Source organism: Mustela nivalis, assembly GCF_964662115.1.
Source record: "Mustela nivalis genome assembly, chromosome: 5".
Lineage (NCBI taxonomy): Eukaryota > Metazoa > Chordata > Mammalia > Carnivora > Mustelidae > Mustela > Mustela nivalis.
In genome coordinates this window covers 6,597,340-6,741,518 of record NC_139024.1, presented here as the reverse complement: position 1 = coordinate 6,741,518, position 144,179 = coordinate 6,597,340, and positions in this window count along the sequence as shown.

Sequence of the window (144,179 nt, the reverse complement as noted above, 5' to 3'; positions counted from 1 at the left end):
GCTCTATTCTTTCCCTTACTTAATCCTCAGCCCCAATCTCAAATGCAAATTGTTTGGCACAGGATAATAACACTGAATGTTTTCATCACTGTCTAATTGGTATCAATCACTAATAGTAAAATAATACATTTAAATTGTCTGGCACAAGGGTGATGCTTAATAAATAGAATCCCATTATAAATTGATCCCTAATAGTATTATTACTATTGGAAACAGAGGTAAAACCACTGATTTAACCCACTGAGTCACCCAGGCGCCCCAAAACTACTGATTTAATTACATACAGAAAGATGAACTTGATTTTTCCTTTCATCGTTTGTATAGAAGGTTCTATCAAATTTGAAAGAATAAACTTGTCCCATGCCTCTTCCCTTATATCTTTGAATGAGGCCGATACATGATTATAACAGGGATTCATGGATCTACGCCTTTACACCGCCGGCCATGATGTCACAGAAGAGACTCAAAGACCCTTGGATGATGTGTGGAACACAAGTATGTGTTACTCCTGTTAACTCGCCCAGGCCAAAGCTCTGAAAGTACTTTTGAGGTTGTGATGCCGTGATTATGTCCTCTCCTCTCTGCATGTTGGAAGTTGACTTACAGAGTTTCTTGAAGGTTTGGAATCAAGAGCTCAGTATTTACAGAATTCAGTGTCACTGTTCCTTCTTCTCTTCAAATACACTAGAAGCGACTGTGTCACCATTACGGGTATGGCATGTTTACCTTCTCAGCCACTAAGCTAAGACTTGAAGCTAATTTAGAAAACAGGACACATACTAAAATGAATCAGCTAAACCAATTTATCCTTAGAGGCATTCTGTACGAAGCATTTTAAACTCTCAAAAAGAATCTCGTCACATAAAAACTGTTGGAATTCAGGTCAAATTTGGGGATCACAACATATTTGATAAAAGAACATCATTTTAGTCAATAATGAAAATAACATTATATTTATTGAGTGTTTATTCCATGCGTGACTTTTAAACAAGAAAGGTGTATTATTTATTTTGTCTAACAATCTTATAAGGCAAAACTATTTTCATGTCCAATGCCCATACGAGAAAAAAAAAAAAATATATATATATATATATATAAAACCTGCCTGCTTTCACACAGCAGCTACATAGCATAACTAGAATTTGGAGCCATGCCTGTTTATTCCAGGGACTCTGCTCTGTTCTTTGTATTACATGGACATCCTAGAGCAAGAATTTATTCTTTTTTTAATGTTTATATTACATAATTTAACTTCCAGGTGTTTATACCCCAGAAATAATAATTGATTTACCCCAATACTTACCTATAAGCATGTTTGATCTCACATTTTAAAGTAACAAAATACCAAAAATAAGAGAGAGAAAAATAGATTATTGATTAAATTAATAATAAGAAGCCATGTTATTTTATTTTATGGAGACAATATAAATGAACACTTCAAAGCTTTGTAAAAAATACACTTTTAAAACTAAAAAAAAAAGATGCGGTTTTCTTTATATCTATTCCTTAAGGTTAATAAAATGATCGTTATAAGGTTTTTTTCTTTAGATCAGAAATATGGTCATTTATTCAAATAGGGCCATAACACCCCTGGATTTTATTCAATGTCAGGTCGTTTCTGGTCTCATAGAAGCCCAGTCTCCCACACTGTCCTTTCTTCCCTCTGCTCTCCTAGACCTCTGTGCTGTGCTGTCACGGTAAGGTTGAATGGACTCACCTGGTCTGTGCCTGCACCGGGAGCTTCTTGATTCCAGCATCTGATTTCCTCTCTATTTTTAGCAAGTGCCGTCGCAACCAAAGCATTTATAATAGCGTGTCTCAGGGTACAAATCAAACTCAATAACTTTTAAGTCAGACAAGGTGAAATGTTCTGTCAAACTCGACCACTGTGAACTTTCATAGACCCAACACTAGTCAGGGAGAAAGACTGATATTGATTATCTCCTCCTTGCTTGGGAGGCGATTGGTCTTTGCGAAGCATTCACAGGAAGGAACGAGTGGAAATTTAGCTACAGTTCCTGACCAGTATTGGATTCTTGGCAACTAATAGGTTCTTTGGGGAAATCCCTTGCTTCCCTTAGTCCCAAAGCATATTTGTCCCAATTTTAAATGCTGTGAGCTGTCTTACAGTTTGGCTCAATGTATCCTATGGCAAATATTGAACCTCATGTCATCAAACACAGAAGTGACATGCATATGAACCTGTGTAACAGAGGTCAGGGGAAGCTGACTGTGGAAGATCCAAAGGTTCCCCGCCTCTTTGGGACAGGAGCCCAGCATTCTGCCTGCATTCTTCCCATCAGTTATAAATCAGCAGCATCAACCGCTCATCTGCTGAGACCCAGTGCGGTGCCAGAAGCTGGAGGAACAAAATGGGATAAGACAAAGTGCCTGCTTCGAGGAGACCCTTAGATACCTCCTTCCTATGAGCTGGAGTCAGGGGGTTGTTTCCGTGAGATTTCAGTCATCCAGCCAGCCAGAGTTGGGCCCTTCATGGTAGTTCACACTTGCAGACACACTCAGTACCCAGGCAGCGAGCCTCTTGCCATCTCTAGCGATAAGGACAGCACTACTTTCTCATTTTACTCCTTCCTGTTCTGCCATTTCCACTGCCCTTGAACTTTAGTTCAAATCCTGATTCCACCCCTGCACGCTAGGGGACCACAACAATTTCCTCGCTTCTTTCTTTGCTCCAGCTATATTGTCTGTAAATCCTTTGCCATGATGTCAGATTATTCTTGCTAAAATGCACACCTGATCTTAATTAATTCTGCCTGAAAACATCTGATAATTTCCCACCGTCCGAACATGGAGAAACTGCAGTAAGTCTTTACACACGTGTGTGCCCACATTTGTAGATGCACACTTGGATAGGGTCCATTCTCTACATACCATTTTGATCATGATGTTAAGTGATATTTTAAATATTTCTCATTTAATTTAATAATTTTCACATAGATAAGATTTTTGAGCCAATGTGTGTTATTTCATCTGTGACTGTACTACAATATATTCAACCAATCCATTATTGTTGGGCAATTATTTTATTCCAGTTTTCAATAGTATACAGAATGACTAATAAGTATCATTATATTAAAACACAGAAATCACATAGAAATCTTTAAGTAAATAATCTGGTCATTTACTAGGATCGAATCAGTGGAACAAAGCACATAATTATTTTGGCATAACTCCACATTTGTCCTTATACATCTTTTCTAAATTCAACATTTGATATGATAAATGTGCAGTGCTTTTCCTTCGAAAGTTCTGTGTCTGGATATCACTAGAGAAGCATTCACTTTCAAGTGTAAAAACACATGCTTTGGGTCATGGGTGGGAGACGAATCATGCAGATTTTAGTATTTAATGCAAAATCTTGGGGTAATATTAAATGTTAATTTGATTGCCTATAGTAGATAACACGATAAGTTCTCTAATTGACTTTTTAGAAGGAAATTTCAGAATAAAAATTTTGAATGTGTTAAATCCTCCCATTGTTTCTTTTTAGGGGAATCACAAAATAAGTGTTTGGGTGTAAGAAGGATCTTGATGATGTTGGTATTCACTAGGGGAAGCAGAAGCTCTCAAGAGTCCCTTCTGCCATCTACACAAACACCGTAGAGATGGAACGACGAAAATACCACCTTCGCGTGGCAGGTAACGACCGAAATGGCATCCGTGGGAGGAGCAGAGGGGTTGGATCATGACAGTAAATGGATGTTACCTTTTCACGGGGTCTCTTCTTTCACTTTTTCTTTCTCAAGCTCCGTGAAGAAAAGACTCAGATAAACAATTGTGTCTTTAGCTTCTAGCTTCTAGTCTAGTCAGACTTGCGGCTGAACAACAAAACGATAATAAATAATATCATGAGAGGGAATTGATGATGAAAATTCACTTCTCTCTGGGAATTGTTTGGTCTTTTCTACTAAAAAGGAAATTCCCTGGGTAGTTGCAATGCTGTTGAAGACTCTCAGGTTGTCTAAGATTTTTTTTTTTTTTTTAAGATTCTTTTTTAAATAATTTTTTATTTTTTATAAATATATATTTTTATCCCCAGGGGTACAGGTCTGTGAATCACCAGGTTTACACACTTCACAGCACTCACCAAGGCACATACCCTCCCCAATGTCCATAATCCCACCCCCTTCTCCCAAACCCCCTCCCCCCAGCAATCCTCAGTTTGTTTTGTCTAAGATTTTTAATAGAATCTAGTATCGGTTGAGTAGGCAGGACAGTGCGTAATACTGTAAAGTATATTGTTCCTCGAAATTATTCGCACACTGGCCACCTGCTTGTTGATAAGGATGGAGGCTGTGCTCTGTGCCAAGTGAAACATAAGGGACAGGCACAGAAGTAAGGACAAATTTGTTGAGCTGGAGTCATGGAAATATGAATCTCTGGGAAAGGGAAGTGGATACATGCCTTTTGTGAACCGTCAAAAATATCTATTTAATTAATTAATTTCAGGAAAGGAATGAAAATATGCTCATATTCTGTGGGTTTTAGATCGTGAGAATTTTAAATACCTCTTTGAACTTATTTCACTAAGATTTTTACATTCAAGTTGAGTTTTAAAATAAGGAAAAATGTGTCCCTTCAAATTTTGCAAATCTCTTTTGCTTTTATAACTTATCTTAGGCACTTTACTTTTTGTTTGCTTATTTTTTGCTTTTATATATGAGTAAAATGAACACAAATGCCCCCAAATCCGTCTGTTATTCTGGAAGAAAAATAAAGGAAAAAAGATGGGATTGCTATCCCATTTGTCCATGAACAACAGAGACCATAAATGAGATAATTTTTCATATATGTGGCTTTTCCCAGGGATATATTCATTTTCCTTGCTGTATAGACTCAAAGACTATGAAACGTCAAGAATTGATACACTTTTGTAAGCATGTTGTTATACACGCCTGTGACAGGAAAAAATCATTTGGTATTTTTCACATTTTGTTTCACATATGTATGTGCACATTAACATAGATCTAGGTCTATATGCTGACTCATATAAAAGTGAAATCATTACCTGGAGTTGTGTTTACAGCTGCAATGCTAAGAAAGTCATCTTCCTTCCCTGCCGTTCTCTGTTCCTGCATGCCTGTGGGCTGGGACATCTGCATTCTCCTGCTCTTGGAATGGTACAGCTCCCATGGTTCTCAGCCTTTTGACTCAGACTGGAGTTATACCATCATTCTTCTCGAAACACTGCACCTTTCTCGACCTTACAATTTTTTGCTTTCTCTTACTAAGTGTGGAATTTGCATTTTCATCAACAGTGTATAAGAATTTTATTTGCTCTTGTCACTACTTGGTTTTATCATTTTTTATCTGCCATTCTAATAAATGTGTAGTGGTTTCTTATTGTAGTTTTAATTTTCTTTTCCATAATAACAAAAGATATAGGACACTTTTTAATATAATATTTGATATCCATTTGTCATCTTTTTGAAGTGTCTGCTCAAATATTTTGGGAAATTAAGAAATGAATTGCTTGTTTATTATTACATTTAAGAGTTCTTTATATATTTAGGAAACAAGCCCTTTATCAAATATGTGATTGGCAAATACTTTCTGACAGACCATGGGCTATCTTTTATTCTCTAAGAGTGCTTTTCAAAGATAGAAGTTTTTAATTTTGATGAGGTTCAATTAATCAATATTGTTTTTAATGGATCATTTTCTTGGTGCCAGGGCTATGAAACCTTGGCCTCACTAAAAGTCACAAAGACTTTCTTCTAGAAAAGTTTGACATTTCTACTTATGATCCATTTTGAGTTAAATTTTTATATGATGCGGGATATGGACCAAAGCTTTTTTTTTTTTTAAATCTTTCCTATGAATATCTAGTTCTTCTACCACCATTTTTAGAAAAGACAATCCTTCTTTCTCCAACAAGTTGGTTTTGCACCTGTATCTAAAATCAAGTGATATTCTATATGGTCCTATCCCTGGACTTTCTTTTTATTTTATTTTTTTAAGATTTTATTTATTTATTTGACAGAGAGAGATCACAAGTAGGCAGAGAGGCAGGCAGAGAGAGAGAGAGAGAGAGAGGGAAGCAGGCTCTCTGCTGAGCAGAGAGCCCGATGTGGGACTCGATATCAGGACCCTGAGATCATGACCTGAGCCGAAGGCAGCGGCTTAACCCACTGAGCCACCCAGGCGCCCTATTCCTGGACTTTCAATGCTGTCCTACTGATCCTATATGTAAACACTGCCTCCAAATACTCTGTCTTGATTATTTTAGTTTTAGAATAAATACTTAAATTACATGTTATAAGTTCTCCAAATTCATTTTTTAATTGGCTATTTCAGTTTCTTTTTATTTCTGTATAAATTTTAGAATCATCCTGGCAATTTATATAAAAATTTCCTCCAATAGTTATCTCAAATTGAATTAAATCTATAAGTTTTTGAAGATTGATGGTTATGATATTGATTGTTTCAATCAATAAACATTTATTCAGATTTTCATTGATTTTTTATCAGTATTTTGTAGCTTCAAAATACAAATCTTGCACACATTGTGAAAGGTGCAGCCACTCTGGAAAATGGCATGGAGGTTCCTCAAAAGTTGAAAATAGAGCTGCAATCGCACTACTGGGTAATTACCCTAAAGATACAAACGTAGTGATCCAGATGGGCACATGCACCTGAATGTTTATAGCAGCAATGTCCACAATAGCCAAACCATGGAAAGAACCTAGATGTCCACCAACAGATGAATGGATAAAGGAGATGTGGTGTATACACACACACACACACACACACATATTAGAATACTGTGCAACCATCAAAAGCCCCGAAATCTTGCCATTTGCAATGATGTGGTTGGAACTAGAGGGTATTATGCTAAGTGAAATAAGTCAATTGTAGAAAGACAATTATATGATTTCTCTGATATAAGAAATTTGAGAAGTGGTAGGGGGAAAAAAAGGAAAAATGAAACAAGATGGGCCCAGGGAGGGAGATAAGCCATAAGAGATTCTTAATCTCTGGAAACAGAGGCTTGCTGATGGGGAGGCAGGTGGGAGGGATGGGGTGGCTGGTCATGGACATTGGGGAGGGCATGTACTATGGTGAGTGCTGTGAATTGTTGTAAGACTGATGAATCACAGACCTGTACCCCTGAAACAAATAATACATTATCTGTCAAAAAAAAAAAAAAAGAGAGAGAAAGATTTATACACAATGATTTCATGATATTTGGTCAATTTTAAATGGCAATGTTTAAAATTTTAAGTTGCTCATTACTAGTGTGCTATTTGAAAATTTACCTTACAATCTGGAGTGATGCTTAAACTAACACCATAGTTCTGGTACTTTCTCTGAAGTTCTCTGTGAATATCTAACTTAACAATTATGTTGTCTGCAAAGAAGACACTTTTGCTTCTTTCTTTTCAACATGCATGCCTTTTGCTTCTTCTTTATGCCTTACTACACATTCCAGCACTTCCAATAATTTGTTGAATAGGACTTACATGTGGACAACCATGCCTACGTCAGATTTTAGTCGTAGAATGTTTAGTCTCTCACCATTACAAATTAAAAATAACATGACCCATAGAATTTTTGTAGATAGCTTCTACCAGGTTGAGGAAGTCTGTTTCTATTCCTAGTTTGCTGAGAATTGTAACCATGAATACAAAAAGAGAAGAGGAGGATGGCCAGGGTAGAGCCAGAAGTTGGTCCAACATGTGGAGTCAGGAAGAAGAGTGTTCAAGAAAGACATCTTAACAGAAGCAGCAATGGAAGGAAATGTCAAGGAAGCCAAAGGGAGGATGTTGGAAGAGGTTGAGGGAGATGGAAAGAAACCACTGGATTTTGCAACATGGAGGCGTTTTTTTAATCTTGGCAAGAGCAATTTCAGTGGCAGGAAGACTCAAGTGTGACAGGAACAAATGGGAAGGGTTAAATAGACAGCTACTGATTCTTTCAGGCTTTCTTTCTGCAAAGGGGCAGAGGACTGGGGAGATTTCCTGAGACAGAAGTGAACGTAAGAGCTGTTTTCTCACGGTAGTGCAACACAGCATGTCTTCATGCCAAAGGACACGATGTGAGAGAGAGCTTGAAAACAAGTGATAACAAAAGAGAAAGAATGAGAAGAACTATGGATGTGTCGAAAGTTCATAAACAAACAGAAGTAAAGCCAATGAATCATCATGGTAATAATCGGTGAAAGTTTATTGTGCACACACCAAAAAGACAGTTTGCAAACTGGGAGCACTCAGACTGAAGCATGGAATGAGGCTCAGGGGTCTACAGCTATGAAGCAGCTTATGTAGTGAGAAAGCACAGAATGTTTATTTTTCACAGGGATTGGTTTTAATATCGGAATTTTCTTAAATGATAAGAGAATTGGTCAGCGGTTACCTCATGTCAACCTTGGAAAACACTTCAAGTTTTGCTTATGATTTCCAGAGGCAGTGATAAGTGATTTGGGTCAAACTGGTATTGCAAACTGAACTAAATTAAGCTTTTTTTTTTTTTCTTTTTGTATGACTAAACTCGTTTTATCAGCTCAGAGAATTTTCAAGGCATGTTTCTGTTCATTTTTTTATTTTAACAGATGTAAATACATAACTAGGGCAATAATGAACAGGAGTCAAAGCAAAGTTAGGAGGTCATGGTCTTTGAAAAGAGCAGGGACAATCCTGGTTTAATATATGTGAAAAAGTATTGTTTTTTCTAATATGAAACAGAAAGAACTCATAAAATAAATAAGGGAAAACCTATATCCAAATAGGAAAGTTGTGAAAGCAAGGGTACATAACCACAAAAAAGAATATATGTGAATAGCAAATAGAATGATTCTTAAAAGCCTTGTTAATAATGTAAATAATAACAACAGCAATCCTGCAACTCCACTGAACCCAGCTAGGAAGCCTGGTAGAATGCAGGTGCTACTGAGAATTCAGAAGAGTGAGTGTGGTTAGGTGGATGCGGGGTCACCAGAACTCAGGTACAGCCCACGAGTGACGAGGGGACTGTTATTTTCTCTCTAGTAGCCCCAGCATGTACAAAACAGAATCTCAACCCAGACGTGACCACGCAAAGCAGGTAGGACAGACAGATCCAGGAAAGAGCTTCTAGTTCTTGCCCATGGGGTAGAAAAGGAAAGCTCTAAAGCTCAGAAAGAATGCGGGGAGGAATCCTCCAGGATTTTCTTCTTCCCGTTTTCTCTCTTTGTTCATGCCTCTGTCCCAATGGCAGGGCAACACTGCAGAACAGAGCACAGCAGCCAGAATTCCCAGGAGGGGAGTTTTCCGTGGTTGGGTAGAGCTGTGACTCGGGGAGGGCGGCATCGGATCCTCTGCACACGTCCTCTGACATTCCTGTCCACACATTGCCTCGCTGCTGGGTCCGGAGACTGCACGATCCTGGAAGTGGAGCACTTCCAGAAGAATTAAAAAGGGAGCAACGGGGAGGGGAAAGCACTGAAGACATGAATAACAGAGAAGGAGCCGCTCGGGAGAACGACCCGTAAGCAGGTTTACCAGCTCCTGCACTTGGCCTTGCTTGCGGCATCTTAGCTCAACGAGCACGCCTCAGATGTCCAGAACAGAGCCGAAAGGAGGACTTCTGGCCAGGCCCCAGCCTGACCACTGGACAGCACAGAATAGGTATCATTGCAGCAGCTTTGAAAACAGAGCTGACCTTTCCACTTCAGCCCACGGAAATGTTCACATTCTCCATAGAATATAAACGAGATCCGGAATCCCATAACATAAAATGTCCAAGATACAAACCAAAATTCCTCAGCATGGGAGGAACTGGAAAATTCTGTACTCACTTTGGAAAAGGTAATTAAAAGAAATAAAAGGAAATAACAAGATAAAAAACGAAATAGTCACTTAACTTTTTTAACACTAAAAACTCAACTTTTTTTAGTGTATCTAATGGGGAACTTGCAGCCAATTCTTAAAGGCAATAAAAATCTGTAGGGCTTTTTAATATCTAACCCCTGTTATGGGCTAAACTGAGTCCTCGTGGAATTCATATGTTGAAGTCCTGACCCCTAGGATGTCAGAGTGTGGCTTATTTGGAATCAGGGTCATTAAAGAGATGATTTGCTAAAATGAAATCATTAAGGTGGGACATAATCCAAGATGACCGATATCCTTACAAAAAGGGGAAATTTGGATATAGACATGTGCACGGAAGAATGTCGTGTGAAGGTTGGGATATGCGGTCACAAGACGGCCACCAGAAGCTGGTGGGAGGCAGGAAAAGATTCTCCCTCAGAGATCTCAGAGAGAATCAGCCCTGCCAGTTCTGTGATCCCGAGCTTCTAACCTCCAGAAGAACATTGAGGAAATGCATACCTGTTTTCTGAGCCACCTCTCCTGTGCTGCTCTGTTAAGCTAGGCAAACTAACCTGCCTTTGGTGATAAGAACTTAGGAAGGAATTAGTGACATGTGTCTTCAAGAGAGAAATATGTTAGAAGCATGAAGTAGACTTACGGTTCCCTATTTCTCTGCTAATTCCAGATAAATACTATGGCCTTATGTATAGAACATATAAGGAGACCCTGAAACGTCAGGGACCTCAGGACCAAGAAATGATGTGGTGGTAGGTTCTGAGTTGTTTTTTGTTTGTTTGTTTGTTTGTTTGTTTTTTCCATCATATCCCTCAGACATGGAGTCAGCAACCTGGAAAGAGCAACATGTGCACACACAGAAAAAGCAGTCACTTTTCACAGCCAAAGGACCAAGAAAAGGATGGCCCTGAGTGATCCTGGTGACCCAGGAACTCTCCAACAGTCAGTATCCTGGTTGTGAGATTGTGCTAGGGGCTCGCAGGCTGCCACCCTAGGAGAAAACTCAGGACAGTATACACAAGGCATCTGCATTATTTCTTAGAAATGTATGTGGTCCTGAAGTTATCTCCAAATAAAAAACTTGATTAAAAAAAGAAGAGAGTCCAGAAGAGGAGGTGAATAATTAGAATAATTGTGTGGGAATGCAGAGGGGCTTTGATTCAATCATTGATAGCCGCAGTCTGCTTCCTGTTTTCGTAAATGGTGAGCGTTTTATCAGCTATCTCTGTACAAGAATGTGAGCATGAACTATGGAACCAAAATGTGTGGGTCCAAATCCTGGCTGTAGGGTTTCCTACGCAAGCTAGCTTAGGCCAGCTGCTTGCTCTCTGAGGTTCAGTTTCTTTATTTCTAAGCTAGTGGTTAAAAACAGTGCCTGATTCAATGTTTGCCTTCTAGGTGGCCAGATTGAAATTAGTTAATGCACATTGAAGCCTTCCATCAGTGTTCTCCACATTGTCTGGAAATGATCTGTGGATCACTCTTTACTTTTGTTTTTTGTTCAGTCACCTCTCTGGAAGCAGAGACTCATCTCTCAGAGTTTATGACGTAGTGCATGTCCAACACATGTTAGGAGCAGAAAACATTTATTTAATTGAAATTAAAATATGTCTTTAATTTCAAATAGTTAGTTTTTTAAACAATAAAATCTTGTACCTTATGTGTAACTCTAAAAATGTCTCTTATTCCCAGTAGGATAAAACCAGTATGAAAACAGTTTTTATCTATTCTTGAATTAGTCTGTCATCTTGTAAGTTGCAAAGAAACATGCAACCTATTTTTAAGACTAATCTATTAATTTTTTTCTGGCAAAAGATTTTATTTTGTACAAGGCTGAGGTATAATTTTCATTTGTATGACTTACTTTATTCTTCATTCTTCTTAAAATTGGTGACACTAGATTTACCAGCACTCACTGGGGTAGATTGGTGAGTATTGCCCCCCAAAAAGCAGTTTTTGGTTTATAATGATAAAGTGTCAAAACAAATGCATCAGTTATATCTAAAACATTATATTTTTTCCCTGTAGTTTTGTGACTAGCTAAGCATTTTATACCAGATAGATTCAGTTTCCTGATGCCAAGGTAGGCTACATTTCTCTCACCAAATATTTATTAGGTGGTTTTCTCAATTTGCATTCGCTTGTAAAAGTGTTTGATTCATTTTGATAATGTCACTGAAAGATTTCTCATATGAAATTCAGTCTACCAACTCCAATTTAAACAAGTAGAAAATATGACTTAGCTTAACCATTTTATTCTATTCGTAACTGGCCAGTAATTTAAACCACTGTCCCAAGACTTTGTGTCACATAAGTTAAATTTAAGTCCATGCGGGAAATGTTTTCTGAGTTCCACCCTGTACATGAAAGGTTACCAGACACTGCAGATACAAAGACAAGGAAAAGAATCTTGAATTCTGGTATCGTAGGGAAGGGGAATCTATACTGAAAAGTAATCAGATAATTATATATTATAGCTCAGGTAAATGCTAATATAAGGGGAAAGCTACTATGAGACAAAATAATTTAACTGAAAAGTGGGGGTGGGGTGGGGTGGGGAAGGCATGCCTGTCCGAGGAAGTGACAGTAAAATTGAGACCCATCAGTATGGAGAATATAGTCGGTGGTATTGAAATGGAGTTGTATGGTGACAGATGGGAGGTATAGGCTTCCTCTTGTGGAATGAATAAATCATGTGGATACCAGGTATGTCACAGAGAATAGTCAATTGTACTGTGATAGTGTATGGTGACAGATGGTAGTTCTGCTTGTGGTGAGCACAGCATAACATATAGATTGTGTCTTACACCTGAAGCTAAGTAAAATTGTGTGTTCGCTTCACACAAATAAAAAAAAGTGAGATGTATCAGATAGGTACTGTCACAGTCATTAAAGCAGAATATTTGGGAGGAAATGGGGAAAAAAATATACCAGGCAGAGGAAATAGTTCAGACGGGAACACAGAGCAGGGTGCTTTCAGCACTGGGATTGGAAAGTGATTTGGTCAATCACTAACTTTGAAAAGTGAGTATAAACCATGAGAACATGTAAGGGTAATGGGGAAACTTTGGAAGATTTTAAAAAGGGACTATCTTAATAATTGTGGTTTAGTTTAGAAATATCACTCCTGGTGTCGCTGAGGGAAAGTTCCAGAAGATGGCTAAATCTAGGTCTCATAAGCCAAACCAGATCTCAGAGGCTTGAACCATGGATGGTGGCACCAGAAATGGGAAGAAGTTGATGAACATTAGAAGATCAGAACCTAAGGTAAGTGAGATTAAGAATCGCTTTTCTAAAGACAGAGCGAATGTGATGGCAAAGCATATGTGAAAGACGACACGCATTCCTGAATCAAGCAATTTGGATGCTGGCTCTGCTTCACCTTCTAGAGGCTAGAGCTGTTGTTCAGAAGTGGTGGCCCATCAGGGACACCCACTGCCCACCTCTAACATTTATGAGCAGTTCTCAGCAGTGGAATGTACACAGAAATGATGTGCATCATGTCTAGGCTAAGGAAGTAACAAAGCAAGGTTGCCTTCTCCCACTTCCTCATTTGTTACTAGATGGATGGAGTGTCCAGCGTGACCAGGGAATACAGGTGACAGATATGGCAGGTACTCTTCCACTTAACTTAATTACTCCTAATTATCTTTCACTCCACTTAGCTCTTTAATTACCTGAAAGAGTAAAAACTGGGTACCTTGAAGTGAAGTACAGCCATAATAGAGGTCATCTCAGTGTTCAGAAGGAAGACTATAAAGAAAGACCATATTTTGTGCACAGGGAAAAAACGCATGTTAAAACACCACCTGTGAAAATTTGAAAAGGAACCCATATGCCTGTCGTGGTGTAGTTTAGGGGAAGAGATTGGAAAGAGTCAAATACAGTATAACTTAACTCCTACTTTCTCCTTTTAGCAAGGCATCAAAGGAAAGAGGTGAGCTTAGGCAAAAATTGCTTGGGAGAACAAGTAAAAGAAAGTTAATCAAAACCATTGGGACTTTACAAGGTTTGGAAATTTAGCTGTCTATTGACCCCAACAGGAAATTACAAAATGAAAAAAAAATGATCTGGACAATAGGTGATCATTAAGATTTATAAGTTATTCACAGAGATACATCCCTGTGAGTCTTCTCTACTCTAAGCCTAGTTTCAGATGGTCTTAAGATAATTGACATTAAATTGAGAGAGAAAAGCTTGGGAGAAAGAAAAAAAGTAAGGCTTTCAAGCTGTGTCTAGTTCGGGGGCACCTCGGTGGTTCAGTGGGTTAAGCCTCTGCCTTCTCTTCAGGTCATGATCCCAGGGTCCTGGGATCGAGGCCCACATCGGGCTCTCTGCTCAGTGGGGAGCCCGTTTCCTCCTCTCTCTGGAGGCAAGTAAATCAGAAACTAAATTTTAAGTTTAATTACAATGTTAAGAAAAGTAAAGTTATATTTGGGCCTCCAAAATATATCAAGAGAAGACCCACAGAGGCTGTGTAGCCCCCGGGAAGGGCGTACTTAATACAGGTCCATCAGGTTTTCCCATGGAGATTGAGGAACAAAAAGAAGAAGAAGTCCTAGGAGTGAGCTGAGACCACACATACATGCACACACACAAGGCAAGGAACAGAGAAGGTGAGTGGCTGGAAAATTGGTTTTAAGGTAACTATTTTGATTTGCTTATCATTTTCCTAGTTTTAGCACTGAGAGTCTTGTGTCTTGGGAAACCAGTCAGTTCCAGGCAAATTGGCATGATTGGTCACCCTATGATGTTCTAGAAATGAGTTTTTTCAGGTAAATTCTATGATAGAGCATAACTGGGGTGCAGTTAGAGATAAAAATAGAAGTGTGGATGTAGTGATGGATGCTGAGCCCAAGCCAGCTGTGTAGAGAAGATAGTAAGAGTATCTGCCAGGGCTTGGGTAAGGGACTAGAGGTCAAGAGGAAGTCCAGGTGTAGGCACAGTGGTTTTTTGATGGAGAAAGCTTTAGAGCATAGCCTAAGAAATCATGAATAAGAACGTTGAGGACAGATGGCTGGTTCCTACAAATGATCTATTTATTGAATTTCAGGGTCTAATTTATGTTGAGGCCCTAATTCAGTGACAGTCTGTGTGGGTCACTGTATTTCCTTGTCTTCCCCTGATTTACCCCACAGATGAAAGTGTGATGAGAACAAGGAGTATAAGAGCATTATGAGTAAGCATTTCGGTGCCTTTCAGTCATAACTGTTCAATCTACAAGTCTCTGTAAAAGTGTGAAGTTCATCCTGGTTGACACCCTGGCTTCAGTCCCAACACATCACCCTATTGGTACTAAACTAGAAGATACTGGCCATGTTTGACTTATGAGATTTTTTTTCTTTTTTAACAATTAGGGTGGGTTGAGAAGAGTTAACCAAAAGAGTCACCTCCAGAAGACAGAGAAGAGAACAAAAATTCAAAATGGTGTTTGTTTTCTTTTACTGTATTTACTTACTATATAACAGATGTTAACAGAAATTTGAAAGAAGGCAGGGGGTTATGGAGGGGCAATTTTCATTCAATTCAAAGTATTTAAATGGAAGATTACAAATAATGTGCAAAGAACTGGTCTTACTGGTGGGGTTAGGAGAAGACCTTGGAGCTAAATTACATTGTTTAGGCTCTGATATTTTCACATTTGTGTAAGACAGAAAGAATCAATTCTTATTGACAAGATATATCCTAGGCTGTTTCTGAATGAGGACTCACTCACTCTGATTCATGGTTCTCTGTGTGGCGATGTGATTAGAAAATTTTAGCATAAATCATATTGCAAACAACAATTTGAATTAAGCAATGTCCTGATCATCAGTGTCTCAAAACAAACAAAAAATGAACAAAACCTGTTAAACTAGCCACTTTCCTTGAGTTACTCTCTAATGAGATGGATCGAAATGATTTTCAGCACTAAATGAAGAATAAGTGTAATGTGGATAGCCAGGCTCATAGTAGAGAGAGCAGCCTGAAAAGATGAAGAACAGGAGGTAAATGGTTGCTTTGTATTATCAACGTCCCCCTGTAATGACTGTGAACTACCTTATAAAGGACACTTAGGGCACCATTTAACTGGCTCCTTGTACTTTTTATTCATTGTTTAGAGGTGTTGAAGTTCATCAAGCTAAATCTATGGCTGGCAGTTACCAGGAGAAAATAGCAGTATTATGTATCAGGGGCTTGATTAAATAAATCAGCTAGCTTTAGGCTCTGCAGAACCTGGAGGAATATAGCATAAGCCTCATTAAGCATAACAGGTGAATGATCATGTTATGGTGGGCTTCATTACCTTCCATCATTTGCCTGTATTTTTGTAGAGGGCATAGGTTATTAAATGACTGTCAAGGGAAACAGGACTTACTAGAAAAGGGAACAAGTTTGATGGGATCAGTCTTATTATTTGGCTTTGATTAATCCAGTCTGAGTTCCTTTAATTATTTGAAATGCCACAGATTTATTTTACAAGGGTAAATAACAGGAAGACAGGGGCAATATACTGGAAACTGTCTTTTGAATTTTGAGAGAGGCGTTGGGGAGATTTCTCCCTTTCAACTAGTGGGGAAAATGTTCCATTCTTGATGTTGTTGTGAATGTGGTTATGGGCGTTATTAAGAAGGCCCCATTAAAAATCAAGTAGCAAAATAACTTTGGTCTCATCATTTCTGAAAACACCAATTTTTTAAGAGAAGAAAAAGAAAAAGAAAACCTCTGACAACCCCTGCTTCTATGTAGAACAAAAATTTCTTTCAAAATTAAATTTGAAATTAAGAGATTTTCAGCTAAACTAAACCTTAAGAACACTACCACCAGAATTTTTTTTTTTTCCACTAAAAGGACTATGAAAGGAAGTTCTTCTGGCAGAAGAAAAATAATACCAGTCAGGAAGGGAAAATATACAAAAGCAAATAAAGAACTCTTGAAATGATATATATGAGAGTAAATAAAGTTTTCTAAAAATTTTAAATGACTATAATAAATAATTGATTGCCTTAAAGAAAAATATTAATGCTAAACTTTGAAGGCATATGAAAGGGTAAAATATATTTCAAAATAGTATAAATGAGAAAATATATATGTACTATTATAAGTTTCTTAAGTTATATCTTCTCCCACTCTGTAGGTTGCCTTTTAGTTTTATTGACAGTTTCCTTTGCTGTGCAAAATCTTTTTATCTTGATGAAGTCCCAATAGTGCATTTTTGTTTTAGTTTCCCTTGCCTTTGGAGATGTGACTAGCAAGAAGTTGCTGCAGCTGAGGTCAAAGAGGTTGTTGCTTGTGTTCTCCTCTAGGATTTTGAAGGATTCCTATCTCACATTTAGGCTTTTCATCCATTTTGAGTTTATTTATTCACTTTCTCTATGGTGTAAGAAAGTGGTTCAGGTTTACTCTTCTACATGTGGCTGTCAAATTTTCCCAACACCATTTGTTGAAAAAACTGCCTCCCCCTCCCCCCCACTGGATATTCTTTCCTGCTTTGTCAAGCTTAGTTGACCATAAAGTTGAGCAAATAACTTATCAGATACAGGTCTAGTGTCCAAAATCTATAAAGTACTTATCAAACTCAACGCCTCCAAAACAAGAACAATCCAGTTAAAAAATGGACAGAAACATGAACAGCCATTTATCCAAAGAAGACATACAAATGGTTAACAGACACATGAAAAAATGCTCAGCATCACGTGGCATCAGAGAAATATAAATCAAAACCACAATGAGATACCACCTCACAATGGTCAAGATGGTTAAAATAAAAAGCTCAGGAAAAAACAGATGTTGATGAGGATGTGGAGAAAGAGGAACCATCTTAACACTGTTGGGAATGCAAACTGGTGTAGCCACTCTAGAAAGCAGTAGGGAGGTTCCTCAAAAATGTTAAAAATAGAACTACCCTATGACCCAGCAATCACACTACTGGGTATTTACCCCAAAGATACAAAGGTAGTGATCCAAAGGGGCATGTGCACCCCAATGTTTATAGCAGCAATGTCCACAATAGCCAGATGGTATCCATCAACAGATGAATGGATAAAGATGGGATACATATGTGGACAACAGAATTTTACATATGTGGACAATAGAATATTACTCAGCCATCAAAAAGAATGAAATCCTGCCATTTCCAATGACATGGATGGAACTGGAGGATATTATGTTAGGTGAAATAAGTCAGTCAGAGAAAGACAAAGGCCATAGGATCTCACTCATATGTGGAATCTAAGCAACAAAACAGATGAACATAGGGGAAACAAAGGAAAAATAGAATAAGATAAACATAGAGAAAGAGACAAACCATGAGAGACTCTCAACTATAAAAAGCAAACTAAGGGTTGCTGGAATGGAGGTGGGTAAAAGGATGGGGTAGTTGTGTGATGGGCATTAAGGAGGACACTTGATGTAATGAGCACTGGTGTTATATGCAACTGATGAGTCACTAAATTCTACACCTGAAACAAATAATACATTAGATGTTAACTAAGTTGAATTCAAATAAAAAATTTTTTAAATAAATTTCTTAAGTTATACATAAACTGATTAGTGTTTTAGAAATATAAACCATAAAATAAAATATATATTGAAAACCCTATGGCAACACAAAGATATTAGAAAAAGATGCATAACTAACAGACCCACTATAAAGATAAAATGGAACACAACTTGCAAGATGGTAGATTTAGATATAACTATATTGATAATTATCAGTCAAATATTACAAAACAAAATAATGCTGAAGCAATTGGACATCTTGTAAAACAATAACTGCTACCTTATATAAGCTGTAAAAATTAACCCATAATGGATTATGACCTAAACATAAAACTTAAAGTATAGAATGTCAGAGGGGAATGAATAACAAAACCAAAACAGAAAACTAGCACCAAATCTTTTCAACACTGATTTAAGACGTTTATTAGATACAACAGAAAACACTCAAGCCATAAAAGAAAATTTGATAATTTGTATATCATCAAGATTTAAAACTTCTATGCCTTGAGAAACACTGTTAAAAAATTTCAAAGATAATCCATGGACTTGGAGACATGTGTATAGCATATATTTTGCAAAGAACTTGTCTCTGAACATAAATATATATATATATAGATATAGATATAGATACAGACATATCTATATCTATATATGTGTATATATATATATATATATCTTACAATTCAATAATAAAACAAAATTTAAAAGTTGGAAAAATATATGAACATATGTACTTAGCCAAAAGAGAGACATGGATGGAAAGTGAGACATGAAAAACACTCAAAATTATTAGTTATAATGGAAATGCAAACTAAAGCTACAAAAAGATACTTCTCTCTCTTTTTTAAGGATTTATTTATTTATTTTAGAGAGAGAGAGAGTGGGGGGGAGGGGCAGAGGGAGAGAGAGAAAAGCAGACTCCCTGCTGAGCATGGAGCCTGACCCAGGGCTCCATCTCAGGACCTCAAGATCATACCTGAGCTGAAATCAAGCTAGACACCCAACCAACTGAGTCACTCAGGCACCCCTGAGATATTTCTAAATATTTGAATAACTAAAATAAAAATTTAACATTTTCTAATATCAAACACTAGCAATGTTATGTAGCAACTTGGACTCTTATCAATTTCTTGTGGAAGTAAGAATGGTCTATGAGAACAGCTTGGCAGTCTCTTAATTTACTTTTACTTTTAAAATTGTGGTTACAAACATATAAAACTTACCATCTTAATCATTTTTTAAACATAGTTTAGTGGTAGGAAGTATAATTATATTGTTGTGCAATTATCACCACCGTTTATAGCTTGCTATACATAAACTCTACACCTATTAAACAATAATTCCCCTTTCCTTTCTCCTCATACCTCCTGTCAAACCTCATTCTACTTTCTGTCTGTATGAATGTGACTAATTGTTGTACCTCATGTAAGTGGAATTATACAGTATTTAAAAAATATCCTCAAGTTTCATTAACGTTGTGCTTGTATTAAGATTTTCTTAATTCTGAATTATATTCTATTGTATGCATATTCCTTATTTTACTTATCTGTTTATCTTTTGGTGGACACTTGGGTTGTTCCCACTTGTATGTTATTGTGAGTAATTTTTCTATAAACATGGGGGTCCAAAATCAGTCAGAGACCCTGTTTTCAATTCTTTTGGGCACTTATTCAGAGGTGGATAGCATAGTAAATATATTTTTAATTTTTTGAGGAAGCATAAACCTATTTTCCATAGTACCTGCACCTTTTTACATTCACAGTACCAGTGTACGAATGTTCTAATTTCTCCATATCCTTGCCAACACATTATTTTCTGGTTTTTGTTATTTTTAATAGTAGACTTAATCTGTGGCTTACCATATGATGTGTCCTGGAGAATGCCCCATGTGCACTTGAGAAGAATGTTTACTCTGTTGTTGTTGAGTATGGTGTCCTGTAAATGTGTTAGAGTGAGTTCATTTGATGTGCTGTTCAAGTCCTCTATTTCTTTTCTTTACCCCAGGTTTGTTTGTTTGTTTGTTTATTTTAGAGAGAGAGAAAGAAAGAAAACAGGAGGGAAGGGCAGCAAGAGAAGAAGAAAGAGAATTTCAAGAAAACTCTGTACTCCAAGTCAGAGCTCAACCTGGGGTTGATCCCATCACCTGAGCTGAAATCAAGAGTTGGATGCTTAAATGACTGAGTCATACGGGCATCCCTCAAGTGCTCTATTTCTTTACTTATCTTCCTTTTTTTATTAAATTCTATTCATTATGAAAGTGTGGTATTTAAGTCTCCAACTATTGTTGTAGAGCTATTTCCTTTCTGTTTTGTCAATTTTTTTCATCATATGTTTCGATGATCTGTTATTCTGCACAAAAATGTTTATAATTGCTATATTTTCTTGCTGTATGGAAACTTTTATTACTACATCCTTCTTTTTGTCTTATACTCTTCTTTTTTTAATTTAAAGTTTATTTCATCAGATGGCTGTTGCAAAAAAAAAAAAAAAAAGTTTATTTCATCAGATATTAGCATAGTGACCCTGATTTATTTTGGCTACTATTTGCATGAAATATCTTCTTCCATCCCTTCACTTTCAACCTGTCCCCCCCCCCCTTTGGATCCAATGTGAGTTCCTTGTAGAGAGCAGATCATTTGGTCATTTTTGTTTTTCTTTGCATGTCATCCTTGCACAGGGACCATGTTAATCTCTGTATCCTTCCAATTTCAGTATATGTGCTGCCAAAACAAGCACAGATTCATGTTTTTATTGTCTTGTTTTGTTCCCCCCCATTAAACCAATCTTTGTCTTTTGACTGGAGAGTTTAATCCATTTACATTTAAAGGAATTACTATTAGGCTGGGACTCCATTTATATAATTTTCCTATTTGTTTTCTATATGCCTTATAAATACCGTGCTCCCTATTTTCTGTATTACTGTCTTTGTATTTAGCTGAATTTTTAGAGCAAGACATTTTAATTCTTTTAATTTCATTTTGTGCATGTTCTTTAGCTACTTTGTTTTTTATTAGAGTGGGGATTATACTTAACATCCAAATTTACCACATTCTGAGTTGATACCAACTTAACTTCAATAACACAAAACTATGTTCCTTTAGGGACGCCTGGGTGGCTCAATGGTTAAATCCTCTGTCTTCGGCTCAGGTCATGATCTCAGGGTCCTGGGATCGAGCCCTACATCAGGCTCTCTGCTCAGTGGGGAACCTGCTTCCTCCTCTCTCTCTGCTTGCCTCTCTGCCTACTTGTGATCTCTGCCTGTCAAATAAATAAATAAAATCTTTACCAAAAAAAAAAATAACTATGCTCCTTTAATAGCTCTATTGATAGCTTTTCAGTTATTAATGTTACAGAAGTACATCTTTATACATTGTGTGTCTAAAATCAGACTAGTAATTGCTATGCATTACTTTATTTAATCATTTTGAAAGCAAGAAGTGGAAAAACCAACCAAAGTTAAGTTACAATGTTTCCTTTCATAATTGCCCATTTATTTACCTGAACCAAGATCTTTATTTATTTTTTAAAAGATTTATTTATTTATTTGAAGGCCAGAGAGAGATAGAGAGAAGAAGAAGAAGAAGGAGGAGGAGGAGGAGGAGGAGGAGGAGGAGGAGGAGGAGGAGGAGGAGGAGAAGGAGAAGGAGAAGGAGAAGGAGAAGAAGAGGAAGAGGAAGAGGAAGAGGAAGAGGAAGAGGAAGAGGAAGAGGAAGAGGAAGAAGAAGAAGAAGAAGAAGAAGAAGAGGAAGAGGAAGAGGAAGAGGAAGAAGAAGAAGAAGAAGAAGAAGAAGAAGAAGAAGAAGAAGAAGAAGAAGAAGGAGAAAGCAAGTGGATGGAAGGGCAGAGGGAGAGGGGGAGAGAATCCCAAGCAGACTTGTTGCTGAGCACAGAGCCTCATGTGAGTCCTGACTCAAGGCTTGGCTTGATCTCAGGACCCTGAGATCATGACCTGAGCCAAAATCAAGAGTTGAATGCTTAACAGGCTGAGCCACCCAGACATCCCTCAAGTTCTTTCTTTCTTTATATGGCTTTCATCTACTGTCCAGTGTTCTTCCATTTCAATGGTAGAACTTCCTTTAGACTTTCTTTCAGGACAGATGTAGTAGTGAAAGACTTCCTTAGCTTTTGTTTATATGAAAATATCTTCATTTCTTCTTCAGTTTTGACAAACAGTGTTGCCAGATGTAGGTTTCTTAGTTCATGTTTTTTTCTCTAAGTACTTTGAAAATATCAGCCCATTTCTTTCTGGCCTCCAAGATTTCTGGTGAGATGTCTACTGATAACTTTACTGAGAATCCTCTGTATGTGATGAGTTGCTTCTTCTTGCTGCTTTCAAGACTCCCTTTGTCTTTTGACAGTCTGATTATAAAAGGTCTCGGTGTAGGTCTCTTTAAATACATTCAGTGTGCAGCTTATTGAGCTCCTTAGAAGTTTATATATATGTATTTTGTTTCAAATTTGAAACACTTTGATTATTAGTTTTTCAAATAATCTCTCTCTTTCCATCTTCTTGGAGGATTCTCACACTGAATTTTGATCCACTTTGTGGTATCCCACCGGTCCTTAGGCTCTGTTCATTTTTTTTTTTTTAATTCTTCAATCTTTTGGGCATGAAGTGATTTTTTTAAAAATTTCCTCAGTTGTTTTTGAATGTGCAAGTCCTTAAAAGTTAGGCTCCCAACAGAGAAAAATGAAGAGAAAAAATATATATCAGGTCTTTACATTCTCTGGAAGTCACTTAACCAAATGGGACAGGACTTTCAACAGTAGGATGGGGGATTGTACAACGATGGCTACCCATCCTTGCATCAGCGCTCTGTGATCAGAGGCAGAAATTAGAAAACAAAGCACAAATCCCTAATATTTGAAGGGCAGGGTCCTTTTTGCCCCACTGGCTTTTCTGCAAGCTGTGTGTAAATTGCTCCAGGAACATGTGAACAGATGCCTGCCACAGACCTAGGAGTGGTGGATGATAGTCGATACTTTATTAAGAGCTAAAATTGAAACTAACCACAGTTTACTGTCCAAGCCTTCCCTGGAAGGCATAAACCTTCAAATAGATGCAATTTCCAAAATAGTTACATTAGACAGATTCTGCCAGTACCATTGTTGTTATAATGAGAGACAGATTTCTGGTACTTCTTATTCTGTCATCCTCCCAGAATCTTCTTCAGCATTTTCTTATCGAGCTAAGTTTGCACTTTTGTCCCAAAAACTTCACTTCCAGGTATTTACCAGAAGCAATGAATACATATATTTACAAAATAAAACATATGTGAATATTTTAAAGCCTTTTAAAAAATCATCTCACAAAACTAAAAAAAAATCCCAAATAATCTTCAGCTTGTGTATGGTAAAAAGCAAAAACAAAAAGTAAACAAACAAACAAACAAACAATCCCAACTTGCTATAGCCATATAATGGCATAATACTAATCAATCAAAAAGAAGGGGGGGCTTCTGACCACAGATTGATATAGACTGATCTCTCCATCCTCCAACCATAGGGATACCTACTTATGCAAGCTAAATAACACACACACACAAATGATCAAATGAGAACTCTGAAAGAGAAAGGGAAGAAAATTGGTTATAATATCAAGACAGGAGGAAATGCATGGTGGTCATTCTTCTTAGGATCCTTACCCTATCCAACAAAGGAAAATGACTCAGACCTGTAATTCTGACCCCCAAGTTGCCACAGAATGTGTCCCATGTATGATAATCCATCCACCATAGCAAATGGAAGTCCTGATGACAAGACCAGGAGACCACAGCAGTACCAGTAAGAGGTTTCAACCAGAAGCCTCACTGACAATAAGTGTGCAGGAGAATCAGTCCCTATCTCCACTGGTCTGAGATTCTTCTCTCCTAACCAGACAAAATGCCCAGCTTGGGAAACTGATAAGAGAGATCCTGTCACATCAAGCACCACCAAGTCCAGGAAGAACTGTGAAAATAGACTAAAAGCAATAAATAAGCAGACCTGAAGGAACTGTAGGAGAAAAACAAAAGCTCCAACCACTGTATCATCAGCGTCCCTTAAGGGAAGAAAGAGAGAGTGGGGCTGAAATAGTATTTGAAAAAATAATGGCTGATTATATCCCAGATTTGATGAAAGATAAACCCACATAACAAAGAATCTGAATGAATCTGGAATAGGATATACTCAGAGAAATCCATGCAAAGATACATTGTGATTACTGAAAACTAAAGCTGAAGAAAAAATCTTGGCAGCAGGGAGGAAAGATATGTTATCTATAAGGAACACAAATTCAAATGACAGTGGATTTCTCATCTGAAACCTTGGAGGTCAGAAAGAAGTAGCACATTTTCAAATGATGAAAGAAATGTCAGGGAACCTGGCTGGCTCAGTCAGTTGGTAGAGCATGTGACTCTTGATCTTGGGATTTTGAGTTTAACCCCATGTTGGGTATAGATATTATTTAAAAATATAAAAATCATAAAAAATAAATGTCAACCATGGATTCTATATCAGGCGAAACTGTCTTTCAAGAACAATGGGGAAATAAAGAAATTGTCAGATGATGTACAACTAAAATTATTTGTCAGTCACAGTTTTACTTGTAACGAATGGCTAACATATGTTCTTCAGACAGGGAGGAGAATCAGGAGGAAGACAGAAAAGGAAGAAATACTGGTAAATGCATTAGATTATCCTTCTCCTCCTGAGTTTTTAAAAACCATATATGATGTTTAAAACAAAGATTATAACACCCCCTGATACTTATGACCATATTTATAAGTGAGAAAGGTAAAGGAAGTTAAATGGAAGTAAAATTTGCACACAACTCAAAGTAGTAGAACCTTGATATCATTACATACAACTCTTTGGAAATCTATAATTTTTTCAAATGTTTAATTAAGAAAACACAGGATTAGTGAACTACCAGTCATGCAACAATAATGATTGCTTTCACGTACATGATGATAAATGAAACAAACCAGACCCAAAAAGCTACAGAATGCATGATTTCACTTAAGGAGGTGCTGGGATACACAAACCTCTAGAACAGAAACTGCATCCGTGTTTACCAGGAACCCCAGTGTGAGAAGGAGGATTGATAGCATAGGGGCACAAGGGATTATTTGTGGACATAGAAATATTCTGTATCTTGATTTTGGTGGTGATTACATGATTGTATGTGTTTGTCAATGTTCGTAGAATTTATACACGGAAGGGTGAAATTTACTTTGTAATCTATACTTCAAAATCTGAGTTAAAAAGGCATTTTTATTTTTTATTATATCAGAATGTGTAGATCGCCAAATTTCCTTATCACATCCCTATCTGGCCTCTGACCAGATCTATGATGAAACTATTAGAAGAGGATATTTTAGTGTCTTTATTTGGTCTTCTGGTTTCCAGTGTACTTCCATTATTCCCTCCTATAAAGTTTTTTCCTCTATCCATTTTCAAATGCTAATCAAGGCTTACTTACATGGTTGATTTAGTGTAGCTGCCATAATCAATTCTTTGTTCATTGTGTGCCGACGATTGTGCTTAGTGCTGGACTTAAGGGTGTAAGATGAACAAAACTTGGTCTTTACCTCTCTAAATCCATTCTCTGTCTTGTATGGCAATGGGACACTCCCAGGTCAAATTGGAAACCTGGGTGTGACCCATGGATTTTTTCCCTTTCTTTTCTTGAATGATGTATTTGAACCCCACTCTTGTCTATTCTACTTCCTTGTCTGCCTTCACATAATTCCTCTTGTTCATTCCTCACTTGTATTTCCTTACATGAGAGCCTCCCACGTTTACCGTGAACTACCACAGCCATATCTTACTGACATTATACCTCCAGTTCTACACTCCTCTAAGCTGTTTACTGATAAATAATCTGTATTCTCCTTCTCCTCCTCCTTTTCCTTCTTCTAACTTTTCCAAACACATTGTTAAATCCTTCCGCATAAGGGGCAGGTGAACGCAGTCTCTGCTTGAGAGGATAAGGGATAGTGAGTTAGGTATTGGGAAACCCATCATAAACATGAGCTACAGGTGTTCTTAGATAACAAAAGAGTTCTTATATAAAGATGTGAAACTACCCTAGTTGAGGAACTAAGAACTAATACATTTGAAGGTATGAATTCTCTCCTCTGTGGAAATAGAAGCACAGAACACATCAACCAGGGAATTCTAATCACCAAGTTCATTTAGCAATAAACTCTTTAACAATATGTTTATATGAGTCCATGTTTGCTTTTTTGTTGTCGTTGTTATAGTAGACTTACAAATTTTATTCTTATAAATGACTATTTTCAGAATAAACATACTTTTGAAACTTCATTGGAAGTGCATTGTTGGCTCTATTTGAGCCGTTAAATAACAATTGGTTATTCCTTTGATTTTTATCAGAAAAGGATCAATTCAGCTAACAGTTTTATATATCTGTCTGGGCTCTAACTTACAAACTCCATGAGGGCAGATTGGGAAAGTTCCTTACTCATCAATAGACCTCCCATTGTGTCTGCCACTTAGTATACTCCATTTATCATTTTTGGAAGAATAAAATGCAATAAAAATCACACTTTTTTATTGAATTGCTATAATTCAGAATGTTCAAAATAAATTCTGTTGGTTTTTGAAGCTATTCAAAATGAAGAATTCAAAGTCCTTTAATGACATCTCACAGCAAATATATAAGGGCATCTTATGGGGTAGGTTTCGTGACTCCCAGAAGGATGCCTCACCACTGAGCATAGCCATGTGCACGAATAGCTCTGGGAGTTAGTTTTAAAGCCGTTACCCTGTGATAGGAATGATAATGGCCAGCATGTATCAAGGGCTTCCTTTTTTTCAGGTACTCTTTTACAAATGTCCTTTTGTACTTTAGGTTAATTTTTAAACCATAATTATCCTATATGAAAGATATTACTAGTATTCTAACTTACAGGTGAGGAAGTGGAAGTGCAAAGATGTTCAATAACTCATCTGAAGGCATACAAGTACCGAGTAGTAGAACCAGATCCATTCTTGAACTGTGCCTGACATGGTGGCACACCATTAGCAAGGTACTTGTAAGGAGAACATAAAAACCCCAAACCCTACAAAATAAGTCTTTCAGCTACTGACTGCTTGCATATCAGATAATCTAGTCACTGTAATCTTTCTAATTATATTGTTACATACAACTAAATAGTACAAGATGAATCTGTGACTGTCAAGTTATTGCTTAAAACTTGGGGTGGGGACACGTAAGGATTAGAGAACCCGTAATGGAAAGATAAAAGTATTGAGACCAGAGGAATAATTTAAGATTGTAATGTCCTGCCACACCATCATAGCCTCATGGTCACTTACATCACATTACGGTTAAGTATTGAGGAATGACATAACATCAGCAGCAATGGATACACAAAGGAGAGCCTTGAAGGGCTTTAGCTACTATGAAGTCTTTTGTTTGTTGTTTTTTTAAGATTTATTTATTTATTTTACAGGCGGGTGTAGGGATGGAAGAGACTCCCTGCTGAGTGCAAAGCCTGACCTGGGGCTCGATCTCATGACCCTGAGATCATGACCTGAGCTGAAACCAAGAGTTGGATGCTTAACTGACTGAGTCACCCAGGTGCCCCTACTATGAAATCTTAATTAGCTCCTCGAACCACCCTAATAAACATACAATCTAAGACATATGATATGATAGGTAGCTTCAAGTAAACTTCTACCAACAGGAATTTCTCCCTCAGGTCCCCTTTATGTAGAAATTTAGGAGCCAGTATGAATAAACAACATGAAAAATGTGAAACATTTCTGATTTTCCATTCCTCATCCATCCATTCCTTTCCCTCTTGAACACATATTCTCACACACACACACACACACACACACAGCACACCCCTTGCAAAAAATAGTGCAATATCATATAACAGAGTTAGGAATATATTTCCAGTGAGCCTCATCCTGTTCTAGTTCTCCAGATGAGTCTTGACTTTTAATCTGACAACTTTCATATGTGAAAAATTTACCTTAAAGCACACACAGATAGTATTTTATGATCATTCCCTATTTAATATTGTTGCTGTTCTATTAAGGCTGAATTGGACTCACCCATGCTTTCGTTCAACACAGTCACACACACACACACACACACACAATTACCATTACTAGAAAATTATATAGAAGAGACAGTACCTATCTCTCTTCACACACGTTTTTATACACTCTATTAAAATCCCTTACTTTCCAATTATATTTCTCTGTGCCTGGTTACTCAGGCATCCTTTATGCCACAGTAATGGCTGTGAAGGTCAGTCTACCTGCTGTCAGGTAGCATTAGAGAGGCTTCCAATTTCATTTCTATATAGATTCTTCCTCAAGTCCCTATCATTAGACACATTTGCCTGTGGAGCTTCCAGTTGGGCACATTGGGGTTTATGTCACTATGACAGGTCACTAAAACTTGCCACTACCACAGTGACACTAGCTTTGCATTTTGCTTTTACATTTGTTTCAACCTTAATGAAGCCTTGTGCTGGAAAGATAGACTGGCATAGCAATGAAGAATGAGTCATTACAATCCTCTGCAATCCAGAAGGAAATGTCAGTAAAGCAGCTCAATCTTCATTTCTTTTTATATCTGAGTGCCAGGTGGATTTTAAATTTCTTTAAAATATTTTCACTAATCAAGGCTACATTCCAGCCTTCCTTCTTTCTCAAAATGTGCTGTCTCTTTCCTTTTCCTTACCTTCTATTTAGAGAAAAAAAGTAATTATTTCAAAAAGTATTTGTACTGAATTTTTATTTTTATTTCCCAGAAAATCATGAAAAATGTAGTTGTGCATAAATTGGAGACATTTTAGCCTAAGTGATACAGTTATGAGATAAATTATTAATCTTTATTATTTAGGCAAAATACAGGAATTATCATAGAAGAAATTAAAGTGCATTGAGTTGTAAGAGTTTACATATTTCAGATGTATGCTTATTGACAGGTGTTCTTTTAAAGAATTTCTTTAAAAAAAAAGTTTCTATGGCAACCAAGACCAAAAAGAATTAGCTTTAACTCAAATTGGAGAGTTTTAAGGTGTATTTAGGTAACTCAAATAAATTGCAACAATATAGTCTGTGCTAATATTCTAATGTTATTCAGTTCTCTTTTTCTTTCTTTTTTGGTAACACATTTAAGTATACTTCTCTTAGTGAAGGCTCAGGGTGTAGAATACAGATTAACAGGTTGTTTTGGTTTGTTTTTGTTTTTGTTTTGTTTTTGTTTTCCTTTCAAGGTCTGCCTAAAATGGTAATCAACCATGAGGGCACAAAGATATCTATTTCCTCACACACGCCAACTGTGTTGTAAAATTATGCATTTTACCTTTCTAATGAATGGAAATATTAACTCTGGTTTTGTTTGCATATTCTGTAATACTAGTGAAGTTCAAGAACTTTTCATTATTATCAGGTATTTTATTTCCTTTTTTTGTTACTTTGTTTTTAATTCTGGGTGTTGCCTTTAAAAAAAATTATAATTTTTGTTGTTTTTCACCAGATTCTTCCTTTGTTATGTATGTAGAAAATATTTTCTATAGGTGTTTGCCATTCAACTTTGCTTTTGGAGAGGATCTAATAATCTTTGTTAGACTTTGGTTTGGGTCTTGTTTGGGCTGCTCCCATTTGGGCTTCTGTAACAAACTACTACAGATTGAGTGACTTAGAATTATTAGGAATTCATTTCTCACAGTTCTGAAAACTAGAAGTCCCGCTTCGGGGTGCCAGGGTTCTGGTGAAGGCCTGGAGGCAAACTGCTCATTGCAACCTCAAAAGGTGGAGGGGACAAGGTTACCGTCTGGGTCTCTCTGATCAGGGCACTAATCCCATCATATAACCTAGTCACCTTATAACCCAGTCACCTCTCAAAGGACTACTTTCTCAAATTATCATGTTGGGCATCAAGATTTCAATGTATGAATTTTGTGGGGACACATTCAGACACATTCTCTTACAACTTCGTGGAAGAACATATATCTTTGTTTCCACAGTACTCCAAATCCCACACTATTTCAGTAATTTAAATTGTAAAATATGTTTTCATGTCTTAAAGGAAAACTCTTCATTCCTTATATTTCACAATAGCCTTAGCTCTTCTTGTTCATATGTTGCATTATATAAATTTTAGGATCATTTGTCAGGTTCTATGAAAAAATCTTGTTAAAACCTTGCCTGCAATCATGCTGTATGTATTGACTAATTTTGGAGACTGGATGTCTTTGTCATACTGACTCTGTGCCATGGACATAAAACTTCTTGTAATTCAGGCTACCTGTATCTCTTTAATAATATTTCTAATTTTCTTATTAAATGTTGTTTACTATTTTATTATTTCCTAGGTATTTTATTTTATGCTATTTCTTTACATTTTTACCACTATATTTTATTGTTGTTGCTTGCTGGCATAAGTTATTTACATTTTGATCTTGCAGCAGACCATTTTTTTCTGACTATAGTTTTTCAGTTGATTCTCCTGAACTTTCTAGATAGACCATCATTGTCTGAGCAACCTGACCATTTTCATTTCTATTAAAGCCTTTACATTTATTTTTATTTTTCCGTATTTTTTCTCTGTGACACCTACCATCCTCTTTAGTAGTTTACATTTCCTTCTTGCTTTGTGAATTCCAGATATACCTGATCACTTCATCTCTGATGAATTTTTCTGCATTCATAAATTGTCTCTTTATTCCTCATGTCATTGTGAATTGTTAAGGTGTGTCTTTTTTTTTTTTAATGTGGCAATATCTTTTCTCATTTAAAATCGTTTTTTAAGAATTTTCTAAACTTCATATCTTATTTCATAGTGTTCTTGTTTTAGTTTTTAATAGATTTCAGAATAGATGTTTTCCAAAATTATTTTTTAAACTTAGAAATTTTCCCTATTCATTAATAGTTTGATTATTTCTACAATGCAAAATAATTTCATAAGACTCATGTTGGCTTTCATGCTTGTTAATCATTGAGCAAAGAGAGGCCTGTGGTTGTGGTTGGTAATTTCTTGAGTTGAATGTTAGTATGGACGCTCCCAGTGCATTGGGTGCTGTTAGAATTTTTCCTTGGATCTTAAGTTGGAGGATGAGATAAATGAGAAGATTTAAGGGTGTTGGATTTTGGTGAATCTGAGCAGAGTGATATCACTATGCCAAGACCCAGCTTTCTTACCTAGTTTGATCTTATTCCATAATCTTACTCATCTTAAGAAATAGCAGTTATATCAAGCCAATTGCTCAAGCCAAACCTAGGAATGACTTCTGACATTTTCCTCTTCACTGAAAATCCTGTCATAGTAAACACCAGGATATTTCCCAAAAATATTCATTTCACTCCTTCTTTATTGTCAGTACTCTACCTAAAGTCACCACGATGACTCAACAAATTGTAGAATCACTTTGCCTGACCTCCTGTCCAGTGCATTCTCCATAGCTCAGGCCATTTTTAAGCCTGTATATTGATCCTGGCAGTCTTTCTTATAAAATAGTCCAAGATCTCCCTATGGTACTTTTTTAAAAATGCAATTTCTGAAACAGGGTCACCATGACTTACCATTTGGCCTTTGATTCAGTTTGCAAAGTTGTTTCAAATCCTTTTTTCCCTCTCTGGTGGTTTAAGAGACTGTCAGATTCCAGCTATATCATCCCTTTCCCAAAGAAGAACCTGATATGTTTTGGTTGATTTGCCTGGTTCGTACTTATTCTCCAAAGGAAGTGGCTGCCTTAATGGGCTGCTTTAACAAAGTGCCACAAACTGGGCTTAAACAACGGAATGTATTCTGTCATTGTCCTGGAGCTGGAAATCCACAATCAGTGTGTCAGTGGGCCATGTTCTGACACAGCCTGTAGGCGGGGCCGTCCTTAGCCTCTTCCAGCTTATAGACGTATCACTCCAGGCCCTTGTCCGTTCACTGTGTCTCTCTGTCCTCTCCTTTTCTGAGAAGGATGTCGGTCATATCAGATTCAAGTGCACCCTAATGACTTCATCTTAACCTGCTTATATTTAAAAAGATCTTATTTTTAAATAAGGTCATATTCACAGGTACCAAGGGTTAGGACGTCAACACATGTCTTTGGGAGACACAAACACAAATTTATTTATGTATTTGTTTATTTGGCACTTTATTTTTAGCCTCAGATATCACACTATATTAGGTCAACATCGGAACAATGAGAGAAAAAATGACATATCTTCCATGACCCAATTTTCTTTTTCCATAGGTTGTCCATGGGTAAAAATATAGTAAGCCATACTTGTTTTATCCCTAGTAACTGGAACCAAAACAAAACAACCTGAGCTCTTGGACCCAGTGGGTTGGCACTGCTGGGTGTGATTAAGAACGGATGTCACTAACTAGGTACAGTTTTAACAGACATCGTTTGTCAAGTGGCAAGGATTTTGTATGTGCTTCTATCCCAAACCTGTAGTGACATGAAGATTAGTTTGTGATGGATGATAGATAAGTTTTCATACCTTTTAAAAAATTCCTTTTTTCCTTCATAAAAATCAATTTGCCAAAACCCCCAATAAAGCGAACTCTTAGGTCTAAAGGTATAATTTGTGTCTGAAAGTATACCATTAGCTGTGGCCTCTTCAGATAAATTCTGACGCTTTAACACAGTGATAGTAGGCCTCTGAGATAACTTTAGGACATCTTAATACGATCCTTAATCTGTCTAGTTCCCAAAGATCACTCCATGTAGACTGTAGTTTATAAGGTCATATTACCAGTGAAATCCTGTATTTGTTTTTCCACCGTTGCAGCATCAAGTCTAAACGTCCTGTCATGGAAGGTCCACTGCAACCTAATTTTGCACTTCATATCCTACCCATTTCCTTCAGCATGCTGGGCTTTGACCACACAGTATCTCCTGGGATTTCCTAGGCCATGTTGTACATGCTCTCCCTCTACCGTGAACCCTTTCTCTTAATCACCCTGCAGGTAAACAGCTTCCCCTTCTCTTCCTTCCTCTTCCTCCTGTTCTCCCCCTCCGCCTCCTCTTCTTTCCTTCCTCTTCCTCTTCCTCTTCTTCCTTTTCTTCTCCCCCTCCTCCCCCCTTCTTTCTTCTTCTTCATCTTCTCCTCCTCTTCTCCTGACCTTCTTCTTCGAGAGAGAGATAGAAAGAGATAGAAATAAAGAGAGAACAAGTGGGGAAGGAGGAGCAGAGGGAGAGGGTGAGAGAGAATCTTAAGCAGGCTCCATACTCAATGTGGACCCCCCCCATGGTGCTCAATCTCATGACCCTGAAGTCACAACCCAAGCCAAAATCAAGCCTCAGATGCTTAATTAACTAAGCCATCCATGTGCCCCGTAAACTTCGAAGTGCCTTTCATGCCACTGCTCCATGAGAAGCCTCAGACACTCTTAAGGGTAGTTAATCATTCCCTCCTCTGATATCCCACTACGTATGACTGGCTTCTTCCCTGGAGAATTCCTTATGTGGAACTAAAATGCGCTAATTCTGAGGTAGCACTGTTGTGCTCCTGCAGGCAGAGAGGTTTGTTTATCTTCATAATGCCTGGCACATTGCTTCACATGTAATATCCCCTTTTTGAAATGTGGGCTGCAGGTATACTCAGGATTTCTGTTTCTGAATAGAACTCTTTCCGTCCATTCTCAGTGTATTTGATACAACTTAGAGATTTTACAATTGCTAACCACTGAGGGGATGACCCCAGCCTTGGTAACAATGAGAGAGAAGATGAGAGGAAGATGCTGACTATCAAGCATTCTGAATATAAAGTGTTATGCCAACCTTGGTGTGGATCTCTATAAACATGTACATTTAGTAAGTGTGGAAAATATAATGTTGACTATGTCATCTTCTTATACTTCACATTTGAAATGAAATTTATGAAAATATGACTCCTCTGAGTATTTTTATCTTGGGAGGTAAAATGGCCATGGGCTCTAAAGGTGCTACATAATTGCCAATACAATGGGTGAAGCCAGTGTACTGTTCCACTTCTAACTAAGAGAATAGTTTGCAGCAGATCACCCAAACTGTGAGATCAATTAGAAAAGCTACATAAAATGCGAACAAAGACAAACAGAAATATCTGTTTAAAGGCATCTGAAAGCTACAAAGCCACTCAGGACTTAAGGCTAAAATCCCCAAGAGAAGAAAAAGTTACCAAGGTAAGTCTAATATTTTACATACTTCCCCCACCCCAAATTATTTGCCAATTCATAGCTGTGTAAACAGAGAACCAGAGAAATCCCGAAAAAAAGTGTTACTCCAGGTAACAAGGGGATGGAATGGTTGTCTGAACCACTTTTGGCATTGAATTGTTAGCTTAATTTTAAGCCCTACCAACACTGAGCAAAAAGTGGCTGCCAAGATAATGAGAAACTAAATAGAGTGATTGACATTTTCATGGTGGTGAAGAAATAAAAATTGGAATTCAGGTACTGCCATTGTGGAAGGACCTTAAGACACTGTAGGTTAAGTTGGCAAACCTGAAAGTTTAGACTCTAGGAGAATGTGTGACCTAGAAATAAATAAACCAGGACTCACAGAGAACTTCCCCTCTTAGAATCAGATTGATTGCTGAAGAAAGTAAGGTCATTTTCTCCTGAACTTATTACTGGTATAAACTAAACTAAATCCCTTATGAAATAAAATAGTGTCATCCAGAAACTCTATTTTTTTTATACACATAATGCTCAGTATGTAATAAAAACAAATGACAGGCAGAGCAAAAGACAGAACCTAAAGCAAATGAAAACAAAACAATGTAAAGAGAAAGAGACAAACTGGTGATAGAAATATTGGGCTTATCAGACATGAACTTTAAAATAACTGGGGTTATCACATTTCAAAAAATCACATGAAAATAAGTATAAATTTACCTGTAACCTATGTCAAATCTTCAGACGGGATGTCTAAAGGTGAAGAACGCATAACTGAAGTCAAGAGGTAATGAATAGACAGTTTTAACAGCCATTGTGTTGAAGTTGAAGAAAGGACTAGTGGTCAGTAGGAATATAGTGTCTGATGAGATGAAACAATGGAAGTTATAAGGTATAAGACACATATTCAAAATAAGTAATATTTTAAAATATTAATTCCTGAGAGTTTCCCCAAGCTGATGAGAGACATTGAAACACCCATTGAAGGAGTATCATAGATCTCAAGCAACAAAAGAAATACACATCTATACACAGCATAGTAAATTAACCCAGATTAGGGAGAAAAAATCTTAAAACTAGCCAAAGGAAAAAATGAGTATCACCTTTCAAAATGCAACAAATAAGACTGATGGCCGCCTTTCTGGCAGAAATGGTGGAAGCCATAGATTTAAAATAAAATAACTATCAAACTAACATTTCATACCCAGTAAAAATAGATTTCAAAAATAATCACAACTGGCAGGCATTGGAAGCTCCCTTCAGCCCATCTTTCTCATTGATGACTTCCTAATCTCTGGATGAAAAAATGACTCTGAAGGGTAATCGGAGGAAAAAATTTGACAAATTAGGCAAACAGGTGGAAGTTTCTCATCTTTCCAACTCTTGTGGTTTTGCCCAAGAATGGACACCAGTGAATTAATATAATTTCAGAGACAGAGACAGAAACAGAGACACAGAGAAAGGTCCTTCTCTCTTCATACTCACAGACCAAGAAGGCCAGGTGAGGGCACAGAAAGAAGAAAGATGTCTACATTTAGGAAGAGGACTCTCCAGAAACCAAGCCCAGAAAACATGGAGTGGGGGCTTCTGACCTCCAGAACTGTGAGAAATAAATTTCTGTTGTTTAAGCCACCCAGTGTGGTAATTTGTTATGGCAGCTCAAGCTGCCAAACACAAGCACCCATTTTAGCTATGCTCCATGAGTTAAAGGAACACACACTTGACATGAAAGAAAATACAGAAAATCTCAGCAAAGAAATGACAACTATAAAAAGGAACCAAATAGAAATGAGCTCCAGAGCAGAATAGAGATGGTAGTGAGAAGAGAGTCAATGAATTTAAAGGTATTTCATAGGAATTGTCCCATCTAAGAGCAAAACATACAGAAGAAAAGAAGTAAAAATGTGCCAAATCACAGGAATTCATCAAAAGTTCTAAGATGTATTCATGTTCAATACCAGAAAGAGGGGAGAGTGGAGTAGACCATAGAGGAGTAAATTCTCAGTTGCCAAAAAATTTATCAAATTTTCTAAAAATATAAATTTGCAGGTGCAAGAAATGAAGCAAGCCCCAAAAGGTGAACTTTAAAGAAGCCACATCCAGAGACGTCATAATCAAACTGCTGAAAAATGAAGATAAAGTAGCTAAAGAAAACGACACAAAAGAGCAGTGCTTTGAATGCTGCAGATTTCTTATCAGAAAGTTTCGAGTCTAGGAGACAGTGGGGAAAAATCCTTCTGAAACAAGAAAACAGAAATTGTCACTCTAGTATTTGACATCCAGGAAGCATTAAGAAGAAAGTTCAGATGGAAAAAAAAAAAAATAATAGAATGTGTCATCAGCAGATTTTTCACAGGACGTGGTAAAGGAGTTTGATTAGAGAGTTAATACTGATGGAAACTTGGATGTTCAGGAACAAAGAAAGGGCATCAGAAACAAAGATGACTATCTGCACACACATACATGTACATACATGCACCCAGGTGCATGAACCCGCTTAGCCTAAGCACACAAGGGGAATGGTTATGTGCATATCCCATCCTCCTCTTCAGGAAGAAGGGCAACATGGAAATGCAGAAAGTAATTGAAGCAGTGAGGAAAGGTTATATGTGGTGTAAGTCTAAGTGAATATTGTCTACATAAAACAATAATAGTTTCATGTTATGTTTAATATATATGAAATTAAATGACAAAATTAATAGAACATGAAGCAGTTAAAATTTCCTGAAATTCCAGCCCTGAAAGCAGGTACTTATATATATTAGATATTACTAACTTAAGGATGTTTAATGTAACCAGTAAAATAAATTAATGAAAGGGTAGGATGAGATGGTAAAAATAACTACTTTATTATACAAAAGAAAAGAGGTAAGGAGAAAAAGAGACTGTAGAATGGAAGGTACACAGATTTAAATGAAGTGTCTATCATAAATTTAAATTGAAATGGATTAAGTATTTCAGTTAAAATGTAAAGATTATCAGACTGGATTAGAAATCTTCAAATCAATATTATTTTCAAGAGCTTCTTAAGTATAAAAGTCACATAAAGCTAGAAGTAAGGAAAAATTTAAAGAATCAATTATATCTCAGAGAAATATCTTAATAATATCAAAGGAGACATTCAGGTTAGAAGGATAAAACATAAAGGATATTTTGTCATGTTATGTATCAACTTACTGGCCAAATATAGCAATGCTAAATTTGACCTAATATATATTTTTAAAGGTTTTATTTATTTATTTATTTGAGAGGGAGAGGGAGAGAGAATGAAAGGAGAGACATCAGAGGGAGAAGCAGACTCCCCGTGGAGCAGGGAGCTGATGTGGAACTCGGTCCTGGGACTCCAGGATCATGACCTGAGCCAAAGGCAGTTGCTCAACCAACTGAACCACCCAGGTGTTCCTTGAATAGACTTAATGCTATGGTATTAAAGCATAATATAATGAAAACTCATGCAAAATTGTATATCGACCATAATTCAATTTTAAAAAAGTGTAAAAAAAAGAAAGGGAATTCAATGGCATCTTATTATAATAAAATGTTCACACACAAAATAGTCCAATGATGGATAGACCTGAAAGTAAAGAAAAAAGCCATAGCCAGTTTGGGACCCTCTAATGTGTTCTTCTTAGTATCCAATAGAAAAAATAGATTAAACAGAATCAGTGAGGATATGAAAGATACAAACAATATCAATAAATTTGACCTAATTGGCATATTGATAACACTCATAGAACTGATAAGAAGCTATCTTTAAACTGGCTACAAAGCATGTCTTTTACTCTAAGAAAAATCACTCCCAGTATGGTGTCTGAATATAATGATATTAATCTAGAAATCAATATGCAGTAGGTAAATAGGAGATCTCCAAATGTCAGAACATTAATTAGTATACTTTTAAATTATCAGAGTTAAAGAAATGATAATGGAAAAGAGAAAATATTTTGAACTGGAAAATGATTAAATATGGGGGATAAATTTATATAAATGTATAATTTGTGGACATTTCTTTATGCATCTAATAATTCAACCAAGAGTTTCCTTAGAAACAAATATGATTACAGTAGAAGTAAGACGAGTTAAGAAATAAGATGTTATTTTACTAGCCCAGGTCAGAAATAATGGTATTTCAAAATTAGATGGTGGTTATATGTGGACAGTATCTGAATACATATTCTTTCAATAAAGGACTAGTATCCAAAATGTCTAAAGAAATCCTTCAATTAAACATATCAATCTGTGTTAAACACCTGAATGGAACACTGTGCAAAGGAAAATATCCAAATAGTTAATAGCATATTGAAAGTTACTCAACTTCATTACTGGTCAGGGAAATACAAAATAAAGTATTGGACTAACCTACTCTATGCATTTTACTAGCATGAAAAATATCCAAATAGTTAATAGCATATTAAAAGTTACTCAACTTCATTACTGGTCAGGGAAATACAAAATAAAGTATTGGACTAACCTACTCTATGCACTTTACTAGCATGAATGAGATAGAAACTACAAAGGACTGGCATTGCTTTGCAGTAACTCCCTCAAACACTTTTATAGATGATATTTTATAGTTTTAAAACCCCTTGCCTCTATTTTTAAAAGTTGGATGTATTTTTATCTTACTGTCCTGAGAGTTATACTACTATTTACCTTATAGAATATCATATTTATGGACCAGAAAATATACAGTATGTTCATAGCAGCACTATTGAGAATAAGCAATAACTGGAAAATTCAATTGTAAAATGAATAGATTTGGCCTACACAGGCAATTATATACTATGCAGCAATAACAACTCACAATGAATCTCATAAACATAGAGTTGAGCAAAACAAGTCAAATACAATTCAATCCATTTACAAAAGTTTTTTTTTTTTTTTTTTTTTTTTTTTTAAAGCTAAAAGCCACCAATGGCTTATGAACTTATGACGGTGATTCTTCTGGAAAGGAAATAGGGTAGAGACCTAAAAGGTGTAAAGTGTAGCTCTTGGATGTTGGTAATATTCTATTTTTCAATCTAGGGGCTATCTGGATGTATTCAGTTGGTGAAAATCTATTTAGCTGTATACTCAGATATTTGAACTTTATTATGTTAAACTGCAATTGAAAACGTTACTTAAAATTGTGTAATGCAAAAGGATATATTTTAACAAAAGTTTCCAGTTAAAAAATTAGAAGGTCAAAATTTCACTGCATTTTGAGAACTACCTTAACCAATTTAAAATTGTTCAAAGCTTTTCAATTTTTAATTTTTTATTATGTAATGTTAGTCTCCATACAGTACATCACTAGTATTTGATGTAGTGTTCCATGAATTATTATTTGCATATAACCCCCTCCTTAACACCCATCAATGGGGTAACCTGTCTCCCCTTCCTCTTCCCCACTAAAACCCTCAGTTTGTTTCCCAGAGTCCATAGTCTCTCATGGTTTGTTTCCCCCTCCAATTTCTCCCCTTTCACTTTCCCTTCCTTTTCCTAATGCCCTCCATGCTATTCCACAAATAAGTGAAATGTTATGATAATTGACTTTCTTTGCTTGACTTATTTCACTTAGCATAAGCAACTCCAGCCCTGTCCATGTTGATGCAAAAGTTGGGTATTCATCCTTTCTGATGGCTGAGTAATATTCCACTGTATATATATGGACCACATCTTCTTTATCCATTCGTCTGTTGAAGGGCATCTTGGCTCTTTCCCCAGTTTGGAGACTATGGCCATTGCTACTATGAACACTGGGGTACACATGGCCCTTCTTTTCACTATATCTGTATCTTTGTGATAAATACCCAGTAGTGCAATTGCTGGGTCATAGTGTAGCTCTATTTTTAATTTTTTGAGGAAACCTCATACTGTTTCTCAAAGCGGCTGTGCCAACTTGCTTTCCCACTAACAGTGTAAGAGCATTCCCCTTTCTCCATAACCTCTTCAACACTTGTTGCTTCTTGCCTTGTAAGTTTTTGCCATTCTGACTGGCATAAGGTGGTATGTCAATGTGATATTAATCTCCCTGATGGCTAATGACAATGAACATTTTTTTCAGATGTCTGTTAGCTTTTTGTATGTCTTCTTTAGAGAAGTGTCTGTTCATGTCTTCTGCCCTTCTTTTGACTTGATTGTTTTTCTGTGTGTGTGTGTTGAGTCTGAGAAGTTCTTTACAGATCCTGGTATCAGAGTTGTCTGCAGTGTCATTTGCAAATATCTTCTCCCATTCCGTGAGTTGTCTCTTTGTTTTGTTGACTGTTTCCTTTGCTATGCAGAAGCTTTTTATGTTGATGAATTCCCAAAAGTTCATTTTTATTTTTGTTTCCCTTGCCTTTGGCACTGGGTCTTGAAATAAGTTGCTGTGGGTGATGTTGAAGAAGCTAATGCCTATGTTCTCCTCTAGGATTCTAATGTATTCCTGCCTCATATTGATGTCTTTCATCCGTTTTGGGTTTATTTTTGTGTATGGTGTAAGAGAATGGTCAAAATTCATTCCTTTGTGTATAGCTGTCCAATTTTCCCAGCACCACTTATTTTTTCCATTGGATATTTTTTCCTGCTTTGCCAAAGATTATTTGACTATAGAGTAGAGGGTCCATATCTGGGCTCTCTATTATGTTCCATTGGTCTATGTGTCTGTTTTTGTGCCAGTACCATGCTGTCTTGATGATCATGGCTTTGCAATATAGCTTGAAATCAGGGAACATGATGCCTCCAGCTTTGTTTTTCTTTTTCAACATTTCCTTGGCGATTTGGGGTCCTTTCTGGTTCCATACAAATTTTGCATTGTTTGTTCCAGCACTTTGAAAAATGCCATTGGTATTTTGATCAGGATGCTGTTGAAAGTATAGACTGTTCTGGGCACATAGATATCTTAACAATGTCTATTCTTCCAATCCATGAGCATGGAATGTTTTTCCTTTTTTTTTTTTTTTTTTTTTTTTGGTCTTCTTCAATTTCTTTCATGAGTGTTTCTAGAGTATAGATCCCTTACCTCACTGGTTAGGTTTATTCCAAAGTATTTTATGGTTTTTGGTGCTCTTGTAAATTGAACCAATTCCCTAGTTTATCTTAGTACAGTTGCATTGTTAGTGTATTAGAAAGCGATTAATTTCTGTACATTGATTTAGTATCCTGCCACATTACTGAATTACTGTATGAGTTCTAGTAATTTGGGGGTAGAGTCTTTTAGGTTTTCCACATAGAGTATCAGTCATTTTTGAAGAAATGTAGTTTGACTTCTCCTTTACCAATTTGAATACTTTCATTTCTTTTTGAAAAAAAAATCTGATTGTTATTGCTAGGACTTCTAGTCCTATATTGAACAACAGTAACGAGTGCAGCCATCCTTGTTGTGTTCCTGATCTTGAGGGAAAGGCTCTCAGATTTTCCCCATTGAGAATTATATTTGCTGTAGGTTTTTCATAGATGGATTTTATGAAATTAAGGAATATTTTTTAATCAGGAAATGATGCTGTATTTTGTTATATGTTTTTTCTGCATCAATTGAGAGGATGATGTGTTTTTTTCTCTTCTTGTAATTATGTGTTCTATCCCATTGATTGGTTTGTGAATGTTGAACTACTCTTGCATCCCAGAGATAAATCCCAACTGGTCATGGTGGATAATCCTTTTAATGTACTTTTGGACCCTAATACCTAGGATCTTGTTGAGAATTTTGGCATCCATATTCTTCAGGGATATTGGTATGAAATTATTTTTCTGATGGGGTCTTTGCCTGGCTTGGGGATCAAAGTAATGCTGGCCTCATAGAATGAGTCCAGAAGTTTTCCTTCTGTTTTTATTTTTTGAAACAGCTTTAGGAGAAAGGAATTCTTTAGGAGAAGTAGAATTGTTTCTTCTTTGAATGATAAAATTCCCCAGGGAATCCATCAGGTCCTGGACTTTTGTTTTTTGGGAAGTTTTTGATCACTGCTTCAATCTCATTACTGGTATTGGTCTATTCAGGTTGTCAGTTTCTTCCTGTTTCAGTCTTGATAGTTTCTGGGTCTCCAGGAATGCATCCATTGTTTTCAACACTGTTTAATTTATTGGAATATAGCTGTTGATAATAATTTCTGATAATTATTTTTATTTCTTTCATGTTAGTCATGATCTCTCCCCTTTCATTCATAATTTTGTTTATTTGGGTCCTTTCTCTTTTCTTTTGGATAAGTCTGGCCAGTGGTTATTGATATTATTAATTCTTTCAAAGAACCAGCTTCGAGTTTTGTTGATGTGTTCTACTGTATTTCTGGTTTCTAATTCATTGATCTCTGCTCTAATCTTAATTATTTCCCTTCTTGTGCATGGATTAGACTTAATTTGTTGTTGATTATCCAGATCTTTAAGGTGTAAAGATAGTTTATGTGTTCGGGGTTTTTCCATTTTTTTTTTTTTTCATGAGGTTTGGTTTGCTATGTATTTCCCTCTCAGACCGCCTTTGCCTTATCCCATAGGTTTTGGACTAATGTGTCTTCATTCTCACAAAATTTCCATGAATTAAGTTCTTCTTTGATTTCCTGGCTGACTCAAACATTCTTGAGCAGGATGGTCTTTAGCTTTGAAGTATTTGAATTTCTTCCAAACTTTCTCTTGTGATTCAGTTCCAGTTTCAAAGCACTGTGGTCTGAGAAATGCAGGGAATAATCTCAATCTTTTGGTGTCAGTTAAAACCTGATTTGTGATCTGGTATGTGGTCTCTTCTGGAGAAAGTTCAGTGTACACTTGAAAAGAATGAGTATTCTGTTGTTTTAGAGTGGAATGTTCTGTATGTATCTATGAGGTCCATGTGGTCCAGAGTGTCATTCAAAGCTCTTGTTTCTATGTTGGTTTTCTGCTTAGATAGTCTGTCTGTTGCTGAAAGTGGAGGTCTCCTACAATAACATATTGTTATCAATATTTCTCTTTATTTTTATTAACAGTTGGTTTATGTAGTTGGCTGCTCCCATGTTGGGGGCATAGGTATTTATAATTGTTAGATCTTCTTGTTGGATAATGATATAGTGTCCTTCTGTATCTCTAATTACAGTTTTTGGCTTAAAATCTAGTTTGTCTGTAGAGAATTGCTCCCCCAGCTTCCTTTGGAGGTCGTTGTCATGGAATATTGTTCTCCATCCCTTCACTTTCAGTCTAGGTGTATCTTTAGGTTCAAAATGAATCTCTTGTAGACAGCATATAGATGGGCCATCTTTTTTCCAATCTGCAACCCTGTGCCATTTTATGGGAGCATTCAGGCTGTTCACATTGAGAGTGCTTATTGAAAGATATGATTTTATTGTCATTATGTTGCCTGTGAAGTCCTTGTTTCTATAGATCGTCTCTGTATATTTCTGTTCTATATCACTCTTGGGGTCTTTCTCCTTTTATAGAACCCCACTTAATATTTCTTGCAGGGCCGGCTTAGTAGTCACATATTCTTTCAGTCTCTGCTGGTTCTAGAAGCTCCTTATCACTCCATCCATTCTGAATAACAGCCTTGCCAGATAAAAATTCTTGACTGCATGTTCTTCTCATTTAGTATCCTGAATATGTCTTGTCAGCCCTTTCTGGCTTGGCAGATCTCTGTGGACAGATCTGATGTTATTCTGATGTTCTTTCCTCTGTATGTAAGGAATATCTTCCCCCTAACTGCCTTTAAGGTGGTTTCCTTGGTTCTAAGATTTGTGAGTTTTACTATTACATGTTGGGAGATTGGTCTGTTCTTGATGTTGGGAGGGGGTCCTCTTTGCCTCTAGCAAACAAATGCTTGTTTCATTCCCCAGATTAGGGAATTTCTTGGCTATGATTTGCTCAAATATATCTTCTAGTCCCCCCTCTCTCTCCACCCCCCCCCCCTCAGGGATCCCAATAATTCTGACATAGAAACATTTCATGGTGTCATTTATTTCTCTAATTCTGTTTTCATGATTTTAAACTGTTTGTTCCAGACCTCTCCCATTCCTTCTTTTCTATCAGTTTGTCTTCTAGATCACAAATTCATTCTTTTGCCTCATTTACCCTAGCTCTTAGAGTATATAGATTAGATTGGATCTCACTAATAACACTTTTAAGTTCTGCCAGATCAGCTCTCATTTCTGTGCTTAGAGAATCTATGTTTCCATTAATAGTTTTCTTCAGCCTGGCTATTGTCTTGATAACTGTTACCCTGAAGTCTATTTCTGACATCTTGTTTATATCCATACGCATTAGGTCTGTGGGAGAGGCCATTGTCTCTGGGTCTCTTCTTTATTTGGAGTTCCTTCTCATCATTTTGTTGAGTTGTGGTTGAGGGTATGTACAGCTGAAAGTGTCAACCATAATCTAGGCAAGATGCACCCTGGGAATTTGGAGCAATCAAAAGCCATCATCAAAAAATTCCCCAGCCAAAATGAAAGCCAAGAACTAGGTTTATAATGTACAGAACAAACAAACAAAAAGGCCTCTCCCCTCTCTCTCTCTCTCTCACACACACACACACACACACACACACAAAATGAAAGGAAGAGTGAAGGGAAGGTGGTTCTAATGCCTTGATGTGGGTAAAGTTGGGTATTTCAGTTCTTCCTGGGTGTATTTTGTTCTCTTTGTTAGATAAATCTACTACCAGAAGTACAGGGAAATTAAAACTGGCATATATATAAAGGTAGTATTGAATATGGAAAAAAGGACTACATTGAAGGTTATATCTTTCTGTCTATGTATCTATCTATAAAAAAAAAACAGTGTATGTGTGAAAAAGTTCAAGTTAAAAAGTTAATATGGAATATGTTGTATTAAACATGTAATTGAAATGATAAGTAGGTTAAAAAAAAACAGAAGAAACATGAGAAAGAATTAAAAAAAAAAAAAAAAACAGAGATAGAGAGATAGAAGTTGTATCTAAGAAATACACAGGCCGGGAAGCAACACTAGGAGCTTAATGTACTGTTTCTCCATGGTTATGGGGTTTTACAGTTTTATGGGGCCTTTGGGGTTGTTGTCCTCTTGTTCTTTCAGCTTGTCTTCTGGGGCATCCTGCCACATTGTTTTTCAATGAGTCCTGCTTGGGTGCAGTTGCCCTGCCTCCTGTCAAGGGATGGGGCTCTGTGGAAACTGTTTTTTGGGACTTTTGTTATCTGATAGCGTTTGTTCTCTGGTGGTTTTTCATGCCTTTTTGGAGGGTCAGAGCAAAGTAAACTCTGCACCCCAACCTCAACCTCAGAGGAGAGAAGCCACAGTCTGCTCCTCTCTGAATCCTCCAAAGCTCATGGTCTCCCCCTCTGTAAGCACTGCTGAAAACTACAGCTTCCACAGGCAGTGCATGCTTCCAGCAATCCTCTCAGTAGTGGACCCTGGGTTCCACTTGTCTCTGCACTCACCCCCACTGTGCCACCAAAACTGCAAACAATCCAGTCCAGGTGAGCACAGCCCCGGTGACAACCCACCCCGTGTCTGTGGGTAGAGGTCCAAGTCGGGTCCTCTAAGGTGCAGGCAGTGGTGGTGGCCATGTTGGTGTGGGCTGCTGCCAGTGCTCTGACAACGAACTTAAGCACACCAGGTGCTTTCAGGTGCCAGCGACTGATGAGGCCGCCCCAGGACCGTGGGCTCCAGGTCAGTGGCTTTACCAGCCTGGTCCCAGAATTTGCCCCTTAAGCTCCTGTGTCTTGGTTTGAACACTGTCATCAGTCCCTTCCAATCCTGCCACTACCTGTCTCCAAAGCTATCGCCTGTTCCCAGGTGCAGGATGCTTTTGCACTGGTGTATTACTTTCCAATGGCTAGCTTCTGGTGAAATATAGACAGAATGCACACTTCCCCCTTCTATTTATCTTCTGATATCTGTTCACACAATCGTAACTCCATCACTTGTACCTCTGACTGATGATTTTTCTGTCCCCGTGAGATCCAGATGTAGAATCTCACATCTCAGGCTAATTTTGTGGGTGTTCAGAGTTGCTTGCTTAATATCTAGCTAAATTCAGGGGATTAGGTGAAATGGTATCTCCACTCCTCTACTATCTTGTCTCAAAGTCTTTCAATGTTATGACTAGTGTTTTTAAGAAATCAGTAAAAGTTTTTGGTTTTATTATAATATACTGTTAACATTATTAATTATTGTTAAATAAATTAGACAATGGTTAAAATGACCAGTGAGTTTACCTGTTTAAGCATTATGTGATTAAAGGATGTGTTATTAATAAAACAAAGGCATGCATTTCAAAGAGATAGACAATGTGTAGGAGAATGAGATAGATCACTTCTGATAAGTCCAAATTTTTTTTTAATTTTCAGAGTTATGTTATTTAACATACTTTATTAATGATATGTAATGTGTTATTTGAATAGTTAAAAAAGCAAAATTTGTTGATACTCTATAATATTTGGTTAATGAAGAATTTAAAGATTCTGAAAACTCTAGAAGGATGTAATAAAAGTAGATAACTGGACAGCTAAGTGACAAATTAAATTTTTATGCACACTGGAGAGTAGAATACAGTTGAAGAATATTCTGTACAGGGCTTCTGGGTGGCTTAGTTAATTGAACACCCAAGTCTTAGTTTTGGCTCAATTTATCATCTCAGAGTGATGGGATCAAGCCCTACATTAGGCTCTACACTCAGAGGGGAGTCGGTTTGGGATTCTCTCTCCCACTCTCTCTCTGCCCCTCCCTCCACTCTATGAAAATAATAAATAAATAAATCTTTTTAAAAAAAGTATTCTATATAAACCCAGTGTCTATTTCTAGTGGTTGTAATAACTTAGAAAATTAAATATTGAAGACATTTTTATACTTGGTTCATTCACAACTTCTCATTTAGACCACTGAGCCATATATATACATATGCATATGTGTATATATATACATATATATATATAGTATTGCATATATACTTGTTGTAATGCTACATTTTATGAGTGTTATAGATGTAGATAAAAAAAAATTGACTACTAAAAAAAAAATCTGGGAGCACCCTGGTGGCTCAGTGGGTTAAGTCTCTGCCCTTGGCTCAAATCATGATCCCAGGGTCTTGGGGTCAAGCCCTGCATTGGGCTCTCTGCTCATCAGGGAGCCTGTTCCTCCTCTGTCTTCCTACTTGTGATTTCTATCTGTCAAATAAATAAATAAAATCTTTTTAAAAAATCTAAAAATAGATCCATGCAAATATGAAAACCTGAAATATGTCCAAGCTGTCATTTCATATGAGTGATGAAAACCATTAATAGTACAGGGAAAACATTCAGTTATTCAAGTGAGAAATAAGGAACAAATCTCTATTGTAATTGATGAAAATTTATTCCATATGGTCAATGACATTTAAATACAATGCTTATTTAATTACTAGAGTTGTGTTCACATCAATATCCGGCATCTAATAATTTTACTATGGATATATAAGAGATTAACATGATAGGAGGTGTGAACTAGGAGCTGTACTATTTTTGTAACTGTTCTATACAGTTATAATTCTTTTAAAATAATACAATTTTTATTTTATTTTATTTTATTTTTTATTATTATGTTCAATTAGTCACTGTATGGTACATCATTAGTAATAATATAATTTTTAAATATATTGCAAATAATATATAGTCAATAATTAATTGGATTCCATATGAATTATGAATTTAAATATGAAGAACAAAACAATATTTTTGAAAAAACAATACAGGGGAATATCTTTAACCCTTTGCAATGGGAAGGATTTTTTTAAATAAGATTAATGAATGAAAACTAGTAAAGGTATTGATATATCCAGCTACAGTAAAAACTAAGAATTTATGTACATTATAATTGTTATCTCATATCCACAATAATTTTATTTGTTTAACTAATTCATTTGTTTTAAAAAATATTTTATTTGTTCACTTGAGAGATAGAGAGAGCATGAGCAGGCAGAGGGGCAGATGGAGTGGGAGAGGCAGGCTCCCAGGTGAACAAGGATCCCAATGCAAGACCAGATTCCAGGACCCTGAGATCATGAGTGAGCTGAAGGCAGATGCTTAACAAACTGAGCCACTGATGTGCCCTGCTGTGATAATTTTAAGGAATAAGCAACCAGGGGGTCAATATCAGCTGAAATAAGATAGATACCAAATTTGGAAATCAGATTTAATCTCAGGTCTACCTGATTCCAGATTTCTTGCTTTCAGTGTTATAATTTGTTCCTTCCCCCAAATAAGATGTTAAACAACAATGTAATCAATTGCATTTTGAGAACTACCTTTGAGTACACCCTGCAATCTTGAAAAACATCAAGAACAATATAACCTATATTCACACATAAATAAGCAAAAAATCAATTATTATAGCTTTCATTAAAATGAATGAAAAAGGTAATTTGTAATAAAATCATATGCCTTTTATGATGTAAGTTCTTGGGGAACCAACTGGATTAAACAAATGTATTAGAAGATATCCTGACATAGTTGAAGCTTCATCCACATGAACTTATTATATTCAAGAGAAGACAGATCTTAATTAGGTAAAGCCCAGGCTTTAAATGAGACTATTCTTATATATAAAAGATACTGTGGGGGCGCCTGGCTGGCTCAGTGGGTTAAGCCGCTGCCTTCGGCTCAGGTCATGATCTCAGGGTCCTGGGATCGAGTCCCGCATCGGGCTCTCTGCTCAGCAGGGAGCCTGCTTCCTCCTCTCTCTCTCTGCCTGCCTCTCTGCCTACTTGTAATCTCTCTGTCAAATAAATAAATAAAATCTTTAAAAAAAAAGATACTGTGTACATTTCAGTTACAAATACAGATTGATCCAGATATATTGGATTGGTGGTGCATATCATGATGGGTGTGGCTGTTGGTGTCTTGATTTTTCTGGAATTGTGAATACATTTTTGGTAAATGTCTGAACAAAAAAGGTACACTCTTTTTCAACTTTCATGGTTAATTAGGTTTTGGATAATTCTGTAGGTATTAAAGCTCAGCAAAAAATGCTTTAAGCTTCCAAAGAGTATGAAGAGTATCTAGGCTAAGACAGTCATCCATCCAAAAGATATTAGTAGAACATTTGGTTGCCATGTAGGAAGGACTGAATAACTTATTGTGTAGGGCTGTCATATGAATTTCAGTATGTCTGACTCACATGGAGTCAGCCCACTAAAATGCAGTCAGTACCTTGCTGCTTTTTGTGACAATGCAAAATAACTCACATATTTTCAAATAATTTTTGAGCACCCTGTTGAGAATCACTAGCTAACTTATCCTAGGCTTTGGATTAATTGAATTAAGCCTGGCAGTATTATATTTAATAGGAACAACAAAATAATAGTTTCTTATGTTTGCTCTGCCTATCACTTTCAAAGTACTTTCTACCTCAGTCTTCCCCCAAACTGGAAGAAGTATGCATTTCTACTTTTCAGATAAATTCAGCTTGAAAAGGTGCAGTCAAACAAGCCAGTGCGTGGAAGAATGGGTCTTTATTCATCTGTCTGTTAAACCATCTCAGGCCTGGAAATGAGTGGCTCTTTCCCACAGTTAGGGAGAGCACTGCCGTGCGCAGCGGTTCTCTGTTGCCCTCTTTCAGGGCTTCTTTTCCACGAATCCCGCAGGAAACAATGGTTTCCCCTCGCCTGGACTTCACAGTGCAGCCAGCCTGTCTCTGAAATGTGCACCCAGCATTTCTTGAAGCCTATGTGATATATTAAGAGACTGTGTTCCCTGTTGAAGGCAACCATCTGTTACAAAGTGCTGACACATTTGTTCGGAGAGCAGCGCGGGGAAGAAATCTAACAGTGATGCAGCGGGGTGCTGAGGACAGAGAGCAGCTGACAGCCCCAAGCCCAGTAAGGACACTACAGAAGCCTCTACAGGAACTGAGAGGGAACAAAAAACTCCCAAGCAAGCAATCTACTTGTGACCCCTAAGATACCATCCAAAGCACAGAGCAGAAGTGATTTTCTCTATTTCTCTCTTAAGGAGTGTGTAGGGAACATGAGGTCATCCTGGAGAAGGACATCCAAGCTTTTGCAAACTCATCTCTCCCTTTTAGGATAAACAATTCTGGAGTAAAAAGACTATATCAAATTCTATGCTTACAGACCCCTTTCTTTTAGGCATAATATAACAACTAACTTCTGTGCTTCTTAACAACATGATGGTCAGCAGGAAACTATAGCAGGAACACCCTGATGGGCTTTCCCGGTAGTGAGCACTAAAGCAGGCACATAAAGGAGGCACAGTAGATAAAATAATGGACCTCTAAAATGTCCACATCTGAATTCCTGGAACCTGTGAATTTGTTATGTTCCATGGCAAAAGGGAATTAAGATTGTAGATAGAATTAAATTTGCTAATCAGGTGACTATGAGACGGGATTATACTGGATTATGTGGATAGACGCAGCGTAATCACATAGGTCCTTATGAGTGACACAGAGGGGCAGAGGTGTGTCAGAGTGCTGTGGTGTGAGACTCAGTCAGATAAAGATGGAAAGAGGCCCCCAGCCATGAAACACTGACTGCCTCTAGAAGCTGAGAAAGGCAAGAAACTGGATTTACTCCCCAAATCCCCAGAGCACTGCTGAGACCTCAATTTTAGCCCAGTGAGACCTGCTTCAGACTTCTGACCTCTGGGCCTATGTGATAACATTGTTTTTTTTACAAGTCACTAAATTGTGATAATTTTTTATAGCAGCTATTGGAAACTAATCCTAGGCTCCAGAGCTGCTGGTGCCTCTTTCACTTTTGTGGCAGAATATGCCAGCCCCAGAGCAGCAGGTGGATAAATTTAGCAACAGTGACTTAGCGGTGAGAGAGAAAGACGTTCCATGGCTGCACGTGTCTGCATCACATGTCGAATTCTATCATCACGGGAGCTCTCCCAAGTTAGAGGCAATAGAAACTATAATCAAATGAGTTCCTCTTTGGGAATAATTCCAGTGTTCTGGTGAGAAGAAATTATAAACGGTGTCCCGGCAAATTAATTTCAGCTACAACAAAAAGGATTTTCTATCACACATGGCACTTCGCACTTGTCACAGGTGGGGATAGTGAAGAGTTGAGGAATCATGCTTCTGAGAAGTAGGTGAGGTTAGCTGAGGCCCCAAGGCCAGCTACTGTCCTCTTTGCTTTATTCATTCATTGGCAAACATGTTTTAGAAGCTCTGTTCCATGCGGAGATGACAAAAAGATGACCAACTTAGTTGTGCTCTCTAGAAGTTAATTGCCCAGTGAAGGAGACAATTCTACGGATGATTAAAATCCCGCACGGCCAGTGTTTCCCTGGAGGTCTGAGTAGGATGTCTGGAAACGAGGAGGGGCATTTGCACGTAACTGGGAGCGCGTAACCAGCAGTACTTCACAAATGCTCATCTCACCTGTGCTCTCACCGCGGGCACCGACACTGTTCTTGCAGCCGACGTATGGTACTATGATACTCTAATTATTTACCTATCTGCCTTGGTTGGATTTTGTGTCTTCCAGGAAAAGGGCTATCTTTTTTCTTATTTGAATTTCTTTTTTGAATTTTTTCTTATTTGAATTCTTCTTTAAATTCCTGGCTCCTACGTCAGGTTTTGGCCATTCTGATGATGCTCAATAAATTCATTCCTCGGCGGGGTGGGTAAAGAAATGACAGAGTGAGAACCTGTATGAGTGCGTGCACGAGAGGCCGAGAGACTGACCGGACGGACCTTGAAGTACAAGTGAAGTCCGTGGGCCAGGACGAAAGATATTGATGGTGAAGCAAACAGTGTTGTATATTGTTTGGATCCCAGTGCCACAGACATCTCTAACGCGGCACTCTTCTTGCCTAAAATGCCACTTAAATCTGGGTGCTATTTAATCTGGAAACACTAGACTCGCTCTGGTGGCCAAGGAGGTGAACATGTAAGCATTCTGTCCTCTTTCTCCCAATAACAGTCAAAATAGCTCATTCTCATGACTTAGAAATGTTGTCTTTGATATCAAGCCTCTGGGAAGTGGAATATGGAAAAGCTTCCTCATTTTGTCCCCAGGCTCTGCTACCTCTGTCGCCTCACTGTCTTCCTAGTCTTACCTTTCCCTGGTTCTTTCCTTTGTTCACATTAGCTCCTACTGAGACCAAAATCACTTTAAGACCCAGAATCAAATAATTAAATGCACGTAGTGGCTTGTTTCAAAGGGGCTAAGGGATCCTAACACAATTAGAACCAGAGTGATCGTAAACCATTCTTACTGCTTCTAGAATTCACACTTCTAGTGTATCATGTGTTTGATTGGGCTTGCTTTTCTCTTTCCTAATCTTTTGGAGGCACAATTCTCTCCCCTTCCTCCTCCAGAAAAATTAGAGGTGGCAAGCTAAAAGGACCAAAGGTCAGAGTGGCCACAGGAGTGCGGTGCTTATTCCCCAGTGCTGTGTCAGGGCCTATCAGAGAAGAGAGGTCTGGGGCTAGCTGGTTCTTGGGAAAAAGTTGTGACCAAACCTGTGTATAGTTTTCTCACTGATCACTGTGAGTCAAAGAAATTTTTATTTAAGTATTCATGTAACGAAGTTATTTAAATTGCATTTTTGGTGGTAACATACTGTGGGCTCTAATGAGCTTTTATGGTGATAGCTAATTATAGAAGGTGTTTCAGATGGTTTAACAAGGTAATTTTTGAAATTTTAATTAATAACTAGCATTTATATGTCATCCTTAAAATACGATTTTGCACATATTTTATTGGAGACGAGAGAAGAGCTTCCGCAGTTTATGAATTTTATTGGGAACTTGATACTTGTTGTGTGTGTGTGTGTGTGCATCCAAACAACATACAACAATTACTTCTTGGACTTTCATATTTATAACATAGTCACCAGTTTACAGATTTGAAGAATCATCACTCCTAGAGTTATAAAAATGCAATTTTATGCCCTGCTAATTATTTTCATATAAACACTTGAGTGCATTTGGAATCTACATGTAATGTAATTTTGAGTTACATTGGAGTCTATCTATTGATAACACAGTAGAATTTTCTAGAAATAACATTAAAACATATTATAAAGTCCAGTACATTGTAAAGGTGACTTTTGGGCTAAGTGGTAAATGTTGTGACATATATTTGGAGCTGGTACTAATTTCTTAAATTTGTTATACCTATTATTATGAATGATTTAATAGAAATATGTAAATAATGTATACATGTTTATAGGTTAATATTTTTTAAAAGCAATATCAAAGTTTCAAGAAAGAGGGATTAAAAACCACTGATATTAGTTAAACAAGGAAGTTACTTATTAAATAGAATAGAATGAGACTAAGCCTCAGACTCTTGACTATATGCGATTTATCAGGTGTGAACACAATTTTGTACTCAGTACAGACTCAGTACAGACTGAACAAGGGGAAGCCACCCAGAAAGTCTTAATATAGTGTCCACATAACAGATGAAATAGGAAAGCATTATGGAAATCAACAGTATAAATATCCTTATAAGACTCATGAAATTTACTATGTAGCTTTTGAAATCTATAATTGTTTCATTTTTTGAGCACTGTAAAAATTACAAATTTTTAGCTAAGATTGCCAAATCATCTCATGAGAGTCTTGAAGCTATTATCTTCATATATTCCCTGCTACACTCAATAAGGAGATGATGGATGGATACATAAATACATACATATCTTATAATGTGAGTGGGAGGTTGGAGTCAATGACATATTTCTTCCAGTAAAGTTCCTTGATATTATGATTTTAAAGCAACTACAAAATTATGATTTTATTTTTTTCCCTTTCATACAACTAGCAAATGATCTAAGAAATGGACAACATATATCAAGAGAACTCAAAATCCAACATTCTTGAGAAACAGCTATCAAGCTAACCTCTAAAGATAAGTAGTCTTTTTGACCTTCTTTGACTACAAGATGTGAATCTGTTTGGATGTGACCTTCAGTTTCGCAAGAAGTTCTATCAGAGTCACTTACACATGAATGTTGACAGCAAATGACAACAGAAGATCAATAATGAGGCGGCCCTGAAGGAACAAAGCCAGGCATCCTGATTCAGACATGTCTACAAGATGATCGACAGCATGACATCTGAGCAGCTCCTGAGCACCTCAGAGGAAGTAGGGTCACCCTTGGAGACATGAGCTGAGAGCTGGCACAGTGACCTATGGAATCACTCCTTCAGGCAGAGTTGTAGCAGCAGGTGTGCCTCAATGTGCCAGGCAGCAACATGAGATGGAATGATTCATTGTGGGCAAGGGGCAGAACCTTAGTAAATGACAGGTCTTAGAGCTGAGGCTACCACTGTGCTCCAAAGAATATGCATCTGCTATATTAAAACAGCTGCTGTGCATGCTGTCAGTAGTGACATTTTGGAAAGCATTCAGTGAAGGACAAATTCTTTGAGATGGCAGTTTCTGGGTAGCTGTCAATACAGTGGACACAATGTCACTGCAACAGACTTGGTAAGAATAATTTGTTTATTAAAGACGTGACATGATGCTTCCAATATCTTAGGACCTGATGGTGATGACAATGATCTCTGGGGAGGTAAATAATTAAGATAAATCAAGGAAAACACAGATGAAGATAAATAAAGTCCAAAACAAAGCAAAGCAAAACAAAACACAAGTTCTATACATTGTATCATCAGAATAGGATTTAAGATATAAGGTTGACTAGTAGTACCATGAAAATACTGACAAAATAAAGTTTTACTTATTACAGAGATTTTATAGGCAATTGTGAACATTTCAGTGGGTATGAGGCTTCAAACAATGAAACTCTCTGACACATCTTTACTACATAGATAATTTTGGGAATATATGATAATATGAGCACAGTCCCCTGGGAAGAGACTTCTGATGAGAGCAAATATCTTGACTATAACATACCCATCAACATTTTCAAAGTATTTGTAAATTCCACAAAAATCAGTCATCCTTTCATGAAATATTTGTAAGCCCATGTCATATGCAAAGACTGAGCTAGGTATTGACGACACAGGGAAGAAAATATCTAATTCCTGTCCCCAAAGAAAATGAGACGCTACCACCAAGCATCTTTCTATCCTCCGGAGAAGACAATCAAGGGAAGCAATAACTAATGTACATTGTGACAAATGCTATCATTTAATTTACAAATAATGTGATATAGAACCAGAGAAGAGAAATACTTTTCACGGTTTGGGAGAAGATAAATCTGTACTATTTTAAGTAGTAAGGAGAAGATGGAAAAGCTGTGTCCTGACAGAGGGTTTGGCCATTTGGAAGAAATTAAGGAGAACTAGCTAAGGGAAATTCTTGGAGGAAAGACTAGCTTATTAAGTTTTCTTTTCCAAATAGCTTAGTCTCAGGATTTCTTTACATTCTTAAAAATTATTGAGAATGCCAAGAAGCTTCTGTTTACATGGGTATTATTTGTCAATGCTGTATTAGAAATTAAAACAGAAGTGGAAAATACATTCACTAATCAATTTTAAAATAAGACCAACTCATTGTTAGCATAACAATATCTCAACTATTGTAAATAATGTTTCAGTGAACATAAGAGTGCATATATCTCTTGAGGTTAACAATTTTATTTCTTTTGGATATATACCCAGAAGTGGGGTTGTTGGATCATATGGTGGTTCTGTTTTTAATTTTTCAAGGAACTTTAATGCCAATTTCTAATTATATTCTCATCAAGAATGCTGGCCAATAGTTATTGTACTTTGTCTTTGAATAATAGTTATTCTAATAGATGTAAAGTAATAACCTCATGGTTTTGATTTCGATTTCACTCACAATTAGTGATGTTAAGTATCTTTTCACATATCTATTGGCCAGTAGTATTCTTTCGAAAAATGTCTATTCAGGTCCTTTGCCTTTTTTTCTTTTTTTTTTTTTGTTAAGATTTATTTATTTATTTTTAGGGGGAGGAGCAAAAGGAGAGGGTGACAGAGAATCCTCAAGAAGACTCCCCACTAAGCTCAGAGCCTGATGCAGGGCTCCACCCTTGGACATTGAGATCCCGACCTAAGCCTAAACCAAGAGTGAAACACTAACCAACTGAGCTACCCAGGGGCCCCTTGTTGCCCATTTTTTAATCAGCTTACTCTTTGTTACTAAGTTACATATTTGCAAATATCTTTTCCCATTCAGTAGGTTGTTTCTATGCTCTGTTGATTAAGTCCTTTGTTGTGCAGAGCACAAACTGAAAAGTTTGATATTATTGATTCATCTGTAGTTGTTTTGTTGTCTCTGCTTTTGGAGTTATATTCAAAAGAACCATTGCCCAAAACAAGGTCAACAACTTTTGTTTTGTATGTTTTCTAATAGTTTTATGGTTTTAGATCTTACATTTAAGTCTTTAATCTATTTTGAGTTGATTTTTATGTCTGGAGTGAAATAAGGATCAAATTTCATTTTTTTTTTTTCCTGCATGTGGAAAACCCGTTTTCCCACACCATTTTTTTACCTTTGCCCATTGTATGTTCTTGGCAAACGTGCTGAGGTGAATTGACCATCAAAGAGTGGATTTATTTCTGAGCTGTCTTTTCAGTTTTATTGATATACATGACTATCTTTATGTCAGTAGCATACTGTTTTGGTTACAGTACCTTTGTAGTCTATTTTAAAACCAGGTAGTGTGATGCTCCTAACTTTGTTTTTGCTCAAAATTGTTTTGTCTACTCATGGTCTTTTGTGGTTCCATACAAGTTTTAGGATTGTTTTTTTTTTTTTTTTTTTCTATTTCTGGGAAAAATTTCAGTTGAATTTTTATAGAAATTGCAATGAATATGTAGATTGCTTTGGGTAGGATGGACATTTTAGTAATATTAATTTTTCAACCCACAATCATGGAATATCTTCCCATTTGTTTGTGTCTTTTTCAGTTTCTTTCATCAGTGTCACAGATGCAGATCTCTCATCTCCTTGGTTGAATTTATTCCTCAGAAACTTTTTTAATGCTATTGTAAGTGGACTATTTTTTTAACTTCTTTTTTGGATAGTTTTTGTTAGTGTATGGAGATGCAACTGATTTTTATGTTGATTATATTTCCTGCAACTTTACTTTTTTTTTTTTTATTCATCTTAATGGTTAGTTGTGGAGTCTTTTGAGCTCTTTTATGTACGAGACCATGCCATCTGCAAACAGAGACCGTTTTACTTCTTCCTTTCTGATTTGGATGCCTTTTATTTTTCTTTTATCTTCTTTTCTTAATTTTCTTCCTTTCCCCCCAATTGCTTTGGCTAGAACTTCTAAAACTACATTTAATAGAAGTGGTGAGAGTGTTCCTCCTTGTTCCTGATCTTAAAGGAAAAGCTTTCTACCTTTCACATTGAATATGACATTAGCTATGGAACTTGTGCTATTCATACATCTTATACTTTCATATATTACACTTTGACACAACAAACACCTTTCATATACTGAATGCAGGCGTCCATAGATCCACTGAATAAAGTCTCAGCATTTTCAGGTCACTAATTCATAGTCAAGTTAGGCTTTTAGATGTGTTTAGGGTGGCCCACATGTGTTAAACCACACAGTTCTTTAAATTATGTGGCAATATTTAAACATCAAGAAGTATAAATAACCAGACTTCTGGTCTTTTTGCAAATTCGTACTGTATGGCTAGGTAAACCTTCATTGCTTCATGGAAACATCTGGATGAAGCAAGTTTGAACTGTCCCAACTCCAAGAATGTTCCCTTCAACTAAACTCTGGCCCCATCACTTACTCAGGTGTTCCTGATTCATCTTCTATTTTGCCTGCTTTGCTCATCCTTGTCACCTTCCTTGTGATGGTTGCCAACAGCTCAGAATAAGCAGGGGAGATAGACCGAGCCGGGTTCCAGCTCATTTCCTCTCAGGTATCTCTCCCCTTTTGCTTTTTCCTTCTGTGTCCCTGGGGCATAATTTGTTGACCACAGACCATGCTGCAGCAGGTTGGACAGCTGCTTCCCTTAATGAAAGCTGTTTTGCCCAGAGAGGGAAGGAGAGAGAGCAAGAGAGAGGAACAAAAGGAGCCCAGAGAGAGAAGTTATCTCACCTTTGCTGCAGAGTCTCCAAGTATTTTAATGCTGAAGCAGGTATGATTTGGTAAAAGATGCCTATAAGGTTCTCAATGAGACACTTTATAACCTTTTATTAAAACTCTTACTGAAATGGAAACCTTTTATCCTTTTTTAAAAGATTTATTTATTTATTTATTTATTTATTTATTTATTTATTTGAGAGAGAGAGAGAGAGAGAGACAGCATGGCCCGGAAGGTCAGGGAGAAAATCCCAAGCAGGCTCCCCGCTGAGTGCAGAGCCTGACTTGGGGTTTGATCCCATGACCCTGAGATTATGACCTGAGCCGAAACCCACAGTCAAAATCTTAATCCGTTGCACCACCCAGGTGCTCCTAAATCTCATTTCAATGTATAGATCTTCTGTCACGCTTGTGGAGATTTCTAGGCATTCGGACTATAATGAGCTTACAAGAGCAGGGCTCTTCTCTGTAGCTCTGTGCCAGGGCCCACCTTGTTTATGTGACTTGAGCAGTCAGTGTTCTCTCGACACACACATTTGTGGTCAGTGAAAAGCCAAAGTCATTCCAAATGGACTTCTTAGATCACAACTTAAATTTTTTTTTAATTAAACTTTATAGATAAATAGAACAGTACACAAATCAGTTATGTAGTTCAACCCTTATCCCCACGCTAGCACACCCTTGAGCTTCAATCAGGTTCCTTACATTTTTACTTAACGAGGTATCCAACCTTAGGCCAGCTTAAAAAATCTTTCCATCTGAAATACAGTGTTTTGATTTGAGTCCATTGTTATAATTCTATCCATGTTAACATCCATCTTTAGCATTCCATGTCAAAGAACATTTCTTTAATGTTTAACATTCCATGTTAAAGAAACAGGATCTCCAGTGGACCAGAAAACAATTCTTGTGGGTTTTACTTTGTCCCTACTGGACATTCGAACCCATCCTGTGAGACAAGTTTCTCTCCTACGCATGAACGAAATGTAGGCTGAGTGCAGTAATTTTTCTGTTCACTCTTCTAGTGATAGAAAGTTTCCGATCATTTCCATTCTTCCACAAGTGCTCTCAGTTCCATAATATTCCACAATTAAAAAGTCCATAATTTTAGTAAGAAGAGGAAAAAAAAATTCTAAAGTAACTAGAAAGCAAATCTATCGGTTTGAGCTTGCTTGCACATAGGGGTCCAGATATTAAGGAGGGGTTGATGTGGCCTGCTTATCCACCTTATTGAAGATTGTTTTCTGATTCTTCTGAGCTCAGGGATGGACGTTTGGAGTAAAGCAGTAAATGGGTGGGAAATATTTTACTTCTGCTGGTGCTGTCCTGAGAAATCTTAAGAGTTGGTTACTATTCAAAGCAGCCTCTGTCTATGTTTGATGCAGGATCACTACTCAAGTTCTGTTCAACACATTTATGAATGTTTTGGGGACCCTCTCAGGGTCATGAAGCTCTTTCATTCAGCTGATCTGTGACTTTGCTGTTTCCCTAAGCCATTGTGGTCCACCCAGTAGTTATGGTCCCATTTTGAGCATTTCACCTGGGCCAGATCTAAGGCTAATCCAAAGGAAGTTCTCTCTCTTAGCCCATGTTTGGTGAGCAGGAAATCTTAATTGATTTGTAGCCTCACACCACCTTGGGATACTCTCTTTTAATATTGTTCCATCTTCAGAGCTCAGGGTCATCTCATAACCCTTCCCAGTAAATTTTCAGCTAGGAGTCACACACTAATGATACATGTCAACCTCTCCACTGTTTTCCTTAATAGTCTTCTTGATACAGTTTTGCAGGACACATTCCTTGCTGAGGCAACTATAGGGGAAGGAAAAGGTGGATCGGAAAGGTGTCAAACTATCATTTTGTTACATGAAAATCTTTTTGAAATCTGGCTATCAAAGTAAATTTGTTCTCCCTTTTAGTTTGGTTTCATTTACAAATTTTAAATGCAGGTTTTCTGCCATTAACAGTTTAATTGATGATTGAAGTAAAGGACATGGTCAGGGATAAAGTCCACAGGGTAACTGATCCTGAGTTGGTGTGATTTACAGGACAACAATGCTCGTGCACGATTTTTTTTTTTTAAGATTTTATTTATTTGACAGAGAGAGATCACAAGTAGGTAGAGAGGCAGGCAGAGAGAGAGAGAGGAGGAAGCAGGCTCCCTGCTGAGCAGAGAGCCCGATGCAGGACTCGATCCCAGGACCCCGAGATCATGACCTGAGCCGAAGGCAGCGGCTTAACCCACTGAGCCACCCAGGCGCCCACTGCATTGCTACCTAACCGTATTATCGGTCAAAATCTCTATGTTGTGTTCACGATTATGTATCATGAATGTTCTTTTCAAATGCTTTGTAGAAATCCACAGATATTAAGTGCATTTTTAAAAAGAAGTCTATTCAGAGGAATATATAAGAAACACACCAAAAAATTAGGTAATGTAAGGAAGCCTTTAAAAATATCATTTGAAATTTCCTGGCAGGAGCTTCTGACTAAGATCCTAGAAATTGAAAAACCTAGTTTGAATATCATTAGAAAATTATCAGTGTGAAAAAAAGGCAAATTACAAGCTGAAAAAATATTTATAGCATGACAGGCAAATGATTAATGCTTTTTATTATTTTAAAACCCCAAGAAATCAGTAAGACAAAGACAATGTCTCCATTAAAACTGGCAAAAGAAAGACAATGTCTCCATTAAAACTGACAAAAGTTATGAGCAAGTAATTCATAAATTACTATGATGAAATCCATATTTGTCAATTATCCAAGAAATGCAAATATAAACAAAATGGGAAGCCATTTTTTATCCTTCAAAATGGCAATGGTAAACAGGAGTGCTTGATGTTGGCAAATGTTCAAGATATTCTTATGCAAATCTGATAGAAGAGAAAAAATATTATATATCTCAATTTGGCAAAGTAGAAGAAAATGTGTACAATAGGGATACCCTTTGACCCAGCAACATGTGTAGAAATCTAAATCAAAGAGCTAACCAAGGTTGTGTGCCAAGATTAGCCACAGGAATACACAGCATTGCTTCTCATAGTGAAAACCTTAAAAACAAAATTAAACATAACATACTAGATCAGTAGCTGAATAACTACAGATTTCTTTAAATGGTGTATCCTTCATCCACCAAACCACATGTAGCAAATAAAAGGAAAAAATGAATTATTCTTTAACAATTTGTATTTATTCAACTTGTACAATATGTGAGGGGCTTCTCCAGGCCCAGATGATAGAGTAATGAATCAAATGAGTGAAGTCCCTAATCTCACAGATTTTATCTTCCAGCAAATTCAAGCTAACTTCAGTTAGCAAACACTTTAGTAAAAGTAAAGCAGACTATGGACTAGAATAAAACAAATTAGGTAACAATATATATTGCATGATCCCATTTTAAGGGGTAATTATCTACATAGAAAAAGTTTACACACCCATAAAACAGATTCTGTAATTTCACTATAGTTTTCCATATGTTTAAAATTTATGCCTTTATTGTTTACTAAGACAAGTAATTTTTAAACTTAAAAGTTAATTAGAGAGGTGCCTGGGTGACTTGGCTGGTGGCGTGAGCAACTCTTGGTTTTGGTTCAGGCCATGGTCTGGGCGTGGTGAGATCCAACTCCTAGTCAGACTTCCACTCACCTAGGAGAGGGCTTCTCTCCCTCTTCCTCTGCCCCTCCCTTGCCCCTTGCACACACACTCTCTCTCTCTAAAATAAATAAGTAAATAAATAAATAAGTTTTTTTAAAAAAGTGAATCTGAGCAGCAGAAATACTTCAAATATGTTTATGTTTTATAATTAACTATTATAATTTCCTATATCTATTAATTATCATAAATTAAAACTCACATTTTCTAATATCAAATGACCTGAAACACGATGTATAGGTTGCATCTCTGTTCCTTTTCATCCACTTAGTAACTATTTATTTGGATGGCATCTGTTATTGTATACTTTTTTAAACCCACCCCCGTAAATAATCTTACTGCAATACATAAATGTGGTTATATGCATGTATGTCTGGTCTTTTCGTGTGAAGTCTGTATTTCTTCTCACTTCTTTTTGCTTTAGTGTACAGGTTTCTGCCAGTTTCCTCTTTACCTTCACGTGGTGACCTGCATTCCTGGTCTGAACACATCATTCCACTTTTCCTCGTCCTCAGACCTGGTCATATGTCACTCTCAAGACCAGCAAGTGTGGTGTGGAAATGCAGGACAACCCTCAATCACCTGGACACAGGAGCTGCTGGAGAAATATGTTCCTTCCCATTCTTCAGACTGACAATTCCGGACACCTCCTGTATGATTCCCAGTGGTCCCAGGAGATAATGGGCTCTGGATGTTACAGCTCTGTTGGCCTTTGTCATCCCTTCTGTTCCTTGTGCCCACTATGGTGTCACCTCCTATAAAAACTCAGTTCACTCAAGGCCCATCCCAGGTCCTGACTAAAATAAGAAGTTAGAGGCACTCACAAAGGGTTGTGGGTTTTGTTGTTCATTTTGTAAAAATGAACTATGTTATAGAAAATGTTTTGTGTTGTGATTCGTTCATTTTTTTAATAGAAATTTCTCTGAGCGTGTTAATGCATATGGATGTATCTCTTCCACATACTCCCTCTCCCACCCTTCTTCCCTGCCTGCTGAGGATGCATGTGCACTAAGAGATGTGACGAGTAATGAACATACAGATATATAGATATAGATAGATTTATGATTCCTGTTCTTTGTTTATTCTTTTACCATCTCAGATAGAGCTGGAAGGAACCTTGGTATGTTCTAGTGCTTGCTTTCTGTGGGCTAAATTGAAGAGTGAGAGTTCTTTGTCAAGAGTTATGTCAACATTATTTTTTTTAAAGATTTTATTTATTTATTTGACAGAGATCACAAGTAGGCAGAGAGGCAGGCAGAGAGAGAGAGAGAGAAAGGGAAGCCGACTCCCCGCTGAGCAGAGAGCCCGATACGGGGCTCGATCCCAGGACCCTGAGATCATGACCTGAGCCGAAGGCAGAGGCTTTAACCCACTGAGCCACCCAGGCGCCCCCGTCAACATTATTTTAATAGTGTTACATGGTGACAGATGGGAGCTACGCTTATTGTAGGCACAGCATAACGCATAGACCTGTTGAATCACTATGTTGTACACCTGAAACCAATGCAATATCTTGCATCACCTATACCCAAATAATTTTTTTTATAAAATGGTGTATATATGCTCTTATTTGTAATTGTAATAATGATGTTTCCAGTGATTGTGATTAAGAAAAGGTAGTATTACTTCCCATTTTCACCAAAAATGTTGTAAAATAGTTTTTACCACACAAAACCTACTGGAAATAGGTTTTATAACTTACATGCTTTCAGTTTAATGTAAACTCATGTTTACATTAAATTAAAATTACAATTAATTTTATAAATTAAAATTACAATTAATTTTACAAATTAATTTTACATTAATTAATTTTAAAAATTAAATTAAATTTTAATGTAAATTTACATTAAATTACAGTGTTGCTTTTATTTACATTTATCCACTAGTGAGTTTCATTTTATGTTTCATGGCCTTTACATCTTTACTTCTATTAATTATATTTAGTTTTCTTTCTATTATTTGTTCTTTTTTTTTTTGGCAAATTTATGGCATGTCATTTTATGTCATGATAATAACACACCATCCTCTGCATAATGAAAGCTTTCCACCTCACATGTTTGTCTACTGGCATTTTTTGGTTATCTTTTACTCTACAAAGGTTTACATTTTTCTATAATTTGTTATGCAAATTTTTCTTTAAGAAATACCTAGGTTTCAAACCTTGGTTAAAAAGAGCATTTCTTTGACTCCCCGTTTGTACTCTGTTAGGTTTTCTGTTGGCGTTAACTCTTTTCATTTATTTTTAACATTTAACCATCTAAAATTTATTTTGATAGGAGGTCTAAGATTTGTGCAAGTGTAGAGCGCCTTATTTCTTCTTCTAGATAGAAACTCCACTGTGGCAATATCATTCATTAAATAAGCCATTGATTTTTTATTAGATTATGCTAACACCTATTTCTATATTCTGATACCCACTTTTGTTCCAGTGATTTATTTTTCTAATTTCATGTTTCAGTAGTGATCAGTTAGCTTATGCTGAGTTTCAAACATCCCCTAAATGTCAATGTTTTAAACCAATAAATGTCTATTTTTTGCTCATTATGCATGCTCAGTGCAGCTATTTTGAGCTCCATGGTGAGCTAGTCCCCAGCAGCACACATCCTTCCACTGTCCTATAACAAAGAGAAGGCAGCTATGAGCAGGCATTCACTGCGTTTCTGCCTGGAAAAGACACACTAGACAATATGCTAAATATTTTTCATTGGTCAAAGCAAGACATGTGGCTGTATTTCTTCAGAATTGATGAGGAAGGAAAAGAGAATTAGAATAATTGTGAAAAATCATAATGTTTATCCTTACATGCAAGTATCAGACTGTTTTTATTAGTGTTTATGGTACTGTGGATTGGTGTCTTTCATCAGCTCAAAAACACCCTTAGTCTTTACCTCTTCCATTGAACTCAGCTCATTTTCTATATTTGATTTCCCTCTGGAAATTCAAATAGATGATGGCTCATACATGTGTGTTACTTATTATTTTATGTTTCTACCTCTTTGCCATCTAAGCTGCATTATAATTGACTTTTATATATTATCCTATCAACTAATTTCTTCTGCTGCTATGTCTATTTTTAAAACACATTTAGTGTGATTTAATTTCATTTTCAGCATTTTTTAGTTGCAGTATTTACTTCTTTTACAAGTCTGATAAATTTTTAAATCTGTATTTTAATTTAATCTGTAATTCTTTTTTAAAAAGTTTTATTTATTTATTTGACAGCAAGAAATGAGAAAGAGAGAGAGAGAGAGAGAGGATGAGCAGGGTGAAGGGGCAGAGGGTGAGGGAGAAACAGACTCCCTGCTGAGCAGAAAGCCAGATGGAGGGCTCAATGTGGGGCTCAATCTCAGAACCCTGGGATCATGACCTGAGCCAAAGGCAGGTGATTAACAGACTGAGACACCAAGGTGCCCCTAATTTGTATTTCTTTAACCAAGGTAAGCTATTTGTATCATATGTGTCTGTTAATTCCCATATGTAAACAGTTTTAAGTCTATTTTTTTAATTTATTTTTTTCTACTTACTTATTATTATGATGTCTGGATTCCTTTTTTTTAATTTTTTATTTTTTATAAACATATATTTTTATTTTATTGTTAGGTGCTAGTTTTCCTTGAATAATCATTTGTGGGGTTTATGTAGGTCCTAGGATGAAGGTGTTAATCATTTGAAAAAATATTTGCCTATAAACATCTTAAATTGGGATCACTTTAAATTAAATCAATAGTTACAGGTGTTGCAGACCAACCATGTTATATATTCTGGGTTGCAAGATGAACAAGTTTAGTTTTGTGTTCAAAGAGAGAAAATGGTCTCCATGGAGGGATAGAGAACTTGAATGGAGAAATAGAAAATGTAAGAACCAGAACTCCATGTGGTGTGATAATTGTGATGAAAAAGTCAGGAGATGTATTCAAGAGCAGAGTGGAGATGGGAGAAGAAACACTCAGGGAAGCTGGGCATACATAGATCTTTGTTTTTCTCTGAAAAACAAAGAAAAAGCCAACAAGAAAGGAAGAGAGTCTCAGAAACCGTGGCACCTGGTCCATGTGCCAGTAGGAATGTAATAGGGATTTTAGGAACAGAAGAGACAGAGAAAGGAGCAGAGAAAATATTTGAAGATACAATGATTAAAATTTTTCTACATTTAGTGAAAATGTTAAACAGATCCATGAAACTCAACAAACTCCAAGCAGGACAGATTAAAAATAATACACCTGGGGTCACTGTAACTGAGCCACTGGAGGTGAAATATAAACAGAAATCATGCAAACAAGAGAAACGTCCCATAAGAAGAAAAAAGGAACATCCCGAGTTTCTTTTAGAAAAAGAAAAGCCAGGGACGCCTGGGTGGCTCAGTGGGTTAAGCAGCTGCCTTCCGCTCAGGTCATGATCCCAGCGTCGTGGGATCAAGTCCCACATCGGGCCCCTTGCTTGGCAGGGAGTCTGCTTCTCCCTCTGCCTCTGCCTGTGTTGGCTCTCTCTCCCTCTCTCTCTCTCTGGCAAATAAATAAAAAATCTTAAAAAAAAAAAAAAAGAAAAAGAAAAACCAGAAAAGATTGGCACAATATATTCAAGTTGTTGAAAAAAGACAGTAACAGAATCCTTAAAAAATTTCTCTTGAGTATACTCAATGTTTTCTTTGTTTCAGGTATACAACATAGAGATTCTACTTTTCTATGTGGTGTGCTGTGTTCACCACAAGTGAACTGTCATCTGTCACCACACAACCCCATTACAATACCATCGTCTTCGTTCTCTCCCTGCTGTGCTTTCTGCACCCACGATTCATTCACTCCATAACGGGAAGACTGTATCTTCCAGGCCCTGCCTCCATTGCCCGGGATCCCCCTCTCACCGTCCCTCTGACAAATCAGTTGGGTCTCTGAAAGTCTGGTTAAACATAACTAGACTGAGAACCCAATCAAGACAAAGATTTTCAGGGGTGCCTGGGTGGCTCAGTGGGTTAAAGTCTCTGCCTTCGGCTCAGGTCATGATCTCAGGGTCCTGGGATCGAGCCCCGCATCGGGATCTCTGCTCCGCGGAGAGCCTGCTTCCTCCTCTCTCTCTGTCTGCCTGCCTCTCTGCCTACTTGTGATCTCTGTCTGTCAAATAAATAAATAAAATATTAAAAAAAGACAAAGATTTTCAGACTGGATTTGAAAAGTGCTAATTCTAGTTTGTCTGCCAGAAATACCTAAAACAATATAAATAGGTTTAAAATGTTAGAAATAAAATGCCTGGAAAACAAACAGCATCAGAAAGGAGGAGAGGCTATAAAGAGCTCGTAATGATCAATAGGCCAATACATCAGGAAGCTGTACCTATTACATGCCTACATTTAAAAATATTGTAGCAAAAGCTGACAGGATTTAAGGGGGAAGTGGACCCACACATAAATTTGGAGATATTATTGAACAGTTGACAATATTAATTCATCTTTCTTTGCAAACTTACTAGACAATTGGAGGAAAATAATTTAGAATAAAGTAGATCTGAAGCACTAGCTTAGCCTAATTGACATTTCTGTAAGGGCATTCTTTTCTCTTAAACCCTGCTGCTGTATGAACAATATCTAGACACGCTAGTGCTACTTCTCTTGCTGTTTCTCCTGCTGGGTTCACACATTGTTGTCTCTTCTTCATTGTTTCAGTTTTACTTTTTTTTTTAATAGTCTTTTTTATTAAAGACTTTATCTCTGGAAGAGAGACAAAGAAAGGGAGAGCATGAAAGGGGGAAGGGGCAGAGGGAGCAGCAGACTCACTGTTGAGCAGGGATCCAACGACAATGATGTTGAGGGGCTCGATCCCTGGACTTCGGGGTCATGACCTGAGCCAAAGGCAGACACTTAACTGACTGACCCACCCAGGTGCCCTAATAGAGTTTTTTTCACAGGGACTGCAATATACTTAGTTAGTATGTTTGCATACCCCTTAGTTAGGTTTTTATTTTTCTTTTTGTTCTGACAATTATAAATGTGGTCATTTGGGCATCTCTCCCTGTCCTTTTTTTCCTCTTTGTTTCCTGTGTTGATTTTTTTTTTAATCTGGGAGGATACCGGACTTTCAGTTGAAAACGTTTAAGATTTTCCCTGTATCCTCCAAACTATCGTCAAACACGCACACCTTGATTTGATCTGTAACTCTTTGTATCAGTCCTCTCTACAGATGGTGAGCCATTCTAATTTGCAGGCTCAGCTCATTCTTTGTATAACATTTTCCTGTTTTATCACCATTTAATTAATTAATTAGTATAAAGAACCAAATGATTATTATCGAGAATAAATTCTTGATCTGTGTCTATATTCTCCTTTTGAAGTTTCTTTTATGAATATTTTCGTTACCCTAGTCTATCCTCCGATCTCTCAAGATGCCCATTTTTTTTTTTACATTTGTGCATGATGGTTTTGAAATTTCTTGAACTTGATTTTATAAGCCACAGTCTCAATGGTGAGCATATTTTTCTTCAATACATCTATTATGTTTTATAGAAGACCTCATGCTTTCTTCTTCATACCCAAAAGGATGAGTAGACATTTGTGTGTTACATTTCAAAACTTAATGTTCTCCCTCCTTCTCTCTCATAATTTTTGGGGCTCCTTGTGTCCCCTGACAGACCAACATCTTGTTTTTCTACAAGGTCCCCTGCTCTCTAGCTCTTTGGCTGCTCAGGCTACCCTAGATGGTTGTGTTGTTCAGTGGGTCATGCTGTAGGAAGCTGGAAGACTCTGCAGCCTTTCCCACTTTCTCTGTAACTATGTCCTAGAGCTGGGAGAGTGTCAGTTGTCTGTTGAGGATTCAGAGGAATTTTTTGCTCTCTGGCCCCCATCTTTGGGGCATAAAAGACTCAACCATCCTAGTCAGTTCTCTCACTCCAGTCAGCAATCTGTAATCGGCACATGATGGAGGGTTGACCTTGTTCTAAGGCCACATCTCTATGTTGATTTTGGGTCCCTGGGCCATGACATCATTTTCCAGCGTTTACTGAAGGGGATGAAAGCCTGCAAGGCATGCTTGTTCTCTTTGCAGGGACCCCTGTGTGTCCCCCACTCCTCGCTTTGGTCAGCTTGCACTGCAACTGTGTTTAGGAATGACCTGCTCTATGCTGTGTTCCCAGCAGAGCTATTTCTCCCAGTGGTGTGCCCCAGAGCAGGGTGGCTGCAATTGCCTTTCCTCCAGTCCTTTTGGACACTCTGTCATTTTGAAACTGAGTTTACAATAGATTTGTAAAAATTTCAGAACAATGAGAGATAACCCTCAGCAGCCCTGTGTTGTAGGGAATCCTTTAGAATCTTGTTAACCTCCAAAGCAAATATTAAAAAAAAAAAAAAAAAAAAAGATAAATCGTCGGTTTTTTTCTGTTTTCCCTGATTGGAAGCAGGAAGAAAATGAAAGCACAACAGAAGAGCTTTATAAGAAGTCAACAAGACATGAGTTCCCAGGATGGGAAGACCATGAACAAGGAGAAATCGCAGCAGAAATTACATGAGACTGGGAAGATAATCGAACTGAGAAACATAATTGCAGTTTTTCAAGAAAAAGTGCGAGGACAACTTTGAGATAGTACTGGTTACAGAGCCAGAATCATTGAATTTTGAGCCTAATAAGAACCATAAATAACAAATACATTGAAAGAAATTTGAATATATATATATTTTTGGTTTCAGAATTGATGAAATATATTTAAATAGTAAATAAAGTCAGATGACATTTTCTGCAAATAATTCTCCAAGCTTTGCCCGTTAATTATACCATTCAATGGAAATAGGAAAAAAATATATTCAATGTAAGATATTAAAATGACCTAAGACAATTTACCTATTATAATAAACATTCTAATCAACTTTCTCCACTGGAATAAAACCAAATGTAATTCATTGAAAAGAAATTACTATATCTTTGTTCAAATTTTAATTTATACCACTGACTACTGAAGCCTTTCTATAGAAACACCACACATATAAATTCATAGGAGAGAAAGGGAAAAAAAAAGTTTGCATTGTAGCTGCTTTTCTTGCAAAAAACTTTCTAGGGAAATGCCAAATTGACATGAATGTGAAAAGAATTATAGCACGTGTAATACATGGCCATTTAAATAAATGGTATTGATCTCCATTTATCGTAAACTGAAAAGCCCAAGAATCATTGACATTCTCGCTATTGGCTTTTTTCTCTCAAAATCTGTTCTAGAAGATAGCAATTTGTTATGACAACCTGTTCTATTCATTAGGACTAGAAAGAACCAGGCATTTGTCAATATGCATTCTGAGCAATGTATTCAGTGCAAACAGCATACTGTGGCTGAAAATTAGTCTGCAAGACTTGCTACTCGATGCCCTGGGTACAATGTAGCATTTACACCTTTTCTATAAGCAATTGCAAAATGCAAGAGGAAATTTTGCTTTTTTACTGAATGCATATGTATACTTCCATTTTCTTCAATACATTAAATGCTGGGTTGTGCTTTGGAAGCATGACATGTAAACAGCAATGAAACACAAGCTCATAAATTCAAACAATCTTACCTTAGGTATAATGAGTTGCTGAATTTTACCTAGATAAAAGTTCCATGAGTCCAAATAGTCTCTGTTATTCTGTAATGACAGACAATCTCTGTGAATTATGAAACCCATGAAAAGAGGATGCTTTTCCCCACAGACAGTGTGCTACGGGTCTGTGTGACTCATTAGGGCAGCTGCTCTGTATGTTGGCTTGATATTCTGAGTCACATCAGTCGGGGTTCCTGGCAGTCATCTCCAAAGCAGTAAATGCTTCTGAGCTCACTATGCCATGGGAAGAGCCACCTGGAGAGGGGACACTAGCTGGGAGGTGTGTGACTGCCATGTTTGCAAGTGACTGAGAGTGACTTGTGTCACTTCTCATCATCACGGCATGTCAGGTGTAACTGCCTTTGGGAGGATGAAGGAACATAAAAATCCTATATATGCAGGTTTCAAGGAGAACTGAACGTTGTTGAACAATGGTTGCCTACTTTCTTTGTTTCTGAATTCTTCCATCTCTCATGTTCACCAATAAGCATGTCCCACAGCCTTCAACACCATCACAAATAATAGCTTTTATCCCAGACTGAGAGCCTGGCACTGTGCTAGATACTCTGGAGTAAGATTTTATGAAATTTTACTCAGTCCTTACATAAACCAATGAGGTCAGTGTGTTGGCACCCCCATACTATAGATAGTGAAACTTTATTTTCACAGTATGAATGCAGCCCAGACTCAAAACCAATTCTTTTTCTGATTCCAAAGCTTATTTCCCATGTTACTACCTCACCTTATGATTTGCTTCCGTTCACCAACTACTGGGCGATTTCTTTTATTTTAAAACCTACTAACATAATGTGCTTCTGAAATGATATTAGAGAATGAAGAGTGGGAAAGAACCACTTAGAACCTAGTCTGTAACACATCCTTTTTAAGGGAGAACATCCAGGGTGAGAGGGAAAAATTAAAAAAAAAAAAAAAAAAGATGAGAAGATCTCCTTTTACACCTGCTAATCTGAATTCCTGGTAGGACTTCCTGGCGGAAGATAATGAAGAGTCCTTTCTCCAGAATACCTTTAGCAGGTTCTATCTACACTGCTTGTGTTTCTTACACTAAACCAATTTTATGGATTTTATATTTATTGAATTATGGGGCATGCCCATTTAAAATATCAATGGCAGTATATGTTTATAAGGGTATAAAAGGGAGACATTTTATGCCCCAACTATCTCTCTTTGTGTAAGTGGCACCTAGTCTAATGTCAGTTAGAGAACTCACATGTGCAGTCTGGGACAGAGAGTGTCCTGATGCAGCAAGGAATCACCTGTAGCCTCAGGTGGGCTCCGTGCTTCGCTGGGGCTCAAAGATGTCTCTGTCTTCTAGTTTATAGGGAAGTCTGATATTGCTTCAAATCTCCAATTCTTGTAGGAATGATTTGGCTGTCCTAAACTTTGTGCTTTCCTGATGTCTAACCAAATTTTTCACCTGTCTGATTTATATTATTAATGCTTAGGAAATAGGACCATGCTTTTTAATTTAAACTTTAGTTAGTAATACAGTACAATATTGATTTCTGGGAAAGAATTCAGTGATTCATCACTTAAATACAGCACTCAGTGCTCATCAAAAGTGCCTGCTTCAATACCCATCACCCATCTAGCCCATGCCCCATCCACCTCCCTCCATCAACCTTCAGTTTGTTCTCTATCTTTAAGAGTGTCTTATGGTTGGTTTGCCTCTCTCTTTTTTTCTCTTTTCCCTTGGGTTCATCTGTTTCCTTTCTTAAATTCCACATATGAGTGAGGTGAGAGAGTATTTTTCTTTCTCTGAGTGACTTATTTCACTTAGCATAATACACTCCAGCTCCATCTAGGTCATTGCAAACAGCAAGATTTCGTTCTTTTTGATCCCTGTGAAATATTCCATTATATGTCTATACCACATCTTTATCCATTCATCAGTCGATGGACTGTCTCCATAGTTTGTGCATATTGTTGATAATGCTGCTTTAAACATTGGGGAGCATGTGCCCCTTTGAAACTGTATTTTTGCATCCTTTGTGCAAATACTTAATAGTGCAGTGGTAAGATCATAGGGTAACTCTATTTTTAACATTTTGAGGAAACTCCATACTGCTCTCCAGAGTGGCTGCACCAGTTTGTATTCCCACCCCACATTCTCACCAACACCTGTTGTTTCTTGTTTCTAGACTTTAGACATTCTGGCAGGTATGAAGTGGGATCTCATTGTGGCTTTCGTTTGTAGTCCCCTGATGATGAGTGATGTTGAGCATTTTTCATGTGTCTGTTAGCTATCTGGATATCTTTGGACAAGTGTCTATTCATGTCTTCTGTCAATTTTTAAACTACATTACTTGTTTTTTGGATGTTGTGCTTGATAAGATCTTTATAGATTTTTTTATACTAACCCTTCATTAGCTATGTTGTTTGCAAGTATCTTCTCCTATTCTGTGGGCTGTCATTCAGATTTGTTGATTGTTTCTTTCAGTGTGCAGAAGCTTTACATCTTGATGAAGTCCCAATGGTTCATTTTTGCTTTTGTTTCCCTTGCCTCCAGCAACATGTCTAGTAAGAAGTTGCTACAGTTGATGTCAAAGAGGTTACTGCCTCTTTTCTCCTGTAGGACTTTGATGGTTTTCTATCTCATGTTTAGGTCTTTCATCCATTTTGAATTTATTTTTTTGTGTGGTGTAAGAAAGTGGTCCACTTTCATTGTTCTGCATGTGGTTGTCCACTTCCCCCAACACCATTTGTTGAAAAAACTGTCTTTTTTCCAGTGCACAGTCTTTCATGCTTTGTTGAAGATTAGTTGATCATAGAGTTGAGGGTCAATTTCTGAGTTCTCTATTCTGTTTGATTGATCTATGTGTCTGCTTTTGTGCCAGCACCATACTGTCTTGATGACTACACCTTTGTAATAGAACTTGATATCTGGAATTGTGATGCTTCCAGTTTTGTTTTTCTTATTCAGGATTGCTTTGGCTATTTGGGGTCTTCTGAGGTTCTACACAAATTTTAGGATTGTTTGCTTTAGCTCTCTGGAAAAAATCTGATCGTACTTTGATAGGAATTGGATTAAATATGTTGATGTTTTGGGAAGCATAGACTTTTTAACAGTGTTTGTTCTTCCAATCCATGAGGATACAATGCTTTTACATTTCTTTGTGTCTTCAGTTTCTTTCATAATTTTCTATAGTTTCTAGAGTACAGATCTTTTACCTCTTTAGTTAGGTATCTTACTGTTTTTGGTGTAATTGCAGATAGGATAATTCCTTGATTTCTTTTGCTACAACTTTGTTATTGGTGTATATAAATCCAACTAACCTCTGCACATTGATTTTATAGCCTGCAACTTTGCTGAATTCATGTGTTAGTCTAACAATTTTTTGGTGGCATCTTTGGAGTTTTCTACATAGAGTATCATGTCTTCTGCAAATTGTAAAAGTTTGACTTCTCCTCTGCTTATTTTGATGCCTTTTATATCTTTTTGTTGCCTGATTGCTGAGACTTAAGACTTCTAGTACTATGTTAAATAGTAATAGTGAAAGTGGATATCCTTGTCCTATTCCTGACTGTAGGGGAAAGTCTTTCAGTTTTTCCACATCGAGGATGATTGCTGTGGGTCTTCTGTATATGGCTCTTATGATGTTAAAGTATGCTCCCTCTACTCCTACTTTGTTGAGGGTTTTTAATCAAGAAAAAATGCTGTATTTTGTCAAATGCTTTTTCTGCATCTATTGACAGGATCATATGGTTCTTATCCTCTTTTTTTTTTTATTAATGTGGTGTTTCATTGATTGATTTGCAAATACTGAACTAGCACTGCAGCCCAGGAATAAATCCCTCTTGATCATGGTGAATAATTCTTTTAATGTACTTTTGGATTCAATTTGCTGGTATTTAAGAGAATCTTTGTAGTCATGTTCATCAAGAATATTGGTCTGTAATTCTCCTTTTTAGTGGGCTCTTTGTCTGGTTTTGGAATAGAGGTAATTCTGGTTTTATAGAATGAGTTTGGAAGCTTTCCTTCCATTTCTATTTTTTAGGAACAGTTTGAGAAGAATAGGTATTAATTCTTCTTTAAATGTCTGATAAAATTCCCCTGGGAAGCCATCTGGACTGGGACTTTTGTTTGTTAGGAGATATTTGATTACTGATTCAATTTCTTTGCTGGTTATGGGTCTGTTCAAATTTTCTCTTTCTTCCTGCTCAGTTTTGGTAGTCTGTATGTTTTTAGGAATTTGTCCATTTCTTCTAGATTGCCCAGTTTGTTGGCATATAATTTTTCATAGCATTCTCTTATAATTGTTTGTATTTCTGTGGTGTTGGTTGTGATCTCTCCTCTTTCATTCATGATTTTATCTATTTGGGTTCTTCCTCTTTTCTTTCTGATAAGTCTGGCTAGGGTCTTATCAATTTTATTAATTCTTTCAAAGAACCAGCTCCTAGTTTCTTTAATATGTTCTACTGTTTTTATTTGCTTGTTTGTTTCTTTATCATTTATTTCTGCTCTAATGTTAATTATTCCCCTTCTTCCTTTTGCTTGAGGCTTTACTTGCTGTTATTTTCGTAGCTCCTTTATGTTTAAGGGTAGGTTGCGTATTTGAGACATTTCTTGCTTCTTGAGGAAGTCCTATATTGCAATATACTTCCCTCTCAGGACTGACTTTGCTGTATCCCAAAGATTTTGAACTGTTTGGCTTTCATTCTCATTTGCTTCCATTTTTTTTTAAATTTATCCTTTAATTTCCTGATTAACCCATTCATTCTTTAGTAGAATGTTCTTTAACCTCTATGTATTTGAGATCTTTCTAAAATTTTTCTTGTGGTTGACTTCAAGTTTCATAACGTTGTGGTCTGAAAATATGCATGGTATGATCTCAAACTTCTTGTACTTGCTGAAGGTTGATTTTTTTTTGTACTTGTGACCCCATATGTGATCTATTGTGGATTCTGTAGGATTGTGCTCTTGTTTTGGAGTTATCTAAAAGTAAAATCCAAGTTTTTTTGATTCCTGAACACAGAGACCAGGAACCTGCAGGCTGCCTCCAGGGAGAACTCAAATGCCCTTTGAGGGACATGAGGAGTTAAGTAAGCTGAATGATTGAACATTTTGAGTCAGAGGATTTGCCTATGTTCTAGGTCAAGGCAATACATCTTTTAAAATATCACTTTTATTTCTGGTATGTGGATATAATAAAACATGCTTCACAGAGTTCAGATTTTTAGAACCTGAAAAAATTTCCTGAATTTGTGTTGTCTTCCTGTCTCCCTCCAGGCAGCGATGCCTCAAGTCTGTGTGTAACGTTGACTCCATTTGCGTGATGGATACTACCGACCAAATGAGTTCTAAAAAACTGGCCAAGCACTATTGCCACACCCAAGGCAAGGGGAGTCTGTGCTTGGCTAGGATATTGATGCAGTGTTGACTTAGCCAGCCAGTCCCTGAATTATTCTGTGCTGCTCCCTATTGGCTGAGAGTCTGCCTGTCCTACCCTCCTTGCCATTCACAGCACCTGAAGCATCTCAAGAAGTGTCATGGACCTCACACCCAATTTCCAGACTTTTCTTTTCCTGTTTCTTCCTCCAGCGATTCTGCATTCTCTTCCTTTTTAAAGCGCTGCCATGTAAAATATGCAAGAAGAGTTTAATAGTTCTTTGCAACCCAATGGACACAGTAAAAAGTCTGTTCACCAAACCTGTGGATAAAGATGAGCAAGTTCTGAAAAACAAGATGTCTGATTTCCACTCCCTATAAAAAAGGGTACTTAGACTGTGTGCTAAGAAAACAAAATAATAAATCCACATTTAATTCACAACTTCTCCTACTATTACCTAGGTCTTTGAGAGTATGCCATTTTACATTTATGCAAACAACAATTTTTTTCTACTCCTCAAAATGACTGCAAACTATTGTCAGGCAGAGGTGACATTTTGTAGACTTTGTGTGTGTGTGTGTGTGTGTGTGTTACCAAGAGCAGCATGCAAGCCTTGAATATGATAAATAATCTCTATGGATTCCTACCAGGATACAAGAAAGCTTTCCCTAGTTGAATAACATGCACTTTATATACAAACTTTATAGCAAATAGTTTTCTGTGGAACTAAAACCTGGAATATATCAAAAGTTATGCCAGAACATAATTTTTCCATGGTCACATAGCTTGTAGAGGTGGCATATTTGTAGTTAAAGTTATAGTTTAGCTATAGCTATAATACTAATAGCACATTAAATGTTGGCTGGGTTACATGAGACACGTCTTTTCAATTTTAACCTACTATTTCCCAAACTTATTTGAGTCTGGACTACTTTCTGTTTAGATCAGGGGCCAGTGAATGTTTTTCTTGCAGGCTCAGGTAATTAATGTTTTAGGTTTTGCTGGCAACCATTTAGTTACTGTGTAGGTGCTTATATAACAATTTGAAAATAAGATAAAATGAAGTAAATTATAACCATTTGGTATGTAAAAGGCCATTGTTCACTCTTGGGCTAAAAAGAAAAGGACACCAGCCAAACCTGGCAGGGCAGTTCACTAACCTTTGGTGTAGAGACTTCCACTGACATTGGATAGCAGAGTTTGGGACACCCACAGTATCACACATGCGAAATGTACTCTCGGTTATGAAACTTGAGTATTTGACTTAAACTTGCTCAAGTGTCAGGAAAATGCTTGCATACATATTTGATTCCAGTTTTATGACTGTTAATTCCACTTGGAAAAAAGACAACAATATTTCTTTGCTTTCTTAAAATCACACATTTTTCAAACTGTAAAACAGTCACATACCAGTAACAAGAAAGAAAACAATCCCACAACTCAGAGATAAATATTCTTAACAATGTGTTATATTTCTTCCAAAGCTTCCTAATGCATATTTTAAATGGTAATATCAATTCTTTTGAAATTGCACGAGCAATGTACTTAGGGCTTCAGTGTTTGCAATAAAGAATGTGTAGGTATAGGTCAGAGGGGCCCTGTGTTAGACTAGGGTGTGCTGCCCATAAAACAGACCAGTGATTGACTTTCCATTTGAATGGATTTCCCCCAAGTTTTAAGATAGTTTCCCTCTAAATTGCTGTTAATCAAATGAGATGTGGACCAAATTATTGAGCAGATCCCACTGTCCAGGGTGGAGCCTCTTTTTATGCGCATGACAGTATCGTTAAATCAAATTCACACAGCTCACGGTGTCAAAACCTGCGCTCCATGTGAACTGAAATGTGTCCCAGCACAAAGGTAAAGCAGCTGGTCACCCAGTGACGCGGGGAGCAGCCTCTTCCAGTTTCTTCTTCATGAGCTGAAACCGAATTATACAAAGAATAGAGTTCACTGCCATAGAGACATGTTGCTAAGATCTTCTGCATTTCAATGTAATTTGCATTTTATTTTTTTTTTTTTTTTTTTTTTTTTAAATTTATTTTTTATTTTCAGCATAACAGTATTCATTATTTTTCACCACACCCAGTGCTCCATGCAATTCGTGCCCTTTATAATACCCACCACCTAGTACCCCAACCTCCCACCCCCCACCCCTTCAAAACCCTCAGATTGTTTTTCAGAGTCCATAGTCTCTCATGGTTCACCTCCCCTTCCAATTTCCCCCAACTCCCTTCTCCTCTCTAACTCCCCATGTCTTCCATGCTATTTGTTATGCTCCAAAAATAAGTGAAACCATATGATAATTGACTCTCTCTGCTTGACTTATTTCACTCAGCATAATAATCTCTTCCAGTCCCGTCCATGTTGCTACAAAAGTTGGGTATTGGTCCTTTCTTTTTTTTTTTTTTTTTTTATAAACATATATTTTTATCCCCAGGGGTACAGGTCTGTGAATCACCAGGTTTACACACTTCACAGCACTCACCAAAGCACATACCCTCCGCAATGTCCATAATCCCACCCCCTTCTCCCAAACCCCCTCCCCCCAGCAACCCTCAGTTTGTTTTGTGAGATTAAGAGTCACTTATGGTTTGTCTCCCTCCCAATCCCATCTTGTTTCATTTATTCTTCTCCTACCCACTTAAGCCTCCATGTTGCATCACCACTTCCTCATATCAGGGAGATCATATGATAGTTGTCTTTCTCTGCTTGACTTATTTCGCTAAGCATGATACGCTCTAGTTCCATCCATGTTGTCGCAAATGGCAAGATTTCATTTCTTTTGATGGCTGCATAGTATTCCATTGTGTATATATACCACATCTTCTTGATCCATTCATCTGTGGATGGACATCTAGGTTCTTTCCATAGTTTGGCTATTGTGGACATTGCTGCTATAAACATTCGGGTGCATGTGCCCCTTTGGATCACTACGTTTGTATCTTTAGGGTAAATACCCAATAGTGCAATTGCTGGGTCATAGGGCAGTTCTATTTTCAACATTCTGAGGAACCTCCATGCTGTTTTCCAGAGTGGCTGCACCAGCTTGCATTCCCACCAACAGTGTAGGAGGGTTCCTCTTTCTCCACATCCTCGCCAGCATCTGTCATTTCCTGACTTGTTGATTTTAGCCATTCTGACTGGTGTGAGGTGATATCTCATTGTGGTTTTGATTTGTATTTCCCTGATGCCGAGTGATATGGAGCACTTTTTCATGTGTCTGTTGGCCATCTGGATGTCTTCTTTGCAGAAATGTCTGTTCATGTCCTCTGCCCATTTCTTGATTGGATTATTTGTTCTTTGGGTGTTGAGTTTGCTAAGTTCTTTATAGATTCTGGACACTAGTCCTTTATCTGATATGTCGTTTGCAAATATCTTCTCCCATTCTGTCAGTTGTCTTTTGATTTTGTTAACTGTTTCCTTTGCTGTGCAAAAGCTTTTGATCTTGATGAAATCCCAATAGTTCATTTTTTCCCTTGCTTCCCTTGCCTTTTGCGTTGTTCCTAGGAAGATGTTGCTGCGGCAGAGGTCGAAGAGGTTGCTGCCTGTGTTCTCCTCAAGGATTTTGATGGATTCCTTTCGCACATTGAGGTCCTTCATCCATTTTGAGTCTATTTTTGTGTGTGGTGTAAGGAAATGGTCCAATTTCATTTTTCTGCATGTGGCTGTCCAATTTTCCCAGCACCATTTATTGAAGAGGCTGTCTTTTTTCCATTGGACATTCTTTCCTGCTTTGTCGAAGATGAGTTGACCATAGATTTGAGGGTCTATTTCTGGGCTCTCTATTCTGTTCCATTGATCTATGTGTCTGTTTTTGTGCCAGTACCATGCTGTCTTGATGATGACAGCTTTGTAATAGAGCTTGAAGTCCGGAATTGTGATGCCACCAACGTTGGCTTTCTTTTTCAATATCCCTTTGGCTATTCGAGGTCTTTTCTGGTTCCATATAAATTTTAGCATTATTTGTTCCATTTCTTTGAAAAAGATGGATGGTACTTTGATAGGAATTGCATTAAATGTGTAGATTGCTTTAGGTAGCATAGACATTTTCACAATATTTATTCTTCCAATCCAGGAGCATGGAACATTTTTCCATTTCTTTGTGTCTTCCTCAATTTCTTTCATGAGTACTTTATAGTTTTCTGAGTATAGATTCTGTGTCTCTTTGGTTAGGTTTATTCCTAGGTATCTTATGGTTTTGGATGCAATTGTAAATGGGATTGACTCCTTAATATCTCTTTCTTCTGTCTTGCTGTTGGTGTAGAGAAATGCAACTGATTTCTGTGCATTGATTTTATATCCTGACACTTTACTGAATTCCTGTATAAGTTCTAGCAGTTTTGGAGTGGAGTCTTTTGGGTTTTCCACATATAGTATCATATCATCTGCGAAGAGTGATAATTTGACTTCTTCTTTGCCGATTTGGATGCCTTTAATTTCCTTTTGTTGTCTGATTGCTGAGGCTAGGACCTCTAGTACTATGTTGAATAGCAGTGGTGATAATGGACATCCCTGCCGTGTTCCTGACCTTAGTGGAAAAGCTTTCAGTTTTTCTCCATTGAGAATGATATTTGCGGTGGGTTTTTCATAGATGGCTTTGATGATATTGAGGTATGTGCCCTCTATCCCTACACTTTGAAGAGTTTTGATCAGGAAGGGATGCTGTACTTTGTCAAATGCTTTTTCAGCATCTATTGAAAGTATCATATGGTTCTTGTTCTTTCTTTTATTGATGTGTTGTATCACATTGACTGATTTGCGGATGTTGAACCAACCTTGCAGCCCTGGAATAAATCCCACTTGGTCGTGGTGAATAATCTTTTTAATGTACTGTTGAATCCTATTGGCTAGTATTTTGTTGAGTATTTTCGCATCTGTGTTCATCAAGGATATCGGTCTATAGCTCTCTTTTTTGGTGGGATCCTTGTCTGGTTTTGGGATCAAGGTGATGCTGGCCTCATAAAATGAGTTTGGAAGTTTTCCTTCCATTTCTATTTTTTGGAACAGTTTCAGGAGAATAGGAATTAGTTCTTCTTTAAATGTTTGGTAGAATTCCCCCGGGAAGCCGTCTGGCCCTGGGCTTTTGTTTGTTTGGAGATTTTTAATGACTGTTTCAATCTCCTTACTGGTTATGGGTCTGTTCAGGCTTTCTATTTCTTCCTGGTTCAGTTGTGGTAGTTTATATGTTTCTAGGAATGCATCCATTTCTTCCAGATTGTCAAATTTATTGCCGTAGAGTTGCTCATAGTATGTTCTTATAATAGTTTGTATTTCTTTGGTGTTAGTTGTGATCTCTCCTCTTTCATTCATGATTTTATTTATTTGGGTCCTTTCTCTTTTCTTTTTGATAAGTCGGGCCAGGGGTTTATCAATTTTATTAATTCTTTCAAAGAACCAGCTCCTAGTTTTGTTGATTTTTTCTATTGTTTTTTTGGTTTCTATTTCATTGATTTCTGCTCTGATCTTTATGATTTCTCTTCTCCTGCTGGGCTTAGGGTTTCTTTCTTGTTCTTTCTCCAGCTCCTTTAGGTGTAGGGTTAGGTTGTGTACCTGAGACCTTTCTTGTTTCTTGAGAAAGGCTTGTACCGCTATATATTTTCCTCTCAGGACTGCCTTTATTGTGTCCCACAGATTTTGAACTGTTGTATTTTCATTATCATTTGTTTCCATGATTTTTTTCAATTCTTCTTTAATTTCCCGGTTGACCCATTCATTCTTTAGAAGGATACTGTTTAGTCTCCATGTATTTGGGTTCTTTCCAAACTTCCTTTTGTGGTTGAGTTCTAGCTTTAGAGCATTGTGGTCTGAAAATATGCAGGGAATGATCCCAATCTTTTGATACCGGTTGAGTCCTGATTTAGGACCAAGGATGTGATCTATTCTGGAGAATGTTCCATGTGCACTAGAGAAGAATGTGTATTCTGTTGCTTTGGGATGAAATATTCTGAATATATCTGTGATGTCCATCTGGTCCAGTGTGTCGTTTAAGGCCTTTATTTCCTTGCTGATCTTTTGCTTGGATGACCTGTCCATTTCAGTGAGGGTAGTGTTAAAGTCCCCTACTATTATTGTATTATTGTTGATGTGTTTCTTTGATTTTGTTATTAATTGGTTTATATAGTTGGCTGCTCCCACGTTGGGGGCATAGATATTTAAAATTGTTAAATCTTCTTGTTGGAAAGACCCTTTGAGTATGATATAGTGTCCTTCCTCATCTCTTATTATAGTCTTTGGCTTAAAATCTAATTGATCTGATATAAGGATTGCCACTCCTGCTTTCTTCTGATGTCCATTAGCATGGTAAATTCTTTTCCACCCCCTCACTTTAAATCTGGAGGTGTCTTCGGGCTTAAAATGAGTTTCTTGGAGGCAACATATAGATGGGTTTTGTTTTTTTATCCATTCTGATACCCTGTGTCTTTTGACAGGGGCATTTAGCCCATTCACATTCAGGGTAACTATTGAGAGATATGAATTTAGTGCCATTGTATTGCCTGTAAGGTGACTGTTATTGTATACGGTCTCTGTTCCTTTCTGATCTACCACTTGTAGGCTCTCTCTTTGCTTAGAGGACCCCTTTCAATATTTCCTGTAGAGCTGGTTTGGTATTTGCAAATTCTTTCAGTTGTTGCTTGTCCTGGAAGCTTTTAATCTCTCCTTCTATTTTCAATGATAGCCTAGCTGGATATAGTATTCTGGGCTGCATGTTTTTCTCGTTTAGTGCTCTAAAAATATCATGCCAGCTCTTTCTGGCCTGCCAGGTCTCTGTGGATAAGTCAGCTGCCAATCTAATATTTTTACCATTGTATGTTACAGACTTCTTTTCCCGGGCTGCTTTCAGGATTTTCTCTTTGTCACTGAGACTTATAAATTTTACTATTAGGTGACGGGGTGTGGGCCTATTCTTATTGATTTTGAGGGGCGTTCTCTGAACCTCCTGAATTTTGATGCTCGTTCCCTTTGCCATATTGGGGAAATTCTCCCCAATAATTCTCTCCAGTATACCTTCTGCTCCCCTCTCTCTTTCTTCTTCTTCTGGAATCCCAATTATTCTAATGTTGTTTCGTCTTATGGTGTCACTTAATTCTCGAATTCTCCCCTCGTGGTCCAGTAGCTGTTTGTCCCTCTTTTGCTCAGCTTCTTTATTCTCTGTCATTTGGTCTTCTATATCACTAATTCTTTCTTCTGCCTCATTTATCCTAGCAGTGAGAGCCTCCATTTTTGATTGCACCTCATTAATAGCTTTTTTGATTTCAACTTGGTTAGATTTTAGTTCTTTTATTTCTCCAGAAAGGGCTTTTATATCTCTCGAGAGGGTTTCTCTAATATCTTCCATGCCTTTTTCGAGCCCAGCTAGAACCTTGAGAATTGTCATTCTGAACTCTAGATCTGACATATTACCGATGTCTGTATTGATTAGGTCCCTAGCCTTTGGTACTGCCTCTTGTTCTTTTTTTTGCGTTGAATTTTTACGTCTTGTCATTTTGGCCAGATAAGAGTAAATGAAGGGGCAAGTAAAATACTAAAAGGGTGGCAACAACCCCAGGAAAATATGCTTTAACTAAATTAGAAGAGATCCAAAATCGTGAGTGGGGAGAAAGGGGATAAAAAGAGGTTCAAAAAGGAAGAAAGAAAAAAAAAGAAAAGAAAAAAAAATTTTTTTAAAAAAAGAAAACACCTGAGAAAAATGTAAAAAAGAAAATATATATATATTAGATAAACTAGTAAAAAATCGTTAAAAAAGAAAAAGGTAACAGTTAAAAAAAAAAAAAATTTACCCGAAGGCGAGAAGAAAAAGAAAAAAAGAAAAAAAAAATGAAAAAGAAAAAATTAAATTAACTGCAAGACTAAAAAAAAATCACAGGAAAAAAGCCATGAGTTCCGTGCTTGGCTTTCTCCTCCTCTGGAATTCTGCTGCTCTCCTTGGTATTGAAACCGCACTCCTTGGTAGGTGAACTTGGTCTCGGCTGGATTTTTTGTTGATCTTCTGGGGGAGGGGCCTGTTGTAGTGATTCTCAAGTGTCTTTGCCCCAGGCGGAATTTCACCGCCCTTACCCGGGGTCGGGGTGAGTAATCCGCTCGGGTTTGCTTTCAGGAGCTTTTGTTCCCTGAGCGCTTTCCGTAGAGTTCCGGAGGACGGGAACACAAATGGCGGCCTCCTGGTCTCCGGCCCGGAGGAGCCGAGAGCCCAGGGCCCCACTCCTCAGTGCGCCCTCAGAGAACAGCGCCCAGTTACTCCCGTCTGCCTGACCTCCGGCCGCGCTCCGAGCTCACCGAGCCTGCGATCGGTTCAAGGTAACACCGAGCTGTGAGCTTACTGTCCGCTCTGTTTCTGTAGCCGGCTTTCCCGTTCCAATACCCGCAAGCTCTGCGACACTCAGACACCCCCGATCCTTCTGTGACCCTGCGGGACCTGAGGCCACGCTGACCCCGCGTGGGCTTCGCCCCGGTTTAGCCTCTGGACTGATGTCCCTCAGCGGAACAGACTTTTAAAAGTCCTGATTTTGTGCGCGGTTGCTCCGCCCCTTGCCGGGAGCCGGCCCCTCCCCCCAGGGTCTATCTTCCCGTCGCTTTGGATTCACTTCTCCGCCGGTCCTACCTTTCAGAAAGTGGTTGTTTTTCTGTTTCCAGAATTGCTCTTCTTCTTCTCTTCGGTCTGCCGATGGATTTTCAGGTGTTTGCAATCTTTAGATAAGCTATCTAGCTGATCTCCGGCTAGCTGAAGCAGTCTCAGCTTGCTACTTCTCCGCCATCTTGACTCCTCCCCCCTGTAATTTGCATTTTATTAACTGCAGTTTGCTTTATCAGAGCTTCTCACCCACTAATTTACAGTGAGATTCCACACCCACGGAAATCCTTTTCGAAGGCTTTCACTGATATGTTATACAAGTTGCAAATATACATTGTGTTTCTCAGATTTGAAATCCATTTGCACTTCAGTGACTGCTGATCACAGTAAAAGCTGCACGACTTGGCTGCGTGATGGCACCGGGTCAGCAGTGCGTCTCATATCCTTTGGTCTAAAAACGGACTATTTAAAAGCTCTCTACATAAATTTCCCTAAGTGTTCAAAATGGAGGAAAACTGCCAAGGGAAGAGAGACCAAATACTGCCAAGGAGCTAAAAAAGGCAAGGCTGCCAACAATTTATTAAGCACAAATAACAGAGAAATATGGTGTACATGGCTCTGTCCTGCCAGCTTCAAGCCACTTCCCAATTTCTGTTAAATTCAAATGTTAGCAGAAAAGAAGCAGCATATACAGGTGATTGAAAAGGCCCTATTCACCAGTCCACATTTCAGTAAAACTGAGTGAAAGGTAAGCAGTTCTGACCTAAAACAGTCTATAAGAAGAATTTCAGTTAACAGAAAGGAAGAGTAGACAGAAAAAAAATATTCAGAAGAATATTCCGGGAAGCACAGATGCATCTAGCAATTGTTTTCTGTCACCACATTTCCTAGCACTGACAGGTTCTTCTCAACTTCTAAGGGAGAGAAGATGTTGTACAAGAAATCTATAGAGTTTAAGAAACATGGGGCTGTCTCCTCCAAATATAATGAGCCCCAGAGGTGATGCCCTAAAGAATGTGCCAGCCTGGGTGGCTCAGCTGGTTAAAGGTCTGCCTTCGCTCAGGCCATGATCTCAGGGTCTTGGATGAAGCCCTGCATCAGGCTCCCTGATCAGCGGGGAGTCTGCTTCTCCCTCTGCCTGCCACTCCCCCTGCTCATGCTCTCTCAAATAAATAAATAAAATCTTAAAAAAAAAAAAAAATGTGCCGGCCAGGGCTTCCCCCAGCAAGGGTGCGTCCCCAGCTCCCTCTGAGCCTGCTTGAGTGCTCCCCATTGGAGAGATCTCAGCAGGGCAACATTTTCCAGGCTTTAGTTCACTTGCAACTTTGCTGCAGAGCTCACACTTATGGCAAAGGACACTGTGTTTCTGTCAAAACATGACTGAACAGTTGGCGGGCTCAGAAATGGCCTTCTGTGCTTCTAAAAGATGAGCTAGTGACTTAAGAAAGCAGCTAGTTGTAATATCTCTGTTTCCTTGGGACACTAACAATAGCATGGAAACATCACCTTCCCTTTGGATGGCCAGAGATGGGGGGGTCTGCCGGGATGGTCATGGCGGTCCTGGGTTCACATCATGCAGGGCCATCTAGGAACCAGAAAATGCTCTCACCAGACTCCGAGTCTGCAAGGCCTTGATATCAGGCAGTTGAGAATCTAAAAATCAACAGAAAGGCAAAGAGGATTACATTGAGGACATGTGAGAGGAAGCCAGGCTGTGACCATCGACCGGAGCTGCCCCAGAGCTCTGTATAGTCCAAGTGCTATCCTCAGCCCAGGCTCCTCAACACAAGTCAGAGCTGGGCTTTGTCAATACGTTGTCAGTCCATGATTTCCTGACTTCCAATTCTATCCCTCTTAAATGACCCCTGCCGAAAGCCCCGTCCAAGCTCTGAGTGCTGGAGACCAGCCTGTCCATCATATGTTCTCTGGTGCTGCGTCCCCTGAACTTCCAACCAGGGGTCCCTTGACCACCCTTACTCTCCCCCAGGCAATCAGATCTCTCAGGCTCTTTGGGTCCTATCGATCCCACACACAAATGGTCACCTGGATGGTGATCGGCCATCCGAGGCACCGTTTAACTCAAACCTTCCCTTCCTTGCATTTACTGATCTCTACTAATATTACACTGTATGTTATTTAACTGGAATTTAAATAAAAACTTAAAAAAACCCACAGCTTTACTTCTTATATTGCTAAGAACTTGGTGACACTGAAACATGGAGCAAGACTCATAAATACAACCATTTCTTACACCTCAAAACACTATCTCTAAGGTAAAAAATGATATATAAGATACAGTGATATAACAAGTTGAGAATATATACACAAAGGATATATTTTTTTTGAAAATATATGCACAAATCATATTAAAATGAGGTAAATTAGCAGGATAACTATAAAAATAAAATTAAAATATTTAATAGGGGTGGTTCTTAATTCTCAAAATTTTGGTGATGTTAGCTAAATAACATCTCAAGTCTAGGCAAGGTAATTTCAACTACTGCTCTCTTGTTGTTTTCAAAATGTAACAAGTGGTTATAAGATATTTATTGTCACAGGTATGTATAAAATACAGGACAAAGTATTGGAAGCTTTCATTTATAAAGGTTGCTTATATATTAATCCATAAATAAAACCATAAGAACAGTTGAACATGTAGCTCATAGAAAAAGAAATATAGATAACCAACAAATGTAGAAAGATCCTCTGTTATAGGGATAATCAAATGTGGGTCATCTAAAACTAGTGAGATTATTAGTATGTTAGCATGGGAAGATGCTTCAAAACAGTGATGTGTAGAGCAACGTGTGAAGTGTGCAGGTGCTGCAAATAAATCCAGACCTCTTTACAAAGTATTATCTCAGGAAAATATCAAAGATGCATGCAAAGAAGCCCGTCCAGGGAGCTTACTGCTGAACTCTTGGAAATAGTCGAGATATAAAAAGAGGCTCTCCATTCCATCATAGCACTTTTTAAAATATACGAAAGCTACTGGAAATATTACAGGAGAATGTGGTATGAAACATATTAATAATATTCCCCATGTGATAAAGTGTCTCCAAGCTCTATGAAGTGGACTTTATTATTTAAAAAAATTAAAAAGTTATTAAATATTCCACTGATTTTAGAACTTCATCAAAATTTAGTAAATCTCAAAATACCATTTTCACTAATGAGTTCAGTGTTGCTTATAAAGTGCCTCCCCAGAACAATTTAGACAATAAATATAGCTTATAATGGTAGTAACAGTAATATTTAAAATAAAGATTTGGTCACACCTTTTTTAATAAGTTATTTTGTCATGTACTTATGGAAAGAATAAGGTTATCTTCATGGAGAAGACTTGCATGTTATCAAATACTTTTTCATGCTGGATATTTTTTCTCAATCAAAGTTATAAATGTAGCTACTCAAAATATTACATGCTTTGAATCTCTCAGCATTTGACATAGCTCTAGGAACACTCCTCACCCAAGTCACTGAAAAAAAAAAACAAAAAACAAAAATTACAACAGTGATCACTTTATTCATTTGGACTTCAGTTTGTCCCTTTCCTTAGATTGTGTAGAATTACTACAGCAGGCTGAAGCAGCGTCCTTATGGAGCACGTGTGTTATGTTTTGTGGACTTGAATATTAACAGAATAAATGTCTATACTCAACAAAAATGAAATATATTAATAAATATTTTAGTAAATATAAATGCTAATTATTATATAAAGGAGTGAAATTACACATGTGCTGCACATGTAAGAAATGGAGAGAATGTATAAAGAGGAACTGATAAAAATTTAATATAAAAGTATTTAAATATGAATATAATAATATACAAATTGATAATATCTTTCAAAGTAATATTTGCATCATGTAAGAATGTAAAATAGACACATTGAAAACTCCATTAGGCTTGTGTTATTTGATCCAGTAAACCGAGGTTTATACTAATGGACTAAACCAGAATCATACGGCAAGAGGAAGAGTTGTTAGTATTGGTTACATTGCAAATTTATCTGTTATTTTAGCATTGTGCTGAGAATGCAGGAAGCACTTGACAAATATTTTTTTGGAAGTTTAAATAAATGATTGCTAATTTTAGTTTGCCCTTATTTGATTTATTGGAATTGTTGCAAAGCTATTTATTTGCTTCGGGTCCTGGGGAGCCCTGAGGAACAAAAGTATTAATGAGTAAACTCTTTAAGGCCGAAAGCTATATATTTCCTTTCTCATTTCTCCATCTGTCCCTAAGAAACTAAAATGTTGATTATGAATATCCCAAATTTCTATCTTTTTGGTTCTTAAAGATAGAATAGTGACTTTTGCTTGTGAATCATGATTTGGAATATTAATAAAATTCTCATACCACCTTCCAAAATTAGCAAAAAAACTCACATAACTCAGAGATGGCGATTTCTTCCCTGAGTAACTTCATAGATATAAATGAAAGTAACCCCAAGATTGTATATTGTGTAAGTGTATATTACACTTACTTAAATTACATGAAAAGCGGTTGACAAACTCTTGATGCTTTCATTATTAGTTTTCGGAAAAGAAATCTTAATATTTGCAAAATAGGGAACTCAGCAAATATCAGCAAAGCTCAGTTTACCCACTGAGCCACCCAGGCACCCCAGCAAAGCTCAGTTTACCCACTGAGCCACCCAGGCGCCCCAGCAAAGCTCAGTTTACCCACTGAGCCACCCAGGAGCCCCAGCAAAGCTCAGTTTATGTTTTGAGAAGTTATAACATTTCCTCAAATTGACTGAAAGATAATTTGGGGAATATAAGATGATAATAAATATCCAAAAAATATAGCATGCGGAATATTCCTACTTGACCCAAGATCCAAAGGGCTAACAATTAACAGTGTGATTTAGAAAGAATTTTGGTTCTGGGAACCATTACTTCAAAATATCACCAGTGTCTGTAATGTGCACATGATTTGTTGTTTTAAGGCATACATATAGAACACGGAATATAATCACATCAGTCTATAATAGATTATGTTGATGGGTTTTGCCGGCAGATGTGAGGGAACATCACTGCTCATTACATGGTTCGCTTAATTGGTTTTCTCCTGGAATTCATAGACAATGTTGTCTTAATCTGCTCCACACCAGGTACTTGAAATCAAAACCTCTGAATTATTATCTAATTGTCAGTATTTTTAAGATAGTGGTTGTATTCTGGGATTGGTTTATGATAAAACACTTGTTTGTCCTTTGCATGAAGATTCATGCATGACAACAAAGGTCATTTCTGCTGTTTTCAAGCATTAACTTCTTACTAAAGTGAGAATGCACTGATTTTAAAAATCAAAAGCTACAACAGAATACAGCATTTAATGAGAATATTCTTCTCTTTGGGGAATCATTTTTGTTGTCATGTTATATATAGCAGAAAGGTCAAATGATGGATTTGAGTAAGTATTACAAATCTCAGTGATTTATGAAGGGGATATCTGCAAAACACCATCAGTCAGACCTCAGTGAGATTTATTTTAGTTGCTTTGAGAAAACAATGATCAAAATCTCTGTTTAAAATGGCTTTGACATGTCTGTTCTGTAACTAGAGAATTAATAAACAATGTTTGCAAAAAGTCTTTGAACTGTGATTTTTGTGATTATGGTTTAAATAGTAAGAATAACTTAGGTTAAGGAAGAACAAGTTAATATTGTGTTTTAAAATGCTATTTGGAAAGCAGAAATTCCTGAAACAGCCTCTCCCTAGTTCTCATTAAAAGATGGATGAAGACACAAAACAAAATGAGAACTCAGAGCATTGTAAATATAGATGAAATGACTTGCACTCAGAATCCAGGGGGAAATTCCTGCAAACTGAATAAAGCTGGATCATACTGTAACCTGTTTCAAAACACTACTGTTCAAAACACAAACAAACAAACAAAAACAATTGGATGCACAATAAAAGAATCAAATGGCAACGTAAGTGTTTATGGCCAGTCCACAAAGAACTGCCAAAACAAAATTGCAATTCATAATACTCAGCAGAAAGATCTAAAATCATCTCTATTCACCTGAATCTCTCTGAATCCTCACAAAAACTGTTCATGAGTCTCTCTTATACACCTTTCTTCCTCAGAAAACCTGCAGTCCACTTAGCTCAGGCAAAGCTATATTCTCATTTTTGTTCTCTATACATGGTCTATCTGACCACCATTAGACATAAGACTGATTCAGGGCCTTATCTACTGTAAATCAGTCTAACCTCTCTCTCTCTCTTTTTGTTTTTGTTTTGTTTGAGTGTCCCCTACCTAATAACCTGTATTCAAAGAAGTAGGGATTAAACAAACAAACATAATCACAGTTTCTAGGAAGGCAAGGAGAGATATATTTCTATTCTTATACAATTCCACTGAGCACTAACTGTGCTGGGAAAGTTTCAGCAACCTATCCATTAACCTCATGAAACAAATAAACTGTACTCATTTGCAAGGAGAAAATATAAGAAAACCAAATATTATGTGATTTAGAAAGTAAACCAATGACGATCCCTTTTTGATACACCTTTTAGAATTCTATGCATGTAAAATAATGAGGTATGTCTTTCTGTATATCACTCATATTTCAATAAATCATCTGCAATTCATTGAATTTTATAATATGATCTTAATGTATTGACTTTGTGTGCCCCCGTTACAGGTTGTCCCATTTGATAGTCATTTTCAGTGGCCACTTTTTCACAGATGACTAGAATAATAAAATTTTCTTAAGAAAGATTATTTTTGGAGACTTTTTATAATTTAGGTCTTCATGGATGACCTAATTATATATTGGGATATTTTGCTGAAAATATCCTTCAAGACATGAACATAATTTGCCAGTCCCCCAGATAACTATTATTTATTATTAGACTGCTATTATGTTATATCATTTTGATCCTAAATTAAAATATTATGATATTTTACAAATGTATTTTACAAATGCAAATATTTGTAGCATTAGTTCTCTTGATTTTTTCCATTGTTGTATGTTGTATATATGTAGGAGTGTGTGTGTACATAATTTTTCAACTCTGCCATTGTAGCTCAAAAACAGCTGTAGATGACACAGAGATAAATGAACATGGCTGTATTCCAATACATCGTCATTTATGAAAACAGGCAACCAGCTCGTGCACTACAGTTTGCCATACCCTGCTTTACTGGAAAAGAAGACTATTATGGACAGATGATAATTTTCATCAAGAACAGAAATAAAAGCCATAACAAACAATTTAATACAACACAGTAACAAACATATAAAAATGTTTTGACAAGCTTATTATTATTAAAGTTGATATAGCTCATAAAAGAATTGGTGACCCGAAGATAGGTCAAAAATAAGTATGTAACTTGAAAGATAAAAATGAAAGTAAAAGAGTATGGTGGAGTGTGAAATGATGTAAAGGATCTAACATGTGTATAATTGAAACACTAGAACAACCAAAGAGGAAGAAAGGAGCAGAAGAAATATCTGCAGAAACAGTTGTGAGTTTTGTTTTAGTCAAAAAAATTAAAAAATAAAAGATTTCAAACTATATACTCAAGAATCTTACATAATACCAGAAGGAAAATAAAATAAAACATGCACATGCAGAAACTCCATGACAGCCGGTGAAGACACACTTCATACAGAATTCAAAACAGGAATTATAACAGATTTCTCATTAGAAACCAATGCAAATCAATGAAGCAAGATGGGATTGGGAGGGAGACAAACCATAAGTGACTCTTAATCTCACAAAACAAACTGAGGGTTGCTGGGGGGAGGGGGGTTGGGAGAAGGGGGTGGGATTATGGACATTGGGGAGGGTATGTGCTTTGGTGAGTGCTGTGAAGTGTGTAAACCTGGTGATTCACAGACCTGTACCCCTGGGGATAAAAATATATGTTTATAAAAAATAAAAAATTAAAAAAAAAAAAAGAAACCATGCAAGTCAGAAAATGTCTTTTTTTTTTTTGAATGTTCAAAGAAAAACAAGAATTCTATGTCCAGCAAAAATATGTTTTAGGAATTCTACATCTGAAACTAATGATGCACTACATGTTGGCTAACTGAATTTAAATTAAACATTTTTAAAAAAAGGAATGAAGGGAAAATAAAAACTACAGAAAAAATTAAAACCAGACAGAATTAATACTAGCAAACTATTGGAAGAATTGGTAAAGGAAGCTTTTCAGGTAAAGAAATGTACTCTCACACAAACACATGAATTGCAATAAAAAGGAGGTACAAATAAAAGTAACCATAAAACTCACTGTTTATTGTTTTTAATCAGTTTACAAGATAAATGACTTTATTTTAAAGGTTTTAGTTATTTTAGAGAGGGAGAGCAGCAAGAGGGACTGAGAGAGGGAGAGAGAACCTCAAGCAAACTGAGCTGAGTGAGGAGACTGACATGGGGGTCAATCTCACAGCCCTGAGATCATGACCTAGCAGAAATGAAGAGTCAGATGTTTAACCAACAGCAGCCCAGGTGCCCCAGATAAATGACTTTCTAAAGCAAAAATGGTATTGTTGGCTTCCATGTATAAAATAAAATATAAAAAAAATGGTATTGTTGGCTTCCATGTATAAAATAAAATATAAAAAAAATAAAATGTATGGGAACAGTAACACAAAAGTTGAGAAGAGGAATTGGAGTAAAATGTAAGTTTTATAAGCTATAGATGAAACATTGTGATAGTATTTGAAGGCATACTATGATTACTTAACAGATTTATAATATAAATGCAAGTATAATCACTAAAATTTTTAAAAATCAATGTAAGATATAAGACACAAGTGAAAATAAAATAGAATAAATTTTTGAAAATTATATAACACCTAAGAAGGTATAAAAGATGAAAAAAAATCAAGAAAGAAAGGAATAAATAGAAAATATAGCCTAACAACATGGTAGATTTTAATCCAAACAATAGCAATGATATTAAATGCAAATGACTTCTACATAGCAATTAACCAAAAAAATTAGATTTTGTAAAAAGTGACATAAGTATGTGGTTTTTTGGCTAAGAAATCTACTTTAAATAAATAAGTAAACTAAAGACTATTTAAATATAGGTAAAAATAGAATGGAGAAAGATATTCCACACTAGAAAGCTAGTTGGCTCTATTAATATTAAACAAAGTAGATTTATAATAAACAATATTAACATGCATAAAAATGGACATCAAACAATGGTAAACATGTCAACAAATCCAATATATAACAATGGTCCAAAACAGAAACAAAAAACAAACAAACAAACAAAAATGGTCAATGTGGGCACAGCAAACAGTAGAGCTTTAAAGTACATGAATCAAACATTGATAGAATAAAGGATGTATTTCTGTTGTGTTGTTGTAAACCTTAGTGACACTCCTTCATTACTTTTTATGTTTCTTTTATAATTTTTCAGTTAAATTTTCTCTATTTGGATCAATATGGGTAAATAACATTTATATTGGAAACAATCCACTTCATCTAGGGTTTTAAAAAATGTGCACGCTTGGGCACCTGGGTGGCTCAGTGGGTTAAGCTGCTGCCTTCGGCTCAGGTCATGATCTGAGGGTCCTGGGATCGAGTCCCGCATCGGGCTCTCTGCTTAGCAGGGAGCCTGCTTCCTTCTCTCTCTCTCTCTGCCTGCCTCTCTGCCTGCGTGTGCTCTCTCTCTGTCAAATAAATAAATAAAATCTTAAAAAAAAAATGTGCATGCTGTCATTAAAAGAAGTCTCAGACCTGTACCCCTGGGGATAAAAATATATGTTTATAAAAAATAAAAAATTAAAAGAAAAAAGTCTCATGATATTTTAAAGTCAACATTTCCTTCATTTGGTAGTTATTTGTCACTAGTCATTTCTTACATTGTGTATTTGTGTTTCCATATCTGTTAGTTGAGTTAAAGTTTATGTATCCTGTTGAGTTAAAAATAAATCATTTTTGGAATTTCTGCTTCACTTTACTAATTTTTGGTTTTCCAGTTCATTAAGTTTTATTTCTATATAGTTACTGCACTTTATTTCTCTTGTGCTTTTTGTAGATTTTAGAGTTAGATTTTGAGAAGTGTTTTTTCCTCCCAACATGAAATGTTTCTCCAGTCTCTGTGGATGACACCAAATGGGTGTTTTACAAATCACAATTCTGATCCTAATGACCCAAAGTTAATGTCCAGTTTCCCAGGTTCAAGGGAAAGACTGTCCTCACTTCATGTGTCAATCACAAAGTCAGTTCTGAGGTTCTCCACACTTCATCATACTTGGTTATAAAACTGGAGGTTCCCATAACACCCTTCACAGGTATGGTACTTTTCCAGAAAACTAGAAATCTGGAAAGCACTTTATTTTCTGTTACCTGTTTATTATACAGAATACAACTCAGAGGGTGCCTGGGTGGCTCAGTCAGTTCAGGTCTGCCTTCAGCTCAGGTCATGATCTTGGAGTCCTGAGATCCAGTCCCTTGTTGGGTTCCCTGACTCTCTGCATCCTGGGATCAGAGTCGCACATTAGGCTTTCTGCTCAGCGAAGAGTTTGCTTCTCCCTCTGTCTCTGCCTCTCCCTTGCTCATGCTCTCTCTCTCTGTCTCTACCTCCCTCTTAAATAAATAAACAAATAAATAACTAAAATATTCTTTAAAAATTTGGAGATAATTGACATTTTTAAATTTTTTTTAAGATTTTATTTATTTTTTTTGTCAGGGAGAGAGTGCACACAAGCAGGCAGAAAGGTAGGCAGAGAGAGAGGAAGGGAAGCAGGCTCCCTGCTGAGGAAGGAGCCCAATGCGGGACTCAATCCCAGGACCCTGAGATCATGACCTGAGCTGAAGGCAGAGGCTTAACCAACTCAGCCACCCAGGTGTCCCGATAATTGACATTTTTCCAATATTGAATCAGAAGAATCTATGAACCTGCAATTAAGAAATATTGCACAGTTTTCATCAGTTTTTGTCCTACTATTTGATAGTGTTGAGGAAATACTATTAGCATGTCTTTGAAATATATATTTTCCAAATGTATGCTGCCAGTATATAAAATACAATAGATTGTTTTTAGTGACCTTGTATCCAATAAACTTGTGAAGTCTGCATACTTACTTTAAACAGTTTGTAGATTTTTTTTTGGATGTTCTAGAGAAATAATCACGTTGCCTGCAAATAACAACAGGCTTATTTTCATCTTCAAAATCCACATAGATTTAAAAAAAAATTTTTGCCTTATAGTAAAGGCTAGGTACTTCAGTAAGCACTTTGTTGAATAAGAAGAATAGCAAACATCCTTTATTTTTCCTGATCTCAAGGGTGGGAAAGATAAATATTTTACCTTGAAGATTAATTTTTTCACTAGTTATTCTTTTTCAAATAACACAGTACTCTCATATTCTTAGTTTAGTAATACTTTTTAATCAAAAAAGGGTATTAAATTTTTAATGCTTTCTCTGATTTATTTAGGTAATAATATAAGCTCTTTTATTTTTATGTTGAATGTAGTAAACAAAACATTGATTAATAATCAAATGTTACCCAATTTTGAGGACTTGGAATAAACTCCTTTTGTTGTGATGTATTATTCTTTATATATATTATGGTATTTGATTTTCTAATATTTGTAAATTTTTTAGTGAAATTGGCCTGCCTGTAATTTTATTATCTTATGAGGTGCTTATCATATTTTAGAATAGAAATTATTTTATGGTGACTAACATAACACACACACCCAAAAAGATGTGGAAATATTTCTATTATTATTATTTATGAAATATTTCTAATATTTCTATTATATTTCTAATATTATTAAAATAGATATTTCTATTATTTATATCTATTATCTATGTAGTAATTCAGAGTAAATAAAATTGAATCCAATTGCTTGAGCTTGATATTTGATTCATATGTATCCATATTGATTTTTTTGGTAGCCATAAACCCAAAATGTAGTCTTTAACACAGAGTCCAAGACAAATTAAGTAGGAAAATGAAATGTAAGTGATTTAGAAGGCCTGGACAACATGGTCAATGCAATGGAGCTTATGTTATATATTACACCCTGGGCCCAAATAATATAGAGAGGAGCTTACTCATGTATCAGGTGGTCAAGCAATATAGATTATAGCTTTGGTGCAATAAAAATCCCAAAATAATAAAATAAATTCTAATACCACGGAAGTAAAATTGAAAGGTAACAGATGTATTAGGGAGGGCATGTATTGCATGGAGCACTGGGTGTGGTGCAAAAACAGTGAATACTGTTACACTGAAAAGAAATAGAAAGAAAGAAAAAAAGAAAGAAAGAAAGAAAGAAAGAAAGAAAGAAAGAAAGAAAGAAAGAAAGAAAGAAAGGTAATGGATGCAAAAAGCACAGTTCTATAAGAAAATTTTAAGACATAATTTAAACCAATTTGTAGTTTAAGGGAAATATGGACTGATCTTCAGAATTTATTAAAGGCAAGCATGCTTTGCCCTATGTACCCCTTTTGCTTGGCTATTCCTGAGTCGTATTGTTTGTTTGTGGGTTTTGTTTTGTTTTGTCTTTTCAAGATTGATTGATTTTGAGAAAGAGAGAGAAAGAGAGAAAGAGAGCAAGAGTGGGGGGAGGATTAAAGGGAGATGGAGAAGCAGGCTCCCTGCTGAGCAGAAAGCCTGATGGGGGACTCTGGTCCCAGGATGCAGAGATCATGACCTTAGCTGAAAGCAGATGCTCAGACAACTGAGATATATAGGTGCCCCTCTCCAAACTGATTTATGACTTCAATCTCAAAAAACCTGCAAGTAAGTTTTTTTTTTTCTTTTAGAAATTGGCATAGTAATACCAAAATTATTATGGAAATGAAAAGGCACAAGATTAGCAAAGATTGTCTTAAAGAATAAATTTGGACAACATACATTCCAAAAATTAAGACTCATTTTAAAGCTACACGAATTAATGCAGTGTAGTAGGGAATGGGTACTCTGTGTATCTGTATTCTCTTATGAAAAAATGCATTTCACAACCTATTTCAGACAATACACAAAATTAAATTTCAGATGGGATCCAAATTTAAATAATGACATTTAAAATAAAGAATCTTTTGGCAGAAAACATTAAAGAACATCATTATGACTGACGTCAGGGCAGATTTCTTAAAGAAATATAAAATCACCAACTATAAAAGAGAAAAAATAAACTGAGATGTGTTAAAAAAGTTATATCAGAAGGGATTAAGATATTGAAAAGACAACCATCACAGGGGGAGAAAATATTTTCAATACATACAAGCACCAAGGAACTTTAGAACACATGAAGAAGTCTTACAAATGAATAACGATAAGATGGACAATTCAATAGAAAGAGTTCAAGTTTTTTGTCTCAAACTTAAACAAGTAACTCACACAGGAAAATATAAAAATTGCCATAACTAAATATTTTAATGTGTTCATCTGTCATTAGGGAAATAAATTTCATAATGATATGACACCATTGCAGGTCCACCATTTTTGGCTAAGATGAAAAAGATACTAAAAATTTACCAAGCACTGATAAGAAGGTAATGTAATCAAGACTGTCACATAGCACTGATGGGAACGTAACTTGGAAACTGCTTCTGGGCAGTAGCGACTAATGTTGAACATAAGCAGATTAATGCCGTTGTCATCCCACAGTTCTGCATATGCTCAACAGAAATGTATCCCTACCTTCACCTGAAGGCATGGGCAAGAATGTTCCTAGCAACATTCTTAGTAATAGATATGAAAGTAATTTGACAATATGCATCAAATGCCTTGAAAACATTATACTCAACACTATTTTGAAAGAATCTTATCTAAACCTATTATTAGAAATGTGAACAAAGATTTAAGGAATTACTTATAAAAATAAAACTGGAATTTTAAATAATGAGGGAATGGTTACCATGATTAAGAGTAATTCTTAAGATAGAATATTATATAGTCATTAAAAATCATGTTCACAAAGATTATTTAATGTCAATAATTAATGTGTTTCAGAATGTGGTCTGAAACTCCTAAGATGGAGACAGTAAATTGTCAGGATACATACAGAAACTCTTACACATAGATGAGGATAAATGGACAATCCAAGTCAAATCCAAGGCAAATTATTTTCCTAATAACATTAACATATTTTCCTTTTTACATTCTCTCATTAGTGTACAGAATACAAAGTTTTTTGAAACTATGATTGACTTGGGGTCATTAAGGACACATATCACAGTTAGCGCAAGAGAAAAATTAAATACCCTGCCCTTTTCCAAAAACATATATGTGTGACATCAGATTTTATTTAAAAATACATTAACCAAAACAGCATATTGCCATCTATTTTTTCTCACATTGTAATCTATTGAATGTAGAAGCATATATGATAATCCAGCTCTCTTCCTTTAAGCCTCTTTTGCAAAGAAATTTATAAAAATATAAAACAATGCCCCTTGGGGAGGAGTCAAGAAATCATACCTAGGAATAAACCTAACCAAAGAGGTACAGAATCTATACTCAGAAAACTATAAGGTACTCATGAAAGAAACTGAGGAAGACATAAAGAAATGGAAAAATGTTCCAAGCTCCTGAATTGGAGGAACAAATATTGCGAAAATGTCTTTGCTACCTAAAGCATTTTATATATTTAATGCAATTCCTATCAAAATACCATCCATTTTTTTCAAAGAAATGGAACAAATAACCCTAAAATTTATATGGAACCAGAAAAGACCTAGAATAGCCAAAGGAATATTGAAAAAGAAAGCTAAAGTTGGTGGCATCACAATTCCACACTTCAAGCTCTACTACAAAGCTGTCATCATCAAGACAGCATGGTACTGGCACAAAAACAGACAAATAGATCAATGGAACAGAATAAAGAGCCCAGAAATAGACTCTCAACTCTATGGTCAACTAATCTTTGACAAAGCAAGAAAGAATGTCCAATGGAAAAAAGACAGCCTCTTCAATAAATGGTGTTGGGAAAATTGGACAGCCACATGCAGAAAAATGAAATTGGACCATTTCCTTACACCACACACGAAAATAGACTCAAAATGGTTGGAGGACCTCAATGTGAGAAAGGAATCCATCAAAATCCTTGAGGAGAACACAGGCAGCAACCTCTTCTACCTCAGCCACAGCAACATCTTCCTAGGAACATCGTCAAAGGCAAGGGAAGCAAGGGCAAAAATGAACTATTGGGATTTCATCAAGACCAAAAGCTTTTGCACAGCAAAGGAAACAGCAAAACCAAAAAACAACTGACAGAATGGGAGAAAATATTTGCAAACGACATATCAGATAAAGGGCTAGTGTCCAAAATCTATAAAGAACTTATCAAACTCAACACCCAAAGAATAAATAATCCAGTCAAGAAATGGGCAGAGGACATTAACAGACATTTCTGCAAAGAAGACATCCAGATGGCCAACAGACACATGAAAAAATGCTCCACATCACTCGGCATCAGGGAAATACAAATCAAAACCACAGTGAGATACCACCTCACACTAGTCTGAATGGCTAAAATTAACAAGTCAGGAAATGACAGATGCTGGCGAGGATGCGGAGAAAGGGGAGCCCTCCTACACTGTTGGTGGGAATGCAAGCTGGTGCAACCACTCTGGAAAACAGCTTGGAGGTTCCTCAAAATGTTGAAAATAGAACTAGCCTTTGACCCAGCAATTGCCTCACTGGGTATTTACCCTAAAGATACAAACGTAGTGATCCGAAGGGGCACATGCACCCGAATGTTTATAGCAGCAATGTCCACAATAGCCAAACTATGGAAAGAACCTAGATGTCCATCAACAGATGAATGGATCAAGAAGATGTGGTATATAAACACAATGGAATACTATGCAGCCATCAAAGGAAATGAAATCTTGCCATTTGTGACAACATGGATGGAACTAGAGCGTATCATGCTTAGTGAAATAAGTCAATCGAAGAAAGACAACTATCATATGATCTCCCTGATATGAGGAAGTGGTGATGCAACATGGAGGGATAAGGGGGTAGAAGAAGAATGAATGAAACAAGATGGGATTGGGAGGGAGACAAACCATAAGTGACTCTTAATCTCACAAAACAAACTGACAGTTGCTGGGGGGAGGGGGTTTGGGAGAAGGCAGCTGGGGTTATGGACATTGGGGAGGGTAAGTGCTATGGTGAGTGCTGTGAAGTATATAAACCGGGTGATTCACAGACCTGTACCCCTGGGGATAAAAATACATTATATGCTTATTTAAAAAAAAATGCCCCTTCTCATTAATATTTTGTTTTTGGGAAATGTAATTAAGTGTCAGACAATATATTATTTTTGTTAACAGGTAATGGATTACTGTTACTTTAAAATGACTAAATACATATTTAAAAATATTTTCAGTTTAAAATTCTGATATGATATAACTTTCATAAACCATTGTTCTTGATGGACCTGTAAATTTTAGTAACATTGTTCCAGAGATCAGAATGATTGAAAACTACTGGCATAGATAGTAATACCATAGGAAATTAAATACAGTTGGACAATTCATAGGTAGGGACACTGATAACAACCCCCCAGCTGAAAATCCACATATAACTTTTGAGTCCCCTAAAACTAAACTACAAATAACATACTGTCAACCGGAAGCTTTACTGATAACATCAACAGTTGATTAACACGTAATTTGTATGTTATAGGTGTTATATGCTGTATTCTTCCAAACAAAGTAGACTAGAGAAAAAGAAATGTCATGAAGAAAACCATACGGTAAATACATTTACAATAGTGTACTGTATTGGGGCGCCTGGGTGGCTCAGTGGGTTAAAGCCTCTGCCTTCAGCTCAGGTCATGATCTCAGGGTCCTGTGATCGAGCCCCGCATCGGGCTCTCTGCTCAGCAGGGAGTCTGCTTCCTCCTCTCTCTTTGCCTGCCTCTGCCTGCTTGTGATCTCTGTCTGTCAAATAAATAAATAAAATCTTTAAAAAAAATAGTGTACTGTATTTATATACATATTTTAAAAAATCTGTGTGTAAATGGACCCATGCAGTTCAAAACCATGTTGTTCGAGGGTCACCTGTAAAAACACAAAACATAAACCAACCGCCTGGCATTGCACTTCCATAGTAATGAGCTAGGAAAGTTAACTTCCCTGTCACTGTGTTTTCTTACATTTCTTACCTTATTAAATTAATCATTTCTCTTTTTAAAAAATATTTTATTTATTTATATGACAGACAGAGATCACAAGTAGGCAGAGAGAGAGTGGAGGAAGCAGGCTCCCTGCTGAGCAGAGAGCTCTATGTGGGGCTCGATCCCAGGACACTGGAACCATGACCTGAGCCAATGGTAGAGGCCTTAACCCACTGAGCCACCCAGGTGCCCCAAATTAATGATTTCTTAGTAGCTTATTGCAAGTAGAAATGCAGTGAGATATTTGACCTTACCACATCATAAGCCCTCATTTTGTGTCTTTAATTCTTTAATAATAATTAACTGTTTTCAGATTAGAAAACATTTAAGATTCACTCTTCTTTATATGTAAAAATTTTGCTAAAGTAAGGATTATGAAAACACAGAGATATAAAGAGAGAGAGAGGGAGAGAGAAAGAGACAGAAACAGATTGTATTTACCACAACTAAGAAATTAAACTCTTGGGCGCCTAGGTGGCTCAGTGGGTTAAGCCGCTGCCTTCCGCTTGGGTCATGATCTCAGGGTCCTGGGATCCAGTCCTGCATCGGGCTCTCTGCTCAGCAGGGAGCCTGCTTCCCTCTCTCTCTCTCTGCCTATCTCTCCATCTACTTGTGATTTCTCTCTGTCAAATAAATAAATAAAATCTTTAAAAAAAAAAAGAAATTAAACTCTTTATTTCTAATCATAAAATGACCACTAGGAATATGCTAATTTATGGTATTTTTAATTGATTACTTTAATTGAAAATTTTTGGTATCCTTAAAAGGAAGTTTTAGTAAGGTGACTCTGTTGGTAATGCGGAAATCCAACAGTTTTCTTTACCAAAAGTCCAGACGAGATGATCACATTTGTTTAATCACAAACCCCAATATTGTATTATTAATATAAATATCTATTACTAATATAAATATCATAGTCAACTTACTGTATTTGTTATGGAAGAAATAAGGACTCACATGAAATACCATAAAAACAAATACCTTGAGCAATAAAAACTATTGTTAGTAACTGAATATATATAGTTTCTAAACCATGGTTTGAAAAGAACTTTACTCATTAATATTCTAGCTGAACACAAGAGTATCCTTTTTCAGGTTCAAGGAGGAAATTAATCAGGCATATGATTTTCATTTTGCTTGGGGGGAGTCTCTAAACATCGGAAACTATTAACTCTCTTTTAAAAATGTGTATTTATGTATTTTTTGAAGATTCTTTATTTTATTTATTTGAGAGAGGTTGAGAGAGAGAGAGAGTACAATCAGGGGAGGGGCAGAGGGAAAAGTCGACTTCCCGCTGAGAAGGGAGCCCCGTGTAGGATTTCATCCCAGCACTCTGGAATCATGACCTGAACCGAAGGCAGACCTGAGCCGAAGACAGACCTCTAACTGAGTCACCCAGGAGCCCTCTTTCTATTTTACTTATTTATTTTTTATTTCCTTATGCTAAAGGGCTGTCCTAGGTAATTCTTTAAGATTCCTTGTCTTTAGTTCTATGATTCTATGGCTCTGTGTTCCCTGAAATGAAAATGGATTTTTTTTTTTATAAAATTCTTCTGACGTCTTCACTTTTATAACCTAATCCACTCAGCCAGCATTCCTTTTTATCTTTTTATTATCCAGTGGCTGCTAAGAAGTCATGTAAAAATTTTTCATTTAATTCTGAAATTGCCATTGAACATATTTATAATTATAATAAAGCAAAAATTTTATTAAAATTGAGCAGGAATTGTGTTTCCTTCGATTTGCTCCATGTAATATTTTTGAAACAGGTTGACTCAATTGCATGTTCAAAGGCAGACTTTGTGTAGTAAGCACTCTGGAAAAATGACAAGTCTACTGCGGAGACGCGTATTCATGGGAAGAAAGAAAAAAGGAGAGTGGGAGAAAATGCATGTGTTGTGAAAAGGGGATCCCAATAAATAATTCACACATACTCTGTCCAGATACTTTTGTGAAATGGAAATTGGTTTTGTGTGGGTGTTTTAAGTTTATTTTGTAAGGAAAATGATGAGCTTTGAATGATCATTTTTTATTATTAATTTGGCAGCTTATGCTACGCTAGCACTCACAAGTTAGGACAAATTACTTTCTTGCTTTGAACTTTACAGCAGCTAGTGAGGGTCCTTAAATGGGAAATATTTGCACATGAGGAAACAGGCAGAAAATTTAGTTAAATTGCCCTAATTCATCCGCATGTTAAATTGAACCAGGTCTTTTTTCTCTGAGTACTGTTTATTTCCATCTCATTAGGATTTCTCCCTGTCTCCATGGCAGGGTGGGGCGCCGGGGTAGGGTTAGGAAACAAACCATTATCCATCCACAAGCGTGCCTGGACATTCAAGAAGACATGTTTGTCATAACTTAGTGGCCACATGATTCATGATTCCTCTCTGCTCAAACATACACTCCATCGAATACACTACAAAGTACAGCATACACGCTACACTACAAAGATAGTTTTGGTTTTAGCGCTCTCCAATAAGATACTATGTTAGATTATGAAGTTTTACTGGAAAATCCTTGTATTCATGTAGATTGGGCCACATTTATGTGTAGGATAGTTTTAAGCTTTTAGCAATAATTTAATTTACAAATCCTCAAATGACACCCCGTTTCAGATGGATGGATAGATGGATGGATAGTGATAGACAGACAGACAGACAGGTATGTAGATGAAATCGTGTTGTGTAACTGTGCATGTTTGTGTCCATGTGCCGTGTGTGGTTTTTATTCCCATTTCATGCTGTCATTACAGTAATACTTCCTGACTTTCACCGTTATTATTAATTCATCCCACAACCTGTTTCATAAGGAATTTCCTGCAGCTTACATAAATCCAAATTGCACAACACAGTGCTCCACAATTTAAACTGGGTGACGTGGGGAGTAAGACAGTGGGACCAGGGAGGGCGGGAGTGGGAGCGGGAGTGTGCAGTTCTGCACCTGCTTCTGTTCTGGGCTCCTATGGCTGTGTTCAGGGCTCCAGGCTTTCCAGAGCAGGGGCTATACATTTAATTTCAGATTTTTCAGAGACTGTCACCCAGTAGAATGAAGATCAGATGCTTGACCAGTCAGTCCCATTGGCTGAAAACTCAGGCGTACTCAGGACAAATCCCTCCTGTTCAGAGGTGGACAGAATCTGGTCCAGGACTTCGTCTGTGGGGGTCCCCATGTCCACGGGTCCCTAGCAGTCTTTGGACATCAGTAGTGCCTGAAGGACATCCTCCCGACCCAGAATCAACCCTTCAAATACTCTCTCCCACCTCTGTGCTCAACATTCATCTGCTCTTCAAGTTTACGGCTGCCCGTGTGTCCACCAGTGAAGGAAGCAAGAAAAATCAACAGATAGATAGTGTCAACAGCAGCAACTGTCGAACAAACAAGCATCTGGTCAGCCCTTTCTCTTCCGGAGCTGGCGTCATTAATTTTCCTGTCACTCTTTTTATATTCAAAAGCCGAGGGGATGCTAGGATTTAGAGCTTATTTTCCATCTGTTGCAGCTTCTGCCATCTCTGTAGATGGGAGCTACCTCGCTCTCCCTCGCTCTCCCGCGGGGTGGGGGCGTGGGGGTACCAGCAGAGCCCCAGCCGCCCTGGGCGCTCCTCCAGCTCCCACCAGTGCGCACCGCAGCGCCTTGTTGACCAGAGAGATTTCTTTCTACCCAATGTGAACGATTTTTTCAACAAATACCACCAAAAAGAAAAATCGTTTTTATTTTAAAAGCTTTAATAGCCCAGAATTACCTGAAATAACCATGGTAACCCGTTCCGAAGCAATATACATTGCTTACATAACCATAGAAACGGTACTAAAAACTGGAAATTACCTATAATTTATTTCTGTTTCTTACCATGACAATAATATAATGTGTATTTCTTACAAAGCCCATATTTTGGCTATCGTGTCAATCGAGAATTTATTCAAAAATTATTTAAAGCTTTCCAAAAGTTATCAGTTATTGTTTGGTTGTTAAGGTTAGTTCTTTTTGATGCTTTTCTGGATATGACAACACAACTACACACACACACACACACACACACACACACAAGGGAGCAAATTTTAAATGAAGGAAAACCAGGTACTTCTGAAAGTTACTGGTCTGGAGAGCTGTAATCAACAAGAGTTAGAATAACTACTTATGTTATCTCATCTAGTTCCAGTTTTTTCCTTTGGACAATATTCAGTATTTCTATCTTTCTATATATTTATAAATCTACAATTGTGCTACAACTGTACTGTGTTTTTCACCAAATCAGGGTAGCCCATTGGCTCACTGGCCCACTTAAATTGACTCTGGACACCATAAATGAAATTAGGTGACTGCCCCTGCCTACCGGACCTCCACAAGCAGGCGGTGGACACCGGCAAGACCATCAATTTCTCCAGGTCCGCTGAGCCCTGAATCACATGTTGAACCCATGAAATACCTGAATCAAAGCTGATGCCTTAGTTTCCAATGGTCACATTATCAATTTCCAATTTGCCTGCTGGAATTCAGATATTTTGACTCTGTAGATTCTCTGATTATTTATTTTTAGGTAGATGTTCAATGTCCTACATAAATAAAGGCCATAACCTTTAACTTAATACCCTTGAGAATGAAATCCACTCACCAAATGCCTATAGAAAGTATTTTTTAACAGCTCCTATCAGGGTATAATTCATAATTATAAAATTTATAAATATGGTATATTGTGGTATATTATAGAATATATATCATATAATCATATATATAATCATAGACTATAATCATATAATCATACAATATATATTGTAATATATATATAAATAATATATCTATATATTTATATATTTGATTTATTATTATAAATTATAATATACCATATAATTTACTTGAGTGTAGAGTCCAGTGTTTTTTCAGGTGTAGCTGTAACAATGTTCTAACTGTAGAACGCTTTCATAACCCCCAAGGAAGATTTTATCCCTTAGTGGTCACTCCCCATTCTCATTCCCACCCATAGTCTAGGCAACAACTAATTCACTCTCTGAATTCATATGTTGCCTATTCATCACCACCCTAGTGAGAAGCCAAATAGGGAAAAAGTATTTGCAATTGGGGAACTTAAATAAATGGCATATCAAAGATCTTTGAAATATTTCTGCAGATTTTTTAGAAGTTTTGAATTATTTCAACACAATAGAAAAGTCCTTTCATCCATCCTATTTCATTTCTTCCTGCATTTCCAGTGATCCCTTAGGCAACAAGAGTTGTTTTGAAATGTAGATATATGTAAATATATATAAAATACATGTTAAATATTATGGATAAGACTCATAGTCCTTAATAGATATTGTAGGTCAAATAAGGCTACAGGTTTTTGGCATAACTTCCTTTATTAAGTAGAGTCTATGTCACTGCCCATTAGATCTGACGTGGCCCTGTGATTTGCTTTGACCCATAGAATGTGGTAGAAGTTAAATTATGGAAGTTTCAGAGTCCAGGCTTCGAGAGCCCTTCCAGCTTCTGGCTACAATCTCTTAGGGTGCTCTTGCCGCCATGTAAACAATCCTCCACAAATGAATAGTAGCAGAGATAGAGAGAGAGAGAGAAAGAAACCCAGGCAACAGACACTTCAACAGCATGAACGTGGACGTGGACATGAGGCTGCCTAGAGCCCTGTCCGCAGCTGAACTGCCTGCCACAGAAGGCAGCCCAGCAGGACCAGCAGAAAAATCACCGTTGTGCTGAGCCCGTAGGATCTGGTGTGATTTTCCACACCACAGTGGATACCAGTGCACTGTGGGGTCTGCTTGTATATACGCGTGTCGGTTCCTCAGCTAGTCTTCTCTCTGTTTATGCTTTTTGGACACTATACCTCCCAGCCTCTAGTGAGCCTCTGGCAACACCAGCATCGATTGCCTTTTCCAGCCCTCTCCTTGGCAGCTCCCAAATGAGGAAAGCATGACTACACTGGTTTTGTGACAAACAAAAACTTTAGGGAAAAGCAATCCCATCTACTGAAGACTGATATACGAAATACCAACCAGCTCTGAAATCCTAGCTGAGGGCAGTGTGTCAGTGCATCGCAGGGCCAAGCGGTCTGGGCTTCAAGCTCACTCTTTTCTCAGAGTTTAATTGCTCTTTATGGACAAGATTCGGCCCTGAAACCCATTGACCCTTAGCTCTAAAACAGTGTTTGGCCCTTTGTAAACTGTCAGTAAATATTTATAAAATGAATCAAGAAATGACCTCCCAGTACTAGCTAAATCTTTGGATAGGTGTGGCCCTTGAAATTTGCTTTGATTCTAAATCACCTCTAAGTCTGTGGATTTTGAGAACTTGCCCTTTTTGGCTATTTTCATACCTTCATGTTACTATATATGTAGTCAAGTGTGTAGTCACATGTAGTTACACATACACATACACATAGATATTCCAAATTAAAAAAGCTTTGAGTTTTAGGAATTTCACAATACCTTTACCATTTCTTGGGTTCATGTCTTTACCAAAACATTATGCATTTAATTTGGGTATTAGACTGTCAGTATATCTAATTGTCCAGTCTTGTGACAAACCTACATATGCAGAGAACAACATAACACTTACCTTTCTGTTTTCAAGTGGCTGAAAATTTTGATTATGGCAACAATAAAAACAAATGTAACAAAAGGTAGAACTTAAGTTGTGTTCTGTGGATTATCTATGAAAACGGTAGACAGAGAAGAATTATGGAAATAATCAAGGCAGGGGAACTGCTTCCCCAATCAACTGTTTTCTCTTATTATTGCAGTATCTGTATGCTAAGCACCTCTGCCTGCTAACAGACTACAGCCATCCATGCTGCGTAATGAACCTGAATTGTCTGGTGCCTTATTTTATGAACCGATAATTTAAATCTAACATTTTCCCTTTCCTGCTTATCAGGCTAAGTATTATATACGTTTTTTTTTTTTTTTTTTTTTTTTTTTTTTTCCAGCTGATTTAGAGGAGAAACCAAACAGAAAATAAATCTTTGTTACTGGCTCTTTCTAGTGGTTCTCCTGCTGCCCCACAGCAGTAGTTTGGGCTTCCCAGCTGCCGCACTGAAACCTCAGACCACCCGTGGGGATCAAAAAGCCCTCTGAGTCTCTGTTAGTTTGTGGGATAATTCAGTGCGAAGATAGAGACAAAGAGGAATTTTATACTCCATGCATTTAATGGTCTTTATTTTTTCCTCAGTCATAAATGAGAGCAAGAAACAGTTCCTACTAGAAGTAAGAAGAAGGATATTAAAAAAAAAAAGCCACCAGGCCGGTACACATAACGCTCACCCTAAATACCAAGTACTTCTTCTTTTCTTGGGCACAATGCAGAAATTGTTATAAGGCTAAAAAGGCAACATAGTCGAAAAAAAGAATGAAGTGGGTTATATTTTTATTCGTGAATGCTCATAACGACCATAGTGTCAGGGAAATAGCAGATCCTCAATAAATATTTATTGATTGAATACATGCAGATATTCAGTAACTTATTAAAAGAATAAGCATTTATGAGAGAACACTGAATAACAACACTGGCCCTCAAATGATTGGGTAATCAATCACATTTGTTTCATTGTAGATCATTTTCAAAGATTTCGAAACTGAAATATTTGGGGTCTCGGTCTGCATGTTAGCTGATCCTTACATGGTGCGGTGGCGTTACTTCTGAGTCGTTTGCCACAGTCGTTCCCTGGGTGTTTACTTCACATCCATAACCACGTTCAGGGCAAACGACCAAAATAAAATATTCAGTAGAAGCTCTGATAGCAGAATAGAGGGGTGTGTTAGTTCGTTTGAGTTACTGTAACAAAATACCATGCACTGGGTGGCTTCAACAGCAGACATTCATTTCTCCCAGTTCTCGAGACTGGAAGGTGCAAGATAAGATCCCAGCAGATTTACTCTCTGGTGAGGCCTCTTTTCCTAGCTTACAGACATTTGCCTTCTCTCTGAGTCCTCACAAACCCTGTCTTCTCAACATCAACACAGGCATGAAGGAAAGAGAGGGAAAGATGATGGGAGAAAGAGAAGTGGGGGAGGAAGTGCTCTTTCATGTTACTTTCTATTCTCCTTTCCCATCAGGAGCCAATGCTTGTCAGCTACGGTAAACTTAATTACTTCTGGAGAGATCCTATCTCCAAATATAGCCACATAGAGGTTACAGCCTCAACACATGAATTTTGGGGAAACAAAGCTTCAGTCTTTAACAAGGGGAGAAAGGAAAGAATCTGTGAAGAAAGAACAGTAGAAATTACTTAATCTGAGCCACAGAGAGAGAATGCCTTAAAAAGGGGAACATAACATCAGGGATCCATGGGACTATAACAAAATATACGTTCTTGCCATAAAAATTCCAGACAGAGAAGAGAAACTGGCAAGGCTAAAATTATTTTTTAAAGATTTATTTATTTATTTTAGAGAAAAAGAGAGAGAATGGGGAGACGGGGCAGAGGGAGAGGGACAGAGAGGATCCCAAGTAGACTTCCCACTGAACACAGAGCCCTGACATGGGGCTAGATCCTACAACCATGAGATCATGAAACCAAGAGCCAAAACCAAGAGTTAGATAGCCAACCAACTGAGCTACCCAGGCACCCCTGAAAAATTACTTTAAAAATAATGACTGAAACCATCTTAAATAGAGTGGAAGTCATAAAAATACATGTTGAAGAAGCTAAGTGAATCCTAAACAAGAAAAAAATCAAAGAAACCCACACTGCAGTTCATTCCTGTCAACCATCTGAAAACTAAAGACTAAGAATAAATCTTGAAACTAGTGAATGAGAAACCACACTCTACCTATAGGGGAAACAAATCAAATGACAGTGGATTGCTTACCAGAAACCAAGACTAACAGAAAGCAGCACAAAATTTTTCAAATGTTGAAAGAAAACAACTGTCAATCCACAACTCTGTATCTAGTGAAAATATCCTTAAGAAAGGAAGGGGAAATTGAGCCATCCTCAGATGAAAGAAAAGGAAGAGTGTTTGTTTTATGTCAGAAGACCTGACATAGAAGGATAACAAAAAGAAGTTCACAATATAAAGGAAATGATAAAAAATTGGAATATGAGGAAGGAAAAAGAAAACAACAAAAATATGGGGAGATATGTTACATAGTGATAAAATGATCAACCCACCAGGAATACATAGCCATCCTAAGTATGTATGCACCAGACAGGACACCTGCTAAATAGGAAAGCAAAAAAATGATTGAACTGAAAGCAAACAAACAAACAAAAATCAAATCTGCAATTAAATACCCACTCATGATAAAAACTCTCAGAAAAAAATAAGAAAAGAGGAGACTTCAAACTGATAAAAAGTTATTCAGAAAATACCTACACATACATTTTTTTAAAAAGATTTTATTTATTTATTTGACAGGCAGAGATCACAAGTAGGCAGAGAGGCAGGCAGAGAGACAGAGGGGGAAGTAGGCTCCCCGCTGAGCAGAGAGCCCGATGCGGGGCTCGATCCCAGGACCCTGGGATCACGACCAGAGCCGAAGGCAGAGGCTTTAACCCACTGAGCTACCCAGGCTCCCCTACCTATACATACTTAATCATAAACACTGAATGCTTTTTTCCTAAGATCTGGAGTGAGACACAAATGTCAGCTCTTACTCCTCTCACTCAAATCGTAGAGCAGTGCAGTGAGACATAGCAATAAAAGACATGCAGATCTTAAAGAAATAAAACTCCCTATTTCAGATTGTATGATGATCTATGTAGAATAATCCCAATAAGGCCACAAAAATGTTATTAAAATTAATTTAGATTTCTGTAAGATTGTAAGATATAAAAAAAATTCAAAATTTAATTTTGTTTCTATGTACTAACAATGAGCCCATGGATTTAAATTAAACTGTAATACTATTGAAGATCATTTACAAAATGAAATATGTAAGTGTAGATCTGATAAGTGGATAGGACTTGTACACTGAACACCACACAATGCTAATAAAAGAAAACATCAACCTAAATAAGAGGAGACACCGCACGGTCATTGGTTGGAATACTCAACATCATGAAAATGTCTATTTGCCTTAAATTGAAATATAGATTCAACACATTCCTTCCAAAGTCCTGGCAAAACATTTGCAGTTATAGGAAAAATTAGTCTAAAATTTATACAGAAATTCAAAGTAACTAGAATATCTGTGGGACACAGATTAAACAGTTAAAGCAAGACTGAGAGAAAAATATGAAACACTAAATACATGTATTTGGAAAGAAGAAAAGTCTCCAATTAATAATCCAAGCTAAAATTAGTTTTTAAAAAATAATAATAAAGAGGAGCAATTACTTTACCTAATTTAAGGCATATTACTGAGTTGCTATAATCAGAATTTTGTTGTGTTGGTGAAAGAATAGAAACATACATGAATGAAATAGAATAAAAAATTTGGAAGTAGAATCACACAAATATGCCCTGCTGATTTTTGACAGAGGTGCAAAAACATATCTTTCAAAAATATATTCATTTATTTATTTATTTGATAGAACTTAAGAGAGAGAGCTGGGAGGGCAGAAGGAGAGGGAGAGAGAGTCTGAGAGTCTCAAGCCGACTCCCTGCTGAGGGGGGAGCCTGAGGCTGGGCTCAGTCCCACCACCCTGAGATCAGGACTTGAGCTGAAATCGAGAGTCAGACACCTAACTGACTGAGCCACCCAGATGCCCCTGAGAAACATTTCTGTTAGAGTAAGACAGATTTCCAATGAATGATACTGGATATCTAAAAGCACCACCAGCACAACCACCAACATAACAAAATCTCAAGTGAAATCTCACACCTTATACAAACTATTAATTCAAAAATAGATTATGAAAAATAGATTATGCATACATTATGAAAAACAGATTATGTAATAATCTAATTATAAAATGGGCAAAAGACAAAACCAGACTTTTTATTCAGGGGGTTAGGGTTAGGGTTATCACATGAAAGTGTTCATACCTCAACATAATAAATGCCATATGTGAAAAACCACAGTTAACATCATACTTAATGGGGAATAATTGAGAGCTTTTCTCCAAAAGTCAGGAACAAGTCGTTGATGTTCACTCTCACCACTTTCATTCAACACAGTATAGAAGTCCTAGCCACAACAATCTGACAACAAAAAGAAATAAAAGACATCCAAATCGGTAAGGAAGAAATAAAACTTTCTCTATTTGGAGATGACATGATTATATATATATATATATATATATATATATATATATATATATGGAGAGAGAGAGAGAGAGTTTATATGTATATACAAACTATAAAGACGCCACCAAAAATCTGATAGATGGATTCAGTAAAGTCACAGTATACAAAATCAATATACAGAAATCTGTTGCATTTCTATACAATAATAATGAAGGAGCAGAAAGAGAAATTAAGAAAACAAACCCATTTACAGTTGCACCAAAAATAACAAAGTACCTGAGAATAAACTTAACCAAAGGAATGAAAGGCCCACACTCTGAAAACTATGACACTGAGGAAAGAAATCAAAGACTACACAAACATATGGAAAGATATTCCATGATTAGAAGAACAGATAGTGTTAAAATGTCTATACTACTTAGATAAATCTGCATATTTAATTCAATTTCTTTCAAATTACCAACAGCATTTTTCAAAGAGCTAGAATAAGGAATCCTAAAATTTGTATGGAACCACAAAATACCTCAAATAATTAAAGCAATCTTGGAAAAAACAAAACTGGGTGTATCATAATTCCAGACTTCAAGTTATATTACAAAGCTGTAGTAATCAAAACAGGACAATACTGGCACAAAAATAGACACATTGATCAATAGAACAGAAGAGAAAGCCTAAAAATAAACCCCCAATTATATGGTCAATTAATAAATCTTTCACAAAGAAGTCAAGAATATGCAATGAGAAAAATTCTCTTTAACAAATTTCTGGGAAAACTGGAGAGCTACATGCAAAAGAATGAAACTGGATCACTTGTTTACATTATACACAAAAATAAACTCAAAATGGATTAAGAACCTAAATGTGAGACCTGAAACCATGAAAATCCTATAAGGGAACACAGGTAGTAATTTCTCTAACATTGGACATAGCAACATCCTTTTTGATGCATTTCCTAAGGTGCAGCTCAATACCAAAACAACCCAAAAAATTCAATTAAAAAATGGACAGAATATAAATATATGAACCATGAACAAATATTTCTCAAAAAAAAAAAAAAAGAAAAGAAAAAAGCATACAGATGGCCAATAGGCACATGGAAAAGATGCTCAACATCACTCATCATCAGGGAAATGCAAATCAAAACCACTATGAGATATCATCACACACCTGCCAGAATGGTTAAAATAAAAAACTCAAGAAACAACAGGTGATGATGTGGAGAAAAAAAAACCCTACAGCACTCTTGGTGGAAATGCAAGCTGCAAAGTGTGGCTACTGTGGAAGATAATATGGAGGTTCCTCAAAGAATTAAAAATAGAACTACCATAAGGATTCAGTAATCACACCATTGGATAGTCACCCAAAGAACACAAAAACACTATTTAAAAGGGTTTATGCACCTGTATCTTCATGCAACATTATTTACAATAGTCATACTATGGAAGAAGCCAAGTGTCCATCAAGAGATGAATGGATAAAGAAGAAGTGGCATACATATACATTATTCAGCCATAAAATATTATTATTTAGCCATGAAGAAGAATGAAAATATTATTCAGCTGTAAAAAGAATGGACTCTTGCCACTTGCAACAACATGGGTAGAGCTAGAGAGCATAATGCTAAGTGAAATAAGTCAGACAAAGACAGTACCATACAATTTCACTCATATGTGAAATCTAAAAAACAAAACAAACAAGCAAAGGAGCAAAAAGAGACAAATTGAAAAACAGACCCTTTACGACAGAGAACACACTGATGGTTACCAGTGGGGAGGTGAGTGGAGGGAATGGGTGAAGTAGGAGATGGGGACTAAGAACGCATTCGTCTTGATGAGCATGAGTAATGTATGGAATTCTTGAATTACCATATTGTACACCTGAATCAAAAATAACACTTCAAATTAAATTTTAAAAATTTAAAAACAAAATAAAATAAATATAAAGAGAGAAGAAGAAATAAATAAAAACAAAAGAAACATCTATTATTTTTGCACTTCTGACTGAGATGGAGTAATGGAATGAGATTTGCCTCCCCACCTCTAGCAAACAAAAATACACCAAACAATGGGTGGCTAGAGAATGGGTTCCAGACAAGAGAGGACCGTAATCCCTAAGAGAAAGGAAACAATGGAGGTAAGCCCCATGGTTGCCCGTTTTCTCGCCTTGCAAGAGTTTATAAGCCACAGTGCAAGGACAAGTACCCAGGAAGAGCCCTGTAGAGTCCCTGAGTTGTGAAGAGAGGGATGAGAATGTTGGAAGACCAACGTAGCTTGAGTTTACAAGTTGGACTCCCAGAGAAAAGATGGCTGCATAACCTTCTCCAAAGGGTTCTTGTAGAGGATTCAGGGAAACATGAGTCTAGGGAAAGAACCGCCAAGGAAAATCAGGAGTATTGAGAATAGTGCCTCGTTCCATTAACCAGACTGGAAGACCATAAGGTCAGGGAGCATCCTTGCAGAGCACAGAGAAAGGTCCTGACACAGAAGTAATGTCAGATTGAGCGTGGCTATGGTTTGCGCCAAAAAATCTTAGAGATCCTAGAAGCAAACTGTTTTCAAGCAACTGAACTGCATTCCAGAATAAAGTTCCAGAAAACTTACAAGAATAAAAAGTATCAAGCACACAGGTAAAAATGCACAAACTCTGGCATTCATTCAGAAAAACTATCACACATGCAAAGAAGCAGGGAAATGACTTATAATGAGAAAATAACTCAATCAACCAATCAAACTGCCCCCACACTGATATGGATGTGAGAATTAGAAGAAAATTACATTAAAACAATGATTATAACTTTGTTTCCATATGTTCAAAAAGGTAACGGAAGACACAGGAGGTATAAAAAAGACCTTAATCAAACTTGGGTAAAGGCAAACATTACAATGTATGAAATGTACAATTTTCTGAATAAAATGAGATAAAGTGAAATTAGACTTTGCAAAGGAAAGATTAATGAATGTAAAGATTTAGAAACAAAAATGACACAAAATGAAATGCAGAGACAAAAATAAATTTAAAAAATGGGTAAAGCAAGTGTGACATGCAGGACAACTTTGAGCAGCCTAATAAATGGACAAAGTTCCCACAAGAGTAAGGGGCTCAGAAAAAAATACTTGAATAAATATTTTTGTATTTAATTTTTCAAATTCAATTTTTTTCAAATTTAATTTTTTGGCTAATTTTTTTTTTCAAAATTTAATGAGAACATCAAGCCCACAGTTCCAAGAGGCTAAAACAAAAACAAAAACAAAAAAATTCCACAAACTTCTAAGCACAAGAAACATAAAGAGAAATTCACCAACCCATAGCACAGTCAAGTCACTCAAACTGGCTAGGTCAACTTCCCATCAGATCATACATTTATTTGTTTACTCTCTGAACTCACTAAAATATGAGTGCAAGTTATCTATGGCTGGGTAGAAAACTACCCCAAAGCTGGAGACTTTGCATATAGCAACATCTGTTATTTGATGGTTATTGTGGGTCAGGGATCTGGTAGCAGCTCAGCTGGAGTTTCTGGCTCTGGGTCTCTCAGAGGTTGCAAGTCATGGCAGATGTCTTCTCATAGAACAAGAGAAGTGGCACCAAGGTGGGCCACCACCCTCTTGAAACCTAATCTTGGAAGTGACATCCCAGTACTTTGTCCAGGTTCTCTACATTAGGAGAGAATCATTAGATTCATTCTACACTAAAGAAGGAGAATATTACGTGAGAACATGGATATCAGTAGGCAAGTGTCACTGGGGACCATTTTTAGTAGTTGCTAATCACAGTTAACTTCATGGGACTAGTATTTTGTCTTGTCTGTGACTGATTCCTAGACCCTAGTGTGAAGTAGACACTGAAGTATTCATGGTGTGGATAGACAAACAAATAGTCCAAAAACTGGAAAACTTACAGTGTAATTATGTGTACTAGAACAAATGTGACATTCTCTTCCGATGTCCCCTCTATTAATAATCACTTGGGACAGTTGGTAGTACAAGTTGTTGTCAGTAGCCTTTCATTTTCAGAAACCAAGGGTTCAACTTCGGCTGAATTAATGAGTGGATGTGCTGAATTCCATTAATTTTACTTTTAAACAATGGAATTAAATGGATTTTCTTCATTAAATCATTACACAGTGGCTTGTGCTTTTATGGGGAAAGAAACAACAGAGAAATTCCTTTCATAGTCTTGGAATGGGAGATTTAACTTTGATAATTCTTCCAGTATTTTATAAACTGCTTGTATTTATGTAGTAATGAAAAAATATAAATCCACACATATTTCACTACAGGGGACATAAATGAAGCCCAGTCCTGGGAGGCTTGTCTTTAATCACGAAATGTGCAACATTTGGCTGTACCGAATTAGCCATTTGTCTCACTAATGTAAGTCCTCGAGAGCACTGAGGGCCTGAGCAGAAAAATCCTCAGAGTTGCGAATGTGCCTTCCAGGGGCGTGGGCAGGAGTTAAATGCAGACACGAAAAGATGCCAGCATGTTGCTCCCTGAACATCTTTATGTCAGGGAAGTCCCAACTTCTGTGATTCTCTTTATCCCCAAAAGCCCCCGTAAATATATTCATCAGAAACACTGCACATTTTCAACTATAGGACACCAAATAAGGGATAATTAGCTTCCATCGCCTTGTGATTTACCCTCCCTTTCTGTTGGGGGTGTGCTGACAGAGCTCCTGTTTTCGGAGACCCACGCGGTTCTCAGCCTGTCTTCTGTACCTGTCTCAGAGATTCCTCCTCTGGGTGCTATGCTGGAAGACCACAGAAGAAAAAAGGTCAGTATCAGAACATTCAGACATGCAAACAATTAACACCCTGCCCTCTGGAGATCATTTCTATAAAAAAATATGGCCAATTTGATTAACTTGGTCTACCTATTGTTATTGCAAACTATTCATCAATGCAGGTCGGTCCTACACAACTGCCATTAATAGTTGAACAGCCCAGCTCAAGAGACAGTAGTAGCATTAATCTTCCCAGCTGTGCATTACTCATGCTACTTTACTCATCTCATCTTGTAGGTCTTTAAAAAAAAAAAAATCACATCCTTGTCAGATAGCCTAGAATTTTCGGATCAATTTACCCAGATTTACTCTGCTCTGTCACACAGCTGATACACAGAGGAGATGGTTACCAGCAGTACGAAATCCCATTTTATCCCTAATCTTGTTTCTTTAAAGGGATTTCATTTTTTTCATCTGTTTTCCTTACATCTCAAAATAATTCCTTTATTTAAAATATCCCTCCACTTAAACATAGTAAAAGTAAAGTTATGTTTAAGAAAAATCCCTTAAGAATTTCAGATACAATTACACAGAAATGAAAATTTCTTCCTTGATTTTTATGTTGCAGAAATTAAAAATGATTTTTTAGAACTTCACCTCATAAGAAACTGAAATTCTAACACAGTAAATATTTATAATAAAAAACAAAACTAGAAAATGGAAAGAGCATTACAGAACATAGATCTGATCTTGAAATCAAAGACCTTCCCAAACCTGAACCCACAAGAAATGTCAAAGGAGAAAAGAAACAATAAACATGAATTTGAATTTGAAGATGTTGAAATAATCACAAAAACTAGTTCTAAAAAATACAAATAAGAAAAAATAAATGATTACCCAAATATAACGGAGAAGGGACAATAAATTATTGTAGAAAGAGGCTATGTAAGTAGATAAAAAATACTACAATTAATAGAAAGGTGATTAAAACACCACTATTATGGAAGAATTACAGATGATTAAAAAAACTACTAAAATTTTTCAGCTTAATAATGAAAGAAGGACAAATTAAAACAAACATTTCTTGTTGGAAAGATTAATAAAATTTTTTGAATGGTAGTAACCCAGGTCAGAAAGGTCAGAATAAAATGAGCTTTCATATATTTTTTTTTAAAATCTGACATTTGGGGGGAATGTCAATTTAGCACACACACTCTCTCTCTTAAAATGCTCATTACTCCTTAAGAAGTAATCTAAGGAAACTTCATCTGGGTGAGAATTTTGTCATTATACATATATATGTACAGATATATGTATATAACACATTATATATAATACTAACACTATATATAGTCATACACAGTACTATTGCATTATATTGTAATACTATATGTAATATTAAAACCTTAGAAGGAGAGTAAAATACCCACAGGCAGAAAAATTATTTAATTATCAAATGTTCACTTCCTAGAAGTATTATCAAATAAAACATTATAAATATCCTAAATTATACTTTCAAAGATTAGTTATGCATAAAACTGGTTATGATATATTAAAAAAACCATAAAACCATAGCCATATATATATATATAGGTCAACTTTCTGCATGTGGGTACACATACAAAAATACATAACTTAAAGTGTACATATATAAATCATAATAAATATTATTTATATAATAATTTAAACATAATGGTGAATATGCTTGTTATTAATAATTTTATAAAAAACTAATACATAGTGGAAGAAGATGAACTAAAAGTCAACCACAATGAATAAATTTGTCTTCTTGAATTTGGGGGAAAATCAAACAAAGATGTGCAAAGCAAGGTTTATCTTACAGAGACACGGTTTCCTTGTATTTGCTTGGACCTCCCTTTGTATATACGAGTGCACAGCCCCTCTGACACCTGGGCAGCCACATCTCACTGTGAGATCAGGTCGTCTGAGCCCAGTACCTTGTGTGGCCACTTGATAAGTCTTTTAAGAGACCGGGAAAGAGTTTTTGCAAATGGTTCTGGGTAAGGCACTGGAGTATGAGTGGTACTAGCTCTTCCTTAAACTTCATTAATTTTTTTTTCAAGACTTTATTTGAGGAAGAGAGAGAGAGAGCAGGAGCAGAAGGGAAAGGGAGAAGCAGGCTTCCCCCCAAGCAGGGAGCCTGATGCAGGGCTCCATCCCAGGACCCCGGGATCATAACCTGAGCCGAAGGCAGACACTTAACCGACTGAACCACACAGACGCCACAAACTTCATGGTTCCTTTATGACAGCACACCCTCATATACAGCTCTTAGACACACACACACACACACACACACACAGATATACTTTTGGTGGCAGAAAACCAATTTCTTTTCAAACCCTAAGCCACTTTCAATATCCTTAGCAGCTGTCTGTTGGAATTTCTCTGTGAGGTAGGGTTTGTTTATTTTATTTTTTTAATAAAATCTTATTCATGTATTTATTTTAGAGAGAGACAGAGAGCAAAGAGAGAGGGGCAGAGACAAGCAGAATCACACTGAGCACGGAGCCCTCCTGGAGCTCACAGGGAGGACGGACCCCAAGACCCTGAGATCCTGACCTGAGCAGAAACCGAGAGTTGGAGTGTAACTGACGGAGCCGCCCGGGCGCCCCTGCAGACAGGGTTTAGGCTAGCGTCAGGATTACGGTGGCTTCACCTGAGTTACCATAAAGCTGAACTTAAAGGTCTGAATAAAACCAGAAATGGTGATGATTTTTCTGGATTAAGTCCAGTCACTGAGGAAGTGCTGCACATCATATCTATGAATGGATCCCTGGGCATCTGCTGCCTGGGGACAGAAAGCACTGATTTGAAAGGAATCCGTAAGTCCTGTCGATGTTGTGGGCTGTGTATGAGGGAATTTTGTTCTTCCTACTAGATATGAACTGTCCACCCCTTGAGTGAATGATAGTGAGCAAAGGCACTCGAACTTTCTCCAGGAGTAGAAAACAGGGTTGAATGCATTAAGAAGTTCAAAGTAGGAAGATAGACAAATCAGAAGTTTACCTAAATTTAAAACTCTTTTCTTCTGGTTAGGTGTCCATGTCCTTATGATAGAAATGAAACACTGGGCTGGACTTACCAGCAGGAAATGGCCAGGGTCCTGGGCCTGTGACTGTTGTCTCCTGCAGTGTTCTGCCAATTGTCCTATCTTTTAGGGTGTTCCCTGGGAAATAGTGATATTCAACCTCATTGATTACAAATGCACAGACTCAGGTGTCTGTGAGAAGATAAAGAAAGTTGTAAAACATTCTCTGTCTCTGGGAGTCTATAATTTTATAGGAAGAACACCAAAAAATGAAATAACTTTATGATTTTTACTTTATTTCTACTTCCAACTTGTTCTTACAAAGCAGGACATTGTGTGATGCTGAATTATTTAATGTTGCACCTGGAAGAGAGTAATTATCAGTAATTTTCTTGTTTAATGACAGATTTATTAATCTTATGAAGTTACCAAAGTAAATATTTTGAGACATTAAGAAGTGCCATTTATCTACACACAATTACATTAAACTTGTTCAACTAATAACTTAAAATTTATGTATTTAACAAAAGAAATTTCTTCAAACGTGGAAACTGATTAGAAATGTAAACGTTTCTATATATCTTATTCAAATATTTTAAACTCTGCCAAAAACAGCTACAACACACACAACGTGTTAAAATGATTGCACAAATAGGAAGTAAAACTTATCCTTAAAAAGTTGTGAAGAGTATTACTATTAATATCATGAGATTGTATTATTACTTATACCTATACTTTCTTAGGATCATTTCTACTCTTTCCTGGGTTTTGGTACATTTGCTATGCCCAAAAGAAATGAAAACATCTTTTTTGTGCTAGTCATGGTTGCAAGATCTCGGTTATCAACTAAATGTTTTTGGTAGGAAGGTAAGACCTGCTTGCATAGCCAAAGTATAAGTTTTAACAACAAAGTTTACTTATCACATCATAGAATCTCTCAGGACATTGAACTTTTTTCCCTGGAATTTGATTTTTGGCAACTTAGTGTCTTTCTCAAAGCCAAAGTACTCTACAGGTATTATATAAACTATCATTATAGATGTCCATTAAAACTGCATTATGAGAGTACACATAGTCTGTTCAGGTATTTAAACATTTTTTTATCTATTATAATGACTTATCTAGAATTTTCATTATTTAGAATCATTTCATCATTTAGTATTATTTAGAAACACAGCTTTCCATGGCTGTCACTAAGTGAACATTCAGTTCATTTATCTTTTTCTAGGACTTCTTGCCTTTCTCAGAATGGGCTGTGTTGGCTTGTGTGCATGGTCGAAGCAAGCAAATTATCTGTTTTATGAGAAGATATGTAATTGAAACTCATATAATCACACTCGTGTACACCCAAACTTCAGTAATGATTTAAACTTATTTAATATTTTATTTTTCAGTGCTACATATATCATTTTACTAAGTTTGTGTTTTGTCTTCTGAGTGTAATTATGAACCGATGCTTGACACAGGCTCAGCTTGTCCCAATTTCCTATAACATAATCATGAATATTTTGAAGATCAAATTATCATAACTTAGCTGGTAGGAGCTTCTTCACTTGACTTTTTGTGTTTGCTTTTGATATTGCCCCTAATATTCCTGAAACCACCCTTGTTTTCTGGATGTGGCAAGAAGTTTCAGAATCATCCTGATGTTTTCTTGCCCAGGATACCAAATCAAGAATACTTAAAAGTTCCTAGTACCTATGAACATTGGTGGAATGTGAAGTGTCGATACTGGTTTTCATTCCATTTTTAATAGTGACTTGGGCATTTTCACCAGTGTTCCCACCGATTTTATGAAGGGAGCAATTTTCAGAAGACCTTACTCTATTGCTCTTATTAATATCACTGCCAGTTTTCTTATCATAGATTTCTCTGGACAAGTTTTTCTCAACATTTACTGTGTGAAAGACAGAAAATATATTTCTGGAGAAGCTTGCATTAAAAACATGTAAGCAAATGAACTCTAGTTATTAGAAAATGAGGCCATCTAAGAAGGTGTGATGAAGAGGTGACGGGAAGCTTTGAATGCTATGCACAGGAGTTTGGTGGTCTTCATTCCAGGGCATTCCAGCACGTGCTCTGTCCGTGGTGCCATGTTCTGTTTCAGAAGATGCTCAACTATACTCAGAAGATAGTAAGGCAGTCATCAGCAGAGGTCTGTCTTCTGTGTCACCTCTCTTTATCTGGGGAACCAAATTCTATGAGCCAGGTTCTCAAGGTCTGAGTGATCATTTAATCTTGTAAGGTTGGAAAACCTTGATGTCAACCTAGAGAAAAGAAAATATATATTGTTACCACAGTGCGGACTAGGTGTTGAGACACATGTTTACAAAAATTGTCTCCTTTACTTATCACAAACTCCTAAGGTGAGTTTCATTACCCTCCTTCAACAAATGGTCAAGGTGAAGGCCAGAGCACGTAGGTAACTTGCTGAAAGTCACACAGCTAGTAAGTAACTTTCAGTAGGCTTTTTGATTTCTCAGGGGATGTCTTTGTGTTGTGTGGTTAGAAAGCATGGATTTAAACATTGTATCTGCCACAGTGTATGACATTGTATCACACAGTGTATGACCTTGAAAAAATCACAACTTCCTTGGATCTTCACTCCTCAATTAGGAATTATACATAGTATTTCCACTATGTCTGGGGGAGATGATGGGAAGCCAGTGAAGAGATGACTATGACAGCATCGACTTCCAAGCTGGTCACTGAGTAAATGGATCTACAGAGCCTCGCCTGGGCTGCCGGGGACATGCGTCAACAGCAGTGTGCTTGGGAATCTGTCCATTTGCTATTATCATTTATATCTGCCTCACGTATGTGATAGCTCAAGATGGGGCTAATTAGTGGACATAGATGTAATCACTAATGTTGCAAATTAATATAGTAATCTGCCATTTATATTAAAATGTTCTCAGATCATACTGCTCCTAAGAATCTGAAATTTGGCTAATGGTTTATATGATTTGAAGATCCCTTTCCCTCTGTGTCTCCTAAGGAACATGTGTCATTATCCTTCTTTTTAGAATATATGTAAAATGAAAAACAATGAACTGATACCCCCATACACAGCTGCCAAGGAACCAGCCTTCACAGAACAGAGAAACCTGAGTTCAGGGGTGGGAATGAGAAAGGGAGACACAAAGGTTGGGATCAGGAGGGCTGTAGCCAAAGGCACTAAGAAGACCCTTTATTGGTTTCCAGCTCTTTTATAGGATTCAAACACCATGTAATCATGGGGGAGTGCCCACTGTCATTGCATTTACAATTCAATAGAACAATCACCATAACAAATTACCAGTAAATAAGTTTTCTCATTCAGCATGGTCAGATAGACAGGCTTTAGGGTAAATCTGCTCTTCTAGGCTTGCTCCCTGCTGTGTGGTTTCCCTGCTTCTGCAGGCTGAGGTCTTGGCCCTGCTTTAGGGCTGAACCAGGGCAGGTAGGGCTGGTCTCTGCCCTGGCCCTGGGACTGCAAGGACCCCGTCCGCTTGCGGTCTGGTCACCACACACAGCCTCGATGTCATTTTGTCAGTTAATCCCATCCGGGTCTCCTTCAGTCATGCTGGCCTCGGGCATCTACCAGGGCTCGCTGGACGCCTAGTTGAGAGGTGGCTCTGGCAGCTCCTGGGGCCACCTGTTCTGAGCTTCCCTTGGAACACAATCGGCTTGGAAGGTGTGTGCTCAGCCAGGGTCCCCTCGGAGGCCCTGGGATCTCAAGGGAATGCCTGGGTTTCTGCAGATTTCAGTGGTGACTCCGGCAGGACTCAGAACTGACACATTCATGCCGGTGGGCTCACGTCTGGCCTTCCCAGTGCACGGCTCTGGGGATTTCCAAGGAAGGCTTTGAGTTGTCAGCGTAGACTCACCCTCACTTCTGGAAACACCCGAAACCAAACAACAAGGGTCTGAGCCACGTCCAAAGCCTCTGTACACGTGTCTATCTTAAAGTTCAGAGGAGACTCTGACAGCTCATGAAAAGGCAAGAACTTGCTCTTGTCACCAAGGGAAGGACTCCTCCTATGATCCTTGCTTAAGGATTTATATTTGTCTCTGGACACCATTTAGCCTTTTGTGGGTTTGGCTTGTTGTGGCTGTTGGAATAGCCTTGTCCTCCTCAGAGAATGGACTCCCCAGCCCAAAAGCCGACGGCAGGTAGGGCGCTGAGTGCTGCCCCCACAGGCAGGCCAGAGACCCCGGGCTGAGCTTGAAACTCACACAAATGAGGTGCATGACCCCCGTCAAGTCCCTTCACAACCCAACACCTCCCTCTTCTGTAGACTGGTCGGCTGGCTGTGCTCTGCGCTTCACTGGGTTGCCAAAATCTTCATTTTTTTAACAAAACTGTGTGTGAAATTCCAATGCAGGTACTCCATACTCTGCTCCAATGAGGAGTTCCTGGCTTGGGGGCTAGCTGCACCAGTGCAGGACACAGCGGAGAGTGGCCACCAGTGTCCTGTTCTCCTTGCTCATGACATTACTGCCTTGCAGCTCCGCAGGGACACGACTCTGGGATCTGGCTGCGCTCAGCCCCACACGCGCAGTCGTGGACCAAGCCTGTTCATATTGATACATATCACTACACATTCACACATGTCATTGATTCTAAACCATGTTCTAAGTGTTGGTGGAGGAGGACGTCTATCTAAAACATCATAGAAATGAGAGTTTTGTGTTTTTCTTCTTGTTACTTACACCTTTCACATTTTTTTGGTCTTTTGTGCTGATTTACTAGAGCCACGCTTGAGGGCCACAGACAGCAGAGCAGCCTTGGTCTCTGAGCACCAGCCGAGTCCAGGCTGAGAATGTCACAGAGGCCAGGCAGTCATGGGAGGTGTGGCTTCAGGGCCTGGCCCTCTGTCCTTGGTGGATGGCTCTTGTGACAGTAAGCATTTTTGCTGCCTGGTCCTATTCCTTTTACAACCCCGTCTCATGTCTTTCTTAGGATTCTGTAAGCCAGCCAGTACACTTGAAAAATATCACTTTCTGCTTAAATCCATCAGATAAGTTCTGCTTCTTACGAGGGAAAAAAAAAATCGCTGGGCAGAGCAGGTCAGTCCAGAACACAGACGCAAGGACTGGTGAGTCTGCCCAAGCTTCCGAAAGCCCAGCTCCTGCAGGCAGGGTGAGGTGAGCCCTTACACTTTTATGCTAAATGACAGCATGAGATGATCCAAAGGTCAGGGTCTGTGTCCCGGGGAAGATCACCTCGAAGCTGCCCCCTTTGCTGAGGCAGATGCCACCGAACCTTGCTTCAGGACCCCCACACTTGGTGGGACGCAGTTTTCAAGCCCCTGGGTATTCTCTTAAGTCCATTTCAACTTCAAAGCATTATGATCCTAAAATTAGAGCTTTGTACACACAGGGTGAGGACTTGATCCGAAATTTTGGCAGGAGCACTTCAGCAGACAGCCCTAGCGCGGCAGAATCCATCCCTCCTCCCAACAGCAGGAAAGTGTGGTTTCTGCCCCGACAAGAAAAACATCCCAGTTATGCTGCAGATTCTTCGAGGGTAAACGCTGCTCCTAGGCTTCCGTGTTCCTTCAGGGCCCCTGGGAGTTTCCAAGGGCTGTGGTCATGGAGCGCCACAATCCGGCGGCTAATGCCAGGGGAAGCCCTCCACCGCAGACCTGGAGGAGGGGTCTCGCATCCACTGCTGGAGGAACTTTGCTCCATCTGGTGCCCTGCGGGACCCCTTCCTGACCCTTCTGGCTGCTGGAGATGGTGGCCCCGGGCTGTTGCTTGGCTGGCAGGGGCACCGCTCATCACTTGGCCGTTCTCCGGGTTTCTTCTTCTTTAGGGACACTGGTCATGTTGTGTGAGATCCCACCCTACCCCAACATGCCCTCACCCTAACGTGGCTACGTCTGCAAAGCCGTGGCCTCTACGTCGGGCCACCTTCACTGGTAGGGTGGCTAGCCTGTCAGCATATCTTTCGTGGGGGATGCGTCTCAGCCCTTATCAGTGCTGTTTGGAGCGCATGTGAAGTCCATTTCTTCTCTTCCGATTTCCCTTCACTCACAAGTAAGTCAGCGCCCACGATTTCCTTTCTCCCACCTTCGTCACTTGTATGATTTAAGCCTTTCTGCATACTGAGCTGGGGAGTTCACTGTTCCCACCTGAAACACGCACCTCTTTCCTGTACCTGAGAAAAAGCTGCCTGGAGTCTTTCAGCTGGGCGTGCTCCTCTGCCTCCTCCACTGCCACCACGACCGCCAGACCCCTGATCTTGGCATGGTCTCTCGCATGAGGCCTCCTCCTCATTTCTAGAAATAGAACTGCACAAAACAAGGGACCTACATATTGTGTGTCTTATGAGACTGTCTCCTGTGCTAGCCGATTCATTTCTTTCCTCCTCCTCTGGCTCATCTAAATCCATCACCTCCCCCTAGGTGGCAGAGAGAAAACATCTGGAGAGGAGCTACAATGAGCGCAGCGAAGGGGAGAGAAAAATGAAGCTTTAACTCTGTGGCAGCCAAATCCCCATCTCTGTAATGAATCCCCCTTAGCTAAGTGCCTACGTGAGGCTCCCATACAGTGCAATTCATAGCAGCAAACCCAGAGACCTGCCCTTTGGGCTGCAGACCAGAGACGAGTGTGATTTGTGTGTTTGCTGAAGCTCTAGAGCAAGCAGGGCCTTTTCTCTACCTTGTGAATAGACACAGAGGAGCCCACCAACTTCTGGAAAGAGGAAAACCTACCCCATTAACAACTATGGTTCTTCCTCAAACCCTCCTATTACTTCAGCTTCGGAGGTGCTGTTTGGGAGGGTGCATAGATTACATCTGGGAAGCTTTCCAAACTGTCTACCGAAAGAAAAGAGAGAAGGAGAAGATAACAAGCCGTATTAGGTTGGCCATATTAACAAGCAAACTGCTTTTCCTGTACTTGCCCACAAAAGGTCTGTGGTGAGGAGGGAAATCAGAGTTCTGGGGTTCCTCACAGAGGGTTAGGTTTCTGGTCTGTGGGTTTTCCTGGATCTAATCACTCTTGCGTTCCCACCACCACTGTGCGTGCAGCCAAAGCTCTAATCACTTTGCTGGCCTAACAGGGAGCCGATGTGAGAGATGGAGGGTCTCCCCAGATGCCGTGCATTTCTGCTTCTTGGAAGACATCCCTTGCTCAAAGTAGAAATGCACGATCATCTGCCCTGTCTGAGCCCAGTAGTAGCTAGAGACACGTGGCACAGATAGTCCCCATTCCTAAATGTGGTGGTAAGTTACTATACCAGTAACTAAAAAATTTCTGGAAAAGCTTCATGAATGAAATCTCTGTGAACTACGATTGACGACATCATGACAGGTTTCTTTCATTCAGAGTTGACTTAACTGATGGGCGTTTCCTGATTTGATCATTATCAAATGTCCATCAAAGGGGAACTGTTATCTCTGAGAAGAAATTGAGCATCAGAGTAGTGCCTTGGTAGCTCAGATGGTTCAGTGTCTTCAGCTCAGGTCATGATCTCCAGGTCCTGGGGTCAAGCCCCAGGTCAGGTTCCCCGCTAAGCCGGGAGCCTGGTTCTTCCTCTCCTTCTCCTCCTCCCCTCAATCATGTTTTCTCTCCTGCTCTCTTTCTTTCAAATGAATGAATAGTATATATTTTTTTTTAAAGAAATTGAGTATTAGAAGGATTAAGAAATTTGCTCATAATAACAGAGCTGAAATATGGAAAAATGAAGTCTTGAAACTAGAACCTCAGATTCAAAAATCCTTATTTTTAATACTGTATGACACTGAAGAATCTAAGGAAAAAACCTGAAGTAATGTCATGGAAAGGCAGGATGGGGCAAATCTTGACTATGAGTCAATGAGAAACTCAGAATGAGAAAAATTGTGGTATGCAAATCAAATGATCAAAATGTTTAAAAAAAGATAGCAATATCATAGAAGAAGTAAATTCTGACCTGAATTTGGAGGTGAGAAAGAAGTATTTAAAAGAGAAAACTCCCCTGTATTTCTTTATGTGGACTTCCTGTTTTAAAAGTGCAGCCATTGAAAGAATCGCATAAAGATACAGAGAAAATTCAGACTCGGGGAGACTGTTCCGTAGTCTGTGCTGGTATCAGCAGTGGGAAGGTGGAGAGGAGAAAGCAGCTATGTTTGAGTGGAGGTTCATTGACTTTATCAGAAAAATGGCTTTCCAGTTGGCTTTGGATAACTGACATCCCTCAGAACAAAAACTAGAAGTAGAAGAAATAGCCTATTGCCTGAATTGGGTCTTTAGCTACTACCTGAATTTTTTTGCTAGATTCAGGGAAGAGTTTGGAATGACCTGAAGATCACTTTTTTTTTTTTTTTTTAATTGTGTTTGAAAATAAGATGGAATCTTCATTTAGTCTTGAAAGTGTGGGAATCACAGCATGTTGCCCAAAAAGTGGTGCTCAACCTTCGGGACTTGAACAAGACAGAACGAAGAGGGAACCTGCCTGAGAGGTTGGAGGCAGTTATTATGGGATATGAAACCTGCACTTTGAAAGGCTGACTGTTTTTTTATATTTCCTGTCCTTTCTTTGCTGTTTTACTTTTATTCTCTCTCCTGGAGTTTGTTAAAGATCTTGTGGAAAATTCTGACCTATCTCAACTATTCTGGAGGAAAGTGTTAAAGATTAGGTGTCTGCTTATGTTTGGGAAGGACTTTTTGTTTGTCTGCTTTAGAAAACTCTAGTTTTTTTTGTGTGTGTGTGTGTGAAATAATTCATATGCAATACATATTTTTAAGAGAAAAAGTGAGATATAAAGTATATATATATATATATTTAAATAGGTATAGATATGGTTAGATATAGATATAGATAGATAAATATACACACATGTATATCTCTCCACGATTGTGTGTTTGTAAGTATTCACCTTCTTGTTCTGTAGACAGATGGGTGGACTGATAGCATACCGAATGATATTGCACAAGTTTTTGTGACCATTTATTCACAACTGTATTCCAAAATATCTATTTCAGTGGCTTCATAGAGGTGAGTCCTGTGAAAATCTTCTACCATATTTAGCCTGCCTCCCACTTTTTTCCCCAATCTGGCTTTATAAGTAATGCTATGAAGAACATAAGACCTATTTCTGGATATACTTCTTCTGTATCCTAAGTTTATTTAAACTTTCCCAAACATCTCAGAAGCCTCATTATTGTGATAGCTCAGAAAACATCTCCTTTAAATGTGTTGTTTTGTCATATTTTCAATATTCTCCTTTCTTCCCAGAGAGTGGCAAATTAAGTTATCTCATTATATGCCTTGTTTAATGCAGTGATTAACACATCTATTCACATGGTAAGAATTGAAGAAAATTGTGAGAGACTGTTGAAAACTGTAGTAACTGTTAATAGTTACCAACTGTGGTGCGCTCGGCTTAAGTTTTATGGAAAAATTGTGTGTGCAGCCACACTTGCCAATACGAAATTTTGCCAACAGTAATGATTGTTTTGCCTCAAGACCTGGGATTGATCTCCACCTTGGGTCAGAAAGGATTTCTCCCTGAGCTTTAGTTCTTTATGGTTAATTCCATCATGGGGGCTTTCTGCTTTCCTCTGGAACATCTGGCACCAGCTGCTGTCACAGGCAGAACTCCTGACTCAACGGACCATTAGTTTTTGTGCAGATATATGTGTGGATTTACAAAAGGCACTCATGAGTGCCTATAATGGAGGCCATGTGTTATCAATTGGAAAGAAGGGAGAAATTGGCTTTGCTCAGATCATTACAATTCCCTAAGTGGAAGCCTCTGTCCTAAAATAAACCCCATAACTGTGGTTATGCGGCCTCAGAGATCTCTGCCCGATCCCCTGAATTGGATGCCGTCCATATGCACTTGGAATCATCAGGTGAGGATTCCGTGTACCTGAGACATTCCACAAACTCCAAGGAATCAGAGTTAACCAAGAGCAGAGAAAGCAGCTGCTCCTTGGCCTAATTTTAGGAATGCTGAGGAATGTCCTCTGACCTCAATAATTCCTCCTTGCTGTCTTTAGCAATTCATTCCCAGTGTCAAATGATTTTTCTACTTCAAGATCCTTTTGCTTACACATTAAAATGGTAACACCATCAGGAAAAGTCACTTCTAACCTAATGACGGCTAAAATTAGTCTGTAAGGCTTCTTGTGAAGTGACAGCGGGTGTGTGTGTGTGTATGGAGCAGAGTTTGAAGAACAGGTGCAGGTTCGGGCATGGTGGCAGGACAGCAGGGCAGTTGTAGAGTGTATGTCCCACGACTCAGGAAGCTGAATGGTTTGGTGACTGAGTTTACCAGAAGAGCACTGGGGACATAGGGTCAGGGCCGCTGTGGCTCCTTCCCACTGTTTTACTCGTGATTCTCAACTCCTATCCTTCCTCTCCCTGGAAGAACTGTGCTCCCTCTGGTCTACTCAGCAGCAAATCCCTCTATTATGACAGATTGCTCCACTCTAAGATTTTCACTTCCATGTCTAGTTTTCCAGAGTTCTACTGGTCTTAAAGAAAGGGACTATGTCGGCAGGCCTGGGTGCCTTTTCATCTGCCTTTGACTCCTGTGTCCTGGGATGGAGTCCCACATTGTCCCTGCTCAGTGGGGAACCTGCTTTTCCTTCTCCCTGCCCCTCCCCCTTCTTGTGCTCTCTCTTTCTCCCTATTTTTCTGACAAATACATAAATAAAATCTTGAAAAAAAAGAAAAGGACTATTTTTTTTTTTCTGTCTACATATTCTAGAGCCCTTAAAAATGACCAAGGCATGGCAGGAGTTCAAAACACACTTCTGAAAAAAAGAAAGAAAGATTCTCAAAGTAGAATGTGCTTGTTTCCTACTTAAAACATCATCTCTATACACTGGTACCCTTTCAGCAAAGAAACAGTGCAGGTGCACTGGCAGTAACACGTACATTGTCTTGTGAGAGAATGGGAGTCCTGGAACTTCAGAAGCACCTGGCAGAGATTCCTTGAGCTTGTTGGCTACTGTCTGATGAAACCATGAATCAGGAGAATAAGAGGGATGAAAAGGAGTGGTCTATTTTGCTCCCTGTGAGTGGACCCATGATGCAACAGGGCTGAGCATTGTTCTACAGACGCGCACTGAGCACCTGGTGCGAGCGGACACCACTGTTCCCAATCCTGGTGCTACGGATGTTACGACCCTGAACAAAACCACGTGGCAGGCTCCCTGGAGCTTCCCTTCCCAAAGGAAAGAAACGACCTTGGAAGTAAAATCGAGTCGGCCAGAAAGCTCTCATGCCATAGAAAAACACAGGCAGGGTGTGGGAAGATGAGTCTCAGGCATGGAGGGTAGGGAGTTATTTGATGCAGGGTTGTAAGAAAAGGTTCACGGAAACACAGTCTGCCTGTAATTTGGAACCTGGAGGGGTAAGAAATGTCAGCTGGATGTGCAGGCCAGGTAACGTTACAAACCACGGCTTTGAAACCGAGTCTTGAGCAGGGGAGTGTCTGGAGTACAGAGGCAATGGACCTTCTGAAAAGCACTAGCAGCGCGGGAGGTGTTCCCCCACCGTCACTCTAGATGGCCTTATAAGAGAGCCGCCATCAGGTCTGCAGAACAGAGAACCAGAGGAGGAAGGTCTGAGTCTGCAGGTTTCACACAGTGCACGGGGAAACATCGGGTGTGAATACTCACACAGGAAATTAACTAAAAGCAAAAAGTTCGGATACCCATTAAGTTCGAGAAGCAGCGTCATTGCCAAAGAAATCGCACAGCTGGAAATCGCTTGAATCCCTTCACCTCTAAAACACTCTGGAGCCCCAGTCTTGAAACTGTACCAGAAAGTAGGAGACTAAACCCAAATTTAAATGTTCTGATTTGTGTCTGTATCGTATTCCAACTAGAGACCGGTCATTGCGCTTATCGATGAGCAAATCCACCGAACATTTGAGAAGTTTGTAGATTCGTTGCTTGACCTTGTATTCCTCTGGCTTGTGAAGGCACCCCAGTGAGCAAACCCTAGCTACCTAGTTGAGGTAGAGGCGCATGACCCAGTGAAATCAATTCTGTATGTTGTTTCCAGCCCTCTATATGGTTTAGGTTTAGTAAACCTGAGAATGCTTTGTGCAGCCTCGTTTGTGTTGGGGAGGAATAGAAGGCAGTCTGGGCTCTGGGAGTGAGGAACGGGGCCCGTTGAATCGTGGGAGCACATCATGAGTTAATATCAAGGCCACAAGAACACGCTGCACTGTAGATACAAAATACACTCGTCGTGGCCGTTACTAACCTAGAACAACATCCGGCACCGAGCTCTGTAGCTACAGCAAGGCACAAAGCTAGTTCTTGCTCATATAACAGTGTTGAGGGTGCCCAGCCCAGGGCCAAAGGAGGAAGCGGGCAGACCTGACACAGCTGTGCTCTCTGCGTACCTCCCGCCATACTGGTTTATCTTATTTTTATTTTTTAATTTTTTAAAAAGTTTTATTTATTTACTTTAGAGAGTGAGAACGAGCAAACTCGGCAGAGGGCAAGGGAGAGAGAGAACCTCAAGCAGACTCTGGCCTAGCATGGAGCCCAGTGCCTCTCACCATCCTGAAATCACCACCTGAGCCGAAACCAAGAGCCGGACGCTCTGACGGAGCCACCCAGGGGCCCCCCTACCCCGTGTGTCTTTAAAACTTCTCCCACAGTGTCCGCTGTTCCCACTTTCTATGGTGATGCTTCATTAACGTTTGGATTTTGCATGTTTTCTCAAAAACGTCCTGAAGATTTAAATGTTTTGTTGCTGTTCCACTTACTCCTTTAAAGGTTTCCAGAAGAAGCCAAAGGAAAATTCAGGACTTGACTGCCGCCATACACTCGTTCCCCCACTTACGCTCCATTTACAAGGGCACGTCCTATGCTCTATTGCGCTGAAGTAGTTTCTAAAAGAGTTTGGGAGATGCGCAGGAATATAGAGGCATGTTTGGAAAAAAGGATGGTGAGAAATTTTAATGGGAGGGATGAGGGTCATGTGAAGAGAGTTAGGGAACAGAGGAAGACGTTTTTAAACAAAACTGCGTTTTAGAACTCCCTGAGAAAATAAAGCCTCACACAGCTTTCCCCCTCTTCCAACCAGGATATTTATGAGGAAATGAAACGAAGTTAATTCAGATTTGGTAATAGAAAGGTTGGAGGTTTAGACCTTGGCCTTCTGCTGTACCAGAGCCCAAGCACCTCAAGAGGTTTAATGTAATATTCAACAATATTCAATAATTCAAGAGTCAATGATCCCTGAAACTAGGACTGGGGAGCCAGCAGGAGGCGAGGCCATGTCTATCCCCCCGTGTTCTCAGCCTCTCTCTCTGGTCATCCATCTTCCTCTCATGTAAGGCAATGGAGTCCGATGAGATCAGCTTATCAGCACAGGTGTCACGCTTTGAGCAGTGGGGACAAGGCTCAGGTAGAGGGACTGGATGTGGTGGGTAACGTCTGTGGGAAGTCTCCTCTGATTATTTCTATTCCTATTCCTTAAAGAATCAGGAACTTGTGTCATCCGCTGAGCATAAGAACGAGTGAGATAATGAAGTTGGCGACTGGATTTTCTCCACGCAGTACATCTCTGTAGGGTCTATTGAGAGCTTTAGGATTGGAAGCGTATGCCATCCAAGCTTGGCCCTCAGGTGAGTGGTGGTGCATCTGTCTCTAAGCTGTGGTGTAGAAGCAGGGGCTGAGCCTCCTGACCAGAGATGGGCTGACTGCTCCCTCGCCATCGAGCATAGCTGTGCAGGCTGAGGCACTTGCTGCCAGGTCCCCATTCTCACTGTGTTCTCGGGACCCTGTCCCTGTGGGCTGTGTAGTCTGGGCTCTGCCTGTGGCTTTCTCTGAGCTTCAGGCAAACTGAGGAAGTAGCAGGCAGAGAGGTTGACCCAAGGGTGTTCACGACTTTCCCAAATCCTCCAGTTAAGTGAACATGACTATTTCCAACTTTGCTTTGGTTTTCAGTCATCTTTCCCTTGTCACATAGAAAAGATGCCACATTTCAGGTTTTCTACCTATTCAGCGTCCGAAGCAAGATTCCACGTTTGTGTTTTGGTTTGTTTTCTGAGTTTCTCTGCTCTGGAAGGAGGACATGAGAAGTCGAGGCTGTCTGGCCTGGTCTTCGTTGACGTCTGGCTCCAGCCACGGTCCTGGGCACATCATTTCTTCACCTGTAAAGTGAGTGCACAATACCTCCTCCTCAAACATAGTTTGCAGACAGGATATAATGTCATGAAGTGAAAAAGTCCAGCATTAATGTGGTCCTAACGAAAATGTAGCTGATGAAAGTTACCATCTCTTCCATGCTTGCTAAATAGCAGTTACTGTGCTAAATAATTCACATATTTACTCCTCACAAGAACCTTCTCACATGGGTTCTGTTCTAATTGCCATTTTACAGAAAGAGAAACTGAGACTCAAGGAGGAAATGTGACCTCCCTGTACTGTACAGCTAAGGTAGTAAAGCCAGATTTAAAGTTGGCCAGTGTGACTTCAGAGTCCTTGAACACTCCCCATAGTGGTTGGTGCTACTACCCTCTTGGCTTCTGTCAACTATGCGTAGGCCTGCCTTGCTTTCAAGCTGTTGTAATCCAAAAGTCAGCAAGAAGATAATGAGGGGAACTTATGTTTATCCTCAAGGAAAAAATGACTTTGAAGAATGCCAATGTGTTTTGAAAATACAAGAAACTCAATGAGATGCAGTATACTTCTGGTTTGAAAACAGCAAATTTTATTTTAAATTGGGAAAGTGATATATTTTTGAATTTCAAACTTAGAAAATAAAGCCCCGGGACAAGAAAAAAAAAATAGAGTTTCAGTGTAAAGAGAGGAAATGGAATCAGGGTGAGTTAAATAAAACCAGGAAAAATTGAGGATACAGTTCTTAATATTTATAGAGATAATCCTTTGCCTGCATGTTATAAATACATGCACAAAAAGCAGATCAGAATTTCAGAAGTATGAAAGAAAGTATAGTAATTTTAATAAATAACAAAACCAGGAACTATGTAAGCTTCATAGGCCAAAATAGAATTTCTGGAGAGTTCTTGAATTTTTTTTTTTTTTTTTTTTTTAGTTCTTGAATTTTTAAAGACATTTACAAAGTGGAACTGTACCCTCTTAGTATTCCACGGAGGCTGTGGATGCATTAAATAATGAGTTAGAAGTTCGCAGGAACCACTTTGTGGCAATTGCAAAGCATAAAGCATATTTAATTAAATTAAGTAATCTCTGTTTAGATGAAAATAAATCATTTTAGTGCTGACTGTTTTTAACGATTCAGGCTGTCATTCAAAAAGCGGACAGGAAGCTGATAAAATACTGAGAACTCTACTTATGGGGCTTTTACAGCAAAGCACTAATGGGGTTTTTCTTGCCAGGGAAATGCCACATTTTATTAATAAATGATTTTGGAATACTCACAATAATTAATGACATACATTAGAAAATGTGCCAAAAAAGGGGGAATGAAAAATTTAAAGATGTAAGCATTTTTAAACATATGAATAAGTTTTAAAACTATTTTAAAAATTATGGTTATTTAGTCCATCCATAGGCAAATTTCTATAAGAACATTAACAAAAAATCATAAGAGATCCTTACTAACACTTTTTTTTCATGTTAAGATAGACGGCCCTCTCTTTTGGCTTCTGTACTATAATGGCACACCAAGGAGGATTCTGGGAAGACAGTGGACTAAGAAGCACGCAGAACTCGCACAGTTTGCAAGAGCCAGGGAGGCAAGAAAGACGCTGCTCTGCAAATACCTGGGATCTGTGCTCAGGTCACTGATTGCTGCCTTTGGTCACAAAGGCACAAAGAGGTGGGAAGCCTCTGTTGTTTTACCTCCCCTCATTTTCACACGGCTCTCCCTCTCTGGCTGAAGCAACTTCCAGGGGATTTTAATTTCAAGAGCTTTTTTGTTTCTTCTTATCATTTCTCTCTCTCTCTCTTTTTTTTATTTTCCTAGAGCCAGACATTAAAGACTAGGACAGTCAAGAGCAACTACATATATGGGAAAAATTAGAAAGTGACTGTGATTGCCCAAGAAAAGACACAGTCTCAGAAACAAACAAACAGATAGACAAACAAAGTATACATCTCAGGCTGAATCTTGGCATATAGACAGCCTAAAGAAATTTAAAAAATAAAAGAAGAAGAAAAAGAGAAAAAGTAGCAAAAGTCATCAAACCATGAAAAATGGTGAAAATCTGATTTCCAGAGTTGTCCTATTGTTAGATTCAAATGTCTGGTTCTTGATGAAAAAAATCACAAGGCACACAAAGGGGGAAAAAAAAAAAAGTATGGCCAGCTATGAGAAAAAAAGAGTTAATGGAAATTGTCCCTGGAAAAGACTTTGATGACATATCCACCAAAGACTTTAAAACAACCAATGCTCAGAGAACTAAAGAAGAATTTGGAGAAAGTCAAGAAAATGATGTGTGGACAAAACAGAAATATCAACAAAGACACAGAACACCTGGGGGTGGGGGTGAAGAAAGAAAGAAATTCTGGACTTGAAAAGGATGATGAACAGAAATGAAAAATTCACTCAATAGGACAGTGGGAGATATTGATATTGTTCTGAGGAACAGAAAGGAAAAAAGATTAAGGAAAAGTGGTTATTGGCTAAGGAACTTGTGACTACCAAGTAGATCAACTTACATTGGGGAGTCCCAAAAGAAAAGAGAGAAAAACGTAGAGAGAATATTAGATCCCTCTGCTGTGTTCTCTCTCTCTCTCTCTCTGCCAAATAAATAAATAAAATCTTTTAAAAAATTACAACTATAGAACATTCAACCCCAAAATAAAGGATTACACCTTGTCTTCAAGTGCACAATGAACATTCTCCAGTATAAATTATATATTAATCCAAAAACAATCAAAACCAATTTAAAAGGGTTAAATGTGCAAAGTATTGTTCTCTGGCTGTGACAGAATGAAATTAGTATCAAAAACAGAAGGAAATTTTGGAAATGCACAACATGTAGGCCCTAAAGGACACATTGCTAAATAATGATTTAATCAAGGAGGAAATCAGAAGAGAGATTAGAAAACACTTTTATGTGAATAAAGATGAAAACACAAAATACCAGAACTTAAGAGTTCAGCTAAAGTAGCGTTTAGGTGGAAATATATAGCTATAAATATCTCTACTGGAAAATAAGAAAGATCTTAAATCAATAACCTAACCTTATATCTGAAGAAACAAGAAAAGTAACCCCCCAATAAAAATAGAGGGAAGGAAACCGTAAGAGTGGAAATACACAAAACACAGGCATACCTCAGGAATCACGAATATCTTCAACAAACTGCTACTGCACTGAATTCAGAAACGTATAAAACGGATTCTACACCATGACTAGGTGGTATTGCTCCAAGGATGCAAGGTAGATTGAACATGGGAAAATCAATCAAAGTAATAAAGAAAAAAATAATATGGTTAACTCAATAGATGCAAAAAACAAAAAAAAATTGTTAATATCATTTTGAACAGAGCACTATCAGACAAATTTAGGAATAAGAAAATTGAAATACTCTGTCTTCACCTTTATTTATTTCTTCTCCAATGCTCACTCTTTGTTTACATAGATCTGATTTTCTGATTTATATAATAATCCTTCTCTCTGAAATACTTTTTAAAACATTTCTAACAAGGCAGTTCTATTAACAACAAATACCCTCAAATTTTGTTTTTCTGAGAAAATTTTTTTTCTCCTTCCCTTTTGAAGAATAATTTCACTAGATACATAATTCTAGATTGGTGGTTTTATCTTTCAACACTAAAGATTTTATTTCACTCTCTTGCTTGCCTGAAGTCTGAAGAGATGTCTGTACAATTATCTTCTGTATATAAAGTGTTTGTTCCTCTGATTTCCTTCAATACTTAATCTTTATCTTTGATTTTCTGCAATTTACATAAGTTATACCTTGATGTACATTTTTAAATATATTTATTCTAGATGATGTTCTCTGAATTCCTTGGATGTATGCTTTGGTGTCTATCACTAATCTTGCATAATTCTTAGTCATTATTATTTCAAGTATTTCTTCTCTTCTTTTCTTCTTATGGTACTCACATTATGCATATGTTACATCTTTTGTAAATGTTTCACAGTTCTTAGATATTCTGCTCCATCTTTTAAATTATTTTCTACTTGCATTGCAGTTGTGGAGGTTTCTCCTAACATATCTTCAAACTCTCTGATTCTTTCTTTAATCATGCCCAGTCTAGTACTGAGTCCATCTAAAGCACTCCTCATTGTCAGCTGCAACACACTGTATTTCTTTTTTATTTTTTCTTAGAGTCCCTATCTTTCTGCTTAAACTCCCCATTCTTCCTGCTTGTTGTTCACTTTTCCTTTAAAGCCTGCAGCATATCGATCATAATTGTTTTAAATTGCTGGTCTGATGATTCCAGAATCTCTACCATATCTGAGTCTGCTAATGAGGCTTGCTTGTTCTTTTTTTATTTTATTTTATTTTATTTATTTATTTTTTTAATTTTTTATTTTTTATAAACATATATTTTTATCCCCAGGGGTACAGGTCTGTGAATCGCCAGGTTTACACACTTCACAGCACTCACTAAAGCACATACTCTCCCCAATGTCCATAACGCCACCCCCCTTCTCCCAACCCCCCTCCCCCCAGCAACCCTCAGTTTGTTTTGTGAGATTAAGAGTCACTCATGGTTTGTCTCCCTCCCAATCCCATCTTGTTTCATTGATTCTTCTCCTACCCACTTAAGCCCCCATGTTGCATCTATAAGGCACAAGACATGCAGATTGTTCCCCTGTATTACCCAGGTACTAGCTATGTGGCAGTTTCTGATTCTGGACTTAGGCTTCAGTAATCTGTGATTCACTGCCTATCTCCCTAATTTGGGAGGAAGCAGTTTTTCCTGTGACCTCATTTCTCTGATTGATCTAAGGAGAGTAGTTCAGCTTTTCTTGTTGTGAGGATGAAAGTGGTCATTTCCAAGCTTCTTAGATGCTGAATCCAAGTATAAATACTTTCTGAGTAGTGATTAGACACGTTTTCTCTTAATGTATCATTTGGTTATTTAAAGAGGGAAACTGTAATACTTTTTATTATAATTCAACTTCTCAATATATTCAAAATAGCTTTTCTTAATTTTTCATGACATACTTAAGTAATATTTTTCCATATTATTTTTACTGTAATAAGACTCTTTGTAAGTTTGGGAAAAGCAGAAGATGGGAGTATAATTTGAGTTAACATTTTCATAGAGAGCCCATAATGTTATTGAGTGATTTTATAATTTTTGAATTATTACGGATTTTGAAATTCATAGCTGTCACATTAATAACTAAAATATTCTAATCACAAATGATCAATGATGTACATTTCTACGACAAAAGTAATAAAAATTGGAAGATAAAGCTCCCTTTTAGTTTAGATTGAAATGCTAAGCATCTGTATCATGTAACACAGGTTAGTTGTACTTTAATGGATACCTTGATGACAATTACAAACTAATCCAAACCATTTTATTGGTCAAAAATGGACAATTGTTTTAATAAACAATTCTGGATTCTGGCAGTTACAGGTAAATGAGGATTTAAGTCTCTTTTCTTATAATCTCGTGTCCAGATGTTATTTATAATGAAATCAAGTCGTAGACCACATTCTGCTGAACACAGAAACACACAACGTCAAGCAAATTGAAAAGGATCACATGGCATATAACATCTACTCTGTCACCTAGACTCTTCCAACTATTCCTATGCATGAAATAATATCTTGGAAGCCTGTAATCATATTCTGGCTTTTCTGTCAGAGGACAGAAACCTCTGTGAAGTAAGAAGGATAAGCAAGAGGGCGGTGGGCTGTGATCCTTGACCCACAGCTAGTTGGTTGCTTTGTTGGAGGCTTAAACCTCAGTAACGTATTGGATCTAGAAATATTAATGAATTCTTGCCCACTTTTACTATCTTTAACATTCTCCTTTTTTTGGTGTAACTTATTTCAGATATCAGTTATGGTAGCAATATGAAATTTATTTCAGATGTCACTTACAATAGTAAATATGATATTATACGCCCCCACTCCCAGTGGACTATAAAGACTAAATACCATTCTGTGGCAGCTGATTTCTGATTAGACTATTTCAAAACCCTGGTTATTGGGCCTTTGGGGTAGGTTACATTTAAACACATCCATCACTGTTTATAATGAGAGATTTGGTAACTAGTTACTTCACAGGTAATACAAAGGCAGGGGAATTTGGAAATGGGTACAGATGAAAGATAAGCAGAAGGGAGAAGACACCAAAGACAAACCAATGGCGCTGCCTAGAGCAGACCCCCAAGGGATGGAATGACATCTCTTACTGTCGTTGCTGCCAGTTATTTAATATGGTCATCAGTCCTGCCAGCATAATGTCCCAGCCTGGCCCTAGGACTCTTATTGTCATTCAGTAAGGTGCCATCACGGAGCAAGGACATGTCATCAACAGTCTCATCTACGTCTACCCTCTGGCTGTCTCTAGTGTCCATAAACGTGTCTGACTTCATTTATGCACCTGTCCAGCAGAACAATGACAGAGAGGACAGCGCTACAGGGACTGTCATGGGAGGCCGTGGAATCCTCGTAGGGAAAGGAAGATCAAGATTTGGGAGTGGGTGAAGTAAAAAGTATTTGGATAGAGTCTTTCTTTCTTTACTCCCCCAAATGGTATTTTCAGATGAGCAAAGTGGAATTCAACCACTGGTTTTTTAATTACTTAGCAAGGGGTAAATGAAAGAAAACACTGTCGAGGTTAAGCTGAGATATAAAAGCAAATCAGTATTTTAAAGGATTATTTCTTTGGGTCCTCTTTACGTGTTATTCAATTGTAAACTGCTCTCCAACTCAAACTGTGGGACACGGTGAATCACAATTAAAAAAAAAAAAAAACTTTGTATGTTGTATACAACTGATGAGTTATTGAACACTACATCTAAAATTAAAGATGTACTATATGTTGCCTAATTGAATTCAAATTAAAAAAGAGCTTCATTGCACAGTTCATTTTTTTCATACTACTTTGAGGAAAAAATTATGGAAGTAATTTTTCTGGAAATTAATGAAAAATTTCAGAATATTGTCTACCTTGAGTTCTAAAAAGTCAGATGGTGCAGGCAATGATTTTAAAGTAGCTAATGCAAATTTGGGAAATGATATAGTACTAAAAGGTCAGGAAAGACAATGGAAGAATATTGTTTTATCGTGAGAGATACTAGAGCTTGTGTTTTAGTAGATTTTTATTGAAGTATAATGTACAAGAGAAAAATGCAAAAGTAATAAACATAGATAATGACTAACAAAGCTAAAACACCTGTGTAACCAGCCCTCCTTATCCATATATCTTTGAAAAACCCAGAAATGTCTCTCCAGTTTCTTCCTAGTCATCACCCCTATAAAGGAAAGTAACTCTCCAGATTTCTATCACCATCACTTAGCTTTGCATGTGATTGAGCTTTACATAAATGAAATCATAAAGCTGGTGTTTGATTTTTCCTGGCTTCTTTCACTCCTTCTGCTTGGGAAACTTTTCCATGCCATCCAACATGACAGCTCATTCACTCTCATTGCTATGTAATACTGCATTTCTTTCAACGTATCATGTTTTATTTGTGCATTCCATTTTGACATGTATTAAGTTGTTTCTGGTTTTGGTCAATTCTGAGTAAGATGTTTTATATTCTGTAACGTCGTTTTTTTTGTGGAAAACTGTTTTAATTTTTCTTAGCTAAATATCAAGCTGTGAAGTTCCTTGCTCAAAAGTTTCATGTTCAGCTTTAATAGCCCAAATTTTAAGATTTTATTTATTTATTTGACAGACAGAGATCACAAGTAGGCAGAGAGGCAGGCAGAGAGAGAGGAAGGGAAGCAGGCTCCCTGCAGAGCAGAGAGCCCGATGCGGGGCTCAATCCCAGGACCCTGGTGCAAGACCTGGGCCGAAGGCAGAGGCTTTAACCCACTGAGCCACCCAGGCACCCCTAATAGCCAAATTTTATTTCCAAAATAGTTGTACCTCTTTGCATATCTACTTACAGTAGTGTGAGAATTTCAACTGATCTGTATTCTGCTAAAACTTGTTAATACTTTTTTTTTTATTTGACTTATTCCAATAGAAATATAGGGCTTTCTTTAATAGTTTTAAATTTTATTTCCTGATGAATTATAACATTGAAGTTTCTTTCATTTAGATACTTCTGTTGAGAAGGGCCTTCTCAAATCATACCGAGTAGGCTGGTCTTCTGCCTACCTGCTCAGGTCTTCACACCAATGGCGCAAACCAGGTGGCCATGTTAAGTGTGTGACTGTGTGTGAACTTCCTCACCCTCCTCTTCTATTCATCCAGCCTTGCATTTCTATGCTACTCTTCTAATGACTGTGGCTGTGTCAGTCTTCATTTATTCTTTTTTTTTTTATTAAGATTTAATTATCTATTCAAAAGAGAAAGTGCAGGCAGGAGGAGGGACAAAGGGACAAACAGACTCCCTGCAGAGCAGGGGGCCCAACACAGACATGGAGCTCTATCCCAGGACCCTGAGATCAGGATCTGAGCTGAAGTCAGACGTAAGGACTGAGCCACCCAGGCGGCCGTCTTCATTTCTGTAATGAAAGACCTCTAACTTTACTCTTCATTTGCCTTCCCATAAAAAATGTTACAATTTTTCTGTCAATTTTCCATATCTGGCCCCTACCCAGATCACCTGGAATCTTATTTAGGATTGCTTTGTAACTATAGATCATTTGGGGAACCATTACCTCTTCACAACATCAAATCTTCAATGTATAAATAGGCTATATCACTTCATATATTTAAGTCTTCAATTATTTTTAACATTGTTTTATAAATTTCAGAGTAAAAGTTATGCACATCAACTACAGATCTACTGTGACACTGTAGATTTCTGTGATACGATCAATGGTACTAATTCATCTTTAAATTTATTTCATTTACATTTATTTATTTAAATTTGTATATTTTGTTATTTTTAAGTTTACTTGCTTATTGCTATTGTATAGTTGATTTTTTTACATTATATGTGTAACCAGTGACATTGTTAAATGCACATATGAATTATCTGCAGACTCTATTCATTTCTCTGTACACAAATATTTCGTACGCAAATAATGACAGTTCTTTTTTTTCTTCCTATATTTTACCATATTTGATTTTTTCCTTTCCTTTTTCATTTTTCCAGCAGCTCTCAGTTTGTTCCCTATAGTTAAGAGTCTCATTTGGTTTGCCTCCCTCTCTGTTTTAATAATAGAAAATAAAATAATTAGTTTCTTTAATATTGGATTTGATTTTCTTTCTGCTAGCAGAAATTGAGACATTCTGAGTCCAAGTTTCAGACTTTGTAAGGGTTGGTCTATTTTTAGTTGGCTCTTTCTACCAAAGGAAAACCAAACAGAGGTCTGGACAGAAAACTGAAGGTGTTTACAAAGTCCCTCCTCTTTCAAGGGCTCTGAATCACAGTTTCTGCCTTTCTAGTTCTATGTGGAAGCCAAAAGGTTTAACCTCTTAGCAGCAGCTTCCTCATTGGTTTCTCAAACTCTGACCCTTGAGCATCTTTGGATTTGGCCATGGCCTCAAGGGAAAGGTCTTGGACAATACAAACTGTGTGTGTGTGTATGGGCAGGGGAGCAGGGAGCTTGGGAAATCCTCTTCCACTGAGAAAAAAAGCACTGTATAGAAGAAACATGAGAGGATGCTTGTGTAA